The 121,896-nt window shown below is 44.3% G+C and overlaps 1 protein-coding gene across 1 annotated transcript; it reads right to left on the bottom strand.

The window, feature by feature from the left end:
- Positions 1-738: 738 nt before the first annotated feature.
- Positions 739-109,035, bottom strand: PPL (periplakin). The gene is made up of 22 exons (XM_058156996.1): positions 108,787-109,035; positions 57,234-57,333; positions 55,483-55,637; positions 52,770-52,890; positions 49,565-49,690; positions 45,890-45,931; positions 44,457-44,618; positions 42,779-42,886; positions 41,911-42,006; positions 37,491-37,613; positions 33,042-33,188; positions 30,705-30,856; positions 30,436-30,533; positions 29,070-29,227; positions 27,877-28,055; positions 16,535-16,673; positions 12,042-12,232; positions 10,988-11,138; positions 7,864-7,947; positions 7,507-7,623; positions 5,599-5,691; positions 739-4,536 (listed from the first exon to the last, which is right to left on the bottom strand). The coding sequence occupies exons 1-22, from the start codon at positions 108,846-108,848 to the stop codon at positions 1,873-1,875; spliced, it is 5,268 nt and encodes a 1,755-aa protein (XP_058012979.1). The 5' UTR covers positions 108,849-109,035; the 3' UTR covers positions 739-1,872.
- Between the last annotated feature and the right edge of the window lie 12,861 nt (positions 109,036-121,896).

Here is a 121,896-nt window from a genome sequence, read left to right as displayed (position 1 = left end):
CTCCATTCCTTCCCCACTCCAGGGAAAGGATAATGCAAAACCTCCATTCCCTCCACTATCCAGGGGAAGGTTACTGCAAAATCCCCATTTCCTCCCGATCAGCTGGGACCTGGGAAGCAGAGAATAAATGGGGGCGGGGCCAATCAGCGGCGGTATTTACTGTTTCTCAGAACTACTCAAAATTTCTGCTACCGGTTCTCCAGAACTGGTCAGAATCTGCTGAATACCACCTCTGATGCGGATGGATGGATGGATGGAGATGGGTGGGTGGATGGATGAATGGATGGATGGATGCATCAGGCGGATGGATGGATGATTCTCAACTCCAGAATTTCCCAGCCAGCAAGCTCTTTGCTGAAAATTCTGGGAGTTAGAAGATTTGGCAGGTACCAAAGTTGGAAATACACAGCTCTAGGTTATGGAGATTCTCAATCATCCAGGTCATGGTTGTCTCAAAGGATCTTTTCCAAAAGGCCACCGGACTTTCCTGCTTCCTCACCCCCCGCTTTGAAAACATTTCACTTCTCATCCAAGAAGCTTCTTCAGTTCTGACACCCCCTTTTCTTTGTGTCAGCCCCTCAAATATTGGAACATTGCTACATGTCGCCCCTAGTTTTTATTTTCACTAGACTGGACATACCCTGTTCCATCTTCTGTGTCTTTTTGAATACAACTGTATGGATTCAAAGTCCATGATGTTCATTTATTGACAGAAAGGCAAAAGAATTAAAGAACCAATAACTTCGATCATTTCTTTATTATAACTGAGGGGTATAAATAACTTTTCCCATTTCCCTTCTCCAACAGATAACTTGAATACATACAGTCAAAAAAGAAGTCAGCAAAACAGTGCATGCATCTTATAAGTGAGACTTCGAGGAAAATAAAGGCACTTGGAATTGGTGATAGTTAATCTCCCCCCCCCTTTTTAAAAAGAATTAGAAACCTCTACATAATCTGAGCCATAGGATAAACACCATCATCAAACAGGCATATACATACATCTTCACTGCCTTAAAATTTGACCGCTCCCATATGTAGATAACCTTTTTTTTTTTATAAAGTCAAGATCCAGCATGACAAAAATGCTAGTCGGATCGTGGTACGATTGTATCATTCTTGTAAATCTCCCATATTGTGTTTTAATGCCAATCCATTACGTTCAACCACGTTTCACTTGCCCAGGTCAGCGAAAGATTATTAAGCATCTGCTGTCCATCAACCACCCACCTGCTCTTCCTTTGGATAACTTTTCCTAAACTTCGAAGTATTCTCCAGAAGAAACAAACCAGTTGATGTAGCTATAATAAGGTTTTTTTAGGTAATGCTTTAAAGTGCTTAAAGAGTTTCCCATACGCTGCATTAACTTTAAAATAATTCCAGAAAGGTAAAGATAGCATCCCCTCCACGCTGCAGGAGGAGTGGGGGGGGGAAGCGCATTCATTCAAGGCCATCTAATTCTGAATTTATGGCGACAGGACGTGCCCAGATTTCAGTCCGACACTGAAGCCATTTCACGGGACTGTTTATAGTTGACAGAATCTTGAGCTGCCAAACTGAAATGCGTGGTTTGATCATCCAGACTGGATAAAATACTGGATATATGCTACTTCCCTGACAGGAAACAGTCCATCATAAATTTGGAGAAGAGCAACTTGATCAAATGCGGGAGCAGGATCTTTTCGATTTGGGCAAGGTTGATGCATGTGACCTAAAACTAAAGAGCACCCAAATGTTGAATCAAGACACAGGAGGCTTTGGCAGATAGATCTGAGGGAAGCGTTAAATAGTAAAACTTCTGGATTTGTAACGAGACAAGCTCTGGAGCAGCTTCAAAATAATTTTGCGTAGGTAGGGTTGAGAGGGAAGCGGTTATTTTTGTCCAGATACCAAAATAGCCAGCTCCTGAATAGACATCTCCTTGTTGATGTAACTTTGATATTGAGTCATCGTTAATCTTCCACGCTTCAAGGCGTCTTCAATGGAGAATTTCCTCCCTGACTTTCTATCCAGGATGATCGAAGATTCACCACTGGGCCCTTTGACGGTGATCTCTTCCCAGTCGCATTCTTGGCTTTTCAACTTGACGAACAAATTCCATTCAATAAGGCCGTAACGATGAGCTTCTTCTGGAGACATCTCCTTCCCGGTGTCCGGGTCAATGACCACAATGGAGCGCCTCAGGTGGTTTTCGCGCTGCTCCCTCTTGATCGCAACAGTCTGGAGACGGTTTTGAAGCTGTTCGATCTCCTCGTCTTTTTCTCGCGATAGTCTTTTCAGGTCTTCCAGTTCTTTCTCCAAATTGTGGAACCTTGAATCGAGATTGATACGTCGATCTGGCCAGGCCATGCTCTTCAGATCCTGGGCTTCCATCGCCGTGAGCTCGATCTCAGACTGCAAACTCCTCATCTCCAGGAGAAGGTTCTGCTTTTCTATGTGGAGCTTGTGGTTCTCCTCCCTCAAAAAGTCCAACTCCTTGGAAGATTTGGAATTGCTGAATTCCATTTCGGAAAGTTTGGCCTCCAACCTATTGATGCCGGAGTCCATTTGCATCTTCCGTTGGCTTTCCTCATCTAGACTGTTCTTCAGCTTCTGAATCTCGTACTCGGTGTCTCCCTTCTCCACCTGGACGCTCTCTGAAAAGACCACTTTTTCCTTGACTTCCATCTTCTCCAGGGCCTGCAGTTTCTTCTGCAGGGCTTCCAGTTCCGTTTGTAGCACTTGCTTCTTATGTTTCTCCTCTTCCAGCTCCATCTTAAGTAGGCTGTGGTCTTTCTCCTGCTGAGGATCTTGTTGAAGAATCACCTTTTGCCTCACGGTGACTTTTTCTGCTGTGTCCTTCTCTTGTTGCTCCAGCTCGCTCAGTCTGATCTTCAGCCTCTGCACCTCCAGTTCCGCCTCCCTGCGGGCCTTCCTTTCTTTCTCCAGATCTTCCAGCTGGCGCTCCAGGTGTGACCGTCTCCTCTGCAGCTTGCGCATCTCGGTCCGAAGCGAGTCTATTTGCTGCAGCTCATTTTCAATGTTCTGCGAGAAGGTGTTCATCTCCGATTTTAAGGTAGGGTCTTGTTCCAGCTTCACCACTTCTTGCTTCACCACTTTTTCCCTCACCTGGGAGAGCTCTTCCTCCTTCTGCCTAATGATCTCCTCCTGTTCCTTCTTCTCCCTCTCCAAGTCCATGTGCTTCTTCTGCTCTTCAACCAACTGAGCTCGCAGGGACTCTACTTCTTCTTTTGTCTGGCGGTCTTCCCGGTACTGCAGGATCTCTTGAAGGACCTCCTTCACTTGGATGTGTGGCTTGGCTTCCTTCAGGGTCTCAATTTCTTGCTTCAACTTGTAGATCTCCAGATCTGCTCTCTCAATGGCTCTGGTCCTATTTACAATCTCATCCCTGAGTCGCTGCATCTCCATTTCAGTTTCCGCATCTGTTTTGTACTTAATGACCTCTTTGATGATCTCTTGAACTTCCACCCGAGGCCCTCTGCTCTTCAGAGTCACCAGCTCATCCTGGCAGGCCTGGAGCTGCTCTTCCCCACCCAGGTAACGCCTCTGCTGCTCCATTACTTCTAAACGAAGGTTGGCCACTTCGTTTTCCGCTTGGGGATCTGGGCGAATGATCTCCCGTAACTTCTCCTGGACGATCACCATGGCGTTCTCCTCTTCCAGAGCCTGAATCTTCCTAAGCAGCTCATTTTTCTCTCTCTCACTCAAGCGGGCCTTGGCCTTCTCTTCCTCATACTGGCGCCGCAGTTCATTCACTTCCCTTTCTGTCGCTACGTCCTTCTCCATCTTCAACACCTCCTTCACGGTGATCTTGCCCTCAGCCATGGCCCGCTCTTTCTCCAGCCGCTTCAGCTTGTCTTGGAGGAAACGCAGCTCTTCTTCTTGCTGGTGCCTCAGCATACTCTCCCTCTGCTTACTCTCCTGTAGCTGCTTATAGTCCATCTCCAGCTGGGGATCATTTTGCATCTTCACTATTGCCTTTTCAGTCACTCTCTCCTGATCCCTGACCTTCTCGTTGGAAAGAGCTGCGATCTGGCGGTGGAGAAGGGCCATCTCATTCTGCCGGTTTCCTTCCTGTCTCTTGAGCTCTTCGAGTTCTTCTTTCAACTTCAAGATTTCCTCTGCCTGGGCTTTATCTGGCTCGATCCGCAAGACTTCTTTGACGACATACTCCTGTCCACCTTCTCTTTTCTCTTGCTCTAGAACGTCAAGCTTTTGTTTCAGGGACTGCAGTTCCTCTTGAAGCCCCTGGTTCTTGCGCTGCTCTTCTGTCAGGTTCTGTTGCATCTTGTGGTAGTTCTCATCCAGCTCTGGGTCGGGCATTTTTTTGACCACTTCCTTCCTGAGCACAATCTCCTGTGGCTTCTGGTTCTGCAGCTGGAAGATGTTCTGCTGGATGACTTTGATCTCGTCTTCCAGATGCTGCCGAGACTGGGTCTCATCATCCAGTTCCTTCTTCAACTTCCAGATTTCTTCTAAGGGCTTCTTAGACTTGCTGAGCTGAATGGATTCCTCTAGCATTTGGAGGTCAGGTTGCTGTCATTGAGCAGAAAACAAGGAGTCAGTTCAACAAACTCAACTGAGTCCCTAAAGCAAACTGGTGCCTTCCAGAAAACGCCCAGAATATACAACTTTGTTGGTTGGACATCCTGAGAGTTGAAGGACCCGCTTCTCTGAAGGACATCCAGCTTGGGAAGGCTAAACTAGGAAGTACTGTACTGTAGATCAGATCCTGATGTCTATTTGATTACCATTGTATGCATAGTTACTCAGCTGAGGTGATTCTCATTTCTCAGCAAGTATACCGTGTTTCCCTGGAAATGCAACCTACTCCGAAAGTAAGCCCTAGCTTGATTTTTACATGTGCGCCCAATATAAGCCCTACTTTCAAAATAAGCCCTAATTAAGACCCCTTCCACTCCAGGTGCACAGGTAAAAATTAAGCTAGGGTGGGGGTGGAACTGCCCTACTACTTACCTTCAGACAGTTGTGAAATTTAGTAGATGCTTATTCTCTCTTCCCCCACAGGCTTTCACTACGCTGGACAGTTTTCTTCTCTGCAACTACCCAACAATGACTACAAAAGTGAAGGGTGAACTTCCATTTTATGACCAATCTAAAACTTCTGCCATTGAAGAACCTGCCAAGTCATCATTGATTATGGCAAACTAAATTTCCTGGGATGACTCTGTAGAGTCCGTGGGTATTATTATGACCCAATAATAGAGTTGGAAGGCACCTTGGAGGTCTTCTAGTCCACCTCCCCTGCTCAAGCAGGAGACCTTATACATATGGGACAAAGGGTTGTCCAATCTCTTTTAGTGTTGGAGCACCCACAACTTCTAGAGGCAAGTCGTTCCACGGGTTAATTGTCCTAACTTCACTGTCAGAAAATTTCTCCTTAGTTCTAGATTGGTTCCCTCCTTGATTACTTTCCATCCATTGCTTCTTGTCCTGCCTTCAGGTGCTTCCTCATGTTAAGTTTCCTCATACGCTGCAGTTTTATTAAAAATTTATCTGTAGGATATGTGTTCTATCCATAAAAGTTGGGACATTTTTCTGGGCAAGAACTAGTAGAAAAGAGTTTCTTCTACTTACTTGTTTCAATAAGGTCTGAGCGAACTCCAGGTTCTGCAACCTTTGCCTATTGATGGCGTTGATCTCAGTGAATCGGGCAGCCAGGAGAGCTTCCTGCAGATGGAACATAGGTTCATTTTGAGGGTGGTGAATCAACTAGAAGATGACATTTATTGAGGCTTGTTACCTTAACCCTCTTGACATCTTGCTTTTTTTTTTCCTTTTTTTTCCTTTGCTTGTGTTTAACAATTTTCAAACTGCCAGGTTCACTGGGACTTGGACAACACAATCGGCCAGATGTTTAGGCTGCATTTGGCATTTTTCTTCCACCTCCCAAGTCCTTCCCAAGGACCTGGGAGAGGCAGATGTGGTTTGACAGTGTTAAAGATGTTGCAAGATGTAAGATATTCCAAGTAAAGTTCCCTTTTGCAATTGACCGGTGATCTTTCTTTTCCAATGCCAATATTGTTACAAAGAATGCTCCAGAGCTGGGAAGTGGCTCAACAGGCTAATGTAGTCTGTTATTAACACACAGCTGCCTGCAATTACAATTACTTCAAGTTCAAGCCCCACAGGCCCAAGGTTGACTCAGCCTTCCATCCTTTATAAGATAGGTAAAATGAGGACCCAGATTGTTGGGGGCAATAAGTTGACTTTGTATATAATATACAAATGGATGAAGACTATTGCCTTACACAATGTAAGCCGCCCTGAGTCTTCGGAGAAGGGCGGGATATAAATGCAAATTTAAAAAAAAAAGATGTTTTGGGATTGCACCCAAGGTGCCTGTTGGTCCTATCTTGGCTTTCTTTTAGCACTTAGACTTATATACCGTTTCACAGTGCTTTACAGCCCTCTCCATGTGGTTTACAGAGTCAGCCTATTGCCCCCAATAATTTGGGTCCTCATTTTACCCACCTCGGAAGGATGGAAGGCTGAGTCAACCTCGAGCCTTTGGAACGCTATTGGCATTGAAAAAAATGATCATCAGTCAATTGCAAAAAGCAGCTTTACTTGGAACAGCTTACATCTTGCAACATCTTGTATAAGCCCAAGTGCTATTGCTATTGCTATTCATTCATTCGAGTCAGCCTTGAGCCTGGTGAGATTCGAACTGCCAAATTGCAGGCAGCTGGCAGGCAGCAGAAGTAGCCTGCATTACAGCACTCTAACCACTGCGCCACCGTGGCTCTATTTGCAGGTCCTCATATATTTATTATCATTAAAACTGCAAGAAGCCTAGCCAGTCAACTTAAAGCGTTGAACGTACCTAGTAGTCTGCTTCCTGTTTTCCTCTTGACAACAACCCAATGAGGTGGATTGGGCTGAGAGAAAGGGACTGGCCCAAAGTCTCATCCAGTCGGTTTCCCAATCCTAGACTTCAGATGCTCCTCTTTTCCCCAGCTATTGGCCAGGGGTCCTACCCCAAGCGTAGCTTGCTCTGCACCTGTTGTAACTGCAGTCCCAAGTAGGTAGTAATAAACTCAGTCCATGAAAAAACAAACTTTATTCGAACAGCTGGGAATTACTTCATGCCCAGCTTCATTCAACTCAAAGTACCTGTAAAACAAATGCCTCCCAACACAAATTCCTCAGTTATCTCGCAAACCTTAGTCCAATTAGACAAACTGCCAAAAGCCCTTCCTGGCAAACATCCAGAAGCCACAAAAACAAAGACGTAGACGAAGCAGAAGACGTAGCTACAACGTTATTTTCCAGCAAAGGCCAAACGCCGTTGCTGGTCTGTTTTAAGCCTTATGAGAGGGGCCAATCATCTCTTGGCCCTACTCCCGAGTTGTCCTCTCTGCTTGAGCTACTCTTGCCTTCTGGCAGCTTTTCTCATGCGTGCATTAGGAACAGGCTCCTCCTGTTCCTCTGTCTCACTACTATCAATCTGGAGGCTCTGGAGTCTGCACCTGTTAAACATACCTCTTCTTTCACTCTATCGGCTGTGGACTGGAATCTTGGTCTCTTGTTCAGGAATCCATTACGGCCACTTTCCAGATCCAAGATGGACCTCAGCTTTTCTGCTTCTAGTTCATAGTCCTAGGAAGAGGAGAGAGGGTATAACATCCAGACGATGCTGGAGGCACCTACGAAGTGCAATTCTGCAATGGGGTGTAATTTTTTTGGTCCTTCCTCTATGCCAGGGGTCTCCAACCTTGTCAACTTTAAGTCTTGTGGACTTCAACTCCCAGCATTGCTGGCTGAGGAATTCTGGGAGTTGAAGTCCACAAGTCTTAAAGATGACAAGGTTGGAGACCCCTGCTCTATGCCATTCCTTACCTTCACTGCCTGTTGATACTGCTGAGCGTCTGCAGAGACCTTCTGGACTTCTTTATCCTTGCTTGCAATTTCTTCCAAAAGTGCCTGAAAAAGCAAACAAAGGCGAGGTAGATGGCACCATCTTACTTCGAATGGGAGCAGGGAAGGGGTGTTCCTTGTCCATCAAGGGCCCATGACTTATGGGAAAAGTTAATGGCAGGCTGAAACAACTAACGATGGATGGAACCTTCTCCCACAGTGAGTGGAGCTTGAAACTCTCCATCTCTCCTTCTTTCCACTTCTGTGGACATTAGATCCCTTAGCTTTAGAAAAATGCTGCTAATTCAACCAAGTTTTTAAATTGTGCTATACGGATATATAAAAAAGAAAAGTAGAGTAAAAGGGAGACAGATGAGGAATAATGTTAGGCAGATTGTTAATTTACTGGAGTATTTAGAAAAGAAAAATTTTATTCCAGCAGCATTTATTTTTCTTGATGCAGAGAAAGCTTTTGATCGATTGCATTGGGATTTTTTATTTAAATTAATAGAAAAGATGCAATTTGGAGATGGTTTTTTAAGAATAATTAGGGCAATTTATGGAGAGCAAACAGCACAGATTATAATTAATGGTAGCTTAACAGAACCTTTTAAGATTGCGAAAGGAACAAGACAGGGATGTCCTTTATCACCATTATTGTTTATTTTAACTCTAGAACCATTATTGGATAAAATACGAGAAGTAAAGGAGATAGAGGGAATTAGAGTTAGACAACATGAATATAAGCTGAGAGCTTTTGCAGATGATTTGGTGATTACTTTAACAAACCCTATAAATTCTAGTAAATCTTTGTTGGAAATAATTGATCAATATGGGAAGGTTTCAGGGTTTAAGGTAAATCAGAAAAGACAAAAGTGATAATAAAAATATGGCCAGACAACAGAAAGAAAAACTAGAGGAAATAACAGGATTTGAAATTGTAAAGAAGGTTAAATACTTAGGGTTTATATTACATCATCAAATGTGAAATTGTATAAGAATAACTATGAGGTTTTATGGCAAAAGTTCAGAAGGAGTTGATTGTTTGGAAAAATTGCAATTATCTTTGCTGGGAGAATTGCTGCTATTAAAATGAATGTTTTACCTAGATTTTTATTCCTCTTTCAGATGATACCAATAATTAAGAAAGATAAGAATCTTGAGGAATGGCAGAAGGAAATTAACAAATTTATATGGGAAGGTAAAAAAGCTAGGGTTAAAATGAAAATAATTCAAGATTCTCGGGAAAGGGAGGATTAAAAATGCCCAATTTTAAATTATACTATGAAGCAGCTGCTCTCTCTGCAATAAGTGATTGGTTTAATTTAACAGAGGAAAGAATTTTGAATATAGAAGGTTATGATTTGCTATATGGATGGCATGCATATTTAATTTATGACAAAAAAGTGGATAAGGCCTTTAAAAATCATATGTTAAGATCTCCTCTTCTGCGTGTTTGGAAAAAATACTCTTATAAACTAAATTATAAGGTTCCTATATGGGCAAGTCCTAGACATACAATAGAAAATATAAATATAGAACAGAATCAGGAAATGATTACATATAAAGATCTTTTGTATACTGAAAGAGGTAATTTGCAATTAAAATCTCTGCAAGTATTAAGAGAGGAAGGGAAAAATTATACTTGGTTTCAATATGAGCAACTACGTGCTAGATGGAAGGAAGATCAGAAAATTGGTATAGAGCAGAACGAGGGAAATTTGGTAAAGCAAATTAGAAATCAGTCTCAGGAGCATATAAAGAGATTGTATAATGTGTTACTTGAAATAGATTCTGAAAGGGACTTGGTAAAGGACTGTATGATAAAGTGGGCACAAAATTTTCAGGAGCCAATATTATTGGAAACTTGGGGAAAAAATTGGGTTAGAAATGTTAAATTCATGCAGGCACAGAATCTGAGGGAAAATTTTTATAAAATGTTTTATAGATGGCATCTAGATCCTAAAAATTATCGTGTATGTATCCAGATATGCAAGCAAAATGTTGGAGATGTAATTGTGATGATGCTACATATTTTCATATTTGGTGGACTTGTAAGGACATAAAGGCCTTTTGGATAAAAATTTGGTGGATTTTACAAAATGTTTTGAAAAAGAAGATAAAGTTCCTGCCGCAATTTTTTTTGTTGGGAATTATTACGGATTGTACAGCAAGTGAGACTAAATTGATTTTAAATCTAATAACAGCAGCAAGATTACTAATAGGACAATACTGGAAGAAAAAAGAAATACCTACAATAGAAGAATGGATATTGAAAGTTGCCAATTTGGCTGAGATGGCGAAGATATCAGCCTTTTTGAAAGACAATACGCAAGAAAGATACTTAAAGGAATGGAAAAATGGATTGACTATATTCAAAGTAGATATCAGACTAAGAGTTATCAGACTGTTTTGAATGATTATGATGTATTATTTTGATTGTTTTGGGGAAGTTAGGAATTGATGATTGTAGGGGTATAATTAAGTTGGGACGAAAATTTTTAGCATATGTTTGTTTTATTTTAACTATACCTTGTGTTCGTTCCGGGAAGTCGGGGAGGGTTGTGAAGGAGGGGAGGAGGGGAAAGGGGGGAGGAAATTTTCTGTAAAACTTTTTGAATAAAAAAAAAAGAAAAAAAAAAGAAAAGTAGAGGACACCCAACAGCAGTGATGGGTGCACCATTGGGAGACCCGAAGGACCAGGTTGGGACAGATTCTCTCTCCTGAAGAAAATCTATTGGTCACCAAGAGTTGACATCAACTTGACCACACATAATCAATATAAATATATGAACATGCTTCCTTTCAACAGTTGTTGCTTAAGCTTCATCTCTTAGGACCCATAACTAGCTTTGGGCCATCCTACAAAGAAGAACATATGGCTCGGCTGTAGAAGGTCCAGAATTCAATTCCTGGCCTCTCCAGGAAGTAGTTAAGAGAACCCTGGACTGAAAAATGTGGGGATTCTAACCTTTGTTGATAATACTCATCTGGAGCCCAAAAGTTATGTAGGGCACAGAAATAGCTTTATTTTTTTTTAAAGGCAACAGACTGGATAGGGCTGGGCTGTATAATCTTTGCCGTTTCCCCCCAATTAACTGATTACCTGTTGTTTCTTCAACTTGGTTTCCACCTGAGAAAGGTGATCACTTTCTTGAGGCTCATAGTTGGGGATGTTTTCAAAATAACGTTTAAGTCCATCATAGCCAGCACGGTAGTTGGAATAGGCTGATTTTGCTTTCTGCAGGACTTGGGATCTAGAAAGTGGTATAGATAGTTCTCACCTTACATACATAATTGAACCCGGAGCTACAGTCAAAATCATTACAGATGTAAGTTAAGGCCATATATAACCAGATCCTTTTTTATTTTATTTTTTGCAGTGGTGTTTGAGTGAATGTCATAATCATTAAGTGAATCCATTTTCCCCCAATTGATATTTTTTGCTGCAAACCAGAAGACTGTAGGTGTTGTGGCTCCCACCCCTGAACCTGGCCCCATGCCCGAAAGTGCCATGGAGCCGGCCTGCTGCCAGAAAGTGACTCAGAGCCAGGCCTGCTGCCAGAAAGTGATTTGGATAGTGAGGGAGAAGGGCCGTCAGGACTTACCTCGGAAGCACTGACCTCCCTGGATCAGCTCCAGGAGCCAGAAGCAGGCCAAGTGAAAGAGATAACGAGGCCTCCTTCTCCTGACTCTTCCCCCCCCCAGGCCACGCCTGCAGACCCAGCTGACAGCAATCAGGCTTGGCTCAATCCCAGGTTTCGTAGGCAGGAGAGAAGGGAACGACAGAAACAGGAGAGGGGCAGGCCTAGGAAGTGCTGAGTCATGAAGCCACACCACAGGATATAAAAGGCAGCAAGAGCTGGTGTGTCTCTTTGAATCAGGCAAATGCACGGATTGACTAGAGCTGAAGGTTGTGACTCACCAGCGTCTTGGCAGCTATCGAGGGCTCTTGGCAGATGCTGATTCTTTTGCTGCCAGAGCTGATAAGAGCCGGCTAATTAAGCCATCGTTCAGACGGAGGCAAGGAGGACACAACAGTAGGTTTCAGCTTACTACTGTGCCAAAACTTTATCCTGCCGGTTTGTCAGACCATGGCTTCATTTTCCCCCAGATCCTTCATGATGACCACCTGACGGTCACCTCTCCCACCTCCTGACCTGTAATCCAACTGCTTGTTGAGGTTGCTGAACCGCTGGTTGAGCTTGTGGAGTTCAGCTTCCTGTCGTTCAATATCTGGGCAGTGTTCTTGGAACTGGCTCGCCAAGGTACTGGAACATCTCTTGGCCTTCTCCAAGTCTTGTTGGGCCTCATTCAGCAGCTGCTGGACCTGGAGTTCGGAATTCAGTGCCTGGGAGGAACAGGAAGATGGTTCTTAGCAAACGTTTTGGGATGAAGATTCTTAACAATCTCTTACTGTGGAGTGCACAACACTGTTTCACTCGAGGGTTTTCTCTCTTGTGTGGCTTGCCAAAAACTACACTCAAGATAAACAAATAGCGAAGGGGCCACAGCAAACCAAAACGTCACGAGGAAAGTACATGTGTCAACATTCCAGAAAAACCCCCAACTCCAAGTAAAAACTCAGAAGCAAGCATCTTTCAAAATTCTATTTACTAGGATAGGTAAACTGGCACATCTGGGAAAACCCAAATCTGAGAGGTCCAGGTTTTCCCTCAGTAAATCAAAAAACCCCAAACCACCCCTTCACTCCTCAGTCGATCACATGTTCCAGTCACCATCGTCCCATCTCAAGACAGTACTCCAAGCACTCCTTCTCCAGATGCAGGGTCGGCCTGACCTTGACCGACAGGAAGAATGCTGTTATGTCTAAAGACAACCCCTCTACTAAATCCCCCCCTCCTACTTTCCCACACATGAGAAAGTGGCAGCACGGAAGCTTCCAGCCTAATATGGCTTCCAAAGCTGACAACATGTTTTATAAACATGAATACAGTAGTGGCCAAAATTGTGGAAACCTTTTGGGAAAAGTGTCTTTTTGAGAGTTGATGGCTAATAACACCACTTTTTTTTTTTTTTTGACATTACAAGATAATCCTATTCCACTGCTGGAATGGCTTGGGAATAGCCCAGACCTTCACCCAATTGAAAATCTATGGAGCCGACCCAGCAATAAAACCCAGTTAATAGAAGCCGTCCTTCAATCTTGGTTTCACATTATAACAGCTGCGGAACTAAAAGACTTGGTTCGCTCCATGGGAAGACGTTGTAAGGCCGTAATTCATGCTAAAGGTTACCCAACAAAGTATTAATTAACATGGTGAACATTTTTTTATATCTCTTTTTTTTCTATGGTGATCATTTTTTGTCTATCTCATTTTTTTCTACATATTTCACTTTTCTTCTTTATACCCTAACTGCTATTCTAATAGCAAATCCTTCCTAAAAGTTATTGCATGACATTCTTGATTCAATTATCTTTCCATTGATATATAATTTTATGGCACTACTCCCCCCAAAAAAGCTAGTTTTAGAAAATACACTTTTCCCAAAAGGTTTCCACAATTTTGGCCGCTACTGTATACAGGAGCCTCCGTTAACGAAGGCAAATATACGTCTCCCAGGATAATGTTGCAGCATGCAATCTGACTTGGTCACCAGGCCCAAAGGATTATTCTTCCAAGCATTTGGGCTCATGCTGGATCCCATCCTCAGGGAATCTCTCTCTCTCTCTCCAGACTGTGCACTGAGCTGGACTGCTCTATCAACACCTAAATTAACAACCAAAAGCTACACACAACCAGGTACACCATAAATACGATGCATAGAACAATTCAGCGCACCCATTCTGGTGAGAGAGAAGTTCCTAGAGGATGGGCTCCAGAACAAGCCAAAAGCTTGGAAGATCCCAGGGACCGACTCACATTGAATCCTGGAAGCCTCCGCTGTGACTTCAACCCACCCAACTGCAAAAAAGACCTGAGCTTTTATGGATGTTTTCTCAGATGCCAGCCTGTCTCAAAGGGCCTCACAAGGGTTCACCATCTTGCCTGATCAAGGTTTTACTCCGTGTTTTCTTTTTTTTTTTTTTTATTCAAAAAGTTTTACAAAATTTTTTTTTCCCCTTTCCCCCCAACCCCTTTCCCTTCACAAACCCCCTCCCCCTCCCCCCCTGGCTTCCCGGAACAAACACAAGGTATAGTTAAAAATAAAACAAACATATGCTAAAAAAAAATTTTTTTCCCCAAAACTATTATACCAATTCTCCCTCTCTAGCTCTGACTTCCTCCTTACATAACCAAATCCTTCAAAAAATTAACAATAAACAATAATAAAATATATAAATCAGTAGAACAAATTAATCCTAAAATATTTAAAACCAGCTAAAACGTAAAAATCCAATCCAATTCAGAGAATATCTCCCTTATAGCTTCTATAACCATATAACCATATAATTCTTTCGGGGACACAAATATTTTGTCTATTAATATTTTAAAAAAACCTTGTTTCAAAAATAATACTATTGTCTCTTGCCATTTTTTTTGGTGCATTAATCTCTGTCTTTCCTTCGTTGCTCCTTTTAAAAAGTCAATCACAATATTTCCTAGTAATTCCTTATGTCCAGAAATCCAAAAATTACTGCCGTATATTCCATCAGTCCAAAAAGAGAACTCTTGGGAAACATTAAGCTTGTGAGTCTTTTCCATTTGAGGAACAATCTCCTGTAGCACAAATTCAGGCAACTCATCCAAACTGTTTAAAGAAAACTTCTTTGAATCACCTTGTTTCTTCACGATCAAATCTTCATATTTATCCACTTTTATTTGTATATCCTCCATTCCATTTTCCGAATAATTGCACTGGTTAATTTGCTCCAAACTCTCATCCAAAACGTCCCCATTTTTTATCAATTTGTATTTTTGAATAATTAAATACATTCTTTCTGTGTAGTCCTGTATAACGTCCCGAACCCATTCTTCTGAAAGAACCTCCATAACAAAATTCCTGCTGAGAATCCCCTTGTAACGTACTTAAACAGCGTAATATAATCCAACAGTCCACAGTCAAACACAATAAGATAAAATCTCCATTCAGTTTCGATTCAACAGCAAAGCTCCCTTTGATGTATCGCTCTGCTTTCAGTTTCTCTAAAACGAAACTGAAGGGGAGAGGGGAGTCAGAAAATCAAAAATACTTGCAAACCAATAATTGCTCCTCACATTTGTTCCGCCTGCTTTTCGTATCCACAAAAAAAATCAATTGCTAGCAGAAGTGGACATCTTCCTCTTTTCCTGCTTTTTCAGGAGCGCAGAGAATACTGGAGGTGGGGGAGGGGTAAATAAGGGGATTCACCGTTCAGGACTTTGTATTACAAAAACAAAGCCCCTAGGGGAATCTACCCAATTCCTCCCCCTTGCTCTGTCTCTCTCTTTCAACCAGAGAGAGAAATGAAGCCGGGATCAGTTGTTAAATCCGGCTTTTACGGTATTCAATGCGGAGTGCCATAAATTGGCACCCAGCGAGAAAGATGGCGCCACCCGGAAGCCGGTTTTACTCCGTGTTTTCAAGAACGGGTTAGGGCAAAACGGTATCAAATAATAAATTAAGATACAGGCCGAGGAGTTGCACAAAGCTAAGAAAATTGAAAACATCTTCTTTTGTTCCACATTTTAGCCGAGGGGAAGATGCCCAGGGGAGTATTAGCAGCTGAATACTGACTGATATAGGTGTTGTGGTCCACCAGCAGCCTGCGGAGCCGGCAACGGAGTCGGACAGTGATAAGGCTGAGGAAGAATGTGGGCCAGTCCTGGAGGTTGGGGAAGGCCCGGATGAGGGCTCTGCATCGGAGGCAGAGGTGGGGCCAAGGCCATCTGGGAGCGATGTGCAGACTCCGGAGCCTCCAGAGGCTGACAGTAGTGAGGCAGAGGAACAGGAGGAGCCTGTTCCTAGTGCACGCATGAGAAGAGCTGCCAGAAGGCAAGAGCAGCTCAAGCAAAGAGGACAACTCGGGAGGAGGGCCAAGAGATGATTGGCCCCTCCCATAAGGCTTAAAAGACCAGCAATGGCGTTTGGGCTCTTTGTGAGAAAACAACATTGATAGGCTTGCTCCTTGTCTTGCTGCATTTATTTTTTGTCGGTGTCTTCTGCTTTTGAACTTTTGCCAAGAAAAGCCTTTGGGTGTTTGCCTAATTAGACCAAGGTTGGTGATAAGACTGAAGACTTGTGTTATGAAGAATTCGTTTTGAATTAGTTTGGATGACGCTGAGAATGAGTTCATTCTCAGCTGTTCTAACAAAGTCTGTTTGTTTTTGAACTGACTACTACCACCTACTTGGGCCTGGGTCACAACAATAGGATATTCATTTGTAGTGCCTTTGCAATACATATCTATGTGTACATGTACACAAGGACACACAACCAGACAAGCCTGCTCCATCTTGCAGCGTTCCAACCAGCCTGGGCTGCAACACCTATAATCTCAGGTGTTTAGGCCTCAGGCTTCAAGACAAGGCCAAGTTGTCTTTGGGGTTGAAGGACACCAGCATGAAGAAGACTTCATTCCACATTCAGCTTCTGTCGTTTCTGAGAAAGGGAGCTAAACCCACCCATCCTTCATTCAAACAGACAAGCCAGATTTATCCTTCCTGTATTTGAAAAACGAATCCCCCTGGTTCAGAGAACAGACACTCACCAGCAGTTCTTCCCTCTTGTGGTCCAGAGCATGAACATCCTCGGGAATTGTGTCTTCGATGGCCAGCTTGTTCTCATAGCTGGAAAGCAGGTCTCTCCCTTGCTGAAGGACCTTCTCAAGGTGATTGGCAACATCAACCCTGTAAGGACAGGTGGAAAGAATTAGTACTGGCTTAGTGTCAGGTTCCAAGTAATGCATCCATCGTAAATGGAAGCATTTCAACTGAAGCATTTCAAACAGGCATTCCTGTTTCTCAGAGTACAAATTTATTTAGATACATCATATTGGCACTAACTGGTGAAAAGCCAGTACTTGTTTTGACCTGCCGGCAGCCATAGGAACTGGCAGCAGAGTCGGACAGTGAAGAGGTTGGTGAGGAACTTGAGTTGGGGAAAGCGAGGGGGGCTCAGCATCAGAGGCAGAGGGAGCTAGACAACAGCGAGTCAGAAGAAGAGCTGGAACCCATTCCCAGTGTGCGCATGCACGGAGCTGCCAGAAGACAAGAACAACTCAGAAAGCAGGGTCGACTTGGGAGTAAAACCACACCTTGGAGATAATTGGCCCCTCCCATAGGAAACAAAAGAGGAGTGAATGGGAAGGAGGCTTTTGCAGGAAACAATTTGTTTGTTCGTTCTGTGACTCTGTGCCAAGTTTTGCCTTGTATTGCGTTTGGAAACAAGTTATGTGGCAGCTTTCCAAGTGAGATAAGGTCTGTGTTGATAAATATTCCTCTGAAAGACTGTTTGGACAGGCCTTGCTGACTGCGAATGAAAGGAATTCACAATCGTGTAAATAAAAGAGGTTTTGACGGAACCAAGACTCTGCTTCCTGCTTTTTAAGGGAGCCTAGGTCAGAACAGTACTAACGTTCCCGGCAGTGGTGGGATTCAGCCAGTTCGCACCCCTTCGGGAGAACCGGTTGTTAACTTTCTGAGCAGTTTGGCAACCTGGTTGTTGGAAGAAATCATTAGGGCACAGAACCAGTTGTTATATTACTTGAATCCCACCACTGGTTCCCGGGCTTTTCACTTCAATATAAGTTTTCAGTTTCTCAAGTTTCCAAAACATTGGTCACATTGTCCAACCAAGCTGGGAGCTGGTTGCTCAGTGATATCAGCCATTCTTCTCATCCCTTCTCCTTCAGCTAGAAACGCCAGCTAAGATGGTCACGTGCATGTAGAATTTTCCATCCTATCTAGAGTTGGTTTATGCTAACAAGCCAGTTGAGGACCTGCAATTTTCATCGCTATTGGAGTCTTGCATAGAGGAACGTGGAGATAACCTTGACGAATGTGTTGCAGGAGCCATTAAAGAAAAATAAAAGACACCTTGGCTCTGAGAAAGGGCTGGGCATGAGAAACATTCTGATCATGTTTCTGATGAAGCTGATTCTGTTTAGGATAAGAGGGGAAAGATTGTGTTACTGTACCTAACAACAATAAGGTGGCAGTAATAATAATAATAATAATTGTCTGTAAGAAAAACAAAAACTGAATAGTGAACCTGGCAGTACCTGGAGACAGCAGGATAGAAGAGAAAGAAACTGAGACCATCACAATAAAGACCTGCAAATAGGAGTAGAACGACTGTGGCAAGACAGCAAAGATAATACTCATAGTAAGTATGTATACCTTGGGTGCAATTCCGAAACATCTGGAGCAGGGGTGAAATGCTCCCGGTTCGGACCGGATTGGTTGATCCGGTAGCGATGGCGGCGGGTGGTTCGGAGAACTGGTAGCAAAAATCCCTGCTTTGGGATGCTTTTAAAAGGTTAAAAAAAGGCTCTGACGATCGCAGCTGAGCCGCACGATCATCAGAGCCTTTTTTTACTTTTAAAAGCATTTTTTTACAACCTATTTCGCCTATTTGATTTATATTGATATATTGACCATCATTTGTGTTGTAAATGTTGTACCTTGATGAACGTATCTTTTCTTTTATGTACACTGAGAGCATATGCACCAAGACAAATTCCTTGTGTGTCCAATCACACTTGGCCAATAAAAAATCCTATCCTATTCTATTCTATTCTATTCTATTCTAAAAAAATGCTTTTAAAAAGATTGCGCTGATCAACCCCCCCGCGCGCTGTTCTACTTACCCCATGCCTCCTTTTCGTATGCACTGCGCATACATGCCCGCACCTCACATTTGGTGCATGGTGCACACAGAGCATGTGTGCATGCAGTGCGCCCGCACAGACACTGAACCAGTAGTAAACCGGTTCAGATTTCACCACTGATCTGGAGCACCCTCACACTCACCGAGTCACTCTCCTCCATGAAGACATGTTCGGGGGCCGGAGTCACAACACATCCCTTGAACACCATTGGCATTGACAAAATCACCATCAACCAATTGCAAAAGGCAGCTTGACTTGAAACAGCTTACATCCTGTGACGATATCCCTAATGACAACGTCTGTCTATCATAGGTCCTTGGGAAGGACTTAATTGGTGGGTAAAAATGCCAAATCCAGTCTAAACATCTGGCTAACTCTGCGACCAACCACAATAATCCTTGTAATGTCTGTTTCCTAACTTGGCCTAGTTTAAAGGCCTGACAGATTCTCCTCTTCTTCTCATTGGCTGTTGTGTCTCGCCCGCTTTCACCGCAGCCGGGGCCTTCTTATCTGCTTCCGAACACTGAGGAATGTCCTAGCATGCCTCCCGGTCCCAGCCCTGGCTCCATGCCCAGACAGGCTGAGGAGGAAGAAGTACCTCCAGCCCCCAGCTCTGGCTCCATGCCCAGGCAAACGGAGCAACAAGACCCCTCCCCCTCCCCCACAGCATGTGAGCCTGAGGAAGGTCAATTGCCAACAGCTGCAGACTGGAGTGACCCTCGCTTCAGAAGAATTGATAGGCGGCGGCGACAGAAGGAAGGGAGGGGCAGGCCTGGATAAGTGCTGAGTCATGGAGCCACACCCCATGGCCTATATAAAGGATCTGCTTTCTGGCATTCTCTGAATCAGGTAAAGTCTAACATATCTTGCTGAAGTCACTTTCTGGTCTCCTGCCTGCCTTGAGAACTTTGCTAGGACTTTGGCAGAGCTGCAGAGGCACGCCTGATTCGGATTTCCCTGACCCGGCTGTCAGTGGAGGAGTGGGACACGACATTGGCCACCTGATGATCACAGATCAGGAACTCCAGTAAATTCATTCCCCCTGCCCATATAAAACATAGTTCCCAAACCGAGAAGGATTCAGGCCACCCACAACAGCTGACCCACATATATACACCATATCTGGGGCGTGGGGGGAAGCAACCTCTTTATAGTTACACAATAAGATTGTGAGCAAGAGACTCTGGAAAGAGTGCAGAAAAGAGCAACAAGGATGATTAGAGGGCTGAAGGCTAAAATCTTCAAAGCGCTCCATGGCATAGGGCCGGGTTACTTACGGGACCGTCTGCTGCCACCGATTGCCTCTCACCGACCTGTGCGCTCTCACAGGGAAGGACTCCTCAGAGTGCCGTCGGCCAGGCACTGCCGACTGGCGACACCCAGGGGAAGGGCCTTTTCTGTGGGGGCTCCTACCCTCAGGTAGGAGCCCCCAGGACTTCGCCAACTTCCTGACCTTCGAACCTTTCGCCACGAGCTTAAGACACATCTATTTATTTGCACAGGATTGGACTAGAATTTTAAATTTTGAATTTGGTTTTAATGGGGTTTTATTACTTTTATTGTTATTTTTAAATATTCGGCCTTATTTAATAAGTTTTTTAACTGATGTTTTATTCTGTATTTATATGTAATGTTTTTTATCAGGCTGTAAACCGCCCTGAGTCCCTTGGGAGATAGGGCGGTATAAAAATGCGATTAAATAAATAAATAAATAAATAAATAAATAAATAAATAAAAGATATGAAGAACGTTTGTAGGAATTGGGTATGTCTAGTTTAATGAAAAGAAGGGCCAGCGGAGACATGATAGCAGTGTTCCAATATCTCAGGGGCTGCCCCAAGGAAGAGGGAGTCAAACTATTCTCCAAAGAACCTGAGGACAAGGCAAGAAGCAATGGGGGGAAACTAATCAGGGAGAGAAGCAACTTAGAACTAAGGAGAAATTTCCTGACAGTGAGAACAATTAACCATTGTTCTGGAGAACGACTTGCCTTCAGAAGTTGTGGGTGCTCCACAACTCCACTGGAGGCTTTTAAGAAGAGACTGGACAGCCACTAGTCCGGAAGATCTATATAGTCTCCTGTTTGTGCTGGATTAGAAGACCTCCAGGGTCCCTCCTGACTCTTTATTCTATTTATTTATTTTATTTTATTTATTTATTTTGTCACAACAATATATATATATAGGTATCATACAAAAGATTATATAGTATATAAACATATATATAAGTAAATATTAGGAGGTATAAGCATATATATATATATATATATATATAAGAAAAAGAAAAAGAAAAACAATAGGAGAGGAACGGTAGGCACGTTTGTGCGCTTATGCACGCCCCTTAGGGTCCTCTTAGGAATGGGGTGAGGTCAATATTAGAAAGTTTTTGGTTAAAGCTTTTGGGATTATGGGAAGAGACCACAGAGTCAGGTAAAGTATTCCAAGCACTGATGATTCTGTTACAGAAGTCATATTTTCTGCAATCTAGATTAAAGCGGTTAACATTAAGTTTAAATCTATTGGTTGCTCTTGTATTATTGCAATTAAAGCTGAAGTAGTCTTCAACAGGAAGTGTAATGTATTACTGTAAGTTTTGGCGGGAGTTTTAGGCGGGAAATATCTCGTTTCTGATTGGATGCAGCCTCAGGCTGAAGTGTATATAAGGAGAGGTTTTTCTCCAGAGTTTTGCTGGGTCACACTATATTAAAGAGCTGTTGTCACTAACCTGGTCTCCTGCCTCGTCAATACCCAAACTTAACATTGGCGACGAGGATGGGATCTTGAGGCAGAGCACCAGAACAGAGCTGAACTCACTACGAGAATCAAACCCAGCAAGGTGATGGCGAATGCAGCGATGACCGGCTACACGCCACCCACTCCGTTTGACCCTGCCCAGGAGACATGGGGAATATATATGACCCGTTTCGAAAGTTTCCTGGAGGCAAACGAGCTACAGGGAGTCTCCGACAACCGCAAACGGGCTTACTTCATAAGCCACTGTGGGTCAGCAGTCATCGCCGTCGCAGAAGCCCTAGCGGAGCCAACACCGCTACACTCCGTATCGTGGCAGACCCTTCAGACCCTCCTGAAGAATCACTCGCACCAGCCCGTCCAAATCGTTCGTGATGCGAGTTTGGGGGCGCAGGCAACAAGAAGGCGAGTCTATCAGCGACTACATGGCAGCCCTGAGACAAGCCTCCAAGCATTGCGAGTACCGCGATCTGGACGAAGAGCTGCTGGAACAACTTATACGGGGTCAGAGACATCCGTTTGAGGAGCCGGTTGCTAGCCAAGAGCAACCTGACATTGGCAAACGCTCTGGACGAAGCCAGAGCCCATGAGATGTCCAACCATGCAGCAGACACCTTACAAAGCGACTCACGCCGATGGCGGGCGCAAAGCCGAGCACAGTCCACCACGAAGAAACCTATCGTGAGTCAACCAGCGAAGAGGAGGAAGAAGTCCACTACACGGAAAATCGACAAGGAAGACCGGAGGAATCACGGAAGTTGCGGGCGACATCAGCGCCAAAGATGTAAGTTCAGGGCGCCATTTGCGGCGGTGTGAAAGGAAGGGCACCTGGCTCAAGTCTGCGAGCACCCCAACCTTCCGCGAAAATTCAAATCGGCCAATCAGGCGGCTCTGAGTCAGAGATGCAAACCCACATTCCGCGAAATTTCAAACCAGCCAATCAGAGCGAGATCGGCGGCGACCAGCGATTGGCCAGGAAAGAAAAGCGCGAAGTCAAACCGAATGACTGTTACCATAGACCACGCAGCTACCGCATCGAAGAAAAGATCTTCACAAACCCGACAATTGAAGGCGTACCGTGCCGACTGGAAGTAGACACAGGATCAGCTATCACAATCATGTCCTGGGACACTTTGTGAAAGCCTTGCCGCACATCGCAGCGCAAGCTACAGAAACAACGGCTCCGGGTGCAGGATTACCAGGGCAACGCATCCCTGTTCGAGGACAACGACCGTCGAGGTCAAGTCTGGGACATACGAAAAGACCCTGCCCATCACGTTAGTCGAGGAACCTTGCCAAGCTTGCTGGGGCTAGACTGGTTCAGGCGTTGGGAATGGGGTGACTGGCGTCCACGGGCGGATGCAACCTGCAAAACGCCCTACTGGAGGAATTCGCAGGCGTATTCGAGGACCGTTTAGGCAAGTACAAGGGACCCCTATCTCCTTCAATTTAGACCCCAAATAGCTCCCATTAGGTTAAAGGCAAGGAGGGTTCCTTTTGCACTCAAACCTAAAATCGACAAAGAGTTAGATAAATTAGTCAGCCAGGGATACTAGTGCCAGTTGACCATGCCAAATGGGAGCGCCAATCGTCACCCTATAAAACCAGACGGGTCCATAAGAATTTGCGCTGATTACAAGGCTACCTTGAACAAAGCATTGCAAAAGCGCCTACCCAGTTCCAGTAGTGCAACACTTATTGCACTCACTAGGGCACGGACAAGTTTTCGCCAAATTAGACTTGGCACAAGCGTACCAACAGCTACCCGTAGATGCTAGCACAGCTGAGGCCCAGACCATTATAGCACGGGGTGCCTTTAAGTGCACCCGGTTACAGTTCGGGTGAGTGTGGCCCGGGCTATTCAAAATTTGATGGGCGGCTCCTACAAGGGTTACCGAGTCGTACCCTATTCGATGATGTGTTGGTATCAGGGAAGATTTAAGAGAACTGGGGAAGCGATTAAGGAAAGTTTTGGCCATTTTAGGTCGGCAGGATTAAAAGTCAAAGCAAGCAAGTGTCAGATAGGGGTCGAATCTGTTGAATTTTGGGCTATAGAATAGACAAAAGGATTCACCCACTGAGAGCAAAGTCAAGGCGATAAAGAGAGCCCCAGCACCCAAAAACAAGACAGAACTCCAGGCTTTCCTGGGTCTGGTAAACTTTACGCCGTGTTTTTAAAAGACAAGGCAACCGTTGCTGAACCGCTGCATAAATTGCTTGGAAAAACACTGTTTGGTCGTGGGGAAGTCAGAGAATAGGGCATTTGAGGCAGTAAAAGTTTGCTATCAAGCGATAGCCTGTTAATACAATACAACAACAGACTGCCGTTAGTATTGGTTTGTGATCGTCCCCTATGGAGTAGGAGCGGTACTTAGCCACAGACTCCCAAAGCGGCACTGAAGCCCCTATAGCGTTCTATTCACGAACGATGTCCCGGCTGAAAGGAATTACAGCCAGCTAGATAGGAGGCTCTCGCAATAGTGTCAGGGTGAAAAATTTCACGAATCGTTTTTGGGCGTGATTTGAAATTGTCACTGATCACAGACCGCTATTGGGGTTACTGGCTGGCGACCGCCCAACGCCAGTAGCACTCTCACCTAGACTGACCAGATGGACTATTTTTTGACCGCATACTCCTACAAGCTGCAGCATCGGCCTGGAAAGGAGCTGGGGCATGCGGACGCATTGAGCAGATGCCCATTGCCAGGAAATCGAGGACCCCACCCGGGCACACCGTTCTACTAATTGACTCTTTGGACTCGGGGCCAGTCACATCGCAGGAAGTGGCTCGGGCCTCCTACCGGACGTTGTTTTAAGGACTGTAATCAGTTGGGTTCAAAGGGATGGCCGCTGCGCCGGGCGACGTTTCAAGGAATTTGTAAAGAAAAAGAATTGTCTGTGCAAGGGGTGCCTGCTCTGGGGGATAGGGTGGTAGTTCAGAGAAGCTGAGAAAAAGTTCTGGAACTCCTGCATGAGGTCACCCAGGAATTGTGAGGATGAAGGGTTTGGCTAGGAGCTATGTCTGGTGGCCCCTAATGGACAGGAAATCAGTGACAGGGTTGGCGATGCCAAGTATGTCAGGAATCAGACCACTACCACCTCGGCCCCAGTTTTGGAGTGGGAGAAACCCCAAGGCCCTTGGTCCCGCATACACATTGATTTTGCGGCCCTTCCACGGCCAAACATTTCTAATTGTGGTGGATGCATTCTCCAAATGGCTGGAGATCATCCTAATGAAATCCACAACCGCGGGAGCTGTCATCTCAGCACTAAAACACCTTTTCGCCACGCACGGGCTACCGGACACCCTCGTGTCCGATAACGGCCCACAGTTCACCGCAGCATTATTTGAAGGGTACCTGGCTGAAGAGGGCATCCGACATGCCCTCTCAGCGCCGTTCCACCCTGCGTCGAACGGCCTTGCTGAACGTTTTGTCCGGAGTGCGAAGAAGCGCTATCACGAAGCGGCCCGGCGATTGGCAGGCACAAATCGGCGCATTCCTAACCGTCAACACAGGACCCCTGTGTGGCCACCGCCGCAGCCCAGCCGAGCTATTAATGGGCGGAAGCTACGGTGCCCGCTAGACCGGCTACACCGAACTACGTACAGGGCGGGTTCAAAACAAAACCAGATAGAATCCGAGAGTTAAACATAGGAGACTCGGTGTGGGCACATAATTACAGCGGCGGCCCTAACTGGAAGAGGGGATAGTCATAGACAAACGGGCCCCAAATCTTATCTAGTGGAACTAGACGATGGCAGAATCTGGGCGCCACATAGATCAATTAAGAAACAGATTGAGCGATAAGGCAGAATTAGGCGAGAACAGCCCTGACTATGATTTAATTAACCCCACAGCTGACTGGAGCCGAGAACAAACAGAAAGCGTAAGCAAAGAACCAAACAGAGACTTATCTGAGTCAGGCGAGGTCCAGCGACACCCTCCGGTCCCTCTAGAGGACAGCAGGTCCGAGCCGGCGAATAATCCAGGGCCGGATGGCCGGGAGGAGGAGCTCAGAGGAACGAAAAGTCCCTCCGGCAAGCTCGACTCAACTCCAGAAAGTGAACTGCGCAGGTCCGGGAGAGTCAGGAGACGCCCCACGTACCTGCAGGACTACGTAGAGAAGTAATATGCAAATATTGGCAAAGTGCCTTCTGGGAGGGAAGGAGTGTAATGTATTACTGTAAGTTTTGGCGGGAGTTTTAGGCGGGAAATATCTCGTTTCTGATTGGATGCAGCCTCAGGCTGAAGTGTATATAAGGAGAGGTTTTTCTCCAGAGTTTTGCTGGGTCACACTATATTAAAGAGCTGTTGTCACTAACCTGGTCTCCTGCCTCGTCAATACCCAAACTTAACAGGAAGGACATTACAATAGATGATTCTATGAGTTAAACTTAGGTCTTGTCGAAGGCGACCGAGTTATAACAGTTTCTGTTATTCTGTTCTGTTAACCCTCGCTCAGACGTGTTTTGGTTCTAAAGCATCCACTTCCAGAAATTCCTGCAATGTTCCTCCATTCCTCCTAAAGATCCTCGTAAAAATTCAAAGCGATCATGCTTGGGAAGAAGGTTTATTTTCATTTGAGGTAGCGGCCTTAGGCCAAATTTCCAGCAGAGGAAGAACAGGGATCAAAGGGGCAGTTCGCCTGCCTTCCTTCTTCCCCTTTAAGAGCTTTTCTTTCCAGCTTGCTCATTTTTCCACCTCGACCTGTGCCAGCCTCGCTAGCAATGAACTCAGTTCTGCTACGTCCCAGGGCTGAGAGCTCAGCTGTCCTTCCGCAGCTTAACCTAATTCAGTACCAATTACATAAAAGGCATTAAATGTTATGAAAGGAAATAATGTTTGCACCAACAAGCTTTGGGGTTAGAACCGGGTGTTTCCCAAGAACGGGCAAACGCTTTTGTCATGAGTTCAAGGTTGTTTATCTTGGGATCTTCCACTACAAAGCATGAAATCTTTTCCACCAGAGAGGTCCTGCATGGGTGAAGGACGTTGTCTCCATGTGTGGCATTGCAACGAAGCAGAGACAGGGAGCATTGTGACCTGACCCTGTTTGTTTCACCCTTCAAGGGTTGTGGCTACACAATAAGGCCTTCTTCATGGTCACTCATGCTTTGGTCATCTCTTGCCTGGATTACTGCAATGCACCTTACGATGCCATTGTCCTTGAAGACTAGCTGGAAACTTCAACTGATCCAGAATGAACTTCGATTCAGCACCAGGTTTCTCTCTCTCTCTCTCTTTTTTTAATGTTTGAATCGGTTGGGGTTTTACGGTTTTAGTTCAAGTTAAAGCCCTGAATTGCAAGATGGGTGGCAAATGAATTTGGTGAATGAATGAATGATGAATGAATGAATAGCAATTGCAATAGCAATAGCACTTAGGCTTATATAAGATGTTGCAAGATGTAAGCTGTTCCAAGTAAAGCTGCCTTTTGCAATTGACTGATCATCATTTTTTTTCAATGCCAATAGTTTTCCAAAGGATGCTCCGGATGTTTTGGGATTGCACCCCAGGTGCCTTATCACTGTTGGTTCTATCTTGACTTTCTCTTAGCACTTAGCACAGACTTACATACCCACCTCGGAAGGATGGAAGGTTGAGTCAGCTTTGAGCCTGGTGAGATTTGAACTGCCAAATTGCAGGCAGCCAGCAGTCAGCAGAAATAGCCTGCAGTACTGCACTCTAACCACTGTGCCACTGTGGCTGAATGAATGAATGAATGAATGAATGAATGAATGAGATAGATAGATAGATAGATAGATAGATAGATAGATAGATAGATAGATAGATAGATAGATAGATAGATAGATAATGTGATTTTACATGTCTTTTAGTCTTTGTTTGGGGGCCACACAGAGTTGGTTGTAAGATAGGCAGCTATATAAATATTTTGGATGGATGGATGGATGGATGGATGGAGAACTGGTAGCAGAAATTTTGAGTAATTCGGAGAATACCACCTCTGGCTGGCCTCAAAGTGGAGTGAAGTTTCTCCATCCCAACCCAAAAATACCAAAGATGAACTATGACCTTCTATGCGCAACACAAAGGGTCTAAGAATGAGCTGTGGCATCTTCTCTCCAATGCTGCCCAAAAGTGCTTGCAAAGTTCTCCAAAAGACAGCTGGCCAATGTGCCAGAAAGAGGGACTGGAAAAGACCTGGATTGTGAGCAGGGGTGGGTTTCAAATTTTTTTACTATTGGTTCGGTGGGTGTGGCTTGGTGGGCGTGGCAGGGGAAGGATACTATAAAATCTCCATTTCCTCCTGATCAGCTGGGACCCGGGAGGCAGGGAATAGATGGGGGCAGGGCCAGCCAGAGGTGGTATTTACCGGTTCTCCGAACTACTCAAAATTTCCGCTACTAGTTCACCAGAACTGGTCAGAACCTGCTGAAAGCCACCTCTGATTGTAAGGCACCCGGTGGCTTCGTCTCAGAGAAAACCGCAGGCGAGGACAAGCACTTACTTCTCTTCAGCAGCGTTGAGAAGTTGAGCGACCCAGTTGTACTTGTTGTTGGTCTCCTCTACTTTGCTTTTCACTAAGGTGGTACTGCTGGATTCGGGCAACGACTGGATGAAGGTTTCACATTCCTGGATTTTGCTCGTTTTCTCAGGCTCAATGCGCCGGATCTGATTGGTGACATTCTGCAGGGATGTTTCGGAGGGGAAAAGGTGAGATACACACAGATAGGGAACGCTCATGGCAGCATCCCTGTAATGTTCAAACCTGCCGGAGAAGATCTCCACGGTACTGTCCTATTCAGGTTTGTAGTTGGATGCAAGATTAATGCTTCTGTCCTGCTAATCCAAGGCCCTCTCCCACCTAGTCTTAGCCCGAGCCAAATTGCCATTTTCAGGATTCTTTGCTTGTCACCTGTTAACCTGTCTTCTCCTACAGTCTTTGCAGGTTTGTTCCAGAAATCATCTTTTTTTCCCAGATCCAGCATTGGCAAATGTTGGAAAGCTCCCAACAACCCCAAAGTGGTTTTATACCAGTGGTGAAATCTAAATTTCTTTCCTACTGGTTCTGTGGGCGTGGCTTGGTGGGCGTGGCTTGGTGGGGAGGGGTCATGTGACTGGGGGATCACAAGACAGAAACTCACCAACAATGTCCTGCTGGAGCAGGGTTGGACTAGACGACCTCCAGGTCCCTTCCAGCCCTGGATTATCCTCCGAAGCTGTGTCTAGTGCCAGGTTTGTAGTCCTTCCTTCCTCTCCTTTTTCCTTCCTTCTTTCCTTCCTTCCTTTCTTCCTTCCTTCCTTCCTTCCTTCCCTCCCCCTTTCTTTCTTTCTTTCTTTCTTTCTTTCTTTCTTTCTTTCTTTCTTCCTTCCTTCCTTCCTTCCTTCCTTCCTTCCTTCCTTCCTTCCTTCCTTCCTTCCTTCCTTCCTTCCTTCCTTTCTCTCCCTCCCCCCCCCCAGCCGAGATCGTCAGAGGTTTGTTTTAACCCTTTAAAAGCATAGTTTTTACAGACTCTTTGGCTGAACAGGTTGTTAAAAAAAATGCTTTTAAAAGTAAAAAAAAAGGCTCATCGCATGGCTCAGCTGGGCATGGGGGGTGGGCAGGGATTTTTGCTACCAGTTCTCCGAACCACCCACCGCCATCACTACCAGATCAGCTGATCCAGTCCGAACCGGGAGCATTTCACCCCTGGTTTTTACCTTAAGGTCTTTGGAGCGCTCCGCGCTATCTTGCACCGCCCTGCTTTGCTCTAGAGGTGGACGAAGGTTTGCAGTGATGGCCTTCTCCTGCTTATCCAGTTCACTGTTCACTTTCTCCAGCTCCGCCAACAATTGCCGTACCTGTACGGATGCTGCATCTGAGGAAGTTTTGGGGGGGAAATGTAGTTTGGGTTAGCAACTGAAAGGAAAGGAGCAGAGAATACTTCCCTTCTCAACATCAAGGCCTGCTGACATGTCATGAGGTCACAGCTTTGGTTCATCACACAGGCAGTCCTCGACTTAACAACTCTTCAATTAGCAACCGGTCAAAGTTCATGAGTCAAAATGAATGGTGACTGGCCCTTGCGTGGTTGATCATTGCAGCAACCCCGCTGTCATGCGATCTAAAACTTGGGTACGGTGGTGGCGCAGTGGCTAGAATGCAGTACTGCAGGCTACTTCTGCTGACTGCCAGCTGCCTGCAATTCGCCAGTTCAAATCTCACCATCTCAAGGTTAGACTCAGCCTTCATTGTTCCGAGGTGGGTAAAATGAGAGCCCAGATTGTTGGGGGCAGAGGTGGGTTTCAGCAAGTTCTGACCAGTTCTGCAGAGTCAGTAGCGGAAATTTTGAGTAGTTCAGAGAACCGGTAGTAAACATTCTGACTGGCCCCGCCCTCACCTATTCTCTGCCTCCCGAGTCCCAGCTGATCGGGAAGAAATGGGGATTTTCCAGTAACTTTCCCCTGGAATGAGGAGGAAATGGAGATTTTACAGTATCCTCCCCCTGAAGTGGGGAGGGAATTGAGGTTTTACACTATTTTCCCATGCCATGCCCACCAAGCCACGCCCACCAAGCCATGCCATGCCCACCAAGCCACACCCACAAAACTGGTAGTAAATTTTTTTTGAAACCACCACTGGTTGGGGGCAATATTCTAACTCTGTAAACCGCTTAGAGAGGGCGCATCAAGCACTGTGAAATGGTATAAAAGTCTTAAGTACTATTGCTATTGCTACTTGGCAAGTGGCATGTATTCACAACACTTGCAGGATCGCATGTGATCATGGGATTCCCATTTTTGACCTTCCCAGCCAGTTTCCAACAAGCAAACTCAATGGGGGAAACTACTTAACAACCACATGGTTCACTTACAGTTCTCTTACAAAGAACAGCAGAAGAATGGGGTGCATGGTTCCCCTGTGCATGGGGCCCATGGTCTCCCTAGACCAGGGGTCTGCAAACTTAGCTCTTTTAAAACTTGTGGACTTCAACTCCCAGAGTTCCTCAGCCAGCTTTGAAGTCCACAAGTCTTAAAAGAGCCAAGTTTGCAAACCCCTGCCCTAGACATCTTGCGGTCTACCCACCTCCAATGCTCTCTGCCTTCAAGCTATTGTAGCGATCCTCCAGACGATTCTTTGTGCAACCCGTCTTCTGTTTCACACACTGATAGTGGCTAGCGATGCTGCACAACAAAAAGACACAAGACCTGGTTGGCAAAGGACATTCCTGGGCTTGCAAAGAACATGAGAATTTGGGAGAAGGCGGGGAGGCCCTCGACGCAACCATCATGGAGGTCATCCAGACACTTCACCTTTGGCTTGGGTGGATGCAAGCGAGGTCCGGAAATACTTACTTGTCTACCACGGCGAGCGATTCAGGATCGGTGGGAGGAATCATGAAACAGACCCCGGGGGCTTTGATTGCATTTCCTCCACTGTCGCTAACTTCCCAGTACTCTTCATTGTTCTTGTGCAGGGTGTATCGGCCACCACGTGAAATCTGATACTGAGACAGAAAGGTTTTTGCGTAAGTCTGGGGTCCGGTCCCACCTTCGGTCCCCGATCCTTGCACTTGATCCTTGACTTACTCAAACTCAGGATTTTGCAAAACAACAGCCCAGGAGTGGAATGCTGAGGTTCACAGGGGTTCGGGAGAACCTCTAGCTAAGGTTCTGTACAGTTCGGAGAACCCCCAAATCCCAATTCTGGCTGGCTCTGCCCATCCCACCCTTCCCCTCCCAGGAGTCCCCATGCGGCCTGTTTTGGATGCAGGTAAGTGCAGGGTGCACGCGGAAGCTCAGGGAGGGTGAAAAATGGGCCTACCGGAAGTTCAGGAAGGCCAGAAACTGGCCCATTTCCGGCCTCCAGAGGGTCTCCAGAGCCTGGGGAGGCCGTTTTTCCCCTCCCAGAGGCTCGAGGGAAGCCTCCAGAGCCTGGGGAGGGCAAAAATGCCCCCCTGCCATGGTGCAAGAGGCCGACTAGGCCACGCCTACCATGGCCACACCCACCCAGCAACTGGGAGAGAACCCCTTGGTAAAATTTTTGAAGCCCACTCCTGCAACAGCCCCCCCTTTTTTTGTAACAAGGAAGGAGAAAGGCTTGTTCTTGTTACCCTCAATCATGCAAAATTTCCAGCAAAAGTGAGCTTGTATAGAGTACAGAGACAGCCTTGAAGAAGATATGAGGCAGCCGTTAGGAAAATAATGAACGTTACCCAGAAAGACAGAAACGGGTGAGGAATAAACTCAAGATTGCAGGACCTTGATTCTCTGTGTTACAAGAGAGCGAGAGAAGGAAAGAGAAATACTGTCAGACTTACAAGACTGAGATCAGCCCGTTGAGGTAGGAGACAAGATACCACAAGAAACAGACCAAAGAAACACTAGAATTCTACATTTTGGGGATTGCTTATAATAACAGAAACTTGAAAGCTGTCCAGGTTATCTTTGTATTCCTCTGTAGCCTGGCAATCTGCATCCAGCACTATAAAAATACAGTCCATCAAATACGAGACAGTCCAGTGATGCTATTCAGCCATTTCTATCCGGTTCGGGCAAACCAGTAGTGGCAGCTCCCATTTTTGACGCTCCACGCATTAGCGAAAGGCCCTGCACATGCATGGAGGTGGTGCGTGCGCTTGCATTTGCGAACCGGTAGCGAAGGTAAGTGAATACTTCCCCTGGGAGAATCTATTTGCAAAGCAAATGCATTTATTGGACAGGTCATGTTTCTAATCACATTATGCAGGGATTTAAGTAAAAAAACAACAACCCCAAATTAGGAATGATTTAAGGAAGACATGGCAAAAATAGTGAAAAGAAGAACCCTAATGAAGCTGTTGTGACCCAGGCCCAAGTAGGTAGTAGGAAACTCAGTCCGTGAAAGAACTAACAAACTTTATTCTAACAGCTGAGAATTACTTCATTCCCAGCGTAGTTCAATTAAATAAAAGCCAATTCCTCCCAACACAAATTTCTCAGTCCTATCGCAAACCTTGGTCCAATTAGGCACATTGCCAAAGGCCTTTCTTGGCAAATGTTCAGAAGTCACAGAAATAAATGCAAAACGTAGACGAAGCAGAAGACAGAGTTACCAACATTGTTTTCCAGCAAAGCCCAAACGCCATTGCTGGTCTGTTTTAAGCCTTATGGGAGGGGCCAATCATCTCTTGGCCCTACTCCTGAGTTGTCCTTTGTGCTTTAGCTGCTCTTGCCTTCTGGCAGCTCTTCTCATGCGTGCATTAGGAACAGGCTCCTCCTGTTCCTCTGCCTCACTACCATCAGGCTCTGGAGGCTCTGGAGACCGTACCTCACTCCCCAATGGCCCTGGCCCTGGCCCCACCTCAGCCTCATCGCTGTCTGACTCTGTTGCCAGCTCCGCAGGCTGCTTGCAAACCACAATAGAACCTAAGGACAACCAGTGGTGCTTCAATTGTGATAGACCACAATTTCCACCACCCTTAACTAGCAGTAGTTAGGCGTCCAGCTCGTGCAGCATCTGACAACATAACTGGAGACGTGAGCAAACTGCTCCATCTTTGCAAAATGCGATGCTGTAAGCTCTTTGACCAAGTGTCGATGGTGCCACCGGTAGCAATCAATCACCAAAATCAATCACCGAGGCATTTACAAGGCGTGTCCTATTGCAGGTGTGTTTCTGTGTAAAGCCAGACAACCGGAGTCTTTTTTTACCTGTTCGTTTTCATAGTCACAAAGGGCCTCCACGGGGATAGATTTAAGGGGGGGTTCTCGTCGATACTTCAGTGGAAGAACCTGCTGACTACGTTTTTGTAAAGAGCTCACCACATCCTCATACTTGTCCAAGGCCTTCTCCTGGTCCTAAAGGAGAAGAAAGCAAAGATTCTAGAAATCGCCAGGAAGGGAAAGATTGAGACGGAACAACTAGAGCAGGGGTCTGCAAACTTGGCTCTTTTAAGACTTGTGGACTTCAACTCCCAGAGTCCCTCAGCCAGCTTTGCTGGCTGAGGAACTCTGGGAATTGAAGTCCACAAGTCTTAAAAGAGCCAAGTTTGCAGATCCCTGAACTAGAGCAATGCAGCAATGGTTACGCATTCAAGCTTGGTTTGACCCAAGTCCAACCTTTAGGTGGACCATTGACCCCAGGAGTAGGCAGATGCCCCATTGGTTATTTATTTATTTTATTTATAATTTAATTTCTATACCGCCCTGCTCCAGAAGGACTCAGGGCGGGTTTACAGCCATATTAAAACACCAAATACAAATAACAATTTTAAAAGCGAATTAAAACCAAATATTTAATAGGCCAGATCAACTAAAATGGTCAAAGACCGACATAAAACCCATTTAAAATTACAATTAAAATTATACTTAGGCTAGTCCTGCACGATGAAATAATAAAATCTTCAGTTCACGTTTGAAGGTCCGGAGGTCGGGGAGTTGGCGTAACCCCGGAGGCAGCTCAATCCAAAGGGCCGGTGCTGCCACAGAGAAGGCCCTCCCCCTGGGGGCCGCCAACCGACATTGTTTGGTCGACGGCACCCTGAGGAGGCCCACTCTGTGGGAGCGCACAGGTCGTAGGGAGGCTATCAGTGGCAGAAGGCGGTCTCGTAAATAACCCGGTCCTAAGCCATGGAGCGCTTTAAAGGTGGTAACCAACACTTTGAATTGCACCTGGAAGGCTACCGGCAGCCAGTGCAGGCCACGCAGGATAGGTGTTATATGGGATTAACGCGGTGCTCCCTCTATCACCCGCACAGTCTACTGGCCTATCCAGTTCCAAGACCCACCAAACAAGTTCGGGCAAATGATTTATCTTAGAATTGAATCATTCTGAAGCCAGGGATTTCGGAACTAGAACTAAATGAACCGCGGCGGCAGAGTGGTTAGAGTGCAGTACTGCACACTACTTCGGCTGACTGTCTGCTGACTGCAATTTGGCAGTTCAAATCTCACCAGGCTCAAGGTTGACTCAGCTTTTCATCATTCCGATGTGGGTAAAATGCGGACCCAATTTGTTGAAGGCAATGTGCTGACTCTGTAAACTGCTTAGAGAGGGCTGGAAAGCATTGTAAAGCGGTATGTAAGGCTAAGTGCTATTGCTAAAGATAAAGATTTCCCCTGTCATATCTGACTCTAGGGGGCAGTGCTCATCTCTGTTTCCTAGCCAAGAGAGCCAGCATTGTCCAAAGACTCTTTGGTGGTCATGAGTCTATCATGATGATTTACCAAAGGTGCAGGGAACACTGTTACTTTCCCACGAAAGTGATACCTATTTATCTATTTGCATTTCATGCTTTCAAATGCTAGGTTGGCAGGAGCTGGGGCAAGGACGGGAACTCACCCTGTCAACGGTGCTTGGGTTTTGAACTGCCAACCTTCCGGTCAACAACCCAACATCTTAACCACTAAGCCACGTGTGTCCCTAGAACGAAATGAGCTCCAAAGTAAACTCCGTGCCTGCCTGCTCCAACCTTCTTCCTATAATTTAGGCCAGAAAAAACACCAGGGCCAGACTGGTTGACCCAGAATGCTAAGGTATAATTCCATATTATATCCATTATTATAATTTGTGGTTGATCTGGTACAATGTGGTTCCTTTATTTTCTGCTTCCCTGATGGTGACAGCCCTTCCTCAGGACTCAGTGTGGGAACTAAGACACTGCAGCTCCCTCAAGCATATCTCAGCATAAGGCATCCTTGGGAAGAGCCCAAGGATTTTTGCCTATCAGGCAAGATCTCTCGGTAGATCACAATTTCTGCTGAAAAGCAAAGTGGGATGAAGATAATTATTCCCTGCACTTGTTACACCACTGTGATTGATAGGAAGTTGGCGGGAGGCATTGTGAGCTAATTAAAGGAGAGCTTTTGTCTGCTTGCCACACCTTTTATGAACAAAGTAGAAGGGGTTGTACTTCGCTCAGGATCTCCAGAATGGGTCCATCAAGGAAGGAGATTAAAAAGTGTGTATGTCTTAATCTCAGAAAATCTCTCCAATTTTAGGCCAGCAAATTCGAGGCATCTCAACATGTAGGTACCATAAAATCAGAAACTAATGACTGAATGTAATGCAATCATAATTATAAGAATTAAAAATGAAAATTAAGAAATGGATATGGATACCCTAGATGGGAAACAAATACAATGTAAACCATCATCTTCTTTTAATGACCCCATAATCCCTTGCGGGGTGGAGTCTGGGCTACTGAATGGAGCTGAATGTGTACTGTCCGGATGCCCTTCCTGTCGCCAATGCGGAGTTTTGTTCAGCAGATATATTCTCGTTGTGCCCCAAGCTGGATCTTCCCTTGAGATCCCAAAATCCTAAAACTGGAAGGTACCACACAGTTTGCTTAATGCAGGAATCTAAGCCAAGCACCCTCAACCAATGGAGTTCCACCTTCTAGTGAAAGTGAGAGCATCTTGTTGGGGACAAAAAAAAATCCATTGTCCAATTGTTCTTCCTCTTAGGAAGACCCATCATGCAGTCAGACTCATGCTCTCTTGTAACTTTTATCCACCGTTGGGTTCTGGAGCAAAGGAAGAACCTGTTCGGACCATCTTCTCTGTGATGCCTTGGACCACAAGTCCATCACACCTTGGTCCAGCTCCCCTCAAACGGTTATTGTGTCACTCCACTTTTTCCACCTGGATTCTGCTCAATCCGTACCTATTTATTTTATTTATTTAGCATATTTATATAGGATAAATAGGTAGGTAAGTCAGAACTAATGGGGGGAGTGGATAGTTCATGGCTTGCTGTGATAGTTGCGCATGGCTTCGCATCGCATCCTGCCAGGCTGACATTAGCAATGGGGTGGGGTGAGGAGATTGGATTGGGTAGGACAAGGGAAGCCTGAATAACGAGATGCACCAATCCAGCCCAAAGGAATGGAGCCTCTGTGGCTCAGACTGCTAATGCAGTCTGTTATTAACAGCAGCTGCTTGCAATTACTGCAGGTTCAAGTCCCACCAGGCCCAAGGTTGACTCAGCCTTCCATCCTTTATAAGGTAGGTAAAATGAGGAGCCAGATTGTTGGGGGCAATAAGTTGACTTTGTATATAAATATACAAATAGGATGAAGACTATTGCTAACATAGTGTAAGCCGCCCTGAGACTTCGGAGAAGGGCGGGATATAAATGCAAATTAAAAAAAATAAAAATGCCGAGACGGAGAAGATGTGAACCAAGGGTCTGTTACCTAAACAACATGAGAACTTCTAATTGGACATTGACTGATAATGGGGTTGGCCAGGGGAGAAAGGAAAAGTTAATTGCTATTCTTTGCGCACCAAACCAGCAGATTCATCTTGGCTACTTCGCTAACCAACTTTTGCTTTCAGTGAAGTATACTCTGGGAAAACATTGGGCCAGGAGTCTTTCTTGGCTAGCTAACTTAAGTGGGAGGGATGACAGTAGTAGCTTTCTGCTCCACTTGCCCCCCCTCCCCCAATACCAGAGGTGGGTTTCAGCAGGTTCTGACCAGTTCTGGAGAACCGGTAGCAGAAATTTTGAGTAGTTCAGAGAACCGGTAGTAAAAATTCTGACTGGTCCCGCCCCCATCTATTCTCTGCCTCCCAAGTCCCAGCTGATCGGAGGGAAATGGGGATTTTGCAGTAATCTTCCCCTGGAGTGGGGATGGAATGGAGATTTTACAGTATCCTTCCCCTGCCACGCCCACCAAGCCACACCCACCATCATGCCATGCCTACCAAGCCACGGCCACAGAACCCGTAGTTAAAAAATTTGAAACCCACCACTGCACCCTACATGATGGCGCCATGTGAAATGAAGCTTTGATTTGGGGTTTTGCTGACTAGGTAGGTTTGTTGTGATAGAAATGGCTGGTGTAGGTTTCTATATAAAAGTAAAAAGCTGAGATTTCATGCAATTACCTCATTTGACCGTGCCAACAGGAGTCAGAAGTCAACGTCTCTTCTTTTTCTTTATTCTCTATCCTACACTTTTCCACCCTTTCTCTTTCCCTCCCTTATTCCCCCCTTTATTTTCTTTTGCAGTTTTGTATTTTATATTGTGTTTTGACGAACAAATAAAATTTTGAGAGACGATGATGCCGTGGGCAATCAAGATGTTCTCCTTCCTCCCACCGACCTCCAACCCCAACCTGGTCAAAATAATAGCTTCTCTTTTGAAATACTTGCCTCTAGGTCATGCAACAAAGATTCGATCTGGTACCGGTCTTTGAAATCTGGGCTATATTTCTGGTCCAGATCTGTGTCTACTTTTCTGAGAAGTTCCTGTGCGTCCTTGGCATCTTTTTGGAACTGCAAGGAGAGAGAAGAAAAAGTCAAATCCTCCCTTCCTTTTGATCACAAGTCATTCTTTTCTTTCCCCCAATTTTTTTTATTTTATACACAAACACACACATAATACATGAGTTGTTCAGTGTGTCATCGAGGTGTTTCTTCAGTGACATTATTATTATCATCATCATCATTATTATTATTATTATTACACCAGAACAACTAGACACAAGAACAGTTTTTCCCCGAAGGCCATCACTCTGCTAAACAAATAATTCCCTCAACACTGTCAGACTATTTACTGAATCTGCACTACTATTAATCGTTTCATAGTTCCCATCACCAATCTCTTTCCACTTATGACTGTATGACTATAACTTGTTGCTGGCAATCCTTATGATTTATATTGATATATTGACCATCAATTGTGTTGTAAATGTTGTACCTTGATGAAGGTATCTTTTCTTTTATGTACACTGAGAGCATATGCACCAAGACAAATTCCTTGTGTGTCCAATCACACTTGGCCAATAAAAATTCTATTCTATTCTATTCTATTCTATTCTATTCTATTCTATTCTATTCTATTCTATTCTATTCTATTACTACTCCTATCTTCATCCTTTCCTAATATTTTCCATTCCTTTGTTACAACATTCTCCCCACAATTCATTTATTATAACATTCTCTTATTTACTATTAATACATTTATCTATAGCTCTTCTCTAACCAGTGGTAAAATTGTCTCCATATCTTAAAATATTCCGTATCTTCTCTTTCTTTAATTATCAAAGTTAATCTATTCATTTCTGCACAGTCTAAACTTTTCTTAATTACTTCCCCTTCCGAAGGGATTTCCTCTGCTTTCCATCTTTGTGCAAACACTATCCTCGCTGCAGTTATTACATGTATAATCAAATATATGTTTTCTTTACTAATTTTCTCTGGCAGGATACCCAATAGGAACATCTCCAGCTTTAAATCAATATGTTGCTGAATCATTTCTTCTAACCATATTTTAATTCTACTTCAGTAGAATTGGAGGGAAGACATGAGAAGGCAGCATCACTGAAAATGTGGGAAGGGCAGATAAACATGGGAGAGAAGAGAGGAGAGGAGAGGAGGGGAGGGGAGGGGAGGGGAGAGGAGAGGAGAGGAGAGGAGAGGAGAGGAGAGGAGAGAAGAGAAGAGAAGAGAAGAGAAGAGAAGAGAAGAGAAGAGAAGGAGAGATCCAACCTAGAACTAAGGAGAAATATTCTGAACATGAGAACACTCAACCAGCTGGCCTTCAGAAGTTAGGGATGCTCCATCACTGGAGGTTTTAAAGAAGAGATTGGACAGCCATTTGCCTGAAATGATCAAGCAACAATAAATTTAAGCTTAATGTTAACCGCTCCAATCTTGATTGCAGAAAACATGACTTCAGTAACAGAGTTGTTAATACTTGGAATATACTACCTGACTCTGTGGTCTCTTCCCAAAATCCCCAAAGCTTCAACCAAAAACTGTCTACTATTGACCTCACCCCATTTCTAAGAGGTCTGTAAGGGGCGTGCATAAGAGCACAAGCGTGCCTACCGTTCCTGTCCTATTGTTTCCTTTCATTATATACAATTTATATAGTTATTACATACTCATGCTTAGATATATGCTCATATATTGTATAGTATTTCATGCTTATGCTTATATATACTGCGTGACAAAATAAATAGATAAAAATAAATAAATAAATAAATTTTATGGACCAGGAAGGTCTTCTGCTAAACCAGCTTCCCAAAGCAAGAGGGCTGCTTGCTTCATTTCTTGACAGCCCAAGAGAGGTTAGGAGAAGAACTTGTCTGACAAGATTGTTTTCCCACCAGCTCTTTCAGTTGTTTCCTCTGCGAACAAGTCCGGCTGCACCACCTGACCTGCCTCGATAACCTTCACGCAAAGCTGTGCGATAGACAAGCTGTCTGTCGGGCTTGTTTGCTAGCGGGATCGGAGGTGGCCTCCTCCCTGTCCCTCCCTTGCAAAAGCAGGTTTGGTTTTGCTAGGTAAGAAGAACATCCTTAAAGTGATGGCACGCCTCTCCTACTTCCTGTGCATGCCTAGGCACCCAAATGCACTTTGCCTAATGGAAGAAGATCAGATGGAGACCTCAAAACCTTGAACTTCCAAAGGTTTTCCCCAAATGTCATTGTAAATACAACAGGATAATTAAAAAGAGGGCTGTGAAAATATCTACAGATCCCTCGCATCCTGGACGTAAAATTGTTTCAACTCCTACCCTCAAAACGATGCTATAGAGCACTGCACACTAGAACAACTAGACACAAGAACTGTTTTTTCCCCAAACACCATCATTCTGCTAAACTAATAATTCCCACAACACTGTCAAACTATTTACTAAGACTGTATTACTGTCCATACTGTCCAATCCTTCCATACTTTCACCTCTCACAATACTAGACAACACAGTATCAACAGTAGAAGCCTTCAAATTTCCAGGTTCTACCATATCGCAAGATCTAAAATGGACAGCTAACATCAAAAACGTCATCAAAAAAGCACAACAAAGACTGTTCTTTCTGCGCCAACCCAGGAAGCTCAAACTGCCCAAGGAGCTGCTGATCCAGTTCTACAGAGGAATGATTGAGTCTGTCATCTGCACCTCCATAACTGTCTGGTTTGGTTCTGCAACCCAACAAGACAGACACAGACTTCAGGGGATAATTAGAACTGCAGAAAAAACAATGGCTACCAACCTGCCTTCCACTGAGGACCTGTATATTGCATGAGTCAAAAATGAGTGAAAATATTTACAGACCCCTCACATTCTGGACATAAACTGTTTCAACTCCTACTCTCAAAACGACAATATACAGCACTGCACACCAGAACAACTAGACACAAGAACAGTTTTTCCCCAAACGCCATCACTTCGCTAAACAAATAATTCCCTCAACACTGTCAAATTAACTACTAAGACTGTATTACTATTACTATTAATCTTTTCATCGTTCCCATCACCCATCTCCTCCCACTTATGACTGTATGACTATAACCTTGTTGCTTGTATCCTTACAATTTATAATGATTGTTTCCTAGTATGATTTGATTGCTTATTTGTACCTTATCACCAGGGGTGAAATCCGACAAGTTCTGACAGGTTCTGGAGAACCGGTAGCAGAAATTTTGAGCAGTTTGGAGAACCGGCAAATGCCACCTCTGGCTAGCCTCAGATTGGGGAGGGAATGGAGATTTTGCACTATCCTTCCCCCAGGAGTGGGGAGGGAATGGGAATTTTGTGATATCCTTCCCCTGCCACGCCCACCAAGGGGCACCACACCCACCAAGCCATGCCCACAGAACCGGTAGTAAAAAAAAGTTGGATTTCACCACTGCCTATGACTATCATTAAGTGTTGTACCTTATGATCTTGACGAATGTATCTTGTTTTTTTGTGTACACTGAGAGCATATGCACCAAAGACAAATTCCTTGTGTGTCCAATCACACTTGGCCAATAAAAAAATTCTATTCTGTTACTATTATTCTATTAAATGTGTGACTGGAGAAAGGAGCCACATGCCTTATGTCCATTTTAATTTAACCAATCACAGCTTCTTATCCTTGCCTCATTTGTTAATTTTTGAAGAGCGCACCATGTTCCTCTGTTTAGGTCAAGTGCAAATTTTAGCCTGAAAAAGTAGAAGTCTTCGGAGCCAATGCGAACAGGTATGTTTCCTAAAACGGGCTTCTTGTCTTCAGGAAAGTTAGAAGATACTCTCTTGTTTTAGAGTCAACTCTCAGTTTTGGTAAAACCAGGGGTGGGCTGTTGGGGGTTCGCAGAGGTTCGGGAGAACCTCTAGCTAAGATTCTGTGCAGTTTGGAGAACCTCCAAATCCCACTCCTGGCTGGCCCCGACCACCCCACCCTGCCCCTCCCAGGAGTCCCCACTTGGCCTATTTTGGATGCAGGTAAGTGGAAGGTGCACATGGAGGCTCGGGAAGGCCAAAAAACAGGCCTACCGGAAGTTCGCGAAGGCCCAGGGCCCTCCAGAGGGCCTCCAGAGCCTGGGGAGGCTGTTTTCACCCTCCCGGAGGCTCAAGAAAAGCCTCCAGAACCCGGGGAAGGCAAAAACGCCCCCCGCCACCATGGTGCAAGAGGCCAACTAGGTCGTGCCCACCATGGCCACGCCCACCCAGCAGCCAGGCAGAGAACCCCTTGCTAAAATTTTTGATGCCCACCCCTGGGTAGAACCTCCCCCGCCCACAGGAGAGAGGTACAACCTTGCTGCAAATTTCCCTGATAAATCCTCAACTTCAAAGTGGTACCTGATGATAGTCCTCCATGAACTTCAGGTGGCTCTCCTCACAGATGAGCAAGTTGAGATATTCTTTCCAGTCAGCGTGGACGGCCTCAATGTGAGCCTGCAGATGAATGGAGAGTAGACCTCAGAACAATAATTGTTGCTGCCCCAAAATAAGACAGGAACTGGGAGACAGTGAGAACCATCTATATTGAGGCAACTTGGCTTCAGTGGCAGCCAAAAGAGCCAATGCAATCCTAAATTGCATTAACAGAGGGATACAATCAAGATCAAGGGAGGTGCTAATACCACTCTATAAAGCCATAGTAAGACCACACCTAGAATCCTGAATCTAGTTCTGATCACCACAATGTAAAAAAGATGTTGAGACTTTAGAAAAAGTGCAGAGAAGAGCAACCAAGATGATTAGAGGACTGGAGACTAAAACATACGATGAACGGTTGCAGGAACTGGACATGGCTTGTCTAGTGAAGAGAAGGACCAGGGGAGACATGAGAGCAGTCTTCCAATATTGGAGGGGCTGCCACAGAGAGGAGGAATGGGGTCAAGCTATTCTCTAAAGCACCCGAAGGCCAGACAAGGAATAATAGATGGAAACTGAACAACGAGAGATTCAATCTGGAAATAAGGAGAAATTTTCTGACTGTGAGAACTATCAACCCATGGAACAGAAGTTGCCTTCAGAAGTTGTGGAAGCTTCATCCCTGGAAGCTTTCAGGAAGAGACTGGACTGCCATCTGTCAGAAATGGTATAGGGTCGCCTGCTTGGACAGGGGTGGGGGTTGGACTAGATGACCTACAAGGTCCCTTCCAACTCTGTTAATCTGAGTGAACTAACTTTTCTAAGGTGGCCCTCTTCAAATCAAACTTACCTCAATGGCGATCTTCCCGGGATGATTTTCAGACAGGAGTTTGTTGCCATCTTCGTGCAGCTTGTTGATGGCCGCCTCTTTCTCTTCCAATTTCCTATTGATGAAATTCTAAGGAAAGGGGGATGGAATGAGGAAAGAGAGAAGCAGAATGGAATCACTCCAGTTGCAGGTGGCTTGGTCTACTTCCAAGCTGAGTTAAAGGGAAGGGGATCGGAAAAGAAAGAACGTCTATGCAGGTTGTCTATGGAGATTCTCAATCGTCCAGGTGACGGATGTACGCAGGTGAATTTCCTAGACTGTAGAATAGCCACTGTTCCCTTTGGGACATCCATCATTGAAGGAAAGCCATCTTAAATCAAATAACATGGATTGGGTTTCACTGGAATTCCCTATACCAGGGGTCTCCAACCTTGGTCCCTTTAAGACTTGTGGACTTCAACTTCCAGAGTCCCTCAACCAGCTTTGCTAGCTGAGGGACTCTGGGTGTTGAAGTCCACAAGTCTTAAAGGGACCAAGGTTGGAGACCCCTGCCCTATACAGTATCTCTTTCTAGAAAGCTCATTACAGTTAGCTCTGTTTGCTCAAAGCTTCGAAAACGTTCAAACAGAAGTTCCTGGCAGCTTGCTCCAACGTTGAATTTCATCTGCACCAAAGCCTACAGCTACTCCTCTTTGACGGACAACCATCCTTTTGAGGGGCTGCCACAAAGAGGAGGGGGTCAAATTATTCCCCAAAGCACCGGAGGGCAGGACAAGAAACAGTGGTTGGAAACCAATCAAAGAGAAAAGCAACCTGGAATTAAGGAGAAACTTCCTAACAGTGAGGACAATTAACCAGTGGAACAGCTTGCCTCCAGAAATTGTGGGCGCTCCATCAATGGAGGTTTTTAAGAAGAGATTAGACAGTCACTTATCTGAAATGGTATAGGTTCTCCTGCTTGAGCAGGGGGCTCAACTAGAAGATCTCCAAGGTCCTTTCCATCTTCTATTCTATTCTATTCTATTCTATTCTATTCTATTCTATTCTATTCTATTCTATTCTATTCTATTCTATTCTATTCTACTCTACTCTACTCTACTCTACTCTACTCTACTCTACTCTACTCTATTCATTCTATTCTACTCTACTCATTCTATTGTATTGTATTGTATTGTATTGTATTGTATTGTATTGTATTCTACTCTACTCTACTCTACTCTATTTTTTTTTTATTTACATTTATATCCCGCCCTTCTCCGAAGACTCAGGGCGGCTTACAGTGTATAAGGCAATAGTCTCATTCTATTTGTATATTTACAAAGTCAACTTATTGCCCCCCCCCCCCAACAATCTGGGTCCTCATTTTACCTACCTTATAAAGGATGGAAGGCTGAGTCAACCTTGGGCCGGGCTTGAACCTGCAGTAATTGCAGGCTGCTGTGTTCTAATAACAGGCTTCTTACCAGCCTGAGCTACCACGGCCCCTATTCATTCTATTCTATTCTATTTTAGCGACCATTCAAAGTTACAGTGGCATTTGCAAGCCTAACATGCAACTTCAACATTCAACTTCTGCTCCAATTATTATTCAGAGTTATTTTTCTGCAGATTTCAATGTTCGATGTCTAACTCTCCTCCTGTGTTTTTTTTTTTTTTTAATTTTTTAAGGAGAAAGTAGTTGTCAAAGAGTAAGACTCACTTCATACTGGCGATGGCGGCTTGGGTAATCGAGGTTTTGGTCACTCCAGTCAAACTGCAACCTGTCTTTAGCCTGCTGATCTAGCCAGTAGAGCTTATTGGTGCAGCGCTGCATAAAATCTTGCAATAAATTCAGGTTCTCCTGCCTTCGTTGGGATTCCGACTGCAAGCAGAAAAAGCGTTTGGCCAAGGTTTGAAAGATGGGGGGTGGGAGAGGGGGAGAAACAGCTCCAGAAAAAAAAATATATCCTTTTTTGAAGACAGGAATTTTAGAGCAGATTCCTTATAGGTGACTCTAATATATGCAAGCCCCACTACCCCTTCCCCAACTGAGGTCATATTAGGAACTGCAATAAAATAAAAATATCCAGCAAGCACAACAAAATAATTCTTCCCCAATAAATATTCAGAAGTTGTGGGAGCTTCATCACTGGAGGCTTTTGAGAAAAGATTGGACTACCATTTGTCAGAAATGGTGTAGGATCTCCTGCTTGGACACGGGGGAGGAGGGTTGGATTAGATTGATTTAGATTGATTAAATTAGATTTAATTTAATTTAATTTAATTATTTAATTTAATTTAATTTAATTAGATTGATCTTGATTTCCCGGACGAGGCTCTGCATCAGAGACAGAGATGGGGCCAGGGCCATGGGGGAGTGATATGCGGACTCCAGAGCCTCCAGGGGCTGACAGTAGTGAGGCAGAGGAACAGGAGGAGCCTGTTCCTAATGCACGCATGAGAAAAGCTGCCAGAAGGCAAGAGCAGCTCAAACAAAGAGGACGACTCGGGAGTAAGGCCAGGAGATGATTGGCCCCTCCCATAAGGCTTAAAAGAGCAGCAACAGCTATTGGGTGCTTTGTAGGAAAGCAATGTTGCTACAATTGTTTCTTGCCTCCTGTTTCTGAACTTCGTGGGGTTCTTGACAAGAAAAGCCTTTGGCAGGGTGCCAAAGAAGACAAAGGTTTGTGATAAGGCCGAAGGACTTTTTATGAAGGACTTTGTTTTGGAATTAATTTGGACTAAGCTGAGAATGAAGTAATTATCAGCTGTTCTAATAATCTATGTTTGTTTAGCACTACTTGTGTCTGGTAATAACTACTTGGGCCTGGGTCACAACAAGGGCAGCCCCAAGGGCCAGATCTAAACACCCCATGGGCTGGATCCGGCCCCCAAGCCTTGGGTTTGACACCCCTGCCCTAGAAGAATACAAGTAAGTTTTATTTTTTATATTCCAGATGTAATGACGTCCCAGCCTGCAGAAAGCATGCTCCTTCTCTGTGGCCCAACGATTTTTTTTCCTTGGTGGTTACTAAACAATGCATCTTCTTCTCCATGTCTTCTGCCCTAGGCATGTTTCCTGATTTCATCTCTGTTTTTGCTTAGATGTACCATAATTATACACATCTGTTTAGGAAAAGAAAAAAGTCTTACCAGCAGTTTCTGGTACTTCATCTGAAGCTCACTTGTATACTCCTGGAAGCAAAAAGAAAAGACCAATCTCAAAAGAAAATAGACCAGCAAGGCCAAACCTGTATCGTAATTGCATCACAGTTAAGCATCTAGCCATTGTCAACCCTGAAGCTGGGCCTGACTGAGGCCATTTTGAGATTTTGGTGCTGACACACTGAATGAGAGTTGGTTTAATGTCTGGATTCCAAATAACATACCCACAGCAAACAAAACTCTGAGGCAGGCAATTTCCTCAAAAGATAGGTGTCGAGCCCAGCTCCGGCTCGACACATGACACTACAGGGATCTGGATCATGGAAGCAGCCCCTAATCAGAGATCCAAAGGGATGACATATCAAGGACTTGTTTGAGGGCTGCAGGGATCTGCGTTTGGCAAGCATGAGAAAGGAATCGGCACACTGGCGGCCGTGATAGAGGGAGATGAGGGCTGGACGTTAGGAAGAGCTGCTTTAGTTCCGGGATTTAGCAGATGACGTGGCAGCTGAGGCTGTCAGACGAGGAGGGAGAGAGTGGCCAGGCGTCCAATCAATGGAGCAGTTCAGTCATGGGGCGGGGCACGAGCAGCGCAGGATGTTTAAAAGGGGCTGAGAAGCAGAAGCTCTCAGCGCTGACTTTATACAGAGAGACCTCGACTATTACTGAGACCTGGTTTGTAGCAGACCCAATAAACAAAGTAACTATTGGAAAATAAAACCAAGTTGGCTTGTTTCTTCTAATGGCGTCTGACACAACTGAGCAAGCCAAGAATAGGTTTATTGAATATATCATATTGGCACAGGCTGGTGAAAACCGACTCTGATTCTTCCGGCGATTTTCACCTAATTAAAAGTAAAAGTTTGTCACTTTCTCAAAACAATTAGTCACATGGTCCAATCAGGATACTGCCCAGTTGCTAAGGTGACTCCAGTCCCCTCCTTCCGAGCACCTGCAGGAATGTCCTTGCTTCCCAAGAGCAAGTATTTTGTTTTGACTAGAACACCCAAACTATCTCCATTGCCCCCTTCCTCTCCCTCTCCTTCAGTGTGTCAGCACTGAAGTCTCAAAAAGGCCTCAGTCAGGCTATGGGTATGTTACTTGGTACCCTGACATTTATTTGAGCCTCCATAGTTAGGTGTCCAGTTGATGTGATAACTCCCAAAATTCCTGCCTAGAGTATAGAGGAAATTCTTAGAATTTTAACTCTTTAACATATCTGGGGGCTGCCAGGTAGATGAAAGTACATGACGGTTGGCTCCTTCATGTAGAGCAGAGGTCTCCAACCTTGGCAACTTTAAGCCTGGCGGACTTCAACTCCCAGAATTCCCCAGCCAGCTTTGCTCTGATGTAGCGCAAACCAGGGAAACAATTCCACAGAAAAAGTAGCAGTATTTTAATTAAGATTGGCTAGAACAAACAGACACTTGAATGCCTGATTGTTCTGGGCCCGCTTATTCTCGCGTGAATTAGGAAGATGTCTGCCTGGGCGGCTTTTGAATCTTATGTTGTTATTCTGGACTTCAAAAATGTTTCAGCCCCTTTCACCTCATAGGTCAATGATAGCAAACCTTTTCGGCACTGAGTGCCCAAAACCAAAATGTGCATGCGTGTGTGCGTGTGACCGCACCGGAGTGCTGGAAACCCAAAGACCAGCTGACTGGAGCACACATGCCTATTTTTGGGCCGTTTGGGGGGTCGATTTTCAGGCTGATTTTCAGGCCGTTTTCAGGCCATTTTGGGGCTGTTTTGGGCCTGAAAAAAAGACCCAGAAAAGGGCTTGAAAAACGGCCTGAAAACGGCCCAAAAAATGAGCTGTTTTTGGCCGTTTTCAGGCTGTTTTCTGATGCTCCAACACCCGCAAAGACCAGCTGGTCAGCCTGTCAGAAACCAGAAAAGCAGCTGGCGATGGCATGGTTGCCCACAGAGAGGGCTCTGCATGCCTCCTCTGGCATGCGTGCCATAGGTTCGCCACCACAGTCCTAGGTAACAATCCCTTATCTCCATGTTCCTCTGTCTCTACCCCAGTGTATCTCAACCTCAGCCATTTTAAGATGTGTGGACTTCAACTCCCAGAGTTCCCCAGCCAGCATGGTCAAGATTGAGAAACACGGCTCTGTACTGATCCTTCATGCCTCCCAGATAGGCAGCATCTATGGAATGCTCGAGAATAATCACATGTTTATTTAAAAAAATGCGCTAATAATGAGTTACACCTTGGCCCCATCTATTTCCCAGGAGTGACATCTTTAAATGTTTCTCCAAGGAGACAATTATACACACTCATTTCACAACAACCTGCAAGGTTTTCCACAACTACCTGGGTATTCAAAGCTCTGTGAGCATTATGGATTTTTTACTCTTAATACTTTTGGGGTGCCTGTTGCAGAAGACAGCAATTTAACCGGCAGCAGGGGGCATAAAGCAACCTTGCCCTGCCTAGGTCTTGTGGACTACAACTTCCACAAACCTTGCCACTACTACCTTATTGGTTAAGGCTGATGGAAATCAAAGTTCAAACCCCTAGAAAGTACCAGGTCGCCAATGCTTATGTAGAATAAAGAGGATTTGAGGCTTAGAAGACAAAATATAACTTCTGGAATCTCTATTCAAACTCATTATTTGTATGGCCAGTCAGAGTCAGGGGGTGGGCTGCTGGGGGTTTGCAGGGGTTCGGGAAACCTCTAGCTAAGATGCTGTGCAGTTTAGAGAACCCCCAAATCCCATTCCTGGCTGGCCCTGCCCCACCCACCCCACACCTCTCAGAAGTTCCCCCATGGTCCATTTTGGATGCAGGTAAGTGCAGAGTGCACGCAGAGCTCGGGGAGGGTGAAAAATGGGCCTATCGGAAGTTCGAGAAGGCCAGAAATGGCCCATTTCCAGTCTCCAGAGGGCCTCTGGAGCCTGGGGAAGCTGTTTTTGCTCTCTCAGTGGCTCGAGAAAGCTTCCGGAGCCTGGGGAGGCTGTTTTCGCGCTCTCAGTGGCTCGAGAAAGCCTCCGAAGCCTGGGGAGGGCAATCCCACCCCCGTGGTGCAGGAGGCTGACTAGACCACATCCACCATGGCCACGCCCACCCAGAAACTGGGCAGAGAACCCCTTGCTAAAATTTTTGAAGCCCACCCCTGGTCAGAGTCATTTACTGAGATGGCCAGCCCTACAGAACGAACGAATGAGTCAGTCAGTCAGTCAATCAGTCAATCAAAAATACATATAAAATCACATAAATTAAATAAGCCTGAAAGCTTTGTTTAAATCTCTCATTAGGAAAACTATTGAATGCAGTGGTTCCTGTACCTTCAGATGAGGCACTGCAGACACATATTCAACAGGAGCAGCTTCCCCATAATAGCAATAGCACTTAGACTTATATACCGCCCCACTGTGCTCTACAACACTCTCTGGGTGGTTTACAATGTCCGCATATTGCCCCCAACAATCTGGGTCCTCCTTTTATCCACCTCGGACGGATGGAAGGCTGAGTCAACTTTGAGCTAGTCGGGATCGAACTCCTGGCAGCGGGCAGAGTTTGCCTGCAATACTGCATTCTAACCACTGCACCACCAAAGTTGCACATTGCTGGATTTCTCTTGCAGCACAGACGTTCTGCCGTTGCTTCCCTTCCACTCCCCATCTTATCAAAGACCCAAGAAGCAGGAGGAATACCTTTTCACCTTCTTTGTTGATATGCGGTCCAATAGCCATCACCTCATTATGGAAGATGTTGTGTTCTTCTACTTGACCGTTGACTGATGGCAGGTCTGTGCCAAAGCCTCTGTTGTTCAAGATTTCCTTGGGAAAGAGGGCACAGGAAAGGGGATAAGGACATCATTTCCCATAGTCCCAGGAGCCCGGGCACATTAAAAAAAAATCCAGGTACCACTTAGCAAGAACACTGGCATCCCATGCTCAGAAAAACCTTCTTTCAGGCCGATAGAATCGAGAACAGCACACGGAGTTACTTCTGAGTAACTGTGTTGTCATTTGCCTGCAGACAGAATCTAAAGATTCAGACTAAAGCAACTGTCTGCAATTATCTGCATAACTATTAGATATGCTCTGAGAACTGCTAGGGAGGGTCCAACCTTGCTCTCTTCCTGTGTTGTGACCCAGGTTCCTGGACCCAGACTCCTGGACTCGGATGATTCAGAAAATGAGGGAGAAGACCTGGCAAGCCCTGCTTCTCTTGAGCCCTCTCCCTCCCTGGCACCCACTCAAAGGGAGGGGCCGGCAAGGCCTGATTCTCCCGGGCCTTCTTCTGATTTGGCAACGCCCCAAGAACAGTTTTGGAGGGACGCAAGATTACGAAGGCTTGATCGGCGTGCGCAGCAGCGGAAGAGTTGGGACAAAGCCAAGTCATAATTGTCATGCAGTGACATCTGCAGAGACTATAAATAGGAGGCGGGACTTCCTGGTTTTTTGTCTTGGACAAAGCAATGAATTTGGCGCGAGCTAATTCATGGAGGGAAGAATATATTCGTGAGTAATTCTGGCCTTATCTATAATTTCCTCATTATCTCCAGAAACTTGGCAGGCCCGTGGGTAGACGTGGCCAGGACATGTATCTATGTAAATAAAAGGAAAAAAAAAGGAAGGCCTCTGACGGACTCTTTGCTGGGAGTATTGGGGGAAGGGAAACAGAACATCCTGCCTACCAGACATTCCAAGTTCTGCTGTCTCTTCCAGGGGTGGGATTCAGCCGGTTCAGATCAGTTCGGGCGAACCGGATGTTAATTTTAATCTGGTTTGCGGAACCGGTTGTTGCAAGGACTGGCTGACCCTACCCACGCACCCCCACGCGCCTCCCCTCCCAGGAGTCTCCATGCGGTCTGTTTTGGACGCCAGGTAAATGCAGGGCCCACGTGGAGGCTCTGGGAGGGCAAAAAATGGGCCTCCAGGAAGTTCTGGAAGTGCAGAAATGGGTCCTCCGGAGGGCCTCCGGAGCCCAGGGAAGGGCATTTTCGCCCTCCTGGAGGCTCGAGAAAAGCCTCCGGAGCTTGGGGAGGGTGAAAATGCCCCCCCCACACACCGTGGTGCAGGAAGCCGGCCACGCCTCCATGGCCACGCCCACCCAGCAACCAGCAGAGAACCGGTTGCTAAAATTTTTCAATCCCACCCCTGGTCTCTCCACCCTTGGCAAGGAGTGCCTCCCTCCTGCGATTCCAGACTACATTCCACCACACAAGCATGGTTGGATCTACTGATTATGATTCCTATAAATTTAGATAGGTTTTTTTTTTTTTATTAAAATTTGAAAATAAGCGAGAAGCCTTGGGGGAAGGACTTAAAACAGAAAGTGGCCCCCGGTGGCCCATAAAAATCCTGCTACAGTTTTGAACATGATAGAAGCTGCGTTCACTTCTGCTCCACAACTCTTACACCTTTTCTTATGATGAGTGCTGAAAACTGGGAAGGAGTCACGACTGATTATTTGCCACCCGTTTTCAGAAGACCACTTCAAGGAGCTGCCAAAAATTAGTTTTGTTGGCCCACGTGGATGAGGGCTGCAGGTTGCTTATTGCTGACCTAAAGTGAGACTCCGTCTCAACCCATTAAATTACGGCGGTGATCATACAAACAGGAAGAGTTTTATGTAAAAGAATGCCAGCCCAAAACTCTAGAAGTAGGATTCTGGACTGTGTCATTCTAGGCTGCAGAGCACATATGTAAGGCTTCCTGATTTACAGGTAAGGAAAGGACAAGTAATGCAATGGACATTTACGGGGATTGCAAACAGGGGACGCGGTGGCTCAGGGGCTAGGGCGTTGAGCTTGTCGATCGAAAGGTTGGCAGCTCGGCGGTTCGAATCCCTAGTGCTGCCGTGTAATGGGGTGAGCTCCCGTTACTTGTCCCAGCTTCTGCCAACCTAGCAGTTTCGAAAGCAGGTAAAAATGCAAAGTAGAAAAAATAGGGACCACCTTTGGTGGGAAGGTAACAGCGTTCCGTGCGCCTTTGGCATTGAGTCATTCCGGCCACATGACCACGGAGACGTCTTCGGACAGCGCTGGATCTTCGGCTTTGAAACGGAGATGAGCACCGCCCCCTAGAGTCGGCAACGACTAGCATGTACGTGCGAGGGGAACCTTTACCTTTACCTTTATCCCTCCCAATGAAACTAGGAGCTTGGTGAAGGATAATTTTCACTAATAACATGGCAAGGAAGATAGCTGAAGGCTAAGTATTCCATATACTACCTATTCTGATCCTACTTCCAAACTCTCCCTGCTTCTTGCATAGCTATTAGAAAACCAACTTAGCAGTTTGAAAGCATGCAAAGGCAAGTAGATAAATAGGTACCACTTTGGTGGGAGATGAAAGGCCTCCCCGGTAATGTCACCAGCTACTCGTTTCAACCCAGAAGTGCTGTGGTAGGTGCTTCTGACACAAATGTATTGTAGTGTTAAAAAACTGGGGGGGGGGGAAACAGGCATTTGAACAATTGGATCTTGTTATTCCAAAACTGGAGGTCCCCAGATTAATTCAATTCCCACCACACCCAGTTGGGGTGGTGCTTCAATGCACCTGAAAGATCACACGCATGCACAGCGCACACCAAACGCATACTTCACATGGGAAAAAGAGGCTTAAGAAGGTAAGTAGAATACCAGGGGCGGGGAACAGCTAAGCCATGTGATTTAGATTCACTAGAAAGCAGGATTTCCTGCTTTCTAGTGAATATAAATCACGTGGCACAGCTGATTGTCGGAAATACCTGTTCAGATGAACCAGTAGCATTTTTTTTTTACTACCGGTTTGCCTGAACCAGTGCGAACCGGTAGCATTTCACCCCTGCTCCCAGGCCATGTCTCAAAACAAAGGGAGGCAACCAAAGGAAAGCACATCAATATTTTCTGATTTCGAGAAGGCCTACCTGCTTCTCTTCAATTGTCGAGGACCAGTTGACCTCGGGTTCAACTTCATGTGGGGTGAAATTGTAAATCTGATCATGTTTCCCTCGCAAGTTGTTGACTCTTTCCTTTAATTGCCGGATACTGAAGAAAAGAAAACCAAGAATTCTCATCTGATTTTTTTTCCCCCCCATGACTGTCAGGCCCAAAAGATTAGGATCACACATGAAGGTCCAGTAAAACTGATGTATTACTTACTGATACCTATGCACAGAACTCTACTCAAATAATAATTAGTCCTGGTTTGGCTAGATAAGGGTCAAAAGAATTCATGAATTCAAGAATTATGGGCCTCTGGTAGCTCAGCAGACTAAGTCTGTCTGTTATTAACACAGCTGCTTGCAATTACTGCAAGTTCAAGTCCCACCAGGCCCAAGGTTGACTCAGCCTTCCATCCTTTATAAGGTAGGTAAAATGAGGACCCAGATTGTTGGGGGCAATAAAAGTTGACTTTGTATATAATATACAAATAGGATGAAGACTATTGCTTAACACATTGTAAAGCCGCCCTGAGTCTTCGGAGAAGGGCGGGATAAAAATTCAAATAAAATAAATAATAAATAAATAAATAAATAAAAATGAGGAGTTCAACTTAGTCCATTTGTGATTACATAGAGATTCTAGGCTGCTTCCTCTTTTGACTCCACCCCCAGGTTCTGCCACCATTTCTCCTACAATGAAACTTGAACAAGAGTTTCAAACTTCTTACCCCCACTCCGTTGTAATACTGAACTTTGCCCAAACTGGAGACTTCTCTCTCACTTGGCCCCCTCAGAAGTTTCAATTTCCACGGGCCTTAATGGAAGAGCTTTGCAGAATAACAGAGTTGGAAGAGACTCTTTAGGGATTCTAATTCAACCTCCTGCTCAAACAGGGCACCCTGTACCATTTCAAACATATGGAAGTCCAATCTCTTGTTTAAAAACCTCAAGTGATGGAGCACCCACAACTTCTAGAGGCAAGTCATTCCACTGGTTAATTGTTCTCACTGTCAGAAAATTTCTCCTTAGTTCTCGGTTGCTTCTCTCTTTGATTAGTTTCCATCCATTGAGTCTTCTTCAGGGTCTTTGGAGAATAGGTTGGTCCCATTTTCTCTGTGGCAGCCCCTCAAATACTGGAACACTGCTATCGTATCTCCCCTAGTCCTTATTTTCACTAGACTAAAACAACCATTTTTCATATGTTTTAGCCTCCAATCCCCTAATCATCTTTGTTGCTCTCCTCTGCACCCTTTCTAGAGTCTCCACATCGTGGCGACCAAAACTGGAGGCAGTATTCCAAGTGTGGTCCCTCAACAAAAATAGCAGCTTCAGTAGAGAACACTGTTAGATCGGGACAGCGGTCCTAATAATTGCGTAGAAGGAAAAGGATGAAAAACACCAGCTGCTATTTATATTTTCTAGCTTACAAATGGGCATAACATATAGAAAAGGAAAGGAAAATACTGAATGTAATGTGTAGTTCATCCCCCAGAGAAGCTGACGGCAAGGCAGGACAATCACAGCAATCTCCGACTGATGTTCCCCTGCCTCTGAATCTGCATAGGTAGCAAACAGGTTTCCCTTTCAGATCTATAGTTCAAAAAATGTGCCCACCTAGATGGCAGCATCTAACTGACCTTGAATTATCTCCAGAAATGAAGTATTTAAATGGAACGCCAGGGCAATGTGTTAAACCAAGGTACCATCAAACATTAGAACAATTAATCAGTGGAACAACTTGCCTGCAGAAATTGTGGATGCTCCAACACTGGAAGTTTTTAAGAAGATGTTGGATAACCATTTGTCTGAAGTGGTGCAGGGTTTCCTGCCTGGGCAGAGGGTTGGACTAGAAGACCTCCAAGGTCTCTTCCAACTCTTGTTATTATTAAAACAAATCCTATAAGAAAGCCGTGCCAGAGGGTTCCATATAATAGTGGAGAAAACAATATGGAACTTTCCATGAAGTCTTCAGGGATGGGGTTCAACCCATAAGAAACTCCATGAAGGAGCTCCAGACTTTCATCATGATTCCTCTTTGAGGATAATATCAATGTGCATCTCAAATTAAGTACCGTATTTTTCAGAGTATAAGGCGCACCGGAGAATAAAACACACCTTAGTTTTTGGGGAGGAAAATAAGAAAAAAGCTGATTGGCAGGTGGATTGGCCTCCCGGAATATCCCAATCAGCTGTTCCTAGAGGTAAATTTTAGCAACAGGTTCCTTGGTTGTGAGCTCTGTGCCTTGCTTTTTCTGGCTTTTTTTCCCTGCCTCTGAAACTCTGTTTCAGAAAAAACTTTTTTCTGCCTCTGAAAGCCTCCAAAACAGAACTTCAGAAAAAAACACCTCTGAAGCTCTGTTTGGGGGCTTCTTTTCTGAAGCTCTATTGGGGGCTTTTTTCTGAACCTCTTTTTGGGAGCTTCTTTTCTGAAGCTTCTTTCAGCCTCTGAAACCTCCTTGAGAAGCTGGGTGGGGCTACATTCGGAGTATAAGACACACCCAGATTTTCACCCTCTTTTTTTGGGGAAAAAAGTGCATCTTATACTCCAAAAAATACAGTATTTCTTTAAAAATTAAATCACGGATTGGCCCTTTTGCATTGTTGTGAAACTGGAAGGGAACACTGAACCACATGACAAAAAAGTAACACAGGTCTCTTGGTCAACGTGACCTTTGGGCTATCACTCCAGACTTACTCTTCCGTGATCATGTCCCCCTGGGGGTGTTTCATGTGGCGAGCGATGGCTGCATCTCCATCCAGAACATAAAGCAGTTTGTCAGATTCAATCAATTTATCTGCAGTGAGCTCCTGGTATTGTGTGGGCTTCCCAGCCTTAAGTTTGTACAGGTCCTAGAAACCAACAAGTTGTTAGAGATGTCGTGAGAATAATGCTTCATTAAAACACTCTTTTTTTTTTTTTGCAGCGTCCTAGAATTATCATGTGCTTAGAAGACAGAATGACACAGAAGTTAGAAATTTAAAAGCTAAGAGAATGATTAATTATATAAGGAAGGTTTATTAAAATGGAAAAGCAAATATTATTATTATTATCTGTTTTATTCTTTAAACATAAAAGTCAGTCAGCTGAACATTTAAAATGTGTCACAAATATCAAAGTTATGAATATTATTGTTATTATTATTACTATTTCTCAAAATTAACTGTACCCAGACAATACTCTGTTCAGGTAGACATTGAATTTTTTTAGGTTTATTATATACATACATACATACACATATATATTATATATACATATATATTATATATATGTATATATTTGTGTGTATATATGTATGTATAAAACAAAAAACAGACATTCTGCGAGCTCAGGAACTGAAATAATTAAAATTTTATTTTAAGATGCAATGGTAGTTTAATACTCTGATGATGTCAGTAGATGGCTGACGAAAGCTTAGTAGAATAAAATTTTAATTATTTCAGTTCCGGAGCTCGCAGAATGTCTGTTTTTTGTTTTACAAATATACTTGGAACTCATATTTTTAGAATATGTATGTATGTATGTATATGTGTGTGTGTGTGTGTAGACATACACACACACATATACAAAGAAGAAGGAATAACAAAATATATTCATTTGACTCAAAAGTAAAGTTCAATAATTTCAAAATATTTTTGACCTACCTATGGTCCTCAATTTACAATCACAACACATAATATTTAAAACTGCATAAAATTATTCTCTGTACTTTTGTCCCAGTTCCGAAACCGACATGGTACAAACAGATGCTGGAAACCCTTTATAGATCCAATCCAATTCTATTTTCTTGTCCTCAATCTGAGAATTCTTTTAAAAATGGAACATAAACCAGAGTCTTCAGGGAAGCTCTCCTAATAAAAGAGTTGCTACCTTCAGAAGTGACACCCGGCATTTGTGGGCTTTTAAATCATTATGTTCCATTTTAAATGAATATTTACAGATAGATAGAAAGGAGGAGGAGGAGGAGGAGGAGGAGGAGGAGGAGGAGGAGGAGGAGAAGAAGAAGAAGAAGAAGAAGAAGAAGAAGAAGAAGAAGAAGAAGAAGAAGAAGAAGAAGAAGAAGAAGAAGAAGAAGAAGAAGAAGAAGAAGAAGAAGAAGAAGAAGAAATGGACTAACATTTAGAACACAACATGCCAGGCATCACATTAGAAAGCAGAAAAGCAAGTTTTACTCATAGAGTAAAATGGACCAAATGTTAGGAGAATATTCAGCTTCCATTCAACCTAGAAATTGGAGATTGGGATTAATCTTGACATCCATGAGAAAAAGAATAGAAGAATAAAAGAAAACAAAAGAATAGAATAGAAATGCCAGGCGGCATCAACAGACACGGCCTTTTTATCGCAGTAAGTGAGTTCCAGCTGATTCAAATCCTAACAGGCTGGTTCTAAACGAATTTAATTAACACTTCAATAACTCGCAACCCAGGGCACAACCCGCAACTTACACTTTGCATTTTTGCGTCCGTTTCCACAATGTTCTTTTCCACGTGGTCAGCATTTTTCTGCAACTTTTCAATCAGTTCTGATAGCTCCTTGGTGGAAATGCTGTGAAAGGAGAAAGCAAGAAAGTTGTTACGGTGGTTGTTGTCCTTTGAAGTGTGTACCAAAGGGAGGAAAACATTTTATTTATTTATTTATTTTGTCACAACAATATATATAAGCAATATATATATATATTTGTTTTCTGAGGTTTTCGCGGGTGTTTGTATGTAGGTCTTTGGTTATTTGGGTTTTTTCCCGCGTAAAATTGGAAGTGTCTTGGCGACGTTTCGACGAAGTCTCATTTGTCATCTTCAGGCTTCAGCTTCGTGCTTCTGGGAGATATATATCAAGAAGCACGAGCTGAAGCCTGAAGATGACGAATGAGACTTCGTCGCTCGCCAGGCTCTCAATTTTACGCAGAGCCCAATAACCAAAGACCTATATATATATATATATATACATGGCTCCATCTAACTAGAGCCAAATATAGTTCTAGAAATCAGAGACTCCTGTAAAAAAAAAATCAGAGACTCCTTTAAATAAAAATTATTTAAAAATAATTTTAACATAACAATAACAGAGTTGGAAGGGACCTTGGAGGTCTTCTAGTCCAACCCCCTACCCAGGCAGGAAACTCTACACCATTTCAGACAAATGGCTATCCAACATTTTCTTAAAAACTTCCAGTATTGGAGCAATCACAACTTCTGCAGGCAAGTTGTTCCACTTATTGATTGTTCTAACTGTCAGGAAATTCCTCCTTAGTTCTAAGTTGCTTCTCTCCTTTTTTTTTTTTTAATTTGAATTTATATCCCGTCCTTGATTAGTTTCCACCCATTGCTTCTTGTCCTGCCTTCAGGTGCTTTGGAGAATAGCTTGACTCCCTTGATTTTTATGAAACAGATTTATTTTTTTTTAAAAAAAACAAAAATAAAAAAGAAATATTAACACTTCCTTCGTTTCAACAGTTTTGCGTCGGTGATCAATATAAATTTTCTCTCTTTTATCCTAATGTATCTTTTATACATATATTTCTAATATATCAAATATATATATATCACTATAATATATTATATTATTCTAATTATTTTATTTACATATGTACTTATACACGTGTACCCAATTTCCTTTCCACAATTTTTGTTTCTTCCTATTTGTTCTTCTATTTCTACTCCTAATTTATCCGTTATTTAATCTTTCCTTGTCCTTTTATTCCCCCCCCCTTTTCCTCCAACTATTTATACCATTTCTCCCATACTAGATAATATTCTGTTTCCTCTTTTTCTTGTATCTCCTTCGTAAGCTTATCCATTTCCATACATTTCATGATTTTTCTAATTACATTGTCTTCAGATGGTATATTGTTATTTTTCCAGTTCTGTGCGTAGACTATTCATGCTGCTGTAACTATGTGGATCATTAAATACCGTATTTCTTTTTCATATGACCCTGGAATTATTCCCAGTAAAAATGTTTCTGGACTCGTTTCTATATGTTGATTTATAATTATAAAATAAATAAATAAATAATTTTATTAACTTTTACAAAACGAACACAAAAATGAATGCAACTGACAATCAAGGAAAACATATAGATAAATATTAAGAGGAAAAAGAGAGATAGACGGAGGTGCAGAAAGTTATGCATTCAAAGAAAGGAAAACAAAAATATATACAAAAGAATGACTTCCAACCTCTTTCTCCAAGGATATAATAAAAGACACTTATGCTCAACTTTTAATTTAACACTGTAGTCCTGGGCTTACAGCCATTCCAGTGTTGGAGCATTCACAACTTCTGAAGGCAAGTCGTTCCACTTATTAATTGTTCTAACTGTCAGGAAATTTCTCCTTAGTTCTAAGTTGCTTCTTTCCTTGATTAGTTTCCACCCATTGCTTCTTGTTCTACCCTCAGCTGCTTTGGAGAAGAGCCCGACTCCCTCTTCTTTGTGGCAACCCCTGAGATATTGGAACACAGCTATCATGTCTCCCCTGGTCCTTCTTTTCATTAAACTAGACATACCCAGTTCCTGCAACCGTTCTTCATATGTTTTATCCTCCAGTCCCCTAATCATCTTTGTTGCTCTTCTCTGCACTCTTTCTAGAGTCTCAACATCTTTTTTACATCGTGGCGACCAAAACTGGATGCAATATTCCAAGTGTGGCCTTACCAAGGCATTATAAAGTGGCACTAACACTTCACGTGATCTTGATTCTATCCCTCTGTTTATGCAGCCCAGAACTGTGTTGGCTTTTTTAGCAGCTGCTGCACACTGCTGGCTCGTATCTAAATGGTTATCCACTAGGACTCCAAGATCCCTCTCACAGGTACTACTATTGAGCAAGGTACCACATATACAGTACTGGTGCATTTTGGGTTTTTTGCCTAAATGTAGAACCTAACTTTTTTCACTGTTGAATTTCATTTTGTTAGATAGCGCCCAATGTTCAAGTCTGTCAAGATCTTTCTGTAAAAGATCTTTCATTCACTTAATGACAGTTCAAAATAGCAACTGCACAAAACAAATGATCATTTTTCACACTTATGACCGTTACAGCATCCCCACGGTCATGTGATCAAAATTCAGACGCTTGGCAACTCATATTTATGACGGTTGCCGGGGTCACGTGATCCCCTTTTGTGACCTTCTGACAAGCAAAGTCCATGGGGAAGCCCGATTCACTAAACAACCCTGTTACTAACTTAACAGTGCAATGATTCACTTAACAGCTCTGGCAAGAAAGGTCATAAAAGAGGGCAAAGCTCACTTAGCAAACTATCTTTCTTAGCAACAGAAATTTTGGGCTCAGTTGTGGTTGTAAGTCTACGACTAGCTGTAAAATGTCCATTTTCCTCCCAAAAGGTTTTTTTTTTCCTTTTTAAAATTTCATCAAATTTATATGTCAGAATTTGGGATTTTTCCCCCCCTCCATTTCCTACTAAAAGTTCACAAAGGACTTCTGTCAAGCATCTTTTTTCAACATAGGCTTAAGGGACAGAATTCTACAATAATAGGATACCGTGGGGAGGAGGAGGAGGAGGAGGAGGAGGAAAGGAAGGAAGGAAGGAAAGAAGGAAAGGAAGGAAGGAAGGAAGGAAGGAAGGGGATGGGGAGAGGAGGAGGAGGAAGAGGAAGAAGAAGAAGGAGAAGGGGAAGAGGAAGAGGAAGAAGGAGGAGGAGGAGGAGGAAGAAGAAGGAAGAAGAGTTATTGCCAGAATCCAGGTCAGTGAAGAAGTCTGTAATGGAAAGAGAAGAAAAGGACGAAAGCTTTTGAATGACCCTCAATATTTTACCGACCGAACATCAGAAAAATGTTGCAGCCAGTTTGTCTGTCTCCCAATTCAGCTAACCAATGAAACAGCCCTAACAGTATTGGATTCACCGAGAAAATGGAATTATTTGGAATTATTTTTGCTGCAGGTCTCCTTTTAGTATACAAAATGGTTTTGTAACTCGCGAGTTCCCAAAAACCACAACACATTATTGTTTGGGAAACTTTGCCTCACCCTTGGCGAAAAGAAGGTTCCAGGGTAGAGCTGCCAAGTCCCTTTCTTCTACCAGCCCTTTCTGGATCTTCAATCAATTACACAAATATTTTTTTTTAATTTACATTTATATCCCGCCCTTCTCTGAAGACTCAGGGCGGCTTACAGTGTATAAGGCAATAGTCTCATTCTATTTGTATATTTACAAAGTCAACTTATTGCCCCCCCAACAATCTGGGTCCTCGTTTTACCTACCTTATAAAGGATGGAAGGCTGAGTCAACCTTGGGCCGGGCTTGAACCTGCAGTAATTGCAGGCTGCTGTGTTCTAATAACAGGCTTCTAACAGCCTGAGCTATCCCGGCCCTTGGTCAAATGAGGCTTGGTCTGACCTGATACTGACTAACTGAAAGGGTTCTTCTCTTCTCCTCTCCTCTCCATGTCAGGCTGCTGCTAAAGATACCAGGAAGCTTCCAGAAATGGGAACGTTTGGCAAAGATGTCTCGGTTATAAAGCTCGGGGCAAAGTTGGAAGCGTTGAGCAAGTTCAGTGGGTGTTCTGCAGCCCAGCAAGTTGTGGCAGTTGTCCTACTTGGGATGGTTCCTAGCACCCAGGAGAGAAACTAACGTCTGCCTGGAACCCATCTGTCTCAATGGTGTTCCACCAGGTTAACAAACTCAAGGATGAGGTAGACATTTTTGGCCAGAGGGCCGTACGGGTAGTCCTTGACTGTTGTGACCTGTCAGCCAGCTGGCTCCTCCAGCAGCCGAATAAGAGGAGGAGGAGGAAGAGGAAGGGGCGGGGGGAGGGGGAGGCATGGGAGTCAGGGTCAGCAACCAGGCAACCTGAGAGCTCCAAGTGGGAAGAGGGAATGGAGCTTTGAGAGAGAGAGACAGAGAGAGAGGCGGAGCCTGGGCCATCCGTCAGCCCTCAGATGGAGAGTCAACAGTCCCCAGGTCTGGAGGTGGCTGATGAGGAAGAGGAGGAATGACTGAGTCCAGTGCCTGATGTGCAGATGCACAAAAGGCAGAGGAGAGGAGACCAGTGGAAATCTATGGGCCGGTCCTTGGGATGGAAGGCAGAGATCTCTTTAGCTTTTTTTTTTTTAGTAGTTTTCTACAAATCTGCAGATCATTTCACTGATAGCAACGGAGCTTGTAGGTGGCTGTTTATAACTTGGTCTCCTACATTCTCATTAGCCTGGGAAACAACTGTGACATTTTCTTTGACAGACAGATGTTCTTACAGGAAGAAAGCAGTCTGGGGAAAGCCAACCCTTATCTTCCGTTGTGCCTTATATAAGTCAAGAGATATCTCTTTTTTCCCCCATTTGAGGATCATTTAATCATCCTCTGTCCAGCTCCTGTTTTTACCCCCTAATTCCTCCATCGGCAGTTTGGCTCCTCATTTTGAACTTTCCTAAAGGAATTCCATCCCCATATTTCTAGATCTGGGATACATCCTCCCTCCACTTCGTTCTTACATCCCAAAAGATTAAAGAGTATGAAAATTGAAAATAGCTTTCTGCATGAGTCCCTGATTTGAGCATGCAGCGTGACAACAGTCAACCTCTTCTGGAGATACTAAGCAATATGGGTACCCCAAATCCTGGGGTATTGGATTTTCAGCAGCCATAACACAAATTTTTAACAAAAAAAAATACATGTTAAACTAACAATAACAATCCTTCACAACTGGAGCATCATTTGAACATCATCGGCATTGACGAAAATCCTCGTCAGTCAATTGCAAAAGGCAGCTTTCCTTGGAACAGCTTACATCCTGCAAAGATATCTTTAATACCATCAAACATCCACACCTGCCTATCCCAGGTCTTTGGGAAGAATTCTATAAGATGGATAAAAATGCCAAATCCAGCATAAACATCTGGCTGACTGTGTGATGAACCATGATAATAATTTAAAAATCACTTCTGCAGAAGGTCAGATTTGATCCTTTCTAACCAGACAGGGGCAAACACGGGTGGGAAGAGAAATGCGGACTACAGAAATGAATGCACACCATTTTTTTCACTACTCAATGCAAGCGAACATTACACGAATGTTCAGTTCAATATATCCAACTTGATGAAGAGAAGAACTTGGAGTGACATGATAGCAGTCTTCCAATATTTGAGGTGCTGACACAAAAAAGGGGGATAACTTATCTTCCAGTGCAATTGAGGACAAGACAAGAAGTAACAGATCAAAACGTATCAATGAGAGATCCAACCTAGAACTAAGGCAAAATTTCCTGACAGCGAGAACAATTAATCAGTGAATCTTGTGGAAGGGGATGGGGGAGGGTCTGGAAGTTCCTGTACAAGGTAGTCCTCGACTTACAACAATTTGTTTAGTGACCAATATATAACAGTACTATTTTCCAAAGCAGCCGAAGGCCAGACAAGGAACAAGGGATGGAAACTGATCAAGGAGAGATTCAACCTGGAAATAAGGAGAAATTTTTTTAACAGTGAGAGCAATCAACCTATGGAAAAGAAGTTGTCTTCAGAAGTTGTGGGAGCTTCATCACTGGAAGCTTTCAAGAGGAGATTGAACTGCCATCTGTCAGAAATGGTGTAGGGTCTCCTGCTTGGGCCGGGGTGCGTGGGTGTTGGACTAGATGACCTACAAGGTCCCTTCCAACTCTGTGAGTCTGTTAAATCTGGGCTAAAGCTTTCAAGCAGAGACTGGATTGATGTCTGTCAGAATTGGTGTAGGGTCTCCTGCTTGGGCAGGGGGTTGGTCTAGATGATCTCCGAGGTCCCTTCCAACTCTGTTTAATCTGTTAAATCTCGGCTAAAGCTTTGCCTCTAGATCCCAAAGGTGGCTTTATTTCCTTTTTTTTTCCAAGAGGCACCTGGACTTTCTGGTTTTTCTTTGAAGACGTTTCCCTTCTCATTGAAAAAGCTTCTTCGGCTCTTATGCCTCTAGATCAGGGGTCTCCAATCTTTGCAATTTTAAGCCTGGAGGACTTCAACAACAGTTGAAGTCCTCCAGGCTTAAAGTTGCAAAGGTTGGAGACCCCTGCTCTAGATTTTATGGGGGCTCCATCGCTGGAGATTTTCAAGAAGAGACCGGACGGGCATTTGTCCAAACTGCGATAGGATCTCCTTGCTTGGGCGGCGGGGTTGGACTAGAAGATCTCCAAGGCCCCCCTTTCAACTCTGTTATTCAGGATTCTCTTCCCCCCCCCCATGATTCTCCCACTGCTCCAGCACCCTTCTGCTTGGCTGAGCTAACAGGCCTGGCGTCGCACGCTGCAAGTCTGTTTCACGGAGAAAAAAGCCGCTGTCCCAGCCAAGGCTTATGGATCAGCGGTCCATGAATAGCATTGTTGACGCGACAATCCCCATTCACGGCTTCCTTTTCAGACCTCGCCAGAGATCAGTGACATGATGCTGCTGCCAGGACCGAAGAGGTAAAAGAGGCCGACGAACAAATTAGCCCAAAGCTTTGCTGAAAAGCACCACGTGCCCGATGGATTTATGCAACAGAGAGCAGCCGCAAATATTGTTGGGCGTGATGGGTGCCATCTTTTGTATGCGCCAGCAAGACCGCGGCGAGCTGTTAAAAAAAAAGCTGGTTTCGTTTCCGACGGGCCGTGCGTTCATTCAGTGTCCTGTCTTGGCTCCTGAATGAATGAAATCAGATGAATCTCTCGCCAATTAAGTCAAATCAAAAGGCTGGTTTTGTGTTCAAGGTCTATTCATTTGATTTATCTGGAACGAACTATAATGAATGAAAGTCTGTAGCAGTAGTGGGTTTCAAATTTTTTTTACTACCGATTCTGTGAGTGTGGCTTGGTGGGCATGGCTTGGTGGGTGTGGCAGGGGAAGAATACTGTAAAATCTCCATTCCCACCCCACTCCTGGGGGAAGGTTACTGCAAAATCCCCATTTCCTTCCGATCAGCTGGGACTCGGGAGGCACAGAATAGATGTGGGCGGGGCCCGTCAGAATTTTTACTACCAGTTCTCTGAACTACTCAAAATTTCTGCTACCAGTTCTCCAGAACTGGTCAGAACCTGCTGAAACCCACCTCTGGTCTATAGAGATTCTCAGTCATCCAGGTCAGGGTTTTGGGACAACTATGATGAATATGATCACAGTTAGTCCTCAACTTACAACCATTTGTTTAGTGACTGTTCAAAATGACAGCGCTGAAAAAAGGGACTTTACAACCGGTCCTCCTACTTACAACCACTGCAGCATTCTCACCGTTGTGCGACTCATTGAACAATCACCTTACTTAGCGATGGAAACTCGGGTTCCAATTCTGGTTGTAAGTTGAGGACTAACTACAGCGGTCATAAGTGTAAAAAAACGGTCATAAAACACTTTTTTCCAGTGCTGTTGTAATTTTGAATGGTCACTAAGCCAAGGACAACTTGTGTTCTGTTCTGTTAAACAAGCTTGCTTCTACCTCTGTCCAATTTGCTGTTCTTTACCAATTGAAAACAAGCACTCAGTCTTCAAAAGTAGAGATTTTTAACAATGGGGAAAGCTCAGAGATTCCACTCACTGCTATTTTCATTTTAAAAAGTAATAATTAATGAGAGAAGACGGGTGGTTCCAGATGCAGTTTTTATTATGCAACCCCACAGTTTCAGTCCCAAAAGCCATCCTATATTGTATTCACACAACTTGTTATACAAATACAGTACACTTGTTTATGGTTCAATGTGTTGGCACACATAGCAATAGCATTAGCAATAGCATTTAGACTTATATACCACATCGGTAGCCCTCTTTGCAGCCCTCTCTAAGCGGTTTACAAAGCCTATTGGCCCCAACAATCTGGATCCTCATTTTACTGAAGGAAGGCTGAGTCAATCTTGAATCAGTCAGGATCGAACTCCTGGAAGTTGGCAGAGTTATCATGAAATACTGCATTCTAATCACTGCACACCATGGAAGGGAGGGAGGGAGGGAGGGGAAGGAAGGAAGGAAGGAAGGAAGGAAGGAAGGAAGGAAGGAAGGAAGGAAGGAAGGAAGGAAGGAAGGAAGGAAGGAAGGAGGGAGGGAGGGAGGGAGGGAGGGAGGGAGGGAGGGAGGAAGGAAAATAGCAAGAGCACTTAGACTTATATACTGCTTCACAGTGCTTTTACAGCTCTCTCTAAGCGGTTTAGAATCAGCCTCTTGCCCCCAATGATCTGGGTCCTCATTTTACCGGCCTCGGAAAGATGGAAGGCTGACTCTAACCTTGAGCCTGGTGAGATTTGAACTGCCAAATTGCAGGCAACCGGCAGTCAGCAGAATTAGCCTGCAGTACCGCATTCTAACCACTGCGTCACCGTGGTTCGTACATCCAGCCCTTCTCTTATTTGTCACTCCCTCCACTATCCATTAGTGTTCCCATAGAGGGAAAAAATGGGATTTGTGAAGCAAAGAAGATTGAAAAGAGTTCTCTGTTCAAGATTTCTCCCTCTAGAGGATAGGGATAACTTAGTTGAATTTGTGCAATGCTAAAAAATAATAATAAAAATAAACTAGGATTAACAGAGCCAGGCATGTTCATTTAATATGCTAAGTAAACAAAACAAATAACCTCACACAAAGCCTTGACACAACCGTCTAATTCATACAATACAGCACCACACCTTGACTTGGTTTGGTTTTGGCTTGGCTATTGTGTTTTCCTTCCATGGGTGATGGTGGAGATGTTGCGCAAACATTTTCCCTACGTGGGAACCAAGACAGTCCAATCAAACAGGCAAGGTGAGTAATGTAGCACTTAACAATAGGAGGAAAGGATAATTCAGAACTGAGCTTTTTTCCTCTCTCCCTCCCTCCCTTTTTCTCTTTAATCCTCCCTTCCTCCCTCCTCTTTCAATTTTATCTTTAATACTTCCTTCCTTCCTCCTCTTTCAGTTTTCCTTCCTTCCTCCCTCCTTCTCTTTAATCCTTCCTCTCTTCCTCCCTCCCTCCCTCCCTCCTCTTTTGTTTCCTTCCTCCTGCCCTCCCTTCTCTTTTATGTTTTCCTTCCTTCCTTCCCTCTCTTTAATCCTTCCTCTCTTCCTCCCTCCCTCCCTTCTTTTGTTTCCTTCCTTCTTCTCTCCCTCCTCCATTCTCTTTTATGTTTTGTTTCCTTCCTTCCTTCCTTCTCTTTAATCCTCCCTCCCTCCCTTCCTTCTCTTTTGTTTCCTTCCTCCCTCCCTCCTCCCTTCTTTCTCTTCTTCCTTCTCCCTCCTCCTTTTCCTCCTCCTTCCTTCCTCCTCCTCCCTTCTCTTTTGTTTCCTCCTCCCTCCTCCCTCCTTTTATGTTTTCCTTCCTTCTCTTTAATCCTCCCTCCCTCCCTCCCTCCCTTCTCTTTTCCTTCCTTCCTTCCTTCCTTCCTTCCTTCCTTCCTTCCTTCCTTCCTTCCTTCCTTCCTTCCTCGCTCCTTCCCTCCCTCCCTCCCTTCCTGATTCCCACCCACTCATGTTGCCAGATGTCCATAATTCGCCTGCAAACCTTTGAACAAATTACTGTCCTCAGTAGAGTTTGTGTGTTTGTGTCTGTGTGTGCTTGAGTACACTCACCATTTCCTGGCAAGTAAAATATTTTAATTTTGACATTTCCATTTTCTGAGCCTCCCAAATGCATCATTGTTTACACGCATTAAAAATACAAAGCGATTTCCAAAACAGACCTCTGTTTTCATGCTAGCAACCCTCAGATAAATATTGTAACTAGTTTTCTTTTTTTTCTTTTTACTCCATTTCACTGTGGCCTCATTCAGATGAATTGAACAGATAAACCAGGCAGAAGTAACCCAACTGAAATAGTGACAGGCAGGCAGTGAGGGCACCAGCACAAAATGACAGTTAGAGTCAGCATTGCCAAGTGTGAGATACACAAATGCCAGGAGTCCAACTTGTATCAATTCCAGTTGGTCCTTCTAATTCTTTATCATCTATTCTTGTTTTTATATCTTTTTTGCCAAGTAGGCAAGAGCACTCTGAAAACAATCTGCAAAGCCAACCTCTACTCTAGTTTTATTTTCCAGAAATGCCTGGTGGATCTAAGTAGGTTCTAGAGATGATGATGATGATGATACTAAAAGTGATACTTTGCTTTATAACAGGGATGTCCAATTTGGCAACTTTAAAACTTGTGGACTTCAACTCCCAGAATACCCCAGCCAGAATAGGAATCGAAGGGTGGGGGGGAGGGAGGGAGGGAGGGAGGAAGAAAGGAAGGAAGGAAGGAAGGGACGGATGGAAAGAATGAAGGAGAAGGAAAGCTGAGTGAGGAAGGAAGGAAGGGAGGGAGGGAGGGAGGGAGGGAGGAAGAAGGAGGGAGGGAGGGAGGGAAGGAAGGAAGGAAGGAAGGAAGAAAGGAAGGAAGGAAGGAAGGAAAGAAAGAAAGAAGGAAGGAAGGAGAAGGAAAGCTGAGGAAGGAAGGAAGACAAGGAAGGAAGGAAGGAAGGAAGGACGACAAGGAAGGAAGGAAGGAAAGAAAGAAGGAAAGAAGGAAGGAAGGAAGGAAGGAAGGAAGGAAAGCTGATGAAGGAAGGAAGGAAGGAAGGAAGGAAGGAAGGAAGGAAGGAAGGAAGGAAGGAAGGAAGGAGAATTCTGGGAGTTGAAGTCCACAGGTCTTAAAGTTGCCAAGATTAGAAACCCCCGCTTTATACCTTATCAGCTTTTTTTTTTTTTTTTGAAAGGAGGACTATGAAAGTAAAACAAATGTAAGTTGAAGTAGGACAGATGGCCATAGCTACTTGGATGGCTCCCACTAAACTGAAGAGTTACCAGATTCTAGCATGACTAGAAACCTTGGTCAGAGGTTACTTAGATGTACGTGGTTTTATCAGGGATTGGCCAGTGCCTTTGTGCGCCAATCGCTGGTAACACAAAGCCCTTCTTTGCTTATCTGGGCTTGCGAAATAATTCAATCAATGTTTCTCAACCTTGGCAACTTTAAGATATGTCGACCGGTGGCTGGGAAATTCTGGGAGTTAAAGTCCACACATCTTACAATTGCCAAGGTTGAGAAACACTGGGTTCAGTGAATGGATTCAGACACAGAGATCCCTTGTCAATCACGGTTTATGGGCGGCAACCACTGGTTTCAAGCATAAACTCAGCCACAACCACACCAAAATATGCAGCATGATGGGTCCCAACTTTTCTTGCCCACATTTCTCTCAGCCCTCTTCCTAGCTATTTCTCTTTTTATCTTATTATCAACCTATCAGTTTTTTAAGTTGATGCCCATCTGGAATAATGGATGGAAACTGATCAAGGAGAGATTCAACCTAGAAATAAGGAGGAATTTTCTGACAGTGAGAGCAATCAACAGATGGAACAGAAGTTGCCTTCAGAAGTTGTGGGAGCTTCATCACTGGAGGCTTTCAAGAAGAGATTAGACTGACATTTGTCAGAAATGGTGTAGGGTCTCCTGCCTGGGCAGGGGATGGACTACATGACCTACAAGGTCCCTTCCAACAGATTAACAATCTGTTAAGTACTCGGCATGGCTAGTCTAGTGAAGAGAAGGACCAGGGGAGACAGGATAGCAGTCTTCCAATGTTTGAGGAGCTGCCACAGAGAGGAGGAAGGGGATCAAGCTATTTTCCAAAGCACCCGAAGGCCAGACAAGGAATAATAGATGGAAACTGATCAAGGAGAGATTCAACCTAGAAATAAGGAGAAATTTTCTGACAGTGAGAGCAATCAACCCATGGAACAGAAGTTGCCTTCGGAAGTTATGGGACCTTCATCACTGGAGGCTTTCAAGAAGAGATTGGACTGCCATTTGTCAGAAATGGTGAAGGGCAGGGATGGTTAACCTTTTCGGCACTGAGTGCAGAAACTGGAATGCATGCCCACGACAGAGCACTGAAACCCAGAAAACAGCAGCTGGCTGGGGTTCATGCGCGCGGTGGCCAGCTGCACTTCTGGGTTCCAGTGTACAAAGACCAGCTGGATGGTGCACATGCATGCACAGGAACACAGAAGAGAGCAGCTGGCTGCCGTGCGCATGTGCGCTGGACCAGCTATCTGGCATGTACGTGCCGGAACCAAGAAGAGCAGCTGACGGATAGCATGTATGCCCACAGATAGAGTTGTCATAGGTTCACCATCACGGGTATAGAGCAGAGGTGGGTTTCAGCAGGTTCTGACCAGTTCTGGAGAATCGGTAGCGGAAATTTTGAGTAGTTCAGAGAACCGGTAAATACCACCTCTGGCTGGCACCGCCCCCATCTATTCTCTGCCTCCCGAGTCCCAGCTAATTGGGAGGGAATGGGGATTTTTCAGTATCCTTCCCCTGGAGTGGGATGAAAATGGAGATTTTACAGTATCCTTCCCTTGGAATGGGTTGGGAATGGAGATATTACACTATCTTTCCCCTGCCACACCCACCAAGCCACGCCCATAGAACCAGTGTAAAAAAAATTTGAATCCCATCACTGGTGTAGGGTCTCCTGCTTAGGACTAGATGACCTACAAGGTCGCTTCCAACTCTTTTAATTGGTATCTGTATCTATTCTCTTGACCGATCTTCCGACAGAAGAAGGCAATAACTTTCCTTCATTTAATCCGTTGGCAGAGCCACCCGTCTCAACTGGCAAGTCTGCGCGGTGAGCCAAGTCCAATAAAAATCAAAACAATCACAGTTATAAAGGCGTAAATTAAAATGCTTAGTGGCCAAAAAAAGAAAAGTGTCACAGTCAACAAGGTGAATAAGCCAAGAATTGGGTCCCTTCACCCATTCAGGGCCCCAGGCCTGGGCATTTTCTCATCGGATAGGTAATGCACAATAATCTTCTAATTTTGGAGTCTGCGTTCAGCCAGGGAGGTCCCCCAAATCCCCCAAAAGGGATTTAACACATCCCTTTTTTTCCCTCAGCCAGTCTACCTCGCTGGGTTGTTGTAGTAATAGAGAAAATTATAGGAAGGCACTTTCCTTGAACCCATCACCCATAGGGAATTACTGAGTGTGTCGCCCCAAGGATCGCAGAGCGTAGAGATCGGATCTCGTTGCTGCAATATTATGATTGCTAACAATTATCATGGCGTGGTCGAGTTCAGCCCATCTCCTCCTCCTGATCTACTAACCAAGGACGTTTCCTGTTTCCTTCCTCCTTGCAAAAATCTTCCCAGCGAGCCCTCCAGGGCCGAGCGCCGGGCGTGAAGATCCAATTTAAATGTTTAGACAGCCCATCACCTCATTTCTCTCTCTCCTGCAATCAGTTCTGGAATCCAATGCAATTTGCCCTGCGGGTGTGACACACTCTTTCCAGCTGGACAAAAGTCCCCGGAGAACGTTGGCTGGCGCTCAGTTCCGAACAAGGATGCAAAACGCTACAATAATAATAATAATAATAATAAATACGCTGCAGATGTAAGCTAGGACCATCCAGGAGAATAAACAGTGCCAGGATCTCTTTTGGCTATCTAGGACTTTTGCATTCCATGCCAGAGCGAAAGGTGGAGGCGGTTTGCTGACCCTCTGCCAAGAAATGCTGGCTGGGATTCAAGAGAAGAACGAAGCCAAGTCCACTCGAAGTGGCTTTAATTTCTTGCACAAACGGCATGCCTGGAGTATTTTATGTGGTCTTTCTCTCCGTTCGTTCGAGAAGCCAAACTGAGACAGGCAACAATCGCAGCAGCCCAAGGCATAAAGCAGCTGTCCAAGACTGAGCCCAAAGGATTTTAGAACAAGCCTTACTACAGATGTTGTTGGCTCAGAATTTAAAACCTGACCTTACACAAGGGAACACAGGCGAGGGGAAAAGTCCTGTCGTAACCACAGGGCCTTCTCAGGCCGGCAATCGTTCCATTTGTTTTGATTTATGATCTGTGGGACAAGTCAGTCTTCACTGCTCACACACAGCACTGGCACTATCCACAGGCAAGGCAATCAGGTGGATTTTGGTTTTTTTTTTGGCTTATATAGAGATGTGGTTAGATACCCATTTGCAGTGATTGGGGATGAAATGCTCAACTCTTTCAGGAGTGCCTTGTTGTTTGTGAAGACAGTTAATGTGAGGGAGGAGGAGGAGGAGGAGGAAGATGAGGAGGAGGAGGAGGAGGAGGAGGAGGAGGAGAAGAAGAAGAAGAAGAAGAGGAGGAGGAGGAGGAGGAGGAGGAGGAGGAGGAGGAGGAGGAGGAGCAGGAGAATAGAATAGAATAGAATAGAATAGAATAGAATAGAATAGAATAGAATAGAATAGAATAGAATAGAATTTTTTATTGGCCAAGTGTGATTGGACACACAAAGAATTTGTCTTGGTGCATATGCTCTCAGTGTATATAAAAGAAAAGATACGTTCATCAAGGTACAACACTTACAACACAATTGATGTTCAATATATCAATATAAATCATAAGGATTGCCAGCAACAAAGTTACAGTCATACAGTCATAAGTGGAAAGAGATTGGTGATGGGAACTATGAGAAGATTAATAGTAGTGCAGATTTAGTAAATAGTTTGACAGTGTTGAGGGAATTATTTGTTTAGCAGAGTGATGGTCTTCGGGGAAAAAACTGTTCTTGTGTCTAGTTGTTCTGTTGTGCAGTGCTCTATAGAAGGAGAAGAAGAAGAAGAAGAAGGAGAAGGAGAAGGAGAAGGAGAAGGAGAAGAAGAAGAAGAAGAAGAAGAAGAAGAAGAAGAAGAAGAAGAAGAAGAAGAAGAAGAAGAAGAAGAAGAAGAAGAAGAAGAAGAAGAGCAACAACAACAACAACAACAACAACATTCACACCTTACATTAAGACAGGTTTATTCTATGATTTACTTTGGAAACGTCATGGTTTTTCTCTGTTGTGGGTAAAGTGCTCTTTTACTGAATGCCATTATTTTAATTGTAACATCTCCAGTACATAGACTTTCTTTCAGAGCTTGCTGTCAACCTTGGCATAAACTGTGCCCGGCCAAATACTTCTTCATATCTTAGCCAACATCACTGCCTCAGGAATTTTTCTATTTGTTAATTTAGTTAATCACTGACCGTTTCCCCAACATCTCAATCTCGTTTAAAGAACAAAACAGTGAAAATAAAAGAGGCGAGTGTCAGAGATTGAGCCTATCGGCATCTTCTCCATCGCCAATATATATCAAAATTAACACAGGAAAAAAAATATGGGGTTCGTACCATGCTAAGACACGACCTGTCTGATTTCAGTTCAACTATTGTGTTGAAACCATGACTGTGGTTCAGAAGCCCTAATTTACAGCTTAGTATTTTGTGCAAACTCGACTAATTGCATTTTACTACGGTAAGCCAAGCTACAGCTCTCCTAGAGCGGCCCATCCCAATGACACAGATGGCAACTTAATAGAAGCATCCACAAAATACTATTATTACTACTACCACATCAAATCATACAGCAGGGCAGAAGGTCATCTGGTCCAACTCAGTGTGGGATCCATTGTCACATCGCTCAGATGACCGTTGAACTCCCTGAGCGTAGTTAGCATTAATGTTGGTTAGGGATTATTATTATTTATTTATTTTGCAAGTCAGTAATATATGATTCAAGGTCATTTGGTGGTCTATGGTCCAGGGTATCATGCTAATCGGGAAATCGGTTAATTCAGAAAGAAGGGGAGGCATCTTGTGTGAATGTCGCCCCTGAGTGTTTTATTCCTTAGCTGCTAAACAAGGAGAAGTGAGGAAGTGAAAGGAAATTTTGTCAGGGGTGGGATTCAGTCAGTTCAGACTGGTTCGAGCGAACCGGATGCTAATTTTATACCTGGTTCACCGAACCAGTAGTTGCAAGGACTGGCTGGCCCCTCCCACCCTGCCCCTCCCCTCTCAGGAGTCGCCACAGGCCCGTTTTGGATGTCAGGTAAGTATGGAGCCCGCGCGGAAGCTCTGGGGCACTGAAAAATGGGCCTACCGGAAGTAGTGGAACTCCGGAAATGGGCCCATTTCCAGCCTCCGGAGGGTCTCCAGAGGGCCTCCGGAGCCCGAGAGAGGCAGGGGGGGTCTGTTTTCACCCTCCCAAAGGCTTGAGGAAAGCCTCCAGAGCCTGGGGAGGGCGAAAATGCACACACACACCTGCCATGGTGCAGGAGGCCAAGTAGGCCACGCCCACCATGACCACGCCCACCCACCAACCGGGCAAAGAACCGGTTGCTAAAATTTTTGAATCCCACCCCTGAATGTTGTAATGGAAGTGCCAAAGATGCTTTTTCACGAGGCAACTGGAATTCCTTTGTTTTTCCTTGAAGACATTTCGCTTCTCATCCAAGAAGCTTCTTCAGTTCTGACTGAATGGTGGAGAACGGAAGGATTTATATTCCTTGCAGTCATCTGGTCATTAGTATTCCCTCCGAGGGACAACCATGACCCGGATAACTGAGAACCTCCATATTCTGTTGCAATTTAAGACACTGCTCAGGACTTCCCCCATTCTAAACAACATCCTTCTTATGCCTTTTGGTCCTCAAGGACTCTCCAGCCACGCCTTCCAGCTCACAGGTGAGCAAAATAAATTTTTTTTAAAAATGCAAACTCCTGGCAGGTATGTCTTTAGCATCTGCCATTAAGGATGAATGGCATGTAAGAGCAAAACACAGCCAAACCTGTTATCTTCGGCACATTCCGGACCTTGCAAATTGTTTCGCGGACAGGCATTTGTCCGCGAAAGCACAACCACACATACACACAGACACAAACATATGTGCAAACATTTGGGGAAAGTGTCTTTGGCCAAATTACAGAGAACGGACCAACCAAAAAACTCATCTCAACAGCTCGAGAGACACAACAGGAAAGCAATACAGGTTGTCTTGGACTTACAACCACAGCAGCAGTGGGATTCACTTACCTTCCCTGTCGGTTCGCAAATGTGAGCACCTGTGCCTCACCTGCGCATGCGCATGGCCTGCTGTGCATGCTCAGTGCTCGTGCATTACAACCGGGTGGGTGGGCGGAGCCTCCCACAGTCGCCGCTACCATTTTGCCCAATCCGGAGAGAGTCAGCTGAATCCCACCACTGGACCACAGTCAGTCCAAAACGAAGAAGTCCAAAATGATTGAATGGTCAACCAGTTTAAGGACCCATCCTTTTCTATTGTCTAAATCAGGGGTGCCAAACTCAAGGCCCGGGGGTTGGATCTGGCCCACGGGTTGCTTAGATCACAATGGAAACAGTGAAGGACTGGCTAGCGGTGCCTCTGCCAGCGAAAACGAAGCTCGGGAGGGCCTCCCACAGCTTTCCTGAGCACCGTTTTCGCTGGCAGAGGGTTGCAGGAGGTCGTCACAGCCTAAAATGGAGCTCAGGAGCCTGTTTTCTCTGGCAGAGCCCTCGGGCCACCACAAGTGCCCCTGACATGAGTGACGTCAAGCTGGCCATGTCCACCCTGGCCACGTCCGCACCGGCTCCCCGAGGTTAAACACAACCCTGACGCGGCCCTCAAGGAAATCAAGTTTTGACACCCCCCCCAGTCTAAATCATTCTCTTTTCTTTCCATAATAATTTTTAGTCAAGATTATAAATTCAAAGATTAAAAAAACAATACAAACTTAGAAAAATATAAAGAAAAACTACAAAATGCAAAAAAGAAACACACACACAAATATAAAGATTTCTCCCTTCACCAAGAGTACAATTTCAGTAACTTATAACCTTTCCTGATACTACAATAAATAATGTCTCCTTCCTATATCTCATCTCTTATCAATAAACAAATTCTTAAAGCCCCATCATTCAATCCTAATCAGAAGTCCATTAAGTGTTCCCAGGAATTTATTTATCTATCATTATCTATCTATCTATCTATCTATCTATCTATCTATCTATCTATCTATCTATCTATCTATCTATCTATCTATCTATTTATCATAAATCAATTTCCATAACTTTTAACATAATCATTTATCCCTTTTTGTAAAAAAAAATATAACTCCCAAAAAAGTCCTTCTTCCCATCTCACCTCTTATCTATTAGCTAAGTTTTAAACTCTCATTATTTGGTCCTGGTCAGCAAAAATCCATTAAAAGTTACCTGAAACAATGAAATACTATACAGATTTTAACCTTGATCAAATAACCCAATTTTACATTATTTCCCTTTGCTTTTAACAATCTTGATTTCTTTAAATAATAGCACATGATATTTCTTTTCATTTTCCCTTTGTCTCTTATCAAAACCTCCTTCAACATTTTAACAGGTTTCATTTGTAAATCCACAACAAACCGGTTATTTAAGTCACCTTTCTGGTTTTCATATCCTTTATAATTATTAAGACATCAGCTAGTTTCATTTGTCCTTTCTCAATCATTTTGAAGACTATTATTTAGTAGGCTCAGCAATTCCTTCCTAAAACGTTCTGGAGTCATCTTCTCCCAGAATGCTTCCCCTCTGGATATAAGCCAACAGACATAAGGATTTCCACTAACCACATAATTACATTAGGTTGAAATGCGATATCCATTTCCACATTGGAAAGTGTCGGACCTTGACATGACATTACCTTGAATTTCAGCTACTAAGGCTGCTGGCAGAGCACCAAATGAAAGAAGAGAATATCTGCAGCTCAGACGTTTCATTACCCAAGTAGGTAACATCATCGGGACCACACAGAACACCAAATGAACCAGGGAACAAGATCATCCGTTGCTTTTGATGGGGAGAGTTCAAGCATGAACCCAGTTTTCCCTACCACAATCTTTCTCTAGTCTATCGGGCTGATTAGATCTATGTGGTCAGCTCAGCAGGGCCGTTCAATCCACTGCGACATTGCCTCCGTGAGCTCAGATTTCATTACAAGGAATTTGAGGTGGGGAAGCCACGGTCAGGCAGTTGCAGCAAGAGTGACGCGACGGGTGACTCTTCAGAGACATGCAGATTAACCACAGGTGATGCCAAAAGACAGGTTGCATTTGCTTGTTAGCCAAGAAGCTCTGCCTCGACGGAATATTCCGTCAGTTCAAATCACGTCATGGCCACCTTGTAGCTTTAGAACAACACATGCACCCATCTCTGTTGGAGGGAGACTGGCCGAGCCAGGGGGGAGGAGTCAAACAGGGACTTAGTCTAGAATCCCTACATGGGCACAAGTGAGTTAAGTCTGTCCCTTTTCTCCCTCTCTTGAATGTCATTCATTGAACCTTATCTCATCTAAACCAGGTGCAAACAGTCAAAGAAGATTTCTATATTTATAGGATTGAGAAATAAAACGGCTAATTGAATTCTTCACTTGTGGACCTAGTTGTTTGTGCCTGACATCTCATAGAACTGTTGTGGGGCTTAACAAGGGAAGTCAATTGATACTTAATAACCGATTGATTGATTGGACCTCGCGACCTGTTCTGATTCAACAGGATTCAGCTAAGTCAAGGATTCCTTGACTTATGACCACAACTGCGCCCAACATTTCTGTTGCTACGCAGGACAGTTGTTAAGTGAATTTTGCCCCATTTCGCGGTCTTTCTTCCCACAGTTGTTAAGTGAATCGCTGCGGTTGTTCAGTTACTAACATTGTTGTTAAGCGAATTTGGGTTCCCCCTTGACTTTGCTTGTCAGAAAGTCACAACAGGGGAATCACATGACTTGAGGACACCGCAACGGTCATAAATATGAACCAGTGATCAAGCACCCAAATTTTGAGCATATGGCCGTGGGGAATGCTGCCACGGTCATAAGTGTGAAACAACAGTCATAAGTCACTTTTTTCAGTGCCATTGTAACTTTGAATGAAGGGTTGTAAATTGAGGACTACTTGTATGCAGTATAACCAATCACTAAATAACAGCAAAAGAGGGCAAAAAAAAGTGGTTAAGGACACTGGAATCAATCCCCCCAAAGTGCAGTATTGCAACGGATTTTGGTCACCATACTGCAAAAATAGACGTTGAGACTTTGGAAAAAGTTCAGAGAAGAGCCACTAAGAGGATCAAAGGCCTAGAGACTAAAACGTATGAAGAACGGCTGCAGGATTTGGGCTTGGCTAGTCTAGAGAAAAGAAGAATTAGGGGGGACATGATAGCAGTGTTCCAGTATTTGAGGGGCTGCCACAAAGAAGAGGGGGGTCAAATCATTCTCCAAAGCACCAGAAGGCAAAGACAAGAAACAATGGGTGGTAACTCATCAAGGAGAGAAGCAACCTAGAACTAAGGAGAAATTTCCTGAGCGTGGGGACAATTAACCAGTGTAGTCTAGTTTGGAGACTACATTGACCTCCTCTTGAGTATCTGTGTTTTCTCCTCCTTTCTTCTTATACCCAGGATTTAAGGCATACTCAGTTTAAGTTTCTGATACTCTCTTCATTACTCAGGCTTAAAACATGTTTTGTAATCATCTTCTCCCAGAATGCTTCCCCTCTGGATATAAGCCAACAGACATAAGGATTTCCACTAACCACATAATTACATTAGGTTGAAATGCGATATCCATTTCCACATTGGAAAGTGTCGGACCTTGACATGACATTACCTTGAATTTCAGCTACTAAGGGTGCTGGCAGAGCACCAAATGAAAGAAGAGAATATCTGCAGCTCAGACGTTTCATTACCCAAGTAGGTAACATCATCGGGACCACACAGAACACCAAATGAACCAGGGAACAAGATCATCCGTTGCTTTTGATGGGGAGAGTTCAAGCATGAACCCAGTTTTCCCTACCACAATCTTTCTCTAGTCTATCAGGCTGATTAGATCTATGTGGTCAGCTCAGCAGGGCCGTTCAATCCACTGCGTCATTGCCTCCGTGAGCTCAGATTTCATTACAAGGAATTTGAGGTGGGGAAGCCACGGTCAGGCAGTTGCAGCAAGAGTGACGCGACGGGTGACTCTTCAGAGACATGCAGATTAACCACAGGTGATGCCAAAAGACAGGTTGCATTTGCTTGTTAGCCAAGAAGCTCTGCCTCGACGGAATATTCCGTCAGTTCAAATCACGTCATGGCCACCTTGTAGCTTTAGAACAACACATGCACCCATCTCTGTTGGAGGGAGACTGGCCGAGCCAGGGGGGAGGAGTCAAACAGGGACTTAGTCTAGAATCCCTACATGGGCACAAGTGAGTTAAGTCTGTCCCTTTTCTCTCTCTCTTGAATGTCATTCATTGAACCTTATCTTGTCTAAACCAGGTACAAACAGTCAGTCTGAGAAGATTTCTATATTTATAGGATTGAGAAATAAAACGGCTAATTAAATTCTTCACTTGTGGATCTAATTGTTTGTGCCTGACATCTCATAGAACTGTTGTGGAGCTTAACAAGGGAAGTCAATTGATACTTAATAACCGATCGATTGATTGGACCTCGCGACCTGTTCTGATTCAACAGGATTCAGCTAAGTCAAGGATTCCTTGACTTATGACCACAACTGCGCCCAACATTTCTGTTGCTACGCAGGACAGTTGTTAAGTGAATTTTGCCCCATTTCGCGGTCTTTCTTCCCACAGTTGTTAAGTGAATCGCTGCGGTTGTTCAGTTACTAACATTGTTGTTAAGCGAATTTGGGTTCCCCCTTGACTTTGCTTGTCAGAAAGTCACAACAGGGGAATCACATGACTTGAGGACACCGCAACGGTCCTAAATATGAACCAGTGATCAAGCACCCAAATTTTGAGCATGTGGCCGTGGGGAATGCTGCCACGGTCATAAATGTGAAACAACAGTCATAAGTCACTTTTTTCAGTGCCATTGTAACTTTGAATGAAGGGTTGTAAATTGAGGACTACTTGTATGCAGTATAACCAATCACTAAATAACAGCAAAAGAGGCCAAAAAAAGTGGTTAAGGACACTGGAATCAATCCCCTCTAACTGCAGTATTGCAACGGATTTTGGTCACCATACTGCAAAAATAGACGTTGAGACTTTGGAAAAAGTTCAGAGAAGAGCCACTAAGAGGATCAAAGGCCTGGAGACTAAAACATATGAAGAGCGGCTGCAGGATTTGGGCTTGGCTAGTCTAGAGAAAAGAAGAATTAGGGGGGACATGATAGCAGTGTTCCAGTATTTGAGGGGCTGCCACAAAGAAGAGGGAGATCAAATTATTCTCCAAAGCACCAGAAGGCAAAGACAAGAAACAATGGGTGGTAACTCATCAAGGAGAGAAGCAACCTAGAACTAAGGAGAAATTTCCTGAGCGTGGGGACAATTAACCAGTGTAGTCTAGTTTGGAGACTACATTGACCTCCTCTTGAGTATCTGTGTTTTCTCCTCCTTTCTTCTTATACCCAGGATTTAAGGCATACTCAGTTTAAGTTTCTGATACTCTCTTCATTACTCAGGCTTAAAACATGTTTTTGTAATCATCACCAGATGGTTTTCCCAAGTTCAATTTCATGGCCCTCCACAACAAAAAACAATAAAGGATGCTACAAATTCAAACAACTACTTCAGAAAAACATGCAGCCCTCTCAAACCCGGCCCAAGGTTGACTCAGCCTTCCATCCTTTATAAGGTAGGTAAAATGAGGACCCAGATTGTTGGGGGGGCAATAAGTTGACTTTGTAAAAAATATACAAATAGAATGAGACTATTGCCTTATACACTGTAAGCCGCCCTGAGTCTTCGGAGAAGGGCGGGGTATAAATGTAAACAAAAACAAAAAAATGTTTTCCAGGAACACATCACTCAAACCTAGAATATGATTCTGACATCCTGTGGAAGGATTGACTTTCTAAGCCTCCTAAAACTAAACAGTTTGCAAAGGGTTAGGACAGCCATACATAAAAACAAAGAGTTGCAAAAAAAAAAAAACACCAACAACTGGCTGTCAGTTCTGTTTTTCTGTTCTTTCATTGATTTTCCTTGACCCAAACCAGAAAATGTTGTTTATTGGAAAAAACAAGCCACACTCTAACTTGTAACTCTTAACATCTTAATCTACACAACAGGGAGAATCTCAAACTTTCTGGCACAGCAACCACCTACAATGGATAGTGGTTTTTTTTTTTTTTTTTATAAAAAGTTTTTATTGGTCAAAAAAGATTTATGCAAATACATATCAGGTATGGTAAATTTTCATTTTTCTTATACATGATAAGAATTTTACTCAAAATTTTAAACACATACAACAGCCATATGGCAAGCAGGTGAAACGAAGTAGCTAAGTTTCAATCTTACATACACAATGAGGAAGGGTCAAGAATAATCAGAATATCATACGAAAGAGAATAAGGAAAACCAACACAATACCAAATATCTTTATCACTTCCTAGTTTTGGATCTCAGAACTCTGGGTTCAGCCTGACCCAACTCCAGGGTCGCAACAGCGGCAGCCGCCTCCGCCCCATGGTCTATAACCTCCCTTCTTCAATTCCTGGGTCATCTAAATCCAGGAGGGCTTTGTGTTCCTCCACGTAGGCCGCAGCCTCCAATTGTACTAATTTTTTCGTAATGCCCTCCCGGAAAATCATCAATCCCTCTGGCATCAGCCATCTGAAGCCCACTCCTTCTGGTACAATTTGCTTGATAAAAGTAATATTTCTTTCTCATTTCACGTACCTGTCTGGGAATCTGCCTCAGAATGGCTATCTCCCTGCCCCTATAAGTCAGTGCCCCACTCCTATGTTTTCTAAGAATTTCATCTCTCGTCTCTCTTTTCACAAATTTGACATGAACCTCTCTAGGAACTGCATGCGTGCGTGCATATTGTGAATTAACTCTATAAACTCGATCCACATCCCAATTCATAAAATCAACACCTCTCCCAAGAAATTCTCCCAACAGTTTAGTCACAACATCTCTCAAGTCTTCTTGGTCCACTTCTTCCAAATTTTGAAACCTAAGGAAATAAGACATTTTATCCATCTGTAGTCCGAGCACAGCATTGCTTGTCGTCTCCCCTCTTTTCTGCACCGCCCGCATCTCACCCTCCAGACCTTCCACTTTCTGCTTATTTTCTGCTGAGACTTGTTGAGTATCCTTTAAATCCTTTTGGATAGTCACAATTTCTGCTCTTATTTCATCCAGTTTCTTGTCCATATTAGATAACTTTTCCAGAATTCTCTCCATTTCTCCAGCAGTTGGTCTCTGACCTTTTGCCATTTAAAAAAAAAAAAAAAATTTTTTTTCAAAATCCTCAGGCAGGCACAGTATCCTTATAATTTCCTCCGGATCCACCAGGGGGCACTCACAGGAGCAACGAGTCCAGAGTATAGTTAATCAACCAGGAAGCCGAAGGGAAGTGATGTCATCAAAATTCTCATAGTGAAGGCGGAAGCTGGACGCCACCATTGTTCCCCAGAGGGAGGGGGGGCCTCAAACCCTCCCTCCTAAATTTCTCCATCACCTCTTCTCTCCAGAGCTCCACAAAACCGGTAATCTTATTATTTTAAGTTCTCCTCTCTCCAAAGTGATTCGTACTCCTTCCAGTCGCAGGGGAGAAAAAAAACCCCCCCGCACTCCGGAGTACTCCACTCACGTTTGCCGATATTCCCTTCCCTTCCTCATTCCTCAATTCTTCTCCGTTCCCTGTTCACCACCAGGCTGCTGCAATTATAAATCCAAAGCCCCGGTGTCACCGGGCACAGCGGCCCAGGCGACGACCAAAGTAATGGCCGCGGCCTGTGGCCTCCGCACCCCGCCGAGCCTAGGACGCGCCAGCATCGGTCCCCCAGTCCTGTATATCGGCTGGGAGACCCCTGGCGAGCCGTCCGTGCGGCAGGTGTCCTTTCGAACACCTGGCCCCTAAAGCCTCGGCGGCGGCCGGATTCGGACACTGGAGGCAGGAGAAGCCTTCCAGACGTCCGTTGCCACCGGACACCGGAAGTCGTCTCTCAATGGATAGTGGTTTTGATACCTCTCTAACTTGGCTTATTAAGAATGATCCTGATTTATTTAGAAAATTTAGAACTCCGCCGCCTTCGACATGACCTGAGTTTAACTCATAGAATCATCTGTTACAATGTCCTTCCTGTTGAAGACTACTTCAGGTTCAATCACAACAATAAACGAGCACACAATAGATTTAAGCTTAATGTGAACCGCTCCAATCTTGATTGCAGAAAATATGACTTCAGTAACAGAGTTGTTAATGCCTGGAATGCACTACCTGACTCTGTGGTCTCTTCCCAAAATCCCCAAAGCTTTAACCAAAAAATATCTACTATTGACCTCACCCCATTCCTAAGAGGTCTGTAAGGGGCGTGCATAAGAGCACAAACGTGCCTACCGTTCCTGTCCTAATGTTCCCTTTGATTGTATCCTATTTCATATAGTTATTATATACTTATGCTTATATATACGCTTATATATCGTATAGTTATTTCATGCTTATGCTTATATATACTGTTGTGACAAATAAATAAATAAAAATAATAAAAATTTTAAAAAACTGGGAACCCTTTCATCCTAGTTTATCACAATTCCTCCTGGGAAGTCCAAACCCAGTTTGACAATCCCTGGCTTCAGAAAACCTTTTTAACTTTCCTTGGCAAAACAGTGATAGCAACTTCAGCCTCAAAGTGTGGTTCAATTTTCTCATATATGAAAAAGAGAAGAACAACCTTTAAATTGTTGTTGTTGTTAGTAGCAAAGTCATGTCCGACCCATCGCGACCCCATGGACAATGTTCCTCCAGGCCTTCCTGTCCTCTACCATCCTCCGGAATCCATTGAAGCTCATGCTTACTTCTTCAGTGACTCCATCCAGTCACCTCGTTCTCTGTCGCTCCCTTCTTCTTTTGCCCTCAATCTTTCCCAGCATTCGGCTCTTCTCCAGGGAGTCCTTCCTTCTCATTAGGTGGCTAAAGTATTTCAGTTTCCTCTTCAGGATCTGGCCTTTTAAAGAGCAGTCAGGGTTGATCTCCTCTAGGACTGACCAGTTGGATCGCCTTGCAGTCCAAGGGACTCGCAGGAGTCTTCTCCAGCACCAGAGTTCAAAGGCCTCCATTCTTTGGCGCTCAGCCTCTAAATATATTCTTTAATTAAAGGGGCTTGAAAAATTTTGGTCTGCTTCCATGTCCCTTTCAGAGTTAAAATGAGTCAAAACATAACATATTTAAAATTATCCTGTATGTAGATAGGAAAAGAATACTTGTTTACATTGCAGAGTACTGTAGAAAAAGGATAGGATATTTAGAGAAACGTAAATATCTCAAGTCAAGCTTGACTCCTAATAGACACATGGATAGTTCATCTTTGTTTGCTTTTTTTGTTGCATTCAGGAAATCTAGAGAAACTTAACAGAATACAGAGTTGGAAAGGACCTTGAAAATCTTCCAGTCCAACCCCACCTTACCCAGCTCAAGCAGGAGACCTTATACCATTTTAGACAAATGGCGATCTTGAAAGCCTCCAGTGATAGCACCCACAACTTCTGGAAGGCAAGTTGTTCCATTGGTTTATTGTTCTCACTGTCAGGAAATTTCTCCTTAGTTCTAGGTTGCTTCTCTCTTTGATCAGTTTCCACCCGTTGCTTCTTTGCCTCGCCTTCAGGTCCTTTGAAAAATAGGTTGACCCCCCCCCTCTTCTTTCTGGCACCCTCAAAGATTGAAATACTGCTAGCATATCGCCCCTTGGGGACATGGAGAGGCTTCCAAGTTTGTTATTCTACCCTTCTCCAATAAGGTAGCATTCCTAGAATCCTCGCAATGCCTATTACTTGACCTGGCCTATTTCAGAAAGATTTGACAATGTCACCAGACTCAGTTCACACGGCTGCACCATGCTTTGATAAACCATAATTTCTTGCCTGAACCACACCTGTCTGGGTTCACAACAGACTTCACTAACCATATGGTGGTTGTGTCTTAAAGGAAAGAGCCTATACCAGGATTGTCAAACTCAATTTCATTGAGGGCTGCATTGAGGTTGTGTTTGACTTCAGGGCAGTGGTACGTGGCGTGGCCAGGGTGGGAGTGGACAGCTCAACGTGACTCATGGTGGGGGTGCCTGTGGGGGCCCAAGTTCCCCACCAGAGAAAACAGGCTCCCAAGCTCCATTTTCGGCTGTGATGGCCTCCTGCAACCCTCTGCCACCAAAACCGGAGCTTGGGAGGGCTGCGTTTTCACTGGCAAAGGTACCATGGGCTGGTGCCTTCGCTTTTTCCAAGGTGGCCCTGCGGGCCAAATCTAAGCACCCCGTGGGCCCCCGGGCCTTGAGTTTGACACCCCTGGCCTACATATTCTATCTGTTGCTAAACTACAACTCCCATCATCCTTTGTGGACAGTTGGAGTAGCAGTTCATCCCTAGCAGGATTATCCCAAATTGAAGACAGTGGACAAATCCTTCCGGTGTTCAAAAAAAAATAAGCTTCTTTGCTGTAAATGCACATCGCATTGCAGGTCCCACCCTATTTTCCTCCATGGTGTGCTAGGCAAACTAATCATCATCTGGAAGGTTTCCGTGGATCCTGCCCCAAGCCATGGTTGAGAAATTAAATTTGGCGCCCCTCCAGTTATCCCAAGCAGGTTTCTCTTCATTTTTCTGAAGATCCAGCTTGGAGAGGAGCAGCTTCTCTTGCATTCAGCAAGGTGGAAGGGGTTCAGCCCAATTTCAATTACAGCTTTCTTGCAAGACGATTATTTACGACTTGAATTTTGTACAAAAAAAACACCAAAAAAAGTAGGGTGACTGCCTACACTTCCTGTCAGGGAAGTCCTTGATTAGGGAGAGGCCAAAGCTGGATAAACGACACAGGCCATCACTCCAAACATCCGACTCTTGAGATCTTTCATCAGCTTTCTTTTAAAAATATGCCCATTGCTAGAGGCGAAGCCAACTGTGAAAATTCCACTCTCGAAGTGTGGAAGGGAAGGGAAGACCCGACAATGTATTTATTAGAAAGAACACACCTTCTTTCAAGCGACAGAGAACTGTCATTTTCCCCCTGGATTTAAATTCCTTTTTTGGTATTTTTGAGATGAAGTGTCACCTCTGCGAGATAGGAAGGCAGGCAGGCAGGCAGGCAGGCAGGCAAAAAGGAAGGAAGGCAGGAAGGAAGGAAGGCAGGAAGGAGGGAAGGAAGGAAGGAAGGCAGGCAGAAAGGAAGGAAGGCAGGCAGGAAGGCAGGAAGGAGGGAAAGAGGGAAGGAAAGAAGGCAGGAAGGCTGGAAGGAGGGAAGGAAAGCAGGAAGGCAGGCAGGAAGGCAGAAGGGAAGGCAGGCAGGCAAGCAGGAAAGAAAGAGAGAGAGAGAGAGAGAGAGAGAGAGAAAGAAACAAAGAAAGAAAGAAAGAAAAAAGAAAGAAAGAAAGAAAGAAAGAAAGAAAGAAAGAAAGAAAGAAAGAAAGAAAGCAGGCAGGCAGGAAATTACAGTGTTAGAAGGGACCTTGTAGGTCATCTACTCCAACCTCCCGCCCAAGTAGGACACCCTACACCATTTCGGACAGATGGCAGTCCAATCTCTTCTTGAAAGCGACCCCCCCCCCGACACACGATGGCAAAAAGGTTAGCCATCATTGTACTAGAGTATGCAGAAACGGACAGACTGACATGAAAAATGAAACAGAAAGAAGATACAGAACATTATCAAACATGGAATATATTTTTACCAGTGATTGGAAAACAGGGGTAGAGATTGTAGTATGTATTGTTAAGCAAATTAAATACCCAGGCAACACGATGTGTATTAAGCACTAAGAAATGTGAAGAAGAAGAAGAGGAAGAGGAAGAGGAAGAGGAAGAAGGAGAAGGAGAAGGAGAAGGAGAAGGAGAAGGAGAAGGAGAAGGAGAAGGAGAAGAGACAAAAATCATAAAATATCACAACCTGGCCATCGAAACTATACTGCTATGGATGAAACATGTAACAGTGATACCCATTGTCATCGGGGCACTTGGTACCATGTCCAAGAATTTTATAAGATACATCAACAACTTGTAGCTTCTTGCAATAACACCAGCAGAACTGCAAAAAACTGCGCTACTTGGAACATCATACATCTTAAGAAGGTACTTGGTTGATACCTAGGATGCTGGCAGCAACCTGTATCAAACATTAGCACCAGTCAGTGGTATTTGTGCTGCCTTTTTGAATGTTCAGTTGACTGAGTTTCACGTTTAATGAATGATGATGATGATGATGATGATGATGATAATAATAATAATAATAATAATAATAATAATAATAATAATAATAATAATAATAATAATAATAATAATAATACCAGTCAATGGTATTTGTGACACATCAATTGACTGAGTTTCATATTTAATGAATAAAAGAAATAACAACAACAACAACAACAACACAATAATAATACAGAAAGATGATTGGGGATCTGGAGGCTCCATATGATGAACGATTGAAGGAACTAACTATGTCTAGTCTAACCAAGGGAAGGACTAGGAATGACATTGTATCAGTCTTCCAATATTTGAGGAGCTGTCACAAAGAAGAAGTCAATTCATTCTCCAAAGCATCTGAGGGCAGGACCAGGAGTAACAGGTGGAAGCTTATCAAGGAGAAATCTAATCTAGAACTAAAGAGAAATTTCCTGACAGGGAGAACAATTAATTAGTGGAACGGCTTGCCTCCAGAAGTTGTGCGTGTTCCATCATTGGAGGCTTTCAAGAAGAGACTGGACGGCCATTTGCCTGGAATGATATGGTCTCCTGCTTGAGCAGAAAGTTACTAGAAGACCTCCAAGGCCTCTTCCAACCCGAGTATTCTACATTCCATGAAGGCAGCAGCTAGATGGTGAATTCTAGTCCTGCCTTAGGCATGAAAGCCATTTGGGTGACCTTGGTGAAGCCTTTCTCTCACAATACATAATATCAAACTCAGCAATCAGCTGGTTGGTAAGTTGTTGTCACATATTTTTATTTATTTATTTTGTCGAATACATATTAAATTATATATATATATATATATATATATATATATATATATATATATATATATATATATATATATATATATATATATATATATATATATTTGTTTTCTGAGGTTTTCACGGGTGTTTGTATATAGGTCTTTGGTTGTTGGGTTTCTCCGTGTAAAATTGGAAGTGTCTTGGCGGCGTTCGACGAAGTCTCATTCGTCATCTTCAGGCTTCAGGCGCTTCTGGGAGCAAGCACTCCAGCTAAGCCGGCTGAAGCCTGAAGATGACGAATGGAAACTTCATCGAAACATCACCAAGACACTTCCAATTTTACACGGGAGAAAACCCAACAACCAAAGACCCACACACACACAGAGAGAGAGAGAGAGAGAGAGAAAGAAAGAAAGAAAGAAAGAAAGAAAGCAGGCAGGCAGGAAGGAGGGAAAGAGGGAAGGAAGGAAGGCAGGCAGGCAGGAAGGCAGGCAGGCAGGAAAGAAAGAAAGAAAGAAAGAAAGAAAGCAGGCAGGCAGGAAATTACAGTGTTAGAAGGGACCTTGTAGGTCATCTAGTCCAACCTCCCGCCCAAGCAGGAGACCCTACACCATTTCTGACAGATGGCAGTCCAGTCTCTTCTTGAAAGTCCCTTCCCGGCACGCGATGGCAAAAAGGTTGGCCATCATTGTACTAGAGTGTGCAGAAACGGACAGACTGACATGAAAAATGAAACAGAAAGAAGATACAGAACATTATCAAACATGGAATATATTTTTACCAGTGATTGGAAAACAGGGGTAGAGATTGTAGTATGTATTGTTAAGCAAATTAAATACCCAGGCAACACGATGTGTATTAAGCACTAAGAAATGTGAAGAAGAAGAGGAAGAGGAAGGAAGACCCGACAATGTATTTATTAGAAAGGACACACCTTCTTTCAAGCGACAGAGAACTGTCATTTTCCCCTGGATTTAAATTCCTTTTGGTATTTTTGAGATGAAGTGTCACCTCTGCGAGATAGGAAGGCAGGCAGAAAGGAAGGAAGACCCGACAATGTATTTATTAGAAAGGACACACCTTCTTTCAAGCGACAGAGAACTGTCATTTTCCCCTGGATTTAAATTCCTTTTGGTATTTTTGAGATGAAGTGTCACCTCTGCGAGATAGGAAGGCAGGAAGGAAGGAAGACCCGACAATGTATTTATTAGAAAGGACACACCTTCTTTCAAGCGACAGAGAACAATTAATTAGTGGAACGGCTTGCCTCCAGAAGTTGTGCGTGTTCCATCATTGGAGGCTTTCAAGAAGAGACTGGACGGCCATTTGCCTGGAATGATATGGTCTCCTGCTTGAGCAGAAAGTTACTAGAAGACCTCCAAGGCCTCTTCCAACCCGAGTATTCTACATTCCATGAAGGCAGCAGCTAGATGGTGAATTCTAGTCCTGCCTTAGGCATGAAAGCCATTTGGGTGACCTTGGTGAAGCCTTTCTCTCACAATACATAATATCAAACTCAGCAATCAGCTGGTTGGTGTTGTTGTCACATATTTTATTTATTTATTTTGTCATACATATTAAATTATATATATATATATATATATATATATATATATATATATATATATATATATATATATATATATATATATATATATATATATATATTTGTTTTCTGAGGTTTTCACGGGTGTTTGTATATAGGTCTTTGGTTGTTGGGTTTCTCCGTGTAAAATTGGAAGTGTCTTGCCGATGTTTAGTCTCATTCGTCATCTTCAGGCTTCAGGCTTCTGGGAGCAGAAGCACTCCCAGCAAGCTGAAGCCTGAAGATGACGAATGAGACCAAGACACTTCCAATACACATATATATATATATATATTCTGAGGTTTTCACGGGTGTTTGCATGTAGGTCTTTGATTGTTCGGGTTTTCTCCCGTGTGAAATTGGAAGTGTCTTGCCGATGTTTCGACGAAGTCTCATTCGTCATCTTCAGGCCTGAAGATGACGAATGAAACTTCATCGAAACATCACCAAGACACTTCCAATTTTACACGGGAGAAAACCCGAACAACCAAAGACCTACACACACACACACACACACACACAGAGAGAGAGAGAGAGAGAGAGAGATAAGTAAAAGCATAAATTGAATACATAAAATGAATGCAATTAAAGGGAACATTAGGACAGGAATGGTAGGCACGCTTGTGCTGTTATGCACGCCCCTTACAGACCTCTTAAGAATGGGATGAGGTCAACAGTAGACAGTCTTAGGTTAAAGTTTTGGGGATTTTGGGATGAGACCACAGAGTCTGGTAGTGCATTCTAGGCATTAACAACTCTGTTACTGAAGTCATATTTTCTGCAATTGAGATTGGAGAGGTTCACTTTAAATTTGAATCTATTGTGTGCTCATGTATTGTTGTGGTTGAAGCTGAAGTAGTCATTGACAGAAAGGACATTGTAGCAGATGATTTTATGAGCTACGCTCAGGTCATACCAAAGGCGGCGTAGTTCTAAATTTTCTAAACCCAGTATTTCAAGTCTAGTGGCAAACGGTATTTTGTTGCGAGCAGAGGAGTGGAGGACTCCTCTTGTGAAATATTTCTGGACGTGCTCAATTGTATTAATGTCCGATATGCAGTGTGGGTTCCAGACAGATGAGCTGTATTCAAGAATTGGTCTAGCAAATGTTTTGTATGCTCTGGTTAGTAGTGTAATCTTACTGGAGAAGAAGCTACACAAGATTAGGTTTACAACCCTTAATGCTTTTTTGGCGATGTTGTTCGAATGGGCTTTGGCACTTAGATCATTGGATATGAGTACTCCAAGGTCCTTGACAGAGTGAGGGTCATCTACAAGTCATGTCCATCAACCTTGTATTCTTTTTGCCAATGTGTAAGACAGAGCATTTGTTGTTTGAGATTTGGAGTTGCCAATTTTTTGACCATTCCGACGCAAAGTCAAGGTCTTTTTGAAGGGTAGCAGCATTGTTGGTAGTGATAAATAGTTTAACATCATCGGCGAAGATATGTCACAACCAGAAGGCACTACAGAGAGTGATCCATTTGGCACAAGAAACCATTGGTTCAGTGGTGAAATCTGAACCGGTTTGTTACTGGTTTGCTGGCCGCGCATGTGCAATACGCACCAAAAGGAGGCTTGGGAAGGTAAGTCGAACAGCGAGGGGGGGGAATCAGCTGTGGCACGTGATCTTGGGAACCTTTTAAAAAACTTTTTAAAAGCAATTTTTACTACTGGTTCGGGCAAAAAGGTAGTAAAAAATGCTTTAAAAAAGAAAAAAAAAAGGCTCGGACAATCACAGCTGTGTCTGTGTGATCGTCCGAGTCTTTTTTTACTTTTTTAAAGCATTTTTTTACTACCAATTCGCCCAAACCACTAGTAAAAAAATGCTTAAAAAGTAAAAACAAAAAAAGTTTTGACAATCGCGCATCGCTCAGCTGATCGTTGGAACTTTTTTTTAAACTACCGGTTCGGGCGAACCGGCCTGAACCGGTAGCATTTCACCCCTGCATTGGTTGCCCTCTAACATTACTGGATGACATCGCCAGGTCGCGCTGCTTTAGCAGAGTATGGAAAATACTCAGAGATGATTCACACCCTGGTCAGTGTCTTTTCGCACTTCTACCATCGGGCAGAATAGGTTGTAAAAAAATGCTTTTAAAAGTTAAAAAAAAAGATCTCGCGCCACAGCTGACCCCCCCCCACCCCCCCATGCACTGTTCTACTTACCCCATGCCTTCTTTTGGTGTGCACTGTGTGCGCACACCTCGCATTTGGTGTGTGGTTCGCACTGCGCGAATGACACTGATGCACAATGACAATAAAGGCTATACTAAGAAACCACTCAATTGATCCGAAGAAAATAACAGCAGATTCTACAGTCTTAGGGGAAAAAAGTTGGTTACTTTGATAAAGTACGATTTAATTCATTGTTGGTTCTTAAGAAACACAGCCAGCTCTTAAATTAGAAACTATGCTCTCACACTTCAGGTTGTATATACACAGAAACCGAGAACTACCCTAACATGTACAAACCTGATTGACATAATAAAGGAAAACACGTGGAGTGTTTAGGCTTGTCATATACTTGGGAGATCTCTTCCATTGTGGCTGGTAACGCACAGTTAATAGAAGGCGGTGATGGTGACCTCACTCAGTTGTGGAAACACATTTAAGAAACGCTAGCATAGAGGAAGGCTTTGAACCGAATCATTTTTTCCCCAAAATTCACAGAGGAAGGAGGAAGGGGGAAAAAAGGCAACTGTTTAAGAACAGCAAAACCAGTTTGTAGCAACTGCTGTTCGGATATGTCCAACTCCCTTCGCTTGCCAATCCAGTTGATAGTAAACAAATAAACCCAATTTTTACCATCAGAAGACAGTTACAAGCAGGATGGGTTAGTTAATGTCTAACTTCTCCTAAAGAGCCCAATCATCTGCAAAGTATTTTATTTTGGGGGGGGCGTATATAAAGGGAGGATTTAAAACATCAAGCTGTTCTATGAATAAATAAACACGCCTCGTGGTGTGTGTGTGTAAATGTGAGGTGGCTGCCAAGCACCCAAAATGCAATCATGGGACTGTGGCAGTGGTGGGATTCAAGTAATTTAACAGCCGGTTCTCTGCCCTAATGATTTCTTCCAACAACCAGTTTGCCAAACTGCTCAGAAAGTTAACAACCGGTTCTCCCGAAGTGGTGCGAACTGACTGAATCCCACCACTGGACTGTGGTATATGTTTGTGTGCGTGGCCGTCATACCTTCAAACGTTATACATAAGTTCGAAGACGAGTCATGAATACCTCTAGGAAGGTCTATCATAACTTCAAACGGTCATTAAGCAGCCTGTCATAAATATGTCTGTATGTATGTATGTTTATATGTATGTGTATTCACACACACATAGGTAAAAGGTAAAGGTTCCCCTGGCACATGCATGCTAGTCGTTCCTGACTCTAGGGGACGGTGCTCATCTCCGTTTCGAAGCCGAAGAGCCAGCGCTGTCTGAAGACGTCTCCGTGGTCATGTGGCCAGTGTGACTCAGTGCCAAAGGTGCACCGAACGCTGTGACCTTCCCACCAAAGGTGGTCCCTATTTTCCTACTTGCATTTTTTTTACATGCTTTCGAACTGCTAGGTTGGCAGAAGCTGGGATAAGTCACGGAGCTCACCCCGTTACGCAGCACTAGGGATTCAATAGAATAGAATAGAATAGAATTTTTTATTGGCCAAGTGTGATTGGACACACAAGGAATTTGTCTTGGTGCATATGCTCTCAGTGTACATAAAAGAAAAGATACCTTCATCAAGGCACAACATCCACAACACAACTGATGGTCAAACCGCTGAACTGCCGACCTTTCTGATCTATAAGCTCAGCATCTTAGCCACTGAGCCACCACGTCCCTTACACATACACATACACACACATACACTAACACACACACACACACACTCCTCTACTTATGACAGGTTGCTTAATGACCATTCAAAGTTATGATAGACCTTCCTAGAGGTATTCATGACTTATAACTACTTACGCTACAATTACAAAAGTACAAAATTACATCCTGCTACTCTTCTTTTTATAATTTATCCTCACCGTCGAAACCATAAGTTGCAAGTTCACTGGTTTGCATTTTTAAAAATATGTTGTTTTCCACTTAAGAAACCATGTTCTCCTTGCGGGAGAGGATTGAAAACCTTCTCAGTGGATAGCCTCACAAAGTGCCCGTAAAACAGCTTTCAGCAAACAACAGCTGGTCTGACTTCCATCTCCTGTTTTGTATTGAAGAAATGCAAATATCATAAACAGCCCTGCCTGCCCCAAGGTAGTGCCTGAATCACTTTTTATTTTATTTTTTGCCAAGCTGTGGGCCATATCGTCTGTTCGTCCCAAAGATGGCTTTTTTTTTTTTTCAAGAGGCAACTGAACTTTCTGGCTTTTCTCTGAAGACGTTTCGCTTCTCATCCAAGAAGCTTCTTCAGCTCTGACAGGATGGTGGGGAATGGAAGGATTTATATTCCTTGCAAACAGCTGGTCATTTGCATCCTTTTAGAGGGACGCTGAGGCCACGTGGAGGTTTATTTTTGTCCTCAGGGTCACCCTAGTAATGCTCCTGGTTCCTATAGTCTGCAATTTTTCCTCTGGAAATCCCTTCCTACTCCCACCCCATTCCACGGGTGTTCATCCCAAACTGCATAGCTCAAAGTCTGTGGAGATTCTCGGTCATCCAGGTCACGGCTGTCTCCAAGGTGCTTTTTCAGTAGGCAAGTGGACTTTCTGGTTTTTTTCTTTTGAAACGTTTTCAAAACTTCTTTGAAACCTGATTTCTGTGGGAATAAACTTTTCACGGAAATCAATTCGTATTTTGCTTGCTTCACTCTTCGCTTCATTGCGAAAAAAGAAAAAAGAAAAAATAATTGCTACCAACCTGCCTTCCATTGAGGACCTGTATACTGCACGAATCAAGAAGAGGACCGTGAAAATATTTGTAGATCCCTTGCATCCTGGACATAAACTGTTTCAACTCCTACACTCAAAACGATGCTATAGAGCACTGCACACCAGAACAACTAGACACAAGAACAGTTTTTTCCCAAAGGCCATCACTCTGCTAAACAAATAATTCCCTCAACACTGTCAGACTATTTACTGAATCTGCACTACTATTAATCGTTTCATAGTTCCCATCACCAATCTCTTTCCACTTATGACTGTATGACTATAATTTGTTGCTGGCAATCCTTATGATTTATATTGATATATTGATCATCAATTGTGTTGTAAATGTTGTACCTTGATGAACGTATCTTTTCTTTTATCTACACTGAGAGCATATGCACCAAGACAAATTCCTTGTGTGTCCAATCACACTTGGCCAATAAAAAATTCTATTCTATTCTATTCTATTTGCTGGGCCGAAAGGGAAAAAAAGGGGGGGCACAACTTACTTTAAATAAAGTGGGAAGATTCCAGAGGTGGGTTTCAGCAGGTTCTGACCAGTTCTGGAGAACAGGTAGCGGAAATTTTGAGTAGTTTGGAGAACCGGTAGCAAAAATTCTGACTGGCCCCACCCCCATCTATTCTCTGCCTCCCAAGTCCCAGCGGATCGGGAGGAAATGGGGATTTTGCAATATCCTTCAGGAGTGGGGAGGGAGGGAATGGAGATTTTATAGTATCTGTTAAGTTTGGGTATTGACGAGGCAGGAGACCAGGTTAGTGACAACAGCTCTTTAATATAGTGTGACCCAGCAAAACTTCTGGAGAAAAACCTCTCCTTATATACACTTCAGCCAGAGGCTGCATCCAATCAGAAGCGAGATACTTCCCGCCTAAAACTCCCGCCAAAACTTACAGTAATACATTACACTCCTTCCCTCCCAGAAGGCACTTTGCCAATATTTACATATTACTTCTCTACGTAGTCCCGCAGGTACGTGGGGCGTCTCCTGACTCTCCCGGACCTGCGCAATTCACTTTCTGGAGTTGAGTCGAGCTTGCCGGAGGGGCTTTTCGTTCCTCTGAGCTCCTCCTCCCGCCATCCGGCCCTGGATTATTGCCGGCTCGGACCTGCTGTCCTCTAGAGGGACCGGAGGGTGTCGCTGGACCTCGCCTGACTCAGATAAGTCTCTGTTTGGTTCTCGCTTTCTGTTTGTTCTCGGCTCCAGTCAGCTGTGGGGTTAATTAAATCATAGTCAGGGCTGGTCTCGCCTAATTCTGCCTTATCGCTCAATCTGTTTCTTAATTGATCTATGTGGCGCCTCCAAACTCTGCCATCGTCTAGTTCCACTAGATAAGATTTGGGGCCCGTTTGTCTATGACTATCCCCTCTTCCAGCTTGGGCCGTCGCTGTAATTATGTGCCCACACTGAGTCTCCTATGTTTAATCTCGGATTCTATCTGGTTTTGTTTTGAACCCGTCCTGCACGTAGTTCGGTGTAGCCGGTCTAGCGGGCACCGTAGCTTCCGCCCCATTAATAGCTCGGCTGGGCTGCGGCGGTGGCCACACAGGGGTCCTGTGTTGGACGGTTAGGAATGCGTCGATCTGTGCCTGCCAATCGCGGGGCCGCTTGTGATAGCGCTTCTTCGCACTCCGAACAAAACGTTCAGCAAGGCCGTTCGACGCAGGGTGGAACGGCGCTGAGAGGGCATGTCGGATGCCCTCTTCAGCCAGGTACCCTTCAAATAATGCTGCGGTGAACTGTGGGCCGTTATCGGACACGAGGGTGTCCGGTAGCCCGTGCATGGCGAAAAGGTGTTTTAGTGCTGCAATGACAGCTCCAGCGGTTGTGGATTTCATTAGGATGATCTCCAGCCATTTGGAGAATGCATCCACCACAATTAGAAATGTTTGGCCGTGGAAGGGCGGCAAAATCAATGTGTATGCGGGACCAAGGGCCTTGGGGTTTCTCCCACTCCAACACTGGGGCCGTGGGTGGTAGTGGTCTGGATTCCTGACATACCTGGCATCGCCAACCCTGTCACTGATTTCCCTGTCCATTAGGGGCCACCAGACATAGCTCCTGGCTAGCCCTTCATCCTTACAATTCCTGGGTGACCCTCATGCAGTAGTTCCAGGACTTTTTCTCAGCTTCTCTGGAACTACCACCCTATCCCCCAGAGCAGGCACCCCTTGCACAGACAATTCCCTCTTTTCTTTGCAAACTCTCTAAACGTCGCCCGCAGCGGGCCATCCCTGAACCCAACCGATTACAGTTCTTAAAACAATGTCCCGGTAGGAGGCCCGAGCCACTTCCTGCGATGTGACTGGGCCAGAGTCCCAAGAGTCAATTAGTAGAACGGGGTGCCGGAGTAGGGTCCTCGATTTCCCGGCAATGGGCATCTGCTCAATGCGTCCGCATGCCCCAGCTCCTTTCCAGGTCGATGCTGCAGTTTGTAAGAGTAGGCGGCCAGAAAATAGTCCATCTGGTCAGTCTAGGTGAGAGTGCTACTGGCGTTGGGCGGTCGCCAGCCAGTAACCCCAATAGCGGTCTGTGGTCAGTGATAATTTCAAAGTCTCTCCCAAAACGTATTCGTGAAATTTTTCACCCCTGACACTATTAAGAGAGCCTCCTATCTAGCTGGCTGTAATTCCTCTCAGCCGGGACATCGTTCGTGAATAGAACGCTATAGGGGCTTCAGTGCCGTTTGGGAGTCTGTGGCTAAGTACAGCTCCTACTCCATAGGGGACGCATCACAAACCAATACTAACGGCAGTCTGTTGTTGTATTGTATTAACAGGCTATCGCTTGATAGCAAACTTTTTACTGCCTCAAATGCCCTATTCTCTGACTTCCCCCACGACCAAGCAGTGTTTTTTCCAAGCAATTTATGCAGCGGTTCAGCAACGGTTGCCTTGTCTTTTAAAAACACGGCGTAAAGTTTACCAGACCCAGGAAAGCCTGGAGTTCTGTCTTGTTTTTGGGTGCTGGGGCTCTTTATCGCCTTGACTTTGCTCTCAGTGGGTGAATCCTTTTGTCTATTCTATAGCCCAAAATTCAACAGATTCGACCCCTATCTGACACTTGCTTGCTTTGACTTTTAATCCTGCCGACCTAAAATGGCCAAAACTTTCCTTAATGCTCCCCAGTTCTCTTAAATCTTCCCTGATACCAACACATCATCGAAATAGTCGACTCCCGGTAACCCTTGTAGGAGCCGCTCCATCAAATTTTGAATAGCCCGGGCCACACTCACCCGAACTGTAACCGGTGCACTTAAAGGCACCCCGTGCAATGGTCTGGGCTTCAGCTGTGCTAGCATCTACGGGTAGCTGTTGGTACGCTTGTGCCAAGTCTAATTTGGCGAAAACTTGTCCGTGCCTAGTGAGTGCAATAAGTGTTGCACTACTGGAACTGGGTAGGCGCTCTTTTGCAATGCTTTGTTCAAGGTAGCCTTGTAATCAGCGCAAATTCTTATGGACCCGTCTGGTTTTATAGGGGTGACGATTGGCGTCTCCCATTTGGCATGGTCAACTGGCACTAGTATCCCCTGGCTGACTAATTTATCTAACTCTTTGTCGATTTTAGGTTTGAGTGCAAAAGGAACCCTCCTTGCCTTTAACCTAATGGGAGCTATTTGGGGGTCTAAATTGAAGGAGATAGGGGTCCCTTGTACTTGCCTAAACGGTCCTCGAATCGCCTGCGAATTCCTCCATTAGGGCGTTTTGCAGGTTGCATCCGCTCCGTGGACGCCAGTCACCCCATTCCCAACGCCGGAACCAGTCTAGCCCCAGCAAGCTTGGCAAGGTTCCTCGACTAACGTGATGGGCAGGGTCTTTTCGTATGTCCCGCTTGACCTCGACGGTCGTTGTCCCTCGAACAGGGATGCGGTTGCCCTGGTAATCCTGCACCCGGGCCGTTGTTTCTGTAGCTTGCGCTTTGCGATGTCGGCAAGGCTTTCACAAAAGTGTCCCAGGACATGATTGTGATAGCTGATCCTGTGTCTACTTCCAGTCGGCACGGTACGCCTTCAATTGTCGGGTTTGTGAAGATCTTTTCTTCGATGCGGGTAGCTGCGTGGTCTATGGTAACAGTCATTCGGTTTGACTTCGCTCTTTCTTTCCTGGCCAATCGCTGGTCGCCTCGCCGATCTCGCGCTCTGATTGGCTGGTTTGAAATTCGCGGAATGTGGGGTTTGCATCTCTGACTCAGAGCCGCTCTGATTGGCCGATTTGAATTTTCGTGGAAGGTTGGGGTGCTCGGCAGACTTGAGCCAGGTGCCCTTCCTTCACACCGCCGCAAATGGCGTCCCTGAACTTACATCTTTGGCGCTGATGTCGCCCCCAACTTCCGCATTCCTCCGGGTCTTCCTTGTCGATTTTCCGTGTAGTGGACTTCTTCCTCCTCTTCGCTGGTTGACTCACGATAGGTTTCTTCGTGGTGGACTGTGCTCGGCTTTGCGCCCGCCATCGGCGTGAGTCGCTTTGTAAGGTGTCTGCTGCATGGTTGGACATCTCATGGGCTCTGGCTTCTCCAGAGCGTTTGCCAATGTCAGGTTGCTCTTGGCTAGCAACCGTCTCCTCAAACGGATGTCTCTGACCCCCGTATAAGTTGTTCCAGCAGCTCTTCGTCCAGATCGCGGTACTGCAATGCTTGGAGGCTTGTCTCAGGGCTGCCATGTAGTCGCTGATAGACTCGCCTTCTTGTTGCCTCGCTCCCCAAACTCGTACTGGCCGAACGACGGACGGGCTGGTGCGTAGTGATTCTTCAGGAGGGTCTGAAGGGTCTGCCACGATACGGAGTGTATGTGTTGGTCTGCTAGGCTTCTGACAGCGATGACTGCGGACCCACAGTGGCTTATGAAGTAAGCCCGTTTGCGGTTGTCGGAGACTCCCTGTAGCTCGTTTGCCTCCAGGAAACTTTCGAACCGGGTCATATATATTCCCCATGTCTCCTGGGCAGGGTCAAACGGAGTGGGTGGCGTGTAGCCGGTCATCGCTGCATTCGCTATCACCTTGCTGGGTTTGATTCTCGTAGTGAGTTCAGCTCTGTTCTGGTGCTCTGCCTCGAAATCCCACCTTCGTCGCCAATGTTAAGTTTGGGTATTGACGAGGCAGGAGACCAGGTTAGTGACAACAGCTCTTTAATATAGTGTGACCCAGCAAAACTTCTGGAGAAAAACCTCTCCTTATATACACTTCAGCCAGAGGCTGCATCCAATCAGAAGCGAGATACTTCCCGCCTAAAACTCCCGCCAAAACTTACAGTAATACATTACAGTATCCTTCCCCTGCCACGCCCACCAAGCCATGTCATGCCCACAAGCCACACCCACTAAGCCATACCACACCCACCAAGCCACACCCACAGAACCAGTAGTAAAAAAAAATTGAATCCCACCACTGGAAGATTCCCCAGCAGCCAGTCAGAACTGAAGAAGCTTCTTGGATGAGAAGCGAAATGTCTTCAAAGAAAAACAAAGGAAGTCCAGTTGCCTCTTGAAAAACACACCTTTGGGACAACCATGACCTGCCTGACTGAGAACCTCCATAGCCATGTACTTATCTGTTTGTTATCCCAGTTCTGCATCCCATTATGGAAAACAGCTGTGGCCTCTGTAATCCTCATGCAAACTATTTTCCCAAAGCCCAAATTTATCCACGCTAAAGAATAGGCACAATATTTACAGATACGTCTTAATTTACAACCGTTTGTTTAGTGAAGTTACAACGGCGCTGAAAAAAGAGACTTGTGACTGTTTTTCGCCCTTATGACCATTGTAGCATCCCCATGATCACGTGATCAAAATTCAGCCGCTTGGCAACCAACTTGTATTTATGACAGTTGTCGTGTCATAATTTTTGCGACCTTCTGACAAGCAAAGTCCAATGGGGAAAGCCGGATTGACTTAACAACCAGGATACTAACTTAACAACTGCAGTGATTCGCTTAACAACTCGAGCAAGGAAGGTCGTAAAATGGGGGCAAAACTCACTTAATAGCTTTCTCGCTTAGCATTGGAATCTTTGGGCCCAATTTGTTCTGTCTCCTTCCCCACTTCAGACCCATGAGCTGGCCTTCAGCCAGTGGATTCACAGCTCTTATCAGTCCTGGCAAAGAAATCGCAGCTGTTTGCCAAAGTTCAAACAAACGATTCAGAGTAAGACTTTCAGCTCTCTTTGAAACAATTCAGCTAATTTTTGCTTCCCGTGGAATGAGAGCAGTCCCAAAGCTCCTTATATATCCTGTGGGGTGGGGCTTCTGCCCCACCCTTTCCTTTGATGATGCCGCCTCTCTAATCTTCTGAAGCGCGGGTCGATCCAAGTTTGATTGTTATTATTGTCAGCTGGGTCTGAAGGCATAGCCGGGGGAAAGGAGGAATTAGGGGATGACGGCCTCATTACGTCCTCCGATTGGTCTGGTTCTGGCTCCTGGAGCCGGGCCAAAGGAATCAGTGCTCCCGAGGTAAGCCTGACTGGCCCTTCCTCCTCACTTTCGGAGTCACTTTCAGGCATGGGGCCAGGTTCGGGGGCTGGAGTCACAACACAATTGTTGTTGTAAGTTGAGAACTACCTGTATACAGCATTCCAGCAAATTCAGGGGCTGCTTGATTGACAACCATAACGGAGTCTATCCATTACGGTCACAAGTCGTGGCGATCGTAAAATGAGTCACCAAAGGACTGGCCCCATTTTTAGGACCCGTTTTTGCAGCCGTTGTTAAGTGGATGCTGTAGTTTGCTACGGGTTGTCGAAAACCGGAAGCAAATGCTGTTTTTTGGGGGGGGCAAAATACTGTCAACATGGAATGAGATGCTGCAAATGGTTTAAAAAGTAAACCGGTTGCTAAGCATCCAATATATGGTCATGTGATTGGGAAGGCCAGGAATTGGAACTTCAGAACCTCTATATCTTCCACTGTCTTTTCTCTCTTTTGGGATTGTTCCTCATAAAACTGCGAACTAGAAGTCCGCCCTCCAGTCAACTAACAAGATCTCAACAACTCTTGGTTTTGAAGCTTGACTCAGGAGTATGTACCTTCAGAGGTTGAAGGGAATCTGGCCAGTGGCCACTCAAAATCAAGGAAGACCCAAACATTTTGGTGTAATTCAATTCATTGAGTGCTTGGTTGCTCATCCATTGTGGTATACAATGGGACAAAGAGCCATGATCTCATAGTCCAAAGGAGATCAAACTGAACACCCCATTAAAAAAACAAAAAAAACATTGAGGGTAGAGGGTGGAGTGATGGTTAATGTACAGGGATTATTGAAGATGTATAAATATAATTAATGTAGGGTCGGGTCTGCCCAGCTACCATTTTAGAACGGTGGGGAGGAAGAAAAGAGGAGAGAGTAGGAGGTAGGAAAGAGGAGAAGAGGGGGAGAAGAGGGAGAAGAGGAAGGAAGAGGGGTAGAAGAGGGAGAAGGAAGGTATAGGGTGGAGGGAGGAGAGGATGTAGATAAGAGAAGGGGAGGAAGGTCTGGAAAGTAGAAGAAGGTAGAAGAGGGAAGAGAGTTAAAAGGAGGGGGTGGTGACTGGGCAAGCCTGACTAATTGTATATGACTGTACATTGGATGAGTTGTTGGATATGAATATAAAAATAAAACTTTTTTATAAAAAACAACAACAACAACAACAACAGGAGAGCCTATTTATTATCCACACTACAGGCCTTCTGAAGAATTCATTTACATAAGCACATACAGCGTCAGAGGTGGGCTGCTGGGGGTTTGCAAGAACCTTTAGATAAGAGTCTGTGCAGTTGAGAGAACCCCCAAATCCCACTCTTGGCTGGCCCTGCCCACCCTACCCCTCCCCTCCCAGGAGAACCCACGCAGCCCATTTTGGATGCATGTAAGTGTAGGGCGCGTGCGGAGGCTTGGGGAGGGCAAAAAATGGGCCTACCGGAAAATCAGGAAGGCCCATCTCCAGCCTCAAGAGGGCCTACAGAGCCTGGGGAGGCCGTTTTTGCCCTCTTGGCAGCTCAAGGAAAGCCTCCGGAGCCCGGGGAGGGCAAAAACACCCCACACCCTGTCGTGATGCAGGAGAGCGACTAGGCCATGCCCACCATGGCCATGCCTACCGAACAACCGGGCAAAGAATCCCTTGCTAGAATTTTTGAAGCCCACCCCTGTACAGCATTAATAAGTCACTATGTCCCAATGGAATGGTAGAACATCCGAGTGGTAGAACATCCAGGAATTGTGGATCCCCTACATGATAGCTTGCCAAAGCTTGCTCATGTTGGGAACATCCTCCCTCCTTCTGGAAAGAGGCCCAAATTCTTCTCAGAAAAGACCAGGTCTAAACCTCTGCTCTTCTATAGCCACATCTAGAGTACCAAACAAGCCACTTCCCAATCAAATCTGAGAGCAGGTACTTTTTAATCATCCCTGCGATTAAGCCAAAAAAAAAAATTATTGGAATCAGATTTTTATCTGCATTCAGAAGGTTCTCTTAAAAGAACCATCAAACTGAAACCAGAAGTTTTCCTTTTAGTTTTTTTTGTTATTTGCATTTATATCCCGCCCTTCTCCGAAGACTCAGGGCGTCTTACACTATGTCAAGCAATAGTCTTCATCCATTTGTATATTATATACAAAGTCAACTTATTGCCCCCAACAATCTGGGTCCTCATTTTACCTACCTTATAAAGGATGGAAGGCTGAGTCAACCTTGGGCCTGGTGGGACTTGAACCTGCAGTAATTGCAAGCAGCTGTGTTAATAACAGACTGTCTTAGCAGTCTGAGCCACCAGAGGCCCTTTCTCTGAGGTTTGACGGAGAAAGAGAAAGCAAAGTTGGAACTCAGCCACTAAATATGTCGACAGCAACGAGAAATCTTCTTTGCACAAAGATGGAAAGTCAAACACACTAACCAGCCCCATCAAACAGTTTTCCAGCCTCTTCTTGAAAACCTCCGGTGATGAAGCACTCCAGGAGACAAGCTATTCTATTGATTAATTGTCCTCACTAACCGGAAATTTCTTCTTAGTTCTAGGTGGGATCTCTCTTTAATGATATTCCACCCATTACGCCCAGTGGTGGGATTCAACCAGTTCGCACCACTTCGGGAGAACCGGTTGTTAACTTTCTGAGCAGTTTGGCAAACTGGTTGTTGGAAAAAATCATTAGGGCAGAGAACCGGTTATTAAATTACTTGAATCCCACCACTGATTACGTCTTCTCCTAAGCTCAGGGGCTTTAATCTCCTCTTCTCTGTGATTTCCTCTCAAATACCGGAAGACAGCTATCATGGGATTTGCAACATTGCAGCAGCCCTTCAGAGTTTGCTAAATCCAGTTCCCACCAGTTCTGGGCAGCCTAGTCAACAGTGAATCTGCTGACTTCTGCATCATCTAGATCAGGGGTCTCCAACCTTGACAACTTTAAGCCTGGAGGACTTCAACTCCCAGAATTCCCCAGCCGGGATTGCAGGCTGGAGAATTCTGGGAATTGAATTCCACTCAGCTTCAAGTTGCCCAGGCTGAGAAACACTGCCCTAAACACGAACTAAGAAAAGCATTTTTTGAATTAAAAAAAAAGATGTATTAGTTGGATGGATTGCAAGGGAAAAGGTCTTAAGTACAAAATCTAGGAAATGGAATGTGGTTCTTCTTGGGCTCTGGCTTATCAAGAAATACATATTTCTTGCAATACTTATCAAGAAATACATATTTCTTGCAATACTTATCAAGAAATACATATTTCTTGCAATACTTATCAAGAAATACATATTTCTTGCAATACTTATCAAGAAATACATATTTCTTGCAATACTTATCAAGAAATACATATTTCTTGCAATACTTATCAAGAAATACATATTTCTTGCAATACTTATCAAGAAATACATATTTCTTGCAATACTTATCAAGAAATACATATTTCTTGCAATACTTATCAAGAAATACATATTTCTTGCAATACTTATCAAGAAATACATATTTCTTGCAATACTTATCAAGAAATACATATTTCTTGCAATACTTATCAAGAAATACATATTTCTTGCAATACTTATCAAGAAATACATATTTCTTGCAATACTTATCAAGAAATACATATTTCTTGCAATACTTATCAAGAAATACATATTTCTTGCAATACTTATCAAGAAATACATATTTCTTGCAATACTTATCAAGAAATACATATTTCTTGCAATACTTATCAAGAAACAGATATTAAGATGGTATGGAAGAATTATGGGAAGATTTAGAACTGAAGGATGATAGAAGTTAGGTGTCGGTAAAATTAAAAATGAAAATGAAATGCAATTATTAGGAATAATATTGTTATGTTCATTTGTATTGAAATGTATGATACCCAGATATCTAACCTTTCATGCAATGAGATGCATAAAAATAAATAATAATAAAAAAACTTTTTAAAAAAGAGAAATACCCAAGGACACTTCCTTCTGGATGAGCTTCTTTCTAACTCTCTTTTCTTTAAGAGGCCGGGAGCAGGTGCCTCCCTGTTTTTTTAATCCTTGTTTTGGAAATATACGGCTCGCCAAATTTATGTCTCTTTAATGATATTCCACCCATGACTTCTTGTCCTACCCTCAGGTGCTTTGGAGAATAAATTAACCTCCTCTTCTCTGTTCCCTTCACACATATGTGCTAGTCATTCCTGACTCTAGGGGGCGGTGCTCATCTCCATTTCAAAGCCAAAGAGCCAGCGCTGTCCGAAGACGTCTCCATGGTCATGTGGCCAGCATGACTCAACGCCAAAGGCGCACAGAACGCTGTTACCTTCCCACCAAAGGTGGTCCCTATTTTTTCTACTTGCCTTTTTTACGTGCTTTCGAACTGCTAGGTTGGCAGAAGCTGGGACAAGGAACAGGAGCTCACCCCATTACGCGGCACTGGGGATTCAAACCACCAGACTACGGATTTTTCGGTCTACCAGCTCAGCATCTTAGCCACTGAACCACTGCATCCCTTATTCTCCTCTATGACTCCCCCTCAAATACTGGAAGACAGCTATCATGGGATTTGCAACATTGCAGCAGCCCTTCAGATTTTGCTAAATCCAGTTCCCACCAGTTCTGGAGAACCAGTAGTAAAAATGCAAAAAAAAAAAAAAGGCAGAGCATTGGCTTAGGGTGCAAAAAAAGACAAGGGATCGAAGAGTACAGGTTGCGCTTCGTAAGTTAAATGGAACAACTTGTCAAGTCTTCAAAACCAGTGTTTCTCAACCTGGGCCACTTGAAGCCAGGTAGACTTCAACTTCCAGAATTCCCCAGCCGGGATTGCAGGCTGGAGAATTCTGGGAATTGAATTCCACTCAGCTTCAAGTTGCCCAGGCTGAGAAACACTGCCCTAAACACGAACTAAGAAAAGCATTTTTTTGAATTAAAAAAAAAAAAGATGTATTAGTTGGATGGATTGCAAGGGAAAAGGTCTTAAGTACAAAATCTAGGAAATGGAATGTGTTTCTTCTTGAGCTCTGTCTTATCAAGAAATACATATTTCTTGCAATACTTATCAAGAAACAGATATTAAAATGGTACGGAAGAATTATGGGAAGATTTAGAACTGAAGGATGATAGAAGTTAGGTGTCGGTAAAATTAAAAATGAAAATGAAATGCAATTATTAGGAATAATATTGTCATGTTCATTTGAATTGAAATATATGATACCTAGATATCTAACCTTTCATGCAATGAGATGTATAAAAATAAATAATAATAAAAAAACTTTTTAAAAAAGAGAAATACCCAAGGACACTTCCTTCTGGATGAGCTTCTTTCTAACTCTCTTTTCTTTAAGAGGCCGGGAGCAGGTGGCTCCCTGTTTTTAGAAGATATGTCCATGGATCAAAGGTGAGTTTCAGCAAGTTCTGACCAGTTCTGGAGAACCAGTAGCGGAAATTTTAAGTAGTTCGGAGAACCGGTAGTAAAAATTGTGACTGGCGCCGCCCCCATCTATTCTTTGCCTCCTAATTCCCGGTGGATCAGGAGGAAATGGGGATTTTGCAGGCACCTTCCCTTGGAATGGGGATGGAATGGAGATTTTACAGTATCCTTCCCCTGGCGTAGAGTGGGAATGGAGATTTTACAATATCCTTCCCCTGCCACACCCACCAAGCCATGCCACGCCCATCAAGCCACACCCACAGAACCAGTAGTAAAAAAAATTGAAACCCACCACCGCCATGGATCCTTGTTGGGTTCAACTTTGCAAATATCCATCCCTTGGGTTCCTCCTTGGTGCTCTTTAAGCTTAATGAAGGACCCCCACAGATCAACCCTGAGCTACATGTATTCTCTTCTAATGGCACATCGATTACCAGGGTCAGAGGATATCATGACCCAACCGATATGACTCTCTCCTTTCAGCAGACAGCTGGTGATGGGGTTGCCCATGCTGGAGTAGCTAATATCTTGATTTTCAGGGGGTGGGGTGGATTTGCAACACGAAGCAGCCCTTCAGGTTTTGCTGAATCTAGTTCCCACCAGCCCTGCCAACAGCGAAGCCTGCTGTCTTCAGCATCATCTAGAAAGCCACCTGTGGCTGCTCTCTTCTAAAACTGAGGATGGGCAAAGAGACGAGGAGTCTATGGAGATGCTCCACCTCGTCCAGGTCACGGTTGTCCCAAAGGTGCTGTTCTTCAAGAGGCAACTGGGCTTTCTGGTTTTTCTTTGAAGACGTTTCGCCTCTCATCCAAGAGGAGCTTCTTCAGCTCCTCTCCTTCAGAGCTGAAGAAGCTTCTGGGATGAGAAGCGAAACGACTTCACAGAAAAACCAGAAAGCCCAGTTGCCACTTGAAAAAGCAGCTTTGGGACAAACTGGTTAGGACAGTGATGGCTAACCTTTTTGCTGCCGCGTGCCAAAAGCATGGAGAGTGCGGGGGGGGGGCACGTGCGCACATGCCCACACCCATAATTCAATGTGCCCCTCTCCCCCGCACATGCGTGCACAACCCCCCCGTGCTCCCCCTGCTTTTGGCACGCAATGGCACAGTGGGCCCATTTTTCGCTCTCCTCAGGCTCTAGAGACTTTCTTGGAGCCTGGGGAGGGTGAAAATGGCCTTCTCCCACCCTGGAGGCCCTCCGGAGGCGTGAAATGGCCCATTTCCCGTCTTCTGGTGGGTCTGGAAGGCTTGAAAATCAGCAGGCCACTGCGCTCATGCACACTGGAGCTGAGTTAGGGCAACGCTTGCGTGCCCACAGATATGGCTTCACATGCCGCCTGTGGCACGTGTGCCATAGGTTCGCCATCCCAGGGTTAGGAGTTCTTCCTGGCTAGTTTGTGCAAGAAAAGACCTTGATAAAAATGATCGCCTTCCTCGCACTGCAGTGGTGTGGCTGTCCACCCAGGTCCCCCTTTCTTAATCTTTGTTTTGGAAATAGACGGTTCTCCAAATTTAAACACAGAGAAATGGGAACGCCTCTGCATCAGCTGGTGGCCTCCGATGCTCTGAATATCAACACCCATCATCTCCAGCCAGCAGCATCAAGGAAGATGGGGCAGATCAATAGCCTGATTTTTATTTTTATTTTTTTTGGGGGGGGGAAGGCACCTCCCGGATTCCACCCTAGTTTTCCAAGTCTACATGGGCTGCTGTCTTTTTAATTTCGGGCGCATCAAGACAAGTTCTTTCGTTGGAGAAGGAGAAACTCCAGGGAAAAGATTGAGGCTCATGCCAAAAACAGAGAGAAGAGGATGAGAAAGAGAGAAGGAGGGAGGGAGGGTGATGGAACCACACCCAGAGAGATTAAATTCTGGAATGTGCCAAGTGCAGAGGGAACTATGCCGCAGAGGAAAATTAAAGCTTGAAATCCGATGCTCATTTCTCTTAGGTGGCCGGTCTCTAGGGACCGTAGGAGAATTCACTTCCACATAAACCACTCCTAACTCAAGTTGCCCCAAAGAAAACTTAGAAAAAGTTTTCTAAGGACTGAAATTTCAGGGCTCAGTTCGGGGACATCCCAAATAGCCATCAAAATAAACCTCGAGCACGTAAAGTCTAGGTTCGCTCCTTTTGTAAACCACGGTTTGCTTAATCATCATTTCTTGAGTAAGGCCCCATTGGTAGGTTTCACCTTACAGCACTAAGCCACCAACAACAATATCCAAGCACCCCAGAAATATGCTATAGGTGCAACTGAGGGTTGGTTGGTTAAACCTTGGTTGGTTTAACTGTAGTTTATTGATAGGCCCAACTGGCTGGGCTCGCGTCGCCCTTGAAGTCAGAAGTCCTGCTTTACACCTGACCATGACTCCATTCGAACAACCCAATAACAAGAACGTCTGGCAAATCCAGTTATTTTCATGCCATCAACATGAAAGCTGGTCATCAGAATCAACCAACAGATAGGATCCGGAGATCATTTCAACACACTCAACACTTCAATCAGCCAATCCTTCTTCTTTAAATGACTCAATCCCACATTTGTACAAGCCAAGCCTTTTAACACAGTTAAACCAGACAGAAGGAGAATTTTCATTTAGTCCTTTGCCAAAAATGTCCTTTTTCGAAATGCCTAAAAAGTCAAAAGTCAAAACCACAGGACAGGAGAGCCCGAAAGCAAATAGCAACCGAGCCTGATAGAACATGTGCAGAGAGCTTTTTTTTTTGGCTTATCCTTCCTTCGCTTTGTCCCATTAGGCGCAACTGCCCCGCAGAGTAGGACGGTTCTAGAGCGCGGGAATAAAGTCGCCTTGAAGTTTGAGTCCAACTTCGCCCCGTTTAAAAAGAAGGGAAAAGAAAATTGGGGAGGGGGCGCGTCTCTTTTCCCCCCCCACCAGCTTGCTCCCGTCTCATTAGCTCCAACCAAAGACCGAAAGATATTGGAAAGCGCCCTTTTCTGCCGACCTCCCAAGCGAGCAGGGGACCCCAAAGCCCGCGGGATTGCGCGCATCTCCCACCCACCCACCAACTCAGAGATAGACCCCCTCCTCACCTCTTCTTCTGCACCGTGGGGCTGTATTTGCCTCGGTTCCTTTTCTTGAAAAGCGAATGCATGGTGGCGCTTCTTCGCAAACGAGCCGGCAAGCTGCAAAAATGACAAAAGTGACCGGCGGGGCTAGTTCTGTTTGAGGTTTGCCCGGGACTTGGGTTGCCGGAGGAGCGGATTGAAGGGGAGGATGTGGGGGGGGAAAAGAGGGGGTGTGGTGGGTGGGCTTGTCTTGCGGCCAAGTCCGGCCGGGCGACGGGAGGCGCGGTGCAGAGGACGCGCAAGCGAGCTCCGGTCCGCCTTGGCTGGCACTGCGCGAGCAGCCGAGGTGCGCTGCGCCCAGGCCAAGCCGCTGGCAGGTCCCACCCAGAAGAGGTGGCGCTTACCTAAGTTTCCCTGTTTCGCCTCGCCTGGGCTCCGCGGGGAAAACAGCAGCTCCGGCGCGTTACTAAGGCATTGGCCGTTCCTGGCGGGGCTTCCCACGGCCACCGGTGCCACCCGGGCACGTGGGCAGGGGAGGGGAGGCGGAGGGAGGGTCAAGAGCCAACTTTGGGATGGGTGGGTGGGGGAGAAAACTCTGCCAAGGCAGCCTTTGCCTCTGCCCTTACCCCTAAACCCCCCCCCCCACCTTCCCTAACTTCGAGAGGCGAAAAAACAACCCAACTAATTTTTCCCTTTTCCTTCTTCTGATCGGTTGGCAACTTACCTACAACTTCTTTGCCAAGTTTTGAGCCTGGTCCCTTTGGGAGTTAAGAAGGACGACCGAGTTAGTAGGTGGGAGCTAAGAGTTGGAAGGGACCTGGGAGGTTCATCTAGTCCAACCCACTTGCTCCCGCAGGTGACCTGCACTAGGGAGTCGAACCGCCGACCCTTTCTGATCGACAAGCTCAGGGTCTTTAGCCGCTGAGCCACCTGGTCAGGCACCTAGTCCAGCCCCCCCCCTTCCCCGCCTGTCCAAGCAGGAGACCCTGCTGACAAATGTCTGTCAAGAGAATGTCAGTTATACGGGTCCGCTTTGTTTCTGGTGGGAGAACATAGAATCTAAGGTTGGAAGGTAGCCCTGAGGTTTCAAACACATTCACGTATCCATGCTGATTTTAAATATATATATATATATTAAATTAGAATAGGGTTTTTTCTTGACTTTGCTTTCCAACCCCCACCCCCCTGCTCAAGCAGGCGACCCTGTACCATTTCAGACAAATGACTGTCAAGAGATTTGTATTCATTTTCTTCCTACATGTCCATGTTCCTATCTATACCTGCTATCTTGTACATGTTTGATAAACTAATAAATAAATTAAGATATAAGTAAGTAAGTAAGTTAAGTATAAAATAAATAAATAAATAAATAAATAAATAAATAAATAAATAAATAAATAAATAAATAAATAAATAAATAAATAAATATTGTACTGGCAGTTCTGTTTCTGGTGGTAGAACATAGAATCATAGGGTTGGAAGGGAGCCCCAGAGGTCTTCTAGTCCAGCCCCACCCCCTTGCTCAAGCAGGAGACCCTATCCAATTCTGGAGAAACAGCTGTCAAGAGAACACCAGATTATACCGGTAGCCTTGTTTCTGGTCATCGAACATAGACTCATAGGGCTGAAAGGGACCCTTGAGGTCTTCTAGTCCAACTCAAGGCAGGAGACGTTTTATACTACCTTGGTCAAATGGTTGTCCGGTCTCTTCTTGAAAACCTCTAGCAATAGTAGCATCTACAATTCCAGGAGACAAACTGTTCCATTAATTCATTGTTCTCACTGTCAGGAAATTTCTCCTTTGCTTTTTGGTTGGATCTTTTTACTTTTCTCCTTTTAGTGACAACGGCTACTAGACTTCCTTAGTTATAAAGGACATTTCTTTGTTTCCAAAGGGTGTCCTTTGGATTTATTGAGGTTCCAAAACTTTCCTCCTTTGTTTGGGCTATTCAAACGGTACCTACAAGTGCACAGTTTTTCACATTCAAGCGAAAAGCATGGACGTTGAGTTGTCTGTTTTTTCCAAACACATTCACGTATCCATGCTGATTTTAAATATATATATATATTAAATTAGAATAGGGGTTTTTCTTGACTTTGGTTTGCATTTTCCTTTGTGAAGCAAACATAAATGATTTAAAAAAAAAAAAAATCTTTATGGATCTCTTTCAGATTGGCCTCTTTCGTAGGTTTCTCCTTTATTTTTTCCCCAAGAAAATACAGTCAGTTTTTTTATACACCCGAGAACTAAATTTTACTCCACTGTGCTATGTTAAAAAAAGGAAACAAAACGGAGAGGTTGGTGGCTTTGTTCTCAGTTGTGTGGTTGACTCACGATTTGTGAAGAAACCACAAATAGCTGAGTTGGCCACGTATTACAAAATCCAGTGGTGGGTCCTACAAGACACACAACCCAACTCTAACACACCACAAAGTTTACAATGCCATGTGTAATTCTGGCCTTTGCCATACAGGTACTGGAGTAGTCCTTAACTTACATCGATTCATTTAGTGAACGTTCAATGTTCAAAGACCAGCAAACATCTGCCTTTCACAGGTCCCTTGAGAAGGACATGATAAGAGGACCAAAATGCCAGAGGCAGTCTAAACATCTGGCAGTTGCTGTCAACCATAATTTATTTACATTTCTATTTCCAAAAATTAAAATAAACAATACAGAAAAAAACCCACAATGCACAAAAGCAAAAAATATAAAACAAACAAAGAAACACATCAAAATTACAATATTCATAACAGTTTTTTCTACATCGGTATCTCTATCCTATTTAACTTCTATATACAGATTCTACTTCTAAGTATCTCTGTCTTAAACTTACATTCTTGTTTAAATTATCTTTTTTTCCCCATATACTTTATTGAACTTTTATTACATTAAAAACATAAAAAATTATCGCGCTTAACAGCTATTTGTGGTGTTTTTCTTAAAACAATACTCCGTGCATTATTTACAAAAATTAAATTCTGTATATTTACATTCTTGTTTTACCTTTTGCTTATACTTAATAATTAATTATTTTTAATCTGTCTCCGTTCTATCCATTTATACCACCGTTCCCATACATTATAGAATATCGATGCCTCTTTATCTTTTAAGCCTTGTTTAAATTATTCTATTATTCTATCTTTTAAGCCTTGTTTAAATTATCTATTCAGAATTCAATCTCATAGCAAAAATCTCCCTCAAGTTTTATGTTTACTCTCCAGTCAGGAATACCATCTATTCCATATTCAATAGTACTCGGTATCTTCCCTCTCCTTCATTTCCATAGATAATCTGTCTATTTCTGCCCATTCATAGATTTTTTATTTTAATTTGGTCCGATGGGATATCTGGATGTTTTCAATTCTGTGCTATCACAATTCTACTTGCCATCAATATGTGTAATATGATTAATTGTATATTTTTTCCCATTTTCCCTTCCAGAATGCCCAACAGAAATAGTTCCGGTTTTCTTTCTATCTTCTGCCCTGTTATTTCATTCAGCCATTTTTTTAACCTTCCCCCAAAATCTTAGGGAAGGTCCACCACATGTGAGAGAACGTTCTTTGTTTGTGACCACATCTTCAACAATTTGGAAGGATGTTTCCTGTTTGGAAACATCCTGGCCAGTCTTGCTGGTGGCAAATGCCATCTGTAAAACAAGACCAGCAAACCTCTGCCTTTCACAAGTGCCTTGAGAAGAACATGATAGGAGGACAAAAATGCCAGATGCAGTCTAAACCAGCAGTCACCAACTGGTCATCCGTGGACCACTGGTGGTCTGTGAGAAAATTTTGGTGGTCCCCAGAAAAATTATTTGCATTTTTTATATTGCACTAAATCAGGGGTCCCCAAACTATGGCCCCTGGGCCAGATACGTGCAATGAATGTTTGTGTTGCTGCAGAGAGTCTCCCCCTTCGGAGTCTTTGTGTGTGGGTCGGAGGGGGGCAGAAATTCCAACTTGGGGTCTTCTTCAGCCTCCTGGTGAGGGACTTTGGGCGAATGCTGGAGGAAGCACCGCTGGTGGCAAAGAGATGGAGGGCCTCGTTCCAGTGGGACTGCATTCATGGCCTGGAACTGGCTGACCATCTCAGCCTGCTGAGCCTCCAGGCACTAGTATCTGTCCTTGCACTCCCACAGGTCTTCTCTCTGCTTGGAAAGCCTATGCTCCTAGTCTTCAATGAGGTGCTTCTGCTGAGCTTCCTTCTCAGTTAGATCCAATTTGAACGGAGCTGTTTTGCCAACTCTTTCTCGTGGTGGCTGCTTGGCTCCAACAACAACAACAACAACATCGAGTAGACCGCAGCAACCGAGTTACAGGACCACTTAGCCACGCCCGCCCAGCCAGTCATTAGGCAGATCATATTAGTGGTCCACGGGATTTAAAATTATGAATTTAGTGGTCCCTGAGGTCAGAAAGGTTGAAGACTCCTGGTCTAAACATCTGGCAGACTGCTGTCAACCATAATTTATTTACATTTCACAGACAAAAGCCAGGAAAAGCTCCAGGCCCAGACAAGATAACTCCTTCTTGCTTAAAAGTCTGTGCTGACCAATTGGCCCCCATCTTCACCCATATTTTCAATAAATCACTAGAGATGTGTTATGTTCCTTCTTGCTTCAAACACTCTACCATCATCCCAGTGCCGAAGAAGCCCACCATCAAGGAACTGAATGACTACAGACCAGTTGCTTTAACATCTGTAGTCATGAAAACCTTTGAAAGGCTAGTGCTTTCCTACCTGAAAACCATCACGGATCCGCTGTTAGACCCCTTGCAATTTGCATACCGAGCAAATAGATCAACAGATGATGCTGTTAATATGGCTCTGCACTACATCCTACAACATCTTGAGTCTCCAAAGACCTATGCAAGGGTCCTTTTTGTAGACTTTAGTTCAGCATTCAATACCATCATTCCAGACATTCTTCTAACTAAGCTAAACCAGCTACAGGTACCGGAACAAGCTTGTAAGTGGATCACAAGCTTCCTAACAAACAGGAAGCAGCAGGTGAAGCTAAGCAAGATCACATCAAATACCTGTACAATTAGCACAGGGCCCCCCCAAGGCTGTGTGCTCTCCCCACTTCTCTCTGTATACCAATGACTGCATCTCCAATGATCCATCTGTTAAGCTACTGAAGTTCGCAGATGACACAACAGTGATTGGTCTCATTCGAGACAATGACGAATCCGCATATAGACGAGAGGTCGAACGACTAGCCTTGTGGTGCAACCAAAACAATCTGGAACTGAACACACTCAAAACCGTAGAAATGGTGGTAGACTTTAGGAGAACCCTTCCATACTTCCACCTCTCACAATACTTGACAACACAGTATCAACAGTAGAAACCTTCAAATTTCTGGGTTCTATCATATTGCAAGATCTCAAATGGACAGCTAACATCAAAAACATCATTAAAAAAGGACAACAAAGAATGTTCTTTCTGCGCCAACTCAGTAAGCTCAAACTGCCCAAGGAGCTGCTGATCCAATTCTACAGAGGAATTATTGAGTCTGTCATTTGCACCTCTATAACTGTCTGGTTCGGTTCTGCAACCCAACAAGAAAAACACAGACTTCAGAGGATAATTAGAACTGTAGAAAAAATAATTGCTACCAACCTGCCTTCCATTGAGGACCTGTATACTGTACGAATCAAGAAGAGGGCCGTGAAAATATTTGCAGATCCCTCGCATCCTGGACATAAACTGTTTCAACTCCTACCCTCAAAACGACGCTATAGAGCACTGCACACCAGAACAACTAGACACAAGAACAGTTTTTCCCCGAAGGCCATCACTCTGCTAAACAAATAATTCCCTCAACACTGTCAGACTATTTACTGAATCTGCACTACTATTAATCATTTCATAGTTCCCATCACCAATCTCTTTCCACTTATGACTGTATGACTGTAACTTTGTTGCTGGCAATCCTTATGATTTATATTGATATATTGACCATCAATTGTGTTGTAACTGTTGTATCTTGATGAACGTATCTTTTCTTTTATGTACACTGAGAGCAGATGCACCAAGACAAATTCCTTGTGTGTCCAATCACACTTGGCCAATAAAATTCTATAAAAAAATTCTATTCTATGCCGCCCGATTCCCAGTGACTTTTTTTTTTGGCTTTCTGATGGAGATCCCTGCAGGACAGGTAGCCCTCGACTTACAACGGTTCATTTAGTGACCATTCAAAGTTACGACGGCACTGAGAAGCGCGGCGTAGGACCGTTTTTTCACACTTATGACCCCCACGGTCACGTGATCCCCTTTTGCCACCTGTGGACGAGCCAAGTCAAGGGGGAATTTGGATTCACTTAATAACCGGGTTACGAACTTATCAGCTGTAGCGATTCATTTAACAACGGTGGCAGGGAAGGTCGTAAAACGGGGCAAAGCTCCCTCAACAAATGCTTCACTTAGCAATTGAAATTTCTGGGCTCAACTGTGGCCGTAAGTCAAGGACCGGCTGTGTTTTGTTTCCCATCTTTGCTTATCCACAACGAGCTGGCAGGGCAGGTGTACGTTTCAAAGCTCCATCTGAATAAACTGGTTTGGGGAGGTTGTTGCTTGGCTTGCTGTAAGGGGTGTAACGCCAGCCTCGATGGAGGAGCGATGCCTGTCTCTGCCCCACAAGTCTCCCCTCGAGAAGTGAAGCACTAATGGGGACAGGAAATGACCAATATTTGGCTTTTTCTGAGGTAGAAAAGGAAAGGTTCCAGATGGTTGACATTATGACATGAAACCATGACCGAAAGGAAGTCCAATTTTGTAAACCTGGCCATAAATAGGTGTGCATGCTTCAAACCAGATATTCAGGATACACAGACACACACCCAAATGCACATTCTGAAACATTCAGACTTAAACATTGCTGTGTGCCCTTCCTTCCTCCCTTCCTTCCTTCCTTCCTTCCTTCCTTCCTTCCTTCCTTCCTTCCTTCCTTCCTTCCTTCCTTTTCTTCCTTCATTTGTTCGTTCGTTCCTTTTCTATTTCCTCGCTCCCTCCCTCCCTTCCTCCCTCCTTATCTTCCTTCCTTCCTTTAATTCCTTCCTTCCTTCCTTTTCTTCCTTCATTCGTTCATTCCTTTTCTATTTCATCGCTCCCTCCCTCCCTTTCTCTCTCCCTTCCTTCCTCCCTATCTTCCTTCCTTCCTTTAATTCCTTCCTTCCTTCTTTTTCTTTCTTCCTTCGTTCGTTCATTCCTTCCTTCTTTTCTATTCCTGTCCTCCCTCCTCCTCCCTATCTTCCTTCCTTTAATTCCTTCCTTCCTTCTTTTTCTTCCTTCATTCCTTCCTTCCCTCCTCCCTTCCTTTTTTATTTCCTCCCTCGCTCCCTTCTTTTTCTATTTCCTTCCTCCTTCCCTCCCTCCCTTCCTCCCTCCTCCCTCCTCCTCCCTATCTTCCTTCCTTTAATTCCTTCCTTCCTTCTTTTCTTCCTTCGTTCCTTCCTTCCTCCTCCTTCCTTTTTATTTCCTCCTCCTCGCTCCCTCCCTCCTTTCTCTCTCCTTCCTTCCTCCTTCCTCCTCCCTCCTCCTTCCTCTCTCCCTATCTTCCTTTTCTTCCTTCCTTTTCCATTTCCTTCCTCCTTCCCCCCCTCCCTCCCTCCCTTCCTTCATTTTATGTGCCCCCACCTCATGTAAGAGGTGGCTCTGGGCAGCAGATCAATTCCTATGCAGTGGTCAAAATAGGCATTGGTCTATTAGGTATCTTATTTTGGGAAAGAAAGAAAAGAAGGAAGGAAGGAAGGAAGGAAGGAAGGAAGGAAGGAAGGAAGGAAGGAAAGAGAAAGAAAGAAAGAAAGAAAGAAAGAAAGAAAGAAAGAAAGAAAGATTATAGTAACAGGTTGACTCAAAGCTTGATCTATGTATGTTTTCTTAAATCTCAAATACTGTATATATTTTGTAGAATTTTGAGAGAAGAAGGAAAATGACAGGAATTGCCAAGTTCACATGTCTCAATTAAAAATGCTTTTATTGGAAGAATGGATGGAAGGAAGGAAAAAAGAAAGAAAGAAAGAAGGAAAGAAAGAGCGAGAGCGAGAGCGAGAGAGAGAGAGAGAGAGAGAAAGAAAGAAAGAAATGTAGCAAAACAACAACAGTTACATATCAAAAGCTTCTTCAATATATATATATGTATATTAAAAATACAACATCAGTAATGAATGTGCATATTTCATGGCAATCATCCATATGTAATCTACATTTGTAGGCCACTCATTCCTAAATTACAGGTGACATCAGCTCTTCAATCCACTGAGTAATTTGACTGTAAATTTGTCTTGCCAGTGTTGATGGATTAGTCTCTTAGTAATAAGAGTATTCTTATTCTTAATAATAAGAATGGCATGAAGTATCCAGCCATCATGTCCCATGCAAAAAAATTGTCTGTGGAAAAAAATAATAATATCTGATAAGCATATCACACTCAAATTAATCTATGTAATTACTTCTATCCCATACAGAGTAATTTTAGGGCCTTACCAAAACAGTTTGAAGGAAGCACAATTCCCATTGCATTAAATCCACATTTAGAATAGAAGAGAATAACAGAGTTGGAAGGGACCTCGGAGATCTTCTAGTCCAACCCCCTGCTTAGAGAGGAAACCCTATACCAAGGGGTGAAATCCAGCAGGTTCTGACAGGTTCTGGAGAACGGGTAGTAGAAATTTTGAGCAGTTCGGAGAACCTGTAGCGGAAATTTTGAGTAGTTCGGAGAACCGGCAAATACCATCTCTGGCTGGTCCCAGAGTGGGGTGGGAATGGAAATTTTGCAGTATCCTTCCCCTGCCACACCCACCAAGCTATGCCCACCAAGCCACACCACGCCCACCAAGCCACGCCCACAGAGCCAGTAGTAAAAAAAATTGGATTTCACCACTGCCTATACCACTTCAGACAAATACACTGAATAGAATAGAATAGAATAGAATAGAATAGAATAGAATAGAATAGAATAGAATAGAATAGAATAGAATAACAGAGTTGGAAGGGACCTTGGAGGCCTTCTAGTCCAACCCCCTGCTTAGGCAGGAAACCCTACACCACTTCAGACAAATGGGCATCCAACCTCTTCTTAAAAACTTCCAGTGTTGGAGCATTCACAACTTCTGGAGGCAAGTGGTTCCACTGATTCATTGTTCTAACATTTGATACAATGGGCCATCTAATTATGAATGAAAAGGAAGGAGGTAGGGATGTCTCATTGGGGATTGGGGGGGGCGTGTTTATGAAAAATAAGAAGCAAGCATTGAATGGTGGGGACCACGAAGATGCATGTGCTTCTTCACATAATTTGCAAACTTTCAACATGTTGGAGAATGGGTGTCGGACAGAGATTGGAGGAACTAGAGGGAGGAGTCAAGTGGGGAATTAGCTTGGAATCTTTATGTCAGCACAAGAAGGCATGGCTCCCCTCCCCCTCCTTGAATGCCATTGAACCCTGTCTAGTCTAGTGCAGGTGGCCTGTTGCCAGTCTGGAAAGATTCTTGTAAAGTGAGGGAAAGGGAAAGGTTCCCCTCGCACATATGTGCTAGTCGTTCCCGACTCTAGGGGGCAGTGCTCATCTCCGTTTCAAAGCCGAAGAGCCAGCGCTGTCCGAAGACGTCTCCGTGGTCATGTGGCTGGCATGACTCAACGCCAAAGGCGCACAGAACTCTGTTACCTTCCCACCAAAGGTGGTCCCTATTTTTCTACTTGCGTTTTTTACATGCTTTCAAACTGCTAGGTTGGCAGAAGCTGGGACAAGTAATGGGAGCTCACCCCATTATGTGGCACTAGGGATTCGAACCGCTGAACTGCCAACCTTTCGATCAGCAAGCTCAGCGTCTTACCCATTAAGCCACCACGTCTTCTATTCTTGTAAAGTGGGCACAAGCAATAATATAGCTACCATTGAACTCTTCACCCATAGATTCGGTTGTTTGCGCCTAACATTGGACCGTGATTATCCTGAGTCAGCTTTCACAGCTGAGTAGATATTTGTACTATACACTCTACCTCTGTTTTCATTACCTCTACCAGCATTGAACTGTCACCTAACTCTTCAATAACTCTATAATAATAATTCCTCATTCTGGTTCTGATTCATTTCCTGGTAAAACCCTGCTCCTGCTTTTGAAAGTACTTTGCTTTTCCAAGAAAGATGCTTTTGGTTGACACAGGTAGTCCTTGAGTTATGACCACAGTTGGGACTAGAATGTCCATTACTAAACAAGGCAGTCCATTCAGTGAGTTGTGTCCTATTTTTACGGCCTGTTTTGCCATATCTGTTAAGTGTATCACGCAGTTGTTAAGTGAAACCAGCTTCTCCCCCACCCTCCCCCCACCCCCGATTGACTGCTTGTTGGGAAGGGCACAAATGGCCCTCACATGGCCCTGGGATTGCGCAACCATTTCGGTCCCTTGGGGATGCTACAATTGGCCATAAGTGTGAGGACTGATCGTAAGCCACTTTCTTCAGTGGCATGCTAACTTTGAACGGTTGCTAATCAAATGATTATAAGTGGAGGGTTACCTGTACAAAGTAAAGGTAAAGGTTCCCCTCGCACATATGTGCTGGTTGTTCCCGACTCTAGGTGGCGGTGCTCATCTCCGTTTCAAAGCCGAAGAGCCAGCGCTGTCCAAAGACGTCTCCGTGGTCATGTGGCCGGCATGACTCAACGCCAAAGGCATTACCTGGAACGCTGTTACCTTCCCACCAAAGGTGGTCTCTATTTTTCTACTTTCAGTTTTTACCTGCTTTCAAACTGCTAGGTTGGCAGAAGCTGGGACAAGTAATGGGAGCTCACCCCATTATGTGGCACTATTGATTTGAACCGCTGAACTGCCGATCTTTCGATCAACAAGCTCAGCGTCTTAGCCACTGAGCCACCACGTCTTCTATTCTTGTAAAGTGGGCACAAGCAATAATATAGCTACCATTGAACTCTTCACCCATAGATTCGGTTGTTTGCGCCTAACATTGGACCGTGATTATCCTGAGTCAGCTTTCACAGCTGAGTAGATATTTGTACTATACACTCTACCTCTGTTTTCATTACCTCTACCGGCATTGAACTGTCACCTAACTCTTCAATAACTCTATAATAATAATTCCTCATTCTGGTTCTGATTCATTTCCTGCTCCTGCTTTTGAAAGTACTTTGTTTTTCCAAGAAAGATGCTTCTGGTTGACACAGGTAGTCCTTGAGTTATGACCACAGTTGGGACTGGAATGTCCATTACTAAACAAGGCAGTCCATTCAGTGAGTTGTGTCCTATTTTTACGGCCTGTTTTGCCATATCTGTTAAGTGTATCACGCAGTTGTTAAGTGAAACCAGCTTCTCCCCCGCCCTCCCCCCACCCCCGATTGACGGCTTGTTGGGAAGGGCACAAATGGCCCTCACATGGCCCTGGGATTGCGCAACCATTTCGGTCCCTTGATTCTGGGGATGCTACAATTGGCCATAAGTGTGAGGACTGATCGTAAGCCACTTTCTTCAGTGGCATGCTAACTTTGAACGGTTGCTAATCAAATGATTATAAGTGGAGGATTACCTGTATAAAGTAAAGGTAAAGGTTCCCCTCGCACATACGTGCTAGTCGTTCCTGACTCTAGGGGGCGGTGCTCATCTCCGTTTCAAAGCCGAAGAGCCAGCGCTGTCCGAAGACGGTCTCCGTGGTCATGTGGCCGGCATGACTCAACGCCAAAGGCGCACAGAGCGCTATTTTTTTTATTTATTTATTTACATTTATATCCCGCCCTTCTCTGAAGACTCAGGGCGGCTTACAGTGTGTAAGGCAATAGTCTCATTCTATTTGTATATTTACAAAGTCAACTTATTGCCCCCCCAACAATCTGGGTCCTCATTTTACCTACCTTATAAAGGATGGAAGGCTGAGTCAACCTCGGGCCGGGCTTGAACCTGCAGTAATTGCAGGCTGCTGTGTTCTAATAACAGGCTTCTAACAGCCTGAGCTATCACGTCCCTTGTAATGGCTGTTGCCTTCCCACCAAAGGTGGTCCCTATTTTTTCTACTTGCATTTTTACGTGCTTTCAAAACTGCTAGGTTGGCAGAAGCTAGGGCAAGTAACGGGAGCTCACCCCGTTACACGGCAGCACTAGGGATTCGAACCACCGAGCTGCCTTTCGATCGACAAGCTCAACGTCCTAGCCCCTGAACCATCATGTTCCCTCATTACCTGTATACAGAAGCTATATATAAGCATCTGGAAGTGGTGCAAAATGCAACGGCTTGCATAGTTTTGTGCAGACCCCGGTGTGCACATGTATCACCACTTCTGCGGGAGCTGCATTGGCTGCCGATTAATTTTTTGGGGGGGAAATCTTTCTTCCCCTTCTCCCACCTACATTTTAGTGTTGCTCATGATCTGTTGTTATCATCTGTTATTATCTTCTCATCGGTTGCTTATTATTTTTTTTTTCCAAAGCATCAGAAGGCCAGGCAAGAAACAATGGATGGAAACTCTGGAGAGAAGCAACCTAGAAATAGGGAGAAATTTCCTGACAGTACAAACAATTTACCAGTGGTAGGGTTTGCCTTCAAGAGTTGTGGGTGCTCCAAGGCCACTTGCAACTGTATTATTCTATGCATGCATGATAAGAAGGAAGAGATGAGGTCAAAACAGTTAAAAATGGGATCTGCTGTATTTTTTTTTAGCTTTCTGAATGGGAATGAAAAGCTGGCTTCTCCCCCAAGATTTGGGCTAAGACTGGGGTGCAATTGGGAGACTGGCCTGCTATTTGGGAGGTAGTGGAGAGCTTTATTTTTTATGGATTGTTGTGAGCAATGGTGAAATCCAAATATTTTACTACTTGTTCTGTGGGCATGGCTTGGTGGGCATGGCAAGGGAAGGATTCTGCAAAATCTCCATTTCCACCCCACTCCAGGGGAAGGATATTGCAAAATCCCCATTCCCTCCCATTCTGGGGCCAGCCAGAAGTGGTATTTGCTGGTTCTTCAAACTACACAAAATTTCTGCTACCGGTTCTCCAGAACCTGTCAGTACCTGCTGGATTTCACCCCTGATTGTGAGCCACCATCACCGTATGAGGTGGGAGGCCATATAAGCCCAGTAAATAAATAAGATAAATCTGTAAACCTCTGACCAGTTGCT

The sequence above is a fragment of the Ahaetulla prasina genome, chromosome 14 (genome assembly GCF_028640845.1).
Source record: "Ahaetulla prasina isolate Xishuangbanna chromosome 14, ASM2864084v1, whole genome shotgun sequence".
NCBI lineage: Eukaryota > Metazoa > Chordata > Lepidosauria > Squamata > Colubridae > Ahaetulla > Ahaetulla prasina.
The sequence above is the reverse complement of the archived record's forward strand: the minus strand, read 5'-3'. Positions and strand labels throughout refer to the sequence as shown.

Excerpts from the sequence above, each read along its gene's own strand:
- PPL (XM_058156996.1), bottom strand. The coding sequence starts at position 108,848 with ATGCATTCGCTTTTCAAGAAAAGGAACCGAGGCAAATACAGCCCCACG. Across the intron at positions 55,638-57,233 it reads CGGACGCAAAAATGCAAAGT|GACCTGTACAAACTTAAGGC; the intron begins GTAAGTTGCGGG and ends GTTGGTTTCTAG. Across the intron at positions 37,614-41,910 it reads TCATGGAGGACTATCATCAG|TTCCAAAAAGATGCCAAGGA; the intron begins GTACCACTTTGA and ends CTCTCCTTGCAG.